This window comes from Topomyia yanbarensis, chromosome 2 (genome assembly GCF_030247195.1).
Source record: "Topomyia yanbarensis strain Yona2022 chromosome 2, ASM3024719v1, whole genome shotgun sequence".
Classification (NCBI taxonomy): Eukaryota; Metazoa; Arthropoda; class Insecta; order Diptera; family Culicidae; genus Topomyia; species Topomyia yanbarensis.
In genome coordinates, this window is record NC_080671.1 from 334,601,110 (window position 1) to 334,723,005 (window position 121,896).

The 121,896-nt window shown below is 39.5% G+C and overlaps 5 protein-coding genes across 7 annotated transcripts; 3 read left to right on the forward strand and 2 right to left on the reverse strand.

Moving 5' to 3' along the window:
* Positions 1-27,548: 27,548 nt before the first annotated feature.
* LOC131681334 (uncharacterized) lies at positions 27,549-39,321 on the reverse strand. The gene is made up of 4 exons (XM_058962090.1): positions 39,122-39,321; positions 28,855-29,019; positions 28,623-28,791; positions 27,549-28,552 (listed from the first exon to the last, which is right to left on the reverse strand). Exons 1-4 carry the CDS (start codon positions 39,319-39,321, stop codon positions 27,845-27,847), a joined length of 1,242 nt encoding a protein of 413 aa, XP_058818073.1. The 3' UTR covers positions 27,549-27,844.
* Positions 39,322-49,508: 10,187 nt separating this feature from the next.
* On the forward strand, positions 49,509-55,460 carry LOC131683969 (uncharacterized). Of its 3 annotated transcripts, none has more exons than XR_009304591.1 (6): positions 49,509-50,081; positions 50,491-50,653; positions 50,745-51,035; positions 51,097-51,313; positions 51,373-51,671; positions 51,783-55,460. XR_009304591.1 is itself a non-coding variant. In XM_058966395.1 (5 exons), exons 1-5 carry the CDS (start codon positions 49,711-49,713, stop codon positions 51,597-51,599), a joined length of 1,269 nt encoding a protein of 422 aa, XP_058822378.1. In that variant the 5' UTR covers positions 49,509-49,710; the 3' UTR covers positions 51,600-55,460. The 3 variants fall into 3 exon arrangements, 1 of the variants encoding a protein (XP_058822378.1); XR_009304592.1 differs by having other exon boundaries at positions 54,322-55,460; XM_058966395.1 differs by having other exon boundaries at positions 51,373-55,460.
* A 5,861-nt stretch (positions 55,461-61,321) lies between these two features.
* LOC131683970 (uncharacterized) lies at positions 61,322-80,272 on the forward strand. The gene is made up of 5 exons (XM_058966396.1): positions 61,322-62,368; positions 78,889-79,051; positions 79,129-79,419; positions 79,481-79,697; positions 79,757-80,272. Exons 1-5 carry the CDS (start codon positions 62,001-62,003, stop codon positions 79,981-79,983), a joined length of 1,266 nt encoding a protein of 421 aa, XP_058822379.1. The 5' UTR covers positions 61,322-62,000; the 3' UTR covers positions 79,984-80,272.
* Positions 80,273-92,694: 12,422 nt separating this feature from the next.
* On the forward strand, positions 92,695-94,306 carry LOC131683971 (small ribosomal subunit protein uS5). Its single transcript, XM_058966397.1, has 3 exons — positions 92,695-92,830; positions 93,194-93,704; positions 93,902-94,306. The coding sequence occupies exons 2-3, from the start codon at positions 93,195-93,197 to the stop codon at positions 94,211-94,213; spliced, it is 822 nt and encodes a 273-aa protein (XP_058822380.1). The 5' UTR covers positions 92,695-92,830; position 93,194; the 3' UTR covers positions 94,214-94,306.
* Positions 94,307-104,818: 10,512 nt separating this feature from the next.
* LOC131683972 (importin-5) lies at positions 104,819-121,656 on the reverse strand. The gene is made up of 6 exons (XM_058966399.1): positions 121,469-121,656; positions 118,930-120,295; positions 117,637-118,860; positions 106,694-106,818; positions 106,444-106,631; positions 104,819-106,250 (listed from the first exon to the last, which is right to left on the reverse strand). The coding sequence occupies exons 1-6, from the start codon at positions 121,547-121,549 to the stop codon at positions 105,932-105,934; spliced, it is 3,303 nt and encodes a 1,100-aa protein (XP_058822382.1). The 5' UTR covers positions 121,550-121,656; the 3' UTR covers positions 104,819-105,931.
* Between the last annotated feature and the right edge of the window lie 240 nt (positions 121,657-121,896).

Below are 121,896 nucleotides of genomic sequence, written 5' to 3' on the forward strand. Positions count from 1 at the left end.
GGCTCTGGTTCACTGACTCAGGCCTTCTTTTATTTTTTACTTTATAAATTGCACTCGACTCAGGTCCTTTGACTCTGGCTCTTGGCTCTTGACTTTTTATTTCGGCTCTGGTTCAATGACTCAGGCCCTTCTATATTTTTGCCTTAGTTTGGTTCAGGTTTCTCGGACTCTGACCATCTCTTGTATTCATTGTCAATGTTTTGCAACCTTCCTTTTGATTGCACTTTTTCCTGTGTTACATTTGCAAACAACCTTGCAAAATTTATATTACTTTTATTCGCAACCTTTCCTTCGATTGCATCTTTTTCATGTTTCTATTATATCCCATATTTTATACGACAGTCTACTTGACTCGTTAATAAAAAAAAATTTCCCACTTTCTGGCTTTATATTTTCTACCATTTTAAATTGCTTTTTATCGACAGACACTGCTTATTTTATTTTAAACTTTTGATTTTTTTTTGACATAAACCCCCTTTTTTTTAAATTAAACATTATGTCCTCGTATTATACTTTGCCCTTCAGTTTGCATTCCGTTATTTATTTGTTCTTCGTTGTGTTGTTCGTATACATATTTATTTTTTGTTCCTATTTCAGTATACACAATGCTGACTAGTATATACATATTGATTTAATAGCTACTTGTGTTTATATGTAGAATAGTTTAATAAGGTGAATATATACATATGTATTTACAACTATGTACATTTTTTTTTTATTAGAACTCAGTCCATATACCTTTTTAATCGGTTGACATGTACTTTCTCAAGTCTATTTCCGTTTTTAATTACGGCTGTTTGCTCACTTGTCAGTTCGACCACTTCGTATGGTCCTCTCCATAGATTTTGCAACTTCTGTCCTACACCTATGGGGTTGGCTTTAACTAACACCAATTCGCCCCACATGGGTTGCCATACGTTTGTGTTTTTATCGTATATTTCCATTCTTTTTTGTTTCGATAAAATCAAATTTTCGCGTGCTTGAGTATGCATGCGCTTGAATGTAGACCGCATCTCATTCACATAATCTTCATAATATACGCCATCACTGTCCCATTTGTATACTGAGTTCGGGATGTTTGCGCGTTGACCATATAGTAATTCGAATGGTGTGTAACCAGTCGATGAATTTAACGTTGTATTATATTCAAACGTAAAGAAAGGCAAGTGTTGATCCCAAGTTCTCGGATCCTTTCCAACGTACTGCCTTAGATAGATTTTTAATTCTCTATTGGACCTTTCCACCAAATTAGCTTGTGGGTGGTAGGTACTTGTGGTGATTTTCTTTATTTTTAAAATCTTACATACATTTTTCATTAAGGAACTTACAAAATTTGTTCCATTGTCTGTAACTAACTCCAAGGGAGTTCCAAATTTACAGATGTAGTTTTCTACAAAAGTTTGGGCAACCGTCGAACTTTCCTGGTTCTCCATCGGTGCTACTGTTAAAAATCTAGTTAGGTCGTCTTGCATGACTAGACCGTATTTATTTCCCCAATCTGATTCGGGTAATACTACAATATCCATGTACAATTTTTCGAAAGGTGCAATGGAAGTAGTTGTAATTTTCATCGGAATCTTGTTGGACCTACCAATTTTATTCTTTTGGCACGAGTCACATTGTTTGACGTAGTTTTCTACGTCTCTACGCATGTTTTTCCACTCGAATAGTGGGCTTATACGTTTTAACATTCTTTTACTTCCGACATGTCCGGCCAGCGGAGAGTCATGAAACTCTTTAAGAACAGTTTCTCTCTCTTCTACTGGTACGTGCATTCGCTCTTTCTCTGGTGCATATAGAGTGAACACCTTATTGAATTTTCCTGCAATGAATCTTAAAATATTTGTTTCCAGTGTAGTTTGTATATTTCTATAAGAGATAATTTGAATGTTCTTATCTCCTTTCATATGTTCGGGACAGTTTGCAAACGCGTCTACTAACCCTTCAAAAAATACTTTTGTGTCGGCTCTTGATCGGCTCGACCCGTTTAATATCATTCCCCATATTTTTCGGTTGGGTATCGCAAATACTCTACCGTTCAAATAATCTTTCAACCCATGAGGTAGGTCGACCAATTCGCTTAGCTCTTTATAGGCTGATTTACTGTTGACAATCACGAATGTGGCGTCTGTTTGGCTTTCTTCGATCTTGCTCTTCGAAAATTTTAATAATTTAAAATCAATACGTCCTTGGGCTAGATCATTCTGGAAGTCTTGATGTGAGATCAATCTTTCAACATCACCCTTCTCGTCCCATTCGAAATCGATATTCTCTAAACCATCCATGTGCGGATTCCACTCGGATATCTGTTTATTCTTGAAAAGACCAAATCTTCCCGTTTGATCCGTAATTTGTGTTGGGGTTTTGTTCTCTGCGTCTGTCCGCCTCGCAAATTCTTTATCTTCTTGCTGCTGTTGCCGCTTTTGCTGTCGAGTAACTACAGCGACAGTGTGAGTAATTTCATCCTTATCGGTTTCCGGATGAAGTCTTGATAAAAAATCGGCTACAACATTGTCCTTGCCTTGTTTGTAGCGAATATCCATTTCTAACCCTTGTAATTTTAGGCGAAGTCTAGTAAGAGTCGGGGAGGTTTCTTTTAAATGCCATATCGAGATCAATGGTCTATGATCCGTATAGACAATAAATTTTTGGTTGTATATAAAGTGTTTAAACCTGTTTACTGACCATACGATTGCAAGTAATTCTTTTTCTATCGTATGGTACCTTCTTTCTGCACCGACTAGACCTCTGCTCGCATAGGCTATGGGTCTATCGGTGGACTTTTCATTAGAGAGTACTGCACCAATGGCATACTCGCTTGCATCTGTTGTGATCACAAACGTATCTTTGTAGTTCGGTCTTACCAACAGAGTATCTGAAGTTAAAAAATCTTTCAATTCTTCAAATGCTTTCTGACATTCATTAGTCCAACTAAATTTTACATTTTTCTTTAGCAGATCGTTCAATGGTTTACGTTTTTCTGCAATTTGTGGTATGAATTTACCATAAAAATTAACCGTTCCTAAAAACGAACGGACTCCTTTAACTGTTTTTGGCACAGTCATTTCTTTGATGGCCTTTATATTATCTTCCGTCGGCCGAATGCCTTCTGAATCAATTGCATGTCCGAGATATTTAATTTCGGTTCTTAAGATTTGGCATTTTCCTGCCTCAATTTTCAAATTGTGTCGGCGCATAGCTTTCAAAACTTTTATGAGGTTTTCATTGTGTTCCTCAATGGTCGACCCGTAAATGATAATATCGTCTAGGTAAACGATAGCTTTCACATTTTCAATTTCATATAATATTGTGTTCATCAACTTCTGAAATGTTGATGGACTATTTCTAAGGCCCATAGGCATTCTTGTGAATTCAAAATGCCCTTTTGGGATGGAAAAGGCTGTTTTAGCCGCATCTTTTGGATTGATCGGGACTTGGTAAAATCCAGATTTCAAGTCCAATGTTGAAAAATATTTTGATCCTCCTAGGTTGTCGAGTATTTCGTCGATCAGCGGGATTGGATATACGAATGGTTTCGTTACTAAATTCAATGCTCTAAAGTCGACCACGATTCTATACTTTTTATTTCCGTTTTCATCGTCCTTTTTAGGTACGCACAAAACCGGTGCATTCCATGGACTTTTACTAGGCTTAATAATGCCCTGCTTCAACATTTCCTCGATTTCTGCATTTATATGCTTTTTCGTTGCTTCGGGAAATCTATATTGCCTTTTATTTATCGGCACGTTTGACGTCGTCTCTATTTCATGAACCGCCGCGTCTGTAGTTGTTAGATGGTCTCCTTTTTGGTAGAACACATCACTATATTCAGCCATTATTGATTCCATGGCTTGGAAATTATATCCTTCTAAATGATTCAAATTAAGAATTTCTAATAATTTTTCAGTTCGTTCATTACCACGTAACTGATCGTACTTTTTATTTTCAACCAGACAATAGTCCTGGTTGTCATCCAAGTTTTCTGAAATTTGTTCTTCATAATAGGAATCCACGAAGCTCCCGTCGTTGGATTCATTCATGTAATTCTTTTTGTAGTAGTTCTTATTTGTACCATAATCACTTAAAACTGTCCTATTTTCTGATCCGTATTCTGGGACCATACTAGTCATACACTTTCTTCTGTGAAGTGTATCAATTTGATTATTTAATTCTTCCATATTGTACTGAGACCCAGCATCAGTATAATTTATAATTGCCTCTGTCTGGCTTGCCTTCTCGGCTGTAATTTCGCATTTGCGCGACATATTTGAGGGCATTTCATTATCTCTTACCATTTTATTTTGGTTTCTATTATTAATCGCGTCCCTTCCTTCGGGGGTCTTATTACGTTTTTCTTCGACGTGTTTAGTTGGATTCTTTTCATCCGCGTTGTTCGGAATATTTTCCCCTCTTAACGTAAAACTATCAGTATTTTGTATCTTATCCCCATTTGACTTTTTGTCGAACTCATTCGATTTACTGAGTGCGATGTAGTCCAAATGCTGGGAGATAAAAACTGTGTGTTCTTTTAAAAATTCTGCTCCAATAATTCCTGGAACACATAGGTCTTTTACCACATAAAACTTAATTTTATAATCGGAATTCCCAATTATGAAATTGGTCTCTACTGACCCACTTGTTCGTAGTTAACATATGGTTCTTGTTTGTTAGTGTCAATATTCTGATCATAATCGGACCAGTTCGTTCTCGCATGCATTTGCGGTGAATGATCATATTCAATTTCTTGCGTAATATTTTTCCGGAAGATTTTCTTTCAAGTTTTCGAAGTCTCCCAATATCGAATTGCTACAATTGCTAATGTTTTCCTCATTCTGGAAAATTTCGAAATTTTTGTCATTGTAATTTATTGCGCTGAGGTCATCTTCAACGTCTTGGTTAATCGGACCATTTGAGTTGACATACCGGTCGTTATTATTGTTATAAAAAATCCTGCTGACAAGACTGTTCAGCGTAGCAATCATATTCATTGAAGCTGGTGCAATAGTTTTCCGGTTGTTGCTTATTAGCCCAACGCCACGACTGCAACCTTTTTTCAATATTTTTAAGATGGTACATACGAACACTATCCTCTTCTAAAAGTTTTACCAGCTCTTTAAACGAAGCTGTTCGGTAGCCTCTCGCTGAATTCTTGAGGTTTACATCTTTCAGACCAGCTATAAAATGAATTCTCAAAATTTTCTCTGCATAAGGGTCCGGTTGCTGGCCCTGTTGGTTGTAAAATTCATCAATTTGATCCATGATACAGAGTGCTCTAACGGCATACTCCTTAAAAGATTCATTAAAACTTTGCTCTAAATCTTCAATTTGCAGTGCGATTGTTTCTGCAGATATTTTCATACCAAATTGCTCTTTTAAATTTCGAGCCATTTCATTCCAGGTCTCGGCTTTTATTCGTCTTATAAATTTAGCCGCCTCACCTTTCATTTTTATCAACACTACATTCAGTAGGTACTTCTGGCTTTCTCCTTCTGGAATCTCATCGACAAAAAGCTGTATTTGCCCTAAAAATGGCACCAACTCATAGGCTGAGCCGTAAAATTCTGGGATGCATTGTACTGCCTCCAGCATAGGAAATCGGTAAGCATTTCTGCCACCGTTACCATTCCTTCCAATATTCATAGTGGCAAATTCGAATTTTAATTCCACTCATATAACTTTGATGGGCTTATGTTTCCAAAAAAAATTAAAAAAAATTTCATCATTGCTGCACGTGATTCATAAAGTAATAAGTCACTTTGCGCAAAGCAACGGGTGACATAATATAGTCAGCATATAACAGTGTTTTTACCCACAGGTAAACACCGTATTCCAATGGCCTACATTGTTTTAAGTTATTATTTTCGCGGTCAAGTTATTGAAACCTGACCTTCAATTTTCGACGCTTGCATTTGCTCGAACCTGACCTTTAATTCGTTCTTCCAACTTTTTTGCGCTATGTAGCCAGTTCTGCCGTTGTTTATTCAAACAGCTGTGCTGCATAGCGGAGCGAAGAATTTCATGGGTTCATGGGTTTGTTTTTAATTTTTTTGTTTCTGTTTTATGGGAACCGGGTGAGACGGTTTTCATATTGAATGAAACGTTGGACAGCTACTTTTGTTTGTTAATGAAATGGAGCGTTTATTCTCTTGTTCGAAAAGTCGGTTTCTCGTTAATTCTTTTGGTTTTCTGATTAAATGACTAGTATTCTTGATTACTCTATCTTTTTGGTTTGTTAACGACGTAGACCTTATTTTTGCCTCGTCGATTAGTTTAATTTCCGTAGACTTTTCAGTTTTCTTCACCACGCGATTTCTTAATTGGATTACCCTATCTGTCATATCTACTTGATAGGTGTAGCATTTCTAAAATTCATTTTGCATGTATATCTCTTCTCTTGGATTTCTCAATTTCATATATAGTGGGTGGAAGAAATGTTTATTTTTTTGTTGTTTCTTGATTGCTTGCTCTGTGACCCCCAATGTACGGGCGACATCAAAGGCATACGTAACAAAAACGTTACTTTCGTGAAACAGAACGCTGCTGTTATATCATGAACTTGACCTACTCCCAGATCTCGATCAAAGACGTAGCTCGTACGTTTTTGTTTATTAATTAACTCGTTAAAGGAAAACACCAGTACTTATGGTGCTGGGTGCATCATATACGCGGCATCCAACGTCTGACCGTGGTTTCGTTTGTTTAGAAAACAACTGCATTGCTTGCGACGGTTTTTGTCGACGCAATGGATAAATTAAATTGGACAGCCACTTTCGCGTGTCACCTACAATGTGCTGCTCCGGGTCATGATACCCTGGTAGCGCTTTCAGTGGATCTCTAACCAGTGATCCTTATATCCTTAAGGATGGTTGGTATTAATAAAACAAACTGACCTGATAGCTTGGACTCGCCATTTCTATCGGTCTGTTTAGTGTTAGTATAAAAAATTTGTCATCGATTTAGTGTTAATTTGTCATCAATTTAGTGTTAATTTGTCATCAATCTGAAAATTAATGATTATTTGCTGGAATAATTACTTTAAATCCCGTATAGCACCCCTATCCTATTTGTATTGAACTGACACAGGTCAACATCTCGGCGGGCGCACAATTCATGAGCCCCACTGACAGTTCAAATTGTTCCGCTTGTCTCGCTCAAAGCCCGATTTTTTTGCTAGCCAGATTCCGAGCGGTATGACTCAATTCTATTAGATATTTGGTAAAAAGCGAGAATATTGGATACACACCTAGAAAATAGTGCAAATTTACGTCTCCTGACCCTGACATATACGAGCATCAAAAATGACTTAGTCCCACGTTTGATTCCAATTTTATATGACGCTTAATTTCGTAAATCATGTAATTCCACTCCCCATACAGCGTTTGTTCTGAATGGTAGGAAGTGTAACCCTATGTCACTGCGCATGTAAAGCACATGTTTCATGCAAAATTAAACGGAACACGGCAATGTTCCATCATTTCGTCAATTATGGTTCGTTTTTTTTTTTTTGGTGTGTAGCTAATTGAAGAAATAAAGTAAAAGTGGTTCACTTACCTGAATTGCATTGTTGCTCTGCCCGTTCTTGCCGAGATGATGCAGACCACTATTTCTACAGCACATGGAGCGCCGCTAGTTCCATAGCACAACTTCACGTGATGCCAAATCTGTTGGAAACTCTTTCCAAACTCTTATCAAGCGCAAAACGATGTATTTGTGCGGGACCGTTTACGCACTCTGTCAAAGTTTTGCGAACAAAGAAACTTGCACTGAATCGGTTAGATCTGCTGAGTGTTTGCCTTTTTCCACATTTAAGCTATCGCATTTTTCGTGACTGGTTTGCGATTTTTCCTCAGTTTTCAACATCAATATTACGCAGACGATTTACGCATTTTTTTTTCATCACATTCAATATTAACACGATCAGAAATCGTCGAATTTCTGCTTTTCTCGGATCTACACTTATGGTTAAAATTTCCTCGCGACGAGACTTATTTCAGGCATTAAAACTGGTTACCACCAACAAGCAAATTTTCTAAGATATGTCCAAATCCACAACTTTCACTCACTGTCTACTCCAATCGTTTTTGGCGTTTCCTAGCCTTTCACTTTTGCGGCTTCAAGTCCGCTGTCACCAGAATGTACTGTCACCAGAATGTACAATCGCGGCCGACGGTGGCCACTGATTTAATACGACAGGAGTAGTAGTTAACACAGTTTCTTAGGTTTATTGACGACGATTAATACGACTTTTTACGCTTATTTTGACTTTTCTACTCATACAGCAGCACATTTTTTTCCTTAGGTTATTTTATTTCACAAACACCCATTGGTATTTTCATAGAACAAAGTAGACACTGTATAGCTTTAATCATTTCCAAACACCTTCCACTAATAATTAATATCAAACCGTTCTAATCGGACACTTACTCAGCAAAGATCGAGCTTTAGCTTCTGTATCGGTCTAAACCTGAGCGGGCGGCTAACTAAGCACAACAGGCTACTTTCGCGCCGAGCGAGGGTCACTAACAACTAACGACTCCGAACCCTAATTACCTCTTTTTTCGACTGGCTACCACGACTGACTACCACGACTAACTTCTTAACTCGGGTTTAAAAGACTTTTTAACAACGCGGGTTTAGATCACTTTCGCGCATTTCTGAGAGAAATGCACGAAGTTTTGAGAAAGCATTTCTAAAGCTCTCTCTCGAACTGTCGGTCGCTGGCCGATTCATTTAAAAACAATGGACTGCTCCATAAGGTGATACCATGCCCCTGCTACAGTAGGGTCGCGGCGTAAGCAAACAATTTTGTTGTTATTAAACATTGCCTTCGCGTATACAAGGCGCAGCGTTAATGAAACTTACTTAGCTTAAGGCTAATTCTTTATGATGCAACTTAACTCATGGAATCGAGCATCCAAGAGATTGGCAAATGATGATTGAATATTACCGGGATTGAAACCGGAGGAAATTAGGGACTCTGCACAGATTACCTTGGTGTGGGTTTGGCGGACTCCTTAGCTAAGCTGGGTACCCTAGAAGCTGGCGTTTATGAAAGACCAATTTGCTTCAGCGAATTTTTCAGTATTACTCATCAGAGAACACTCGAAAGTTAGCAAACTTCGTGGAGCAGTGGGAAGCTAGGAAGGTAGCTACAGGTAGACAGTCCCTAAGGTATCGAGGAAACCTTGGTTAAAGGGGATGGATGTGGGTCGTGACTTCATTCGTGTGATGTCCGACTCATGGCAAACCATTACACGCTGGATGCACATCTCCGGAGCGTTGGGCTCATGGATAGTGGTATCTGTGCTTGTGACGACGGCTATCACGACATCGAGCACATTGTCTGGGCGTACACAGAGTACAGTTTCTCCAGGTCACGGCTAATGGATACCCTGCGGGCCCAAGGAAGACCAACCAACGTCCCGGTTCAAGATGTGCTGGCAAGCCGCGATGTCCTCTATATGTCCCTTATATATACCTTCGTAAAAACCATCAATATACAAATTTAAGTGCCCCTTCTTATTTTCCTTATCATTCTCAGAAGCTCCCTCTTCCACCTGTATCCACGTTGAAAATGCTCAACTCTACTACCACATAAAAATAACTCTAATTAATCTCCCCGAATCTTTAGAAAATTCAATCACACCCTCTAGTCCCCCTTAGTTAAACATTATTGGCTCAGATAATGTCACTGCTAAAAATGTCAAACCATATTGCCATAAAACTAAATGATCCCCCTAATCTTACGAAAATTATATTACCCCCTTGTATAAGATAGCTATAAAAACTACTCAGTTTCATTTAAAAAAAATCAATATGTAATCCCCTAATTTCAAATAATTTAAAATGTAAAACAAAACAAAAGTGGCACCTTTGATCAAACGCAAACGTGCCTTATCAAATAAACGAATTGAATAAAAAAAACGCTTTTAATCCACCTAACAGTGTGATGAGACATTTCTTATAGCTCTTATCACTCTCTTCGGATATTATATCGTTTGAGAACATTTAGAACTTGATGCTTCGCGATGTTTTTGATAACACATACTACATGGGATAGTGGCAGGACTCAGAGAATCGCTCAAATCAGCATAGGACAACATCAGTGCTAGAAATCTCAAACCAAATCAATGGGGAAGCGAAAAAATGGCCCATAAAATAGACACACCAACGAATTATTGTTAATGCTCTGTTAATAAAAGTCAGTTGTGTGTATTCCCTCCGACCGGTTGTTTGTCAGCTGAGCTGCTTTCGCTTCTTCGTGGAAAATAGTCGCGCGATCGATTTCCATATCGTATTTTGCTGCTTTTATCAGTTATAGTGCACTGTTTTCGGATCGTACATTTTACATCGCTGGTGATATTATAGATAAAAAGCCGATTTTTCACCCGATTAAACGAACTATCCGTTTGTTCTATCTTTCGGTGCTACCGCTTCTATACAGTCGAAAACAAAAGAACGTTATTCTTCATCATACCAGCTGTATTGAACAAGAGAAAGTCGTGCTGATTGAAGATGTTTTGCTGCGAATGTGCCTTGCCTATCATGCCTGGAGGGGTAACCATCTTGTGATGGATTTTGTCAGGATAATTATCATGCAGAATGTGCTGTGCTGTCTACTGCAGAGGTCACCTGCTGCAACAGGTACAAGAATATCTGGTGGATGTGTACCCCGTGTACGACGATCATGGACGGCGTTCGCAAGATGCAGGCTTTTCGAGATAAACGAGAGGCGATCACCGACGCTACTTCATTTACCCCTGCTCATGCGGCTACTGTTGCTGTCGATGTGAATACTGAGTGAATCAATTACCGAAATGGCTGAATCTTGTTTTTCTTTGGCGGAAACAAGTTCATCTCTAGCTCAATCAATCCCGCAAATGTCGTCCACTCGATTGAAACAAGGCACAGTGGTCGCAATGGTACCAAAACGTGCGTTTAATTAATGGTGCTCTAGGAGTTGATTTTAGCGATTTGGTGTGTTAGAAAAACTTTTTCAGAATGGAAGCCCCCTTCTTTTGATGTATACTGAATTGTGATTAATCCACCTAAAAGTGAGATAGAAAATTTATTTCCACTAACTTTTAAGATAGAGGCACGATGTCAATGACAAAGTTATAGTAAATTCTATTGTGAGAAAACTTGTTGAACATGCAAACTCTCCAAAATGTAATGGTGTTGAGATAAAGCACGTTGTTTGTGGGAGGCACCCAAAAAATCATTTTTTTATTATAACTTTTTTCTGAGATTTTTGCAATTCTTCAAATGTTCTATGAAGTTGTTGAAATTAAGAAATTGCAGATATTTGTCGAAGACGTCAACAATTTTTATTTCAAAACTTAAGAGTTATTAAATAAAATGGGTTAAAAATACCGCCATTTTGAATGACAATTACTAAGAGATGTGGAAATATGTGGAAGACATTTCGATTCTATGAGAAAGACAGTGAAAAGTACTATAAGAAAAAATCCTACTCACAGCGGGCATCCACCGGCCTGTATATAAAAATACTTTCCGACAATGCATGTTTTTCATTTTGTAACAAAATAAGTACGACTTTTTCAACATAAATTTTTAGTGATTTTTTTCTATGTGTCGAATATTCTAAAAAATCATTGAGAGTAATAAATACACATATAAATCGTGAACTTTGAATTTCTGTTATCTGAAACTATTCATAAATTAACAGGATTTGTAAAGTGAACACTAGAGACGTCCAAAAAGGTTTACTGTATTTTCATGAGAATGAACCATAGCAAAGAGTATTAGATATCATTTTCACGAAACGACTGTGTAGTCAGAGTTGCTACTTAGGATCCGACTTGCCAGAAAATCTTTAGAAAAATATTTTCACCTATATATTGCATCTCTGTCAAATTTTAACCGTCAAAAAGGCAAGGGGTCTCAGAGGCTCGGCTAGTTACAGTTCCCTAGTTTCAATGAACTTGTAATTGGAAATACAAATGATCGAGCGTTTTCGGGCTTTCGATTCTCTCACCGGTAAAACGACAAAAAAGAGGCTCTTGATTTCATTGCGTCTTAGAAGCGATGCTTTATGAAGTCACAATTTTCGCTTGCCTTTTTGAGGGTTAATTTCAAATATTTAATCATTCAATGCGTGCTTGCAAAAGAATTATTGACAATTACGGCCACGTAATCGTTTCATGAGAACTGCATATAGGGTAGACGAGTCCTTATCCATCTCATTAGTCGGGATGTCACAATGTTTCGTTGATAACTCGACTTAGAGTGACTGGATTGCGCTTAAGTAAGTATCACCATCTTTCCTTCGTTCATAAGAAGCAGTACAGTTAGACTTTTTGAGTCAATGCGTTGAATAGAGATAGCAAATACTTATCTAACTAATGAGTTCCAATGGGTGGGATGAATAGAGGAGCTAAGATGAATTAGGGCGCAGTAACCCTAATACTGTTTGTAATGGTTTTTATTCTTGTAAAGACAGCCAAAAATTTTTGCACATTTTTTAGTTGATCACTTTTGTTGTTGTGCTAGTTTAGGAATAATTCGTAAGTTGGAGACTACAGAGCTAAGAGTTTTGGATTCATATGTGTACTTTGACATTTCCAAAGATTTTTTAGAATATTCGTAGAATAGAATAACACATAGAAACAATTGGTATAAAAAGTTATGCTTAAAATGTCATAATTATTTTGTTACAAAATGAAAAACATGCATTGCCGAAAAGTATTTTTATATATAGGCCAGTGGATGCCCGTTGTGAGTAGGATTTTTTCTTATAGTACTTTTCACTGTCTTTCTCATGGAATCGAAATGTCTTCCACATATTTCCACATCTCTTAGTAATTGTCATTCAAAATGGCGGTATTTTTAACCCATTTTATTTAATAACTCTTAAGTTTTGAAGTAAAAATTGTTGACGTCTTCGACAAATATCTGCAATTTCTTAATTTCAACAACTTCATAGAACATTTGAAGAATTGCAAAAATCTCAGAAAAAAGTTATAATAAAAAAAATGATTTTTTGGGTGCCTCCCACAAACAACGTGCTTTATCTCAACACCATTACATTTTGGAGAGTTTGCATGTTCAACAAGTTTTCTCGCAATAGAATTTACTATAACTTTGTCATTGACATCGTGCCTCTATCTTAAAAGTTAGTGGAAATAAATTTTCTATCTCACTTTTAGGTGGATTAATCACAATTCAGTATACATCAAAAGAAGGGGGCTTCCATTTTGAAAAAGTTTTTCTAACACACCAAATCGCTAAAAGCAACTACTAGAGCACCATTAATTAAACGCACGTTTTGGTACCATTGCGACCACTGTGCAAGGGTGTAGGGTTGCTGGTTCTTTGGAGTCAAGTAATTCTACAAATCTTTGTTGGCTATTCTTTACGCGTGTCAAGAACACAGTGAGTGAGAAAGATATTGCTACTCTGGTCGCAGAATCACTCGGAACTAATGCTGCAATTGTGAAGAAGCTCGTACCTGAATGGAAGGACGAGTCATTAATGCCGTTCATTTCATTCAAAGTAGGAATTGACGCAAGGCTAAGAAAAATAGCACTATCTCCATCAACATGGCCATTAGGACTCTGTTTCCGACAATTTCACGAAAAGTTTGACATTTGGGAGCCCCCACAGCGCTGAATTTGTAATTAAATTTTGTTTGGAATACTGTATTGTTACCTTTGCTTGTTGCTCGATTGTCTGTGTTGTTATATATTGTTACTGTACATGTTAAATAATTTTAAGTACCAGTCTGTATGGCAGAATTAGCCAAAGACGAAGGAATAAATAAATAATATATCTAAATTGTGGTGGGAAAACTGAATTTTCCTAAAGGGGTTATATATTGTACTGAGCCAAAAAAATCGAAATTTTTTTTTGAATCGATTTGAAGTTTATACTTTACTCAAATTTCCAACGCGACTGAGAACTAAGAAATCAACGCTTTTTCTTGAAAAAAGCGATACTAGTAGTGACACCATTCAAATAAAATCAACAGTGAATATTTCCAGTCTTGGTTTTATTTCCCATTTAAGAACTATTGTGTTTTTTACAACTTAGATTGCATGATGCAGTGATCGAAATCCAAAACTTCATGAAATATTTGAAATTATTAAAATAAAATTTGTGTTTGCTATTGAAATTGACAAAATGATAGTATCGCCACTTTGGCGATTGTTTACTTTTTCGGTCCCACCTATTAGCATTAAAGTATCGCCCTTACGTTTTTTTACAATACCAATTTTACAATTGGTGGGGGTTTGGTAAAAATCGATCTTACTGCCCAAACGGCATAATTCCGAAACCGTAATTTTTGAAGTTTAAAAATTATGCAGAATTATTTTTTCAGAAAATAGTAACAGAGTTCGTGTCTTTAGCGAATTTGTTGAGACTTTATTGTAGCCATGAATATTAACCTGAGAAAATTCACCATAAATACTTCTTGGACGATATACCGTCAAAATTATTTTGTCAAATGATGCGCTGTTTAACGTTTGTAAAACTCATTGAAGATACTAAACCTCTGAAATTGGCGGTTTCAAAATGATGCTATCTTGACCTTAAATTACTGTTTTTAAACATTTGACTTATACATATAATTGGTCATACAACAAAAATCAAATGCTCATCAAAATCGATCAGAACCTTTTTCATAAATTTCTCTCTACATTTGGAAAGTGTTATCCTCGTTATTAATCATATTACGTTTTCGTCTCAACTCGACGCATTCCCAAAATAAAAACCTGTTTTAATCCACCTAGTGGTGCAATTGTGCTTTTCTCATTTGTCCAGACTACGATTCCATGGCTGGTTATGTTCAATACAATGGTGGAAATGAATATTACATGTTCAGTACGATTTACACATACATACAATGGATCGACAGCCACGATCTTGAGATACTATGTGATACTGAAACATCGCTTGAAACCAGCGGCGGATCATGGAGAAAGATCCGGGAGGTCCAGGTCCTGCCGAAAAATTTTCAACTAAGAAATTTTAAACTAGTTTTAATTTTAAAGTAGCAACCCCTCACTGCATACTCCCTCCGGGCTGGTATGATTGACGATTTTTAGAGTGATTGCATAACCTTTCTATATGAGAAAGGCAAAAATGTACCAAAGTCCAAAAAAGTCAATTTTTGTCAAACATCTCAATGTTTCATGCATTTTAAAGTCATTTGGCATCAAAAATACAAATTTGATTTTGAAAATTTTTCATTTCAGTTTATATGGGAATTTGCTGTGTGATTGCACTCTTCAACTCGTAGCTCCGGAACCGGAAGTCCAATCAATAAAAAATTCAATAGCAGCCGATGGAAAGGTTTCACCTTTCATTTGAGACTAACTTTGTGCAAATCGGTCCAGCCATCTCTGAGAAACAGAGGTCACATTTTTTCCACATTCACACATACACACACATACATACACACAGACATTTTCCGATCTCGACGAACTCAGTCGATTGGCATATGACACTCGGCCCTCCGGGTCGGGATTAGATTGACGAATTTTAGAGTGAATGAGAAAGGCAAAAACATTTTTAGCCAATGTTGAAAGTTATGCATTTTTTTGGTAAGCAGTTCTATGTTTCATAGACATTAAATCAATTTTAACTTCGCTTCCTATTAAATAAAGACCCTTAATACAGTATATCTCTACAAAAACGAGATCAATTTGAAAATAAATCTGAGGATTATGATTGATTACAGAACTCTGGAATTTTCTATTGGAATGTTTTCTGGCAGGAATTTGATATTGATGCTATTGGACAACTGTGAAATCAAGACCAACAGATCAGTTACATATCAGGAACCATTCCGACAATTTATCAAAAGTCCTCATGATCTGCATCAATAAATTTTCAACTTCAATCAATTTTTTTTTGGGTGTTGTGGTGGGGGGTGTGGGGGGGGGGTTGTATTGTGTTAAACCCCAAAACCTTCTCTTGGCTACGCCGTTGCTCGGAATTATTTATTTCGCTTTTTATTTTCCGATATGGTTCAGATCAAATTGCAGTCAGAAGGTTCGCACAAATGAACATTTTTGTACTGATAAGTTAACAAGTTCCGTCCAGACAACTTGGAAGTGTTCGGTGATTATTTCTAGCGGTTGTAGATAGTAAAATGAAATACAAAATTCGTTTTATCGAAATAATGTTTAGCTTATTTCAATGGATTATTACTATATTGAACAATAAATAGGCGACAAAGAGTAATCAACAAACAACAAGCCATAACTTTTAAAGTATTCAAAATAGATATTTAAAGTCTTCAGTAAAGTTATTCGCAAAAGTAAGAGCTACAAATTTGCTGAAGACATCATTTCGATATAATCACTTCCAAGAAAATTTGTGAAAATATCTCACTCATAGGGGGATTAATCAGCAAAAGCACAATACCAAAAGAAAGGGCATATTACCTCCATTAAATTCTCCAAAGATACTATTAACCTAAAATAAGCCGTTTTGGCGTTAATAATAGATTACATGTTTTTGGTCATATTTCTGGCAATGGGAAATGATAAAAATCTATCGTCCGCATTTAATGTTTAATATCTCTTTTGATAATAGTCCGATTTCAACAATCTATAGCTTGTTCGAAAGGTATTCGTTAAAGCTGTCTAAAAACATATAAATTGTTAATCTATGTTGTCAATTTCGGCAGATAATCCAAAAAAACTGCAAAAAACGCCATTTTTACACATTCAAACATTAATATCTTGGAAACTAAACATCAGAATCAAAAACAAATTAATAGCGTTCATACTGTTTTTTAGTTCTTTCATTTAAAATTGGTTTGGATAAGATCGGTTCAGCCATTGCTGAGAAACACGAATGAGAATTTGTCCGTTACATACACACACACACACAGACACACACACACACACACAGACATTGTCCCAAATCGTCGAGCTGAGTCGATTGGTATATAAGACTCGGCCCTCCGGGCCTCGGAAAAAATCTTGAAAGTTTGAGCGAATTCTATACATTTCTTTTATAAGAAATGTAAAACATTCTACCGAACGAATTGCTAGTTTTTTTTCACGAATAGAAAGGAATACGTTCAACGCTTGCTATTGATACCTTGCTCACTGTGTAAACATGTTAAAAATTTTCATGACCTATTTTTAATGCGAATCAAAATATAAATGCTAGAGCATGTAAATATACAGGGTGCGCCAGCTGGATGTATCCTTTTTCAACATTGAACAACTCCGCCATTTTTCAGCCAATTTTCACAAGAAAACAAGTTTCTTTTAGAATATTTTATGCCAATTATTATAAACCAGATGTAGAATACACCATCGATTAAATGTCCACCCCCATTTGATACACAAAAGCAGCTCTTTTGCGGGAATTTTGCATGACATTGGACAACATGTTGGGCTTAACTACAGTAATTTCAGCTCGTATATTAGCTTTGAGTTCGTCATGGTTCTAAAGTTTGCTATAATAAACTTTATTTATCAAGTAGTCCCACAGAAAAAAAGTCTGGTACTGTTATATCCGGAGAACGAGGCGGCCATTCTAAATAACCATTTTTTGAGACAACGCGTCCTGAGAATTTGCTCTGCAATAACTTGATTGTAGCTGGTGCGGTGTGGCAAGGTGCCCCATCTTGTTGAAAATAGAAGTTTTTCAGACCTTTTTTCTGGATTTGTGGACAGCAAAGGTGTGCCAAAATCCAACGGTTGCGTGCGCCATCGATGGTCTCTCCCTCTTTGCAAAAATAAGGACCGATGATTGTTTTGGAGCACACTCCGCTCCAAAAAGTTACTTTATTGGAACGTTGCGGGCGCTGTTGAATAGGAATCTGGGGTGTTGCTACACAGCCCTTATATACAAAAGTGACGTAAGCGCCACTTTGGTCAAATTTCATTTTTTCATATTTCTGAGTTCTCCACAAAAATTCACGTCTTTCAGTGTAATTTTCTTTAAAAAATATGCAAAAAAGCCTTTTAAAACTAGAAAAACAAAGTGTCGTAGACGCCATTGAAGGTGTATTTAACAAGGTAAAACAATTTATTCTTAAGCTGTTGTATCATATGTAATGTTGGGAGCTAAATAAGCACCATTTTGTGATGTAAATGGCTAGGGTGGTATTCGAATTAGCTTTTTACACAATTAGTTCCCAACCAATTAATTTCAAAACCAATTCCAACCAAAACACCTGCAAATGATCTGGAATTTATTCAAGTTTCATAAACCGTGAGTTGAACTGTTCAAATATCCGTCTCTAAACATATACGAAAATTTCATAGTATTAGTCCGACCCAAGTAACAATTGAAGTTTTATAGCACGCTACAAGTGCAATTTAAGTTTTATCAGTGACTATAAAACTATCATAAAACCACAATTGCTACTAGGGTAGGCAATTTTAAGCCAGTGTCATTATTTTTCAAAGTATAGCATGAAGACTGGTATTAATATAACATGAACATTAATAAAATGTATATATAAAGGCTCTAAATTAATTTTGAAACCATCTGAGAGACGTTGTGGATTCATAACACGGTGCTACAATTAAAAATAATTGAATGTACTTTCAAAGTGATATAGTAAAGGTTGTAGGTCTGGTCAAATACAACACAAAACCACGTTTGATCAATTTAATATGCACTCAAAATCTTGATTAATAACAAAAAACGGTTTTTCGGAACTTTCGGCACTAAACATTTTTTACGCGGTCATTTTTCAACCGATTTCAAATTTTTTGAGTGTTTTCTAAAGAAAAAGAAATGACCTCTCCAACAATATGTTATGTTACCATTATTTTGCTATTTTTTCATTAAAAATATAAAAATTGCTCAACATGTTTATTAGAAAGCGTTTTTGTCTTAATAAGAATTTAAGGAGAGCATTTAATTCCGCATCCAATGACCTGTATCTGATCAAAATCGGTAAAAAAGTGGTAAAAGTAATTTTTTTTTCCAAATTAGAAACAAGCTCGCATGAACTTTTAAGGGGACTGTCTCATATAAAATTTAAAAAAAAACGTTTTTTTTGCTCGATTACGTATACATTCAAAAGTATGTGTGTGAACTTCGAACATGAAATTGGATAAAATAAAGGAAGATATAATTATAGCATCGTATAGTGCGAGATAATACCTCACTAACCCCTTAAGAGTTCATGCGAGCAGGTTTCTAATTTGGAAAAAAAATTAACTCAGCCATTTTTCAACCAATTTCGATCAAAAATAGGTCATTGAATAAATTTCTCTCCTTAAATTTTTATTAAAAGAAAGACGTTTCCTTATAGAAATGACGAGCATTTTTTATGTTTTTAATGGAAATAACGGTAACTTTCATATTGTTGTCCCAAAACCGCATAGTACTTTTAACAAAAGAACATAAAATAGCATACCGCTGGAAAGAAAATTTCTTCTTCTTTCCAAAACACTCAAATTTGAAATCGGTTAAAAAATTATCACACAAAAAAAATTTTAGCGCCAAAAGTTTCGAAAAATCGTTTTTTGCTATAAATCAAGATTTTGAAGATATACTACATTTTTCATACATTGTTTTGTGTTGCATTTGATGAGATCTACAACCTCTACTAGGTCTCTTGAAAAGTACAAAATCACTGTAGCACCGTGTAAAGAGTAACCCATGCCTAAGCTGTCCAACTCTGACAAAAAATCCGTACACTGTGCGGACTGTTTACCTGAGCGTGGTGAATGATTTCGCTTCGTTGCGGAATGGTGTACGGATTTCTTCGACAGAGTTGGTCAGCTTACCCATACCTGTAAAACGTTTGTATTTGAATACACCTGTTATTCGACACGATCGATCTACTAAAAATGCAATCAGATGTAGTCATCAGAACACACGTGGCAGATTACGACCAACTCCAGAATAACCGTATACTAGGAAGATTTCAAATGTGCTTGAATAGTCTATAGACAACCGATATGATGTTTTTTGATGTGCCGTGTAACAGGAATATTCACTAAAAATTACCAAAGAAGCGGAAAACCGGTATTACCGGAAATCGTTGAGTGGAACACTGTATCCAAATGATCACAGAATTTGATGTGCCGCATGACAGAAATAATTACTAGAACTGTTTGGTCCGAACTTCCATATTGCAGAATTGTGAATAAATTGTCTCTATTTGACATTGAATTTACATTGTCCATAAATTATAGGGTTGATATTATTTGATATGTCGCATGGCAGAAATGTTTAATAAAAATGTTTCATCCCGGATGACTTTACATGTGATAGCATTGTTGGTAGAAAACCAAGCTGGTGTACCTTGATGTGCCGCATGACAGGAATATTCCCTTAAAAGTTCGTCCGTTGAAAAGGAATCCGGAGTCACCGAATGGGTTGTAAAGTTTCCCCGTGTGTCCGGATGACTTTACATGTCTGCATTGCTTACACACAAAAAATAATGAAATTTAAACGACATGTAAAGCAATACGAATGTAAACATTGAATCTTGAATCAAAAATTTGATTAAAAATTAAATTGAATTCGATGCACTCAATGGAAGCATCAAAAAACATATGATTTTACACTTTCGTTCGTGTGATATTACATGTCACTTATTTTACAGCAATATTGAAGTAAAATTACATAAAAGTGCATTGGTATCCCGTTTAATGAAGGTGTAATTTTCAGTCAACGTGTAAAATTAAATTAAAATTCGTTGAAGAAGGCACGACAAGTTGTGTGTATTTGTGGTGGAACTTAATTTTACATTTATATTCATGCTCCAAATATGTGTATGAAAATAAATGTAAAATTACAAAATATTTTTTTCTGTGTATAGATAGATCATCGTTATTGTGCCGCATGGCAGGTATCTTCAAGTATAAATGTTTCACAGACATGGGTAGAGCATTCGGTATTCACTAGGTCTTCCAGCCCAGAACCGCTTCCACGTTGCCTGAAAAAGGCCTACATGATAGCAAAATGAAGTTATAGTGTTCAAATGTTGGTTAAAATAGACAATACATTTTATAATAATGCCTGACTTGCAGCTAACTTTGGAAAATTAATGAAAATGTACTGAATGGCCCTCGGCCAGAACCCACGGAACTTCCGTATAGATTCAAAACTGACCATTTGACCAGAGCACCACATATAGCCTCGGAAACTTGAATGAAATCATAATCATTTGTAGATAATTCAGTTGAAACGGTTGATAATACACGACACGTTTCACCCGGCACTATTGGTTTGTATACGTACGTCAGAATTGCATAAAAACAGGGGAATGAAATCGTTATTTTTTGCAAAAGTGACGTTAGCTGAAATTTACAAGGTTTCTGCAAAAAGTGAAAGCAATTGGCTATTATCTATAATGCATTGTACATATTTTGTACAGAACTGATAGTTGAAACATTATTCGTGCTTTTGAAAACATCACGAAACACATAAATTAGTTTCCTGAAGAATATTCCTATTGGTGCTAACGTCACAATTGAATAAAAGGGCAGTACAGACCCGTACTCAAAGAAATTCTTCACCAAATTACGGATTGTCTTGTTTGTAGGCGCCGAATGCCTGCCATATTTTTACGATAAGCACGCACAGTTTTCACTATTGAACGTTTCAGAGTTGTGTTTATCTGTCAAAATCGGCTGGAAAAGCGGAATTGTTCAATGTTGAAATAGGATACATCCAGATGGCGCACCCAGTATGTTCCACAGATTCTCTCATAGCCAGATGTGTGTGAGACACAGAGCAGAATAGGTGGTAGGTGTGCCCGTCCATTGAGAGGCTTCACCGGAATAATTGTTGTTCTTATAAGGTCCATTTGCTGTGGATAACAGTAACACAGCGATTACACATCTCGTGGCGGAGGCAATTTTGAGAGCGCTTTTCGTTGGTTACTTGCTAGCTGAGAGCATTCCTTCTTGAGCTTGAGTTTGAGCTTGTGTGACCAGCCCTGGCTGCTACTCCGTTATCGATCGGGACTAGCTGAAGTTGCACAGGGAATCAGTAGATAATTATGCTTGGGAGTAGCGAAACATTTTTCAATGTGCAACTCCTGGTAATCCTAAAGTGTTTTTGATCAATACCGTAGATCGCGGAAGGAAAGGGAAGGAATGGTTAGTACGATACTGCTTTGGTAGAAGGCCGTATATACTACTGCGCACTCCACAAGTATCACGGGAGGAGGATATTTTTGTTAGTAAGAGTATAGAAGTTGGATCTACTTCTTCTTTATCGACGCCAGAGAGGTGATTCCACTACCTGGACTAGATATCGATCCACCAATTTCATGGACCGGGGACCAACAGCTTTACTTCCCTACCCAAGGAAGACGTGAGCACAGATTTTTTCACCTCAGAAAAATCTCAACGACCTCGGCTGGAATTGAACCCAGGCCAACTGGAATGAGTAGCGGTCACGCTTACCACTCAACCACCGTCGCCGTCACTAGCTGAGTGCATTCTTTCTAGCAACTAACAAAGTGGGTAACCGGCGGCAGAATGCCTGTGGCTTCTACGACGTTCAATCGCACACTGGTGACTGAAGAATTTTCACTATAGACCAGGGTTACCATATTCACAGATTTTTCTGTAATGTCACAGATTTTTTTCACAATTTTGGATCACAGATTCTTTTTCACAGATGACAGATTTTTGGCATTTTGATAAATATTTCACAGATTTTTGGAAATATTGTGATTTTTCACAGATTTTTTCTTGTTTTAGTCATCATTGATGGTAAAAAGATTTTTTGGACCGAAACCCAGATTTCAATGTGGCATTCCTGCTATAGACAGTAGCAGTGCGGCTTCTTCACATCCCGTGGCGGAGGCAATTTTAAAAGCGCTTTTCTTAGTGGGGTGCTTTACTTCTGAGAACTAACGAGCGGATCACCGGCTGCAAAATTCTTGTGGCTTCTACGACGTTCAAACGTAAACTGGAGAATTTTTACTACAGAGAGTTGGGTTTACCTGTCTCAAAGATCAAATGAGATTTACGCCTCTCATTTGATCTGATAAAATTTACGCAGATCACCAATCAAATTGCAGTTTATGGCTACTTTTACAAAATCATTTTTATCGTAATTTATGGCAATCGTATCACCTACTAAGTTCGGTACGCCACATTACTTGTCTAAAAAATCTCTACAAAGTTGCGTTTTTATAATTTTGAAATTCGGCTTGGTTACTCAAATTTAGCTAAAAACGTGATGCGAAATTGTGAGATTAAATATTTGCTTAAAACCACTGTATCTTGAGATTGGCTCAGGCTATATTGAAGTTTTAGATATTTGTCTATGCAAAAATGTCTGAGTAATGTGAATGCAGAAATTATGACACGTCATACATTTTTTTCCTCAATACAAACATATGACACGTGTGAGTGCGGTTTTTGTTTACATTTGTAGCAAAACTCTCAATATAGTCAACCGATCTTTAGGAAAAGTTTTTCTCGAAATGTGCAAAATGGTGCTTGTCATAAGATAGTACAACAGCGATGAATTGTTTAGAATATAACCTAACACATCGCGCAAAAGTCTATTGACCCTATTTTGTACAACGGCAGTAACTGATGTTGAAAAACTAGGGGTAGATAATGTCCGGGACATAATCGCGGTGTTGACGTAGGACAATTTGTTGTTTTAAAGGGCGAACACGAAATTATTGCGACACATTCAACAGGGCATAACTTTTTTACCATTGGGTAAAAATCAACCAAATTTTGCACACTTTCTCATTGATGTGTATTGTTTACATGATGTCAAACTCGAAGTCGTGTTTATCGATTCAACAAAAATGGAGGTGAACCAACGCGAGTCGAGAGAACAAATTCTTTCCAAACACCTGGAATTTCCTGACCTGTCGCACCGGCAGTTGGTAAAAATGTTGAACATTCACCATTCAACCGTCTCCAGAGTGTTGAAGGGGTTCCAGGAGCGGTTGACGTTGGACCACGGCAAAGGAGCTGGAAGAAAACCGGGACCGGAGAACAAAGAGATGGAGGGAAAGGTGAAGCGGATGATAAAAGCAAATCCCAACGTCTCAAGCCGTGATTTGGCTAAAAAGATCGGTATGTCGCAGAGCTTCGTCCAGAATGCAAAGAAGAGAGCTGGACTACATATATACAAGGTACAGAACTTCCCAAAAACCGCGATGAGCGGCAACAATCGACGGCTACAACTCGGGCTCCGTGCCCTAGCTCTACGAGAAGATGCTGACAAAATATGGCTGTGTGATGGGCGACGAAACGTATAAAAAAGCCGATTTTAAGCAAATTCCGGGGTTGGAGTTTTTCACCGGCAAGAGCAAGTTCTATGTGGACGACAAATTTAAGAAGAAGAAAATGTCGAAGTTCGCCTCCAAATATCTCATTTGGCAGGCCATCTGCTCTTGCGGACTGAGGAGTGAACCTTTTGTGACAAAGGGCACAGTAAAAGGCGAGATCTACAAATCTGAGTGCCTCGAGAAGCGCCTTTTGCCGTTCTTGCAGCAGCACGACGAAGCTCCGCTATTTTGGCCAGATTTGGCATCATGCCACTATTCTAAAAGTGTCCTGGAGTGGTATGATGCCAATTCTGTCTATTTTGTTCCAAAGGACATGAATCCGCCAAACTGTCCGGAGCTGCGCCCGGTGGAGCAGTACTGGGCAATGATGAAGCGGGAACTTCGGAAGAGCAAGAAGACAGTCAAAGACGAGAAGGACATGTTAAGAAAATGGAAAAAAAAAACTGAGAAACTGGTACAGGATGACACTGTAAAGACTTTGATGGAGGACATCAAGCGAAAATGCGTTCAATTTTACACTCAAGGCTCCATCGATTAACTTTTCTTTTGATTTTTGAAGTAAATATATGTATAAAACTACCCTAAAATTTTGGTTTGATTTTAAACATTATAAGAAATTGGCATGACATTTTCGGTGTCGCAATAATTTCGTGTTCGCCCTTTAGTCAAGATTTTTAAAGGTTACACAGAAAACTTTTACACATAATGATCGTCCTACATCAACACCCCGGTTATGATCCGGACATTACCTACCCTTAGTTTTTGTCTATAATATTTACATTTTAAGTTTAGAACCCATTTATTTTAAAACAAACAAACCAAACAAACAACAAACAAATACCAAACACACAAAGACTGGTTTCACCAAAAATTTTCACCCTGGTGAGAAATTTTTGGTGTTTACCAAATTTTTCTCTTTAGCATTAGCATAGGACTCTCCCTTTTCAAAGATGTAATTATCATTTGCGTTCTTGTCAGGACAAAATAATTCCCCGGGCTCTGACAATAGTAAGTTCGACTTATTGAAAAATCTGATTGATGCTGCGAAAAGACACCTGTTAAATTTATTGAATAGGTTTCTTTAAACGAACGAACGTTAAATTTATTGCGCGTGACTGGAGACAAAGAAGAGTGAACGGATATTTGATTCCATCACGAATAAATTCTATACCATTTAAAAATAAGGCACCTAAGCGTTTTGTTGTTTGTGAACCGTTACGTTCAGTTTATTTTTTCACAGATTTACTGGATCTCGGAATTACGTACTTTTAATAAAAATTGATTGGAGAACAATAGAGATATGCGTGAGGAAATAATTAAATTTGATATGAATGACAAAATACCCTAGAATCCCAACTTCTCATATTCTGACAAAGATCGCAAAGATCCCGTTCGATTTCTGAGATTTTTTCACATCAGAAAAACTGCAAAAAATGCACGATTTGCAACATGGAACAGATTGGATATAAAAAATTAAGTTTTTGGACAAAATGCCCCAAAACTCCAGCTTCCCTTATTTTTTGGGAAACGAAGATACTTTTATTACAATCCTAAGATTTTTTTCTTTAAAATGTATAAATGCATAAATTATAATTTTTCGAGAGCTACTTCAATAGTTATATCATTTAATATATTGTTTCCTCATATTTTCCCACAGTACAAATGTCAAAAATTTCAAGCGAAGTGGGCAGGGGTCTAAAATTATCCAAATGATGTGAAATTTGGCATATAAGCTAACGTTGACATATATCACAATATGAAAAAGGGGCCTTTGAAATTTCAAAAATAAGAGCTTTTTGCAACAACATTTCAATGCTAATGCAATTCAAAATGAATACAGTTTACCTTTTATTTCCATTTATAGATAATCCACAGCCAACCCAACCTTGGGTTGAGGCAGAAATTTTACAGTACGTGTTTTGATCCGTTCGCACGCTCTCACCGTAGAAGGTCGATAACACTCAGTTGACGCCATCCTAAACACCAATGGTCATCAATAGACGAGGTGTCAAAGCTCAGTTTAAAAAGTCTGCTAATCATTGGTTTCTTTCGGTAGAAAGTGAGGAGTTTTTCATAGATAGAGTTGAGTGGGATCAAGTAGGTCAGTATTTTGACGAGCTGGTGCGATGGTATTTTTGCACTGATTTTGACAAATAAGCACTTGTTGGTAAGGTTACACATCTGACAACATTCTGGCAATAATGATTTTATGCCTGGCTAAATATCTTTCAAGCTAAATCCTATAAGGTACTTTTTTCGATTTTTTTTAAAAATCGATAGGTCATATAGGTTAAATAAAACAATGTACACGCCTAGAAAATCAGCAATCAACTTTTATTTGAACAGTATGAATACTGCAGAAAAAAAATTAAAAATTAACGTTGACGTCATTCAAGTCAGAAATGAGGAAGTGGCAAATGATGTGCAAAATCATGAAACAGCGAAGGAAATGTTCAAAATAACATGTTTTTTCAGTAGCTGCGAAGTACTTGCGAATGACTTCTTCGGTGTCCTCGTCGTCGCCATAGTGTGGAATGGAAGTTGTGCATTCCGGCTTACGTTGCTTAGCTGTGAAACGACCACGTTTGCGCTTCGGAACATTTTTTAATTCCTCTTTCTTCACTTTTTCGATCACGTTTATTTAGATTATCTACTTCAACAACACCTTAAATTATTATATTGTTAGCTCAAGCGAAATATCTGCCTCGATTTCATTGATGATGAACACTTTACTTTCACACAAGGACGTAATGCTTCGAACGGAACCTTGAATTGTTTCGAGGCCGATCGAATACTGACACCAACTTCAACAGATGAAATTGCGTTCTTTATGTCCTTCTCACTTCGTTATGCCGTTTTTCGCACGAAATGACGCACAATTTTCCTGTCAACATAATTCAAATTTACATTAAAGTAGTAACCTATTCTACCCATGATCGCATATTTGTTCCGTTTTCTATGGGATTTTCTGTCTTTATGGGAATGATTTACGATCATAGGCAGTATAGTGCCCCCAAACAGCTGACCTATCGTGCCCCAAGCGTATATTTTATGTTGATATCCGCATTATTTTCAGAACCAAAAATATTAAAAAGAACCAACACAAAACTCTAGCTCAGCATTAATTTTTACTTAAGAAAAAACTCACTTAACATATTTTTACATTGATTAAATGTACTGTACTGTGGAAGAAAGACAATGCGTTTTCGTAGAATATCAAGTGAAAACATAAACGACACCGTAACTAATACAGCTGATCCACGGTAACAGCCAAAATGACAGTCGTGAACTATGTTCTCTACCATATATCTAATTTACGCAACACAAGCAACCTCTGTAATAACATTGCAAAGATAATACCTATACCTATTGTGCCCCCATACCCATTTGACCACATTCTACTCTACTTTTAAAATTTTTCAAACATAGCATGACACTGCGTCATTAACGAAGCATTCTGTTCGAACCTTTGAACTCGCCTGGACGCAAGAGTTTGGAAACATGTAAGCACTATGCTATTAATCCATTTGACGACCTTATTCACATTACAAATATTCCAGTAAACGCAAATAAAACCTTTTATTTGACTAAACTTATATTAGAATACGACAAATTATTTCAATCCAGAAACCCTTTTCGATCGTAATAATTCAACAAGTATTCCATTCTTTCTTGATACTTCGGATGCTTAAAAAGTTGGCGTCGGAAATGCATAGCCTCTTCGGTCGAACCAAGCAAGTTCCCAAGATCAGCATTGGCGGTATCCTCAATCAGCCGCAGAGGGATTAGAAACGTCGAGTACATAACTCCAATGAACCCTTTCCGCAGCACTTCCATCTGAATATCCAACAATGTCGGCACTTCCTGTGATGAGACTCCCAAACACTGTAAATGTTCCATCAAGTGCTTGTAGTAGTACTGTACTAGCGAATCAAAGTCATCGGTCGAGACTTCGTTTGACGATGAAGTGAATAGCAGAAAACTTAAATCAATCCCCGGAGAACCGAAGTAACTAATAGCATAATCTACCAATATAGCTTCCGTGGGTGAGCCCGACTCCTCATATTTGTACATTACGTTGTTGACCCAAAGGTCTCCATGATTCAAAACGTTGAAACTAGAGTCATCCACAGTATAAACCTGGCATGCTTTGGAGATAACCGTTCGCTCTAAATCGTACAACTTTCTAGCGATGGTTGGCGACGTAGTGGGCCATGTTTCCGCCATCTCCGCACAAACTACCATGCTGTTTCGAAAGAGAGTGTAGAAATGATGCACCTCTTCGTTTACGTTGCGATAATGGTGGTGTTTCATAATATCCTTATTCTGCAAACAATAGAATAAAAGGGGCATCATTATAACGTACATCAAAAAATGCTGAGAGTAGAAAATCAACCTGGCGATAGATAAAAGACGTTGTCGCGTGAAATTTAGCTACTTTTTCGAGCAATAGTTCAAGTTGCCGATAGTCAAGTCCAATTTTACGATTTGCTGCTTTGAAACCATCCTGAGCAAGATCTTCAAAAACAAAATGTTTGGGATCATTTATATTGATTCTGTGACAACTGAAAAGTTTGACCACCGTTATTTAAACTGTTTGCAAGTCATACGAACACGTTAATAATTACCTGGGGGCCAGCTTCTTCTGATAGTTTGTCATTTTTAGCAGCTCTTCAATTTTTGGAAGAATATTCTTGTAGAATATAATTTCTCTGTGAAACACATCGTACTCCTCGAGCATGGCTGCCATACCTTCCGTCACTAATGCTACTTTCAGAATATAACTTTGAACCCTATGGGAAGAAATTTTAACGGATCATGACAACAAATTGACATAGTAATATATCCTACTGGACAAAAAACATTTTGAAATGACGTGGATTCCTACACCACCAGCACGCGCGAGTGCGTTGGATTTATCGCTATGCTCGACATTGCTACAGTTAGATTACATGTGGAAGGTGATCCCTGATCCCCATGGTAGCGATCATTTTCCTATCGTAATTTCAATTGCTAACGGTTCAAGACCATCGGAAACAATCAATGTCTCGTATGACCTCACACGGAACATTGATTGGAAGAGTTACGCGACCGCGATATCCGTTAAAATCGAATCCACTCAAGAGCTTTCTCCGGAGGTACAGTACAGGTTTTTAGCTGGCTTGATTCTCGACAGCGCGAATCAAACTCAGATTAAACCAGTACCCAGCGCGAATACCCATGGACGGTCTTCCACCCTGTGGTGGGATAAAGAGTGCTAAGAGCCGTACGCGGAGAAGTTCACTGCATGTAAGGCCTTCCGGGAAGACGAGTTACCCGCTAGCTATCAACAGTACGCGTCGTTAGAAAGGCGAATGAAGAGTCTAATGAAAACCAATAAACGCTGTTATTGGCGCCGGTTCGTCGATGGGTTAACGAGAGAAACAGCAATGAGAACACTTTGGGGTACGGCTCGACGTATGCGTAACCGAAACAGTACCAACGAGAACGTGGAATATTCAAACCGCTGGATATTCGCTTTCGCCAAGAAGATCTGTCCGGACTCTGTCCCGGTACAGAAAACTTACCGCGCCGCGTCTCCTCACGATACCGCGAACAAAACACAATTTTCGATGGTGGAATTCTCACTTGCTCTCTTATCATGCAACAATAACGACCCAGGATTAGACAGAATCAAATTCAACTTGCTGAAGAATCTGCCTGACACTGCAAAAGGCGCTTGTTGAACTTATTTAACAAGTTTCTTGAGGGTAACATTGTCCCTCATAACTAGAGGCAAGTGAAGGTCATCGCCATCCAAAAACCAGGAAAACCAGCCTCCGACCACAACTCGTATCGACCGATTGCAATGCTGTCCTGTATTCGGAAGTTGTTCGAGAAAATGATCTTGTTTCGCCTAGACAATTGGGTTGAAGCAAATGGCTTACTGTCAGATTCACAATTCGGTTTCCGCAAAGGCAAAGGGACGAACGATGGCCTTGCGTTGCTTTCTACAGAAATCCTAATGGCCTATGCTAACAAAGAGCAGATGGCATCAGTCTTCTTGGGCTTTTGACTCAGTTTCTATTAATATTCTGTCAGAAAAGCTGCATCAGCATGGTCTTTCACCAATTTTAAATAACTTTTTGCTAAACCCGTTGTCTGAAAAGCACATGCACTTTTCGCATGACGATTTAACAACATTGCGATTTACCTATATGGGTCTTCCCCATGGCTCATGTCTAAGTCCTCTACTCTACAATTTTTATGTTAATGACATTGACGATTGTCTTGCCAATTCATGCACGCTAAGGCAACTTGCAGACGACGGGGTGCTCTGTTACAGGGTCCAATGCTACCGATTTGCAAGGACCATTGCAAGATATTTTGGACAGAGTTCTCCACGGAGAAAACTGAATTGGTTGTCTTTTCGAGGAAGCGTGAGCTGGCGCAACTCTACCTTCTATTAATAAGTGTAACGATCAATCAGGTCTTCACATTCAAATATCTTGGGGTCTGGTTCGACTCTAAAGGTACCTGGGGATGTCACATTAGGTATCTGAAACAGAAATGACCCATACGACGAGTCTCGCAGTGCTGGTGGGCGTTCTCCCGCTAAAAATAGATTTTGGAACTCTCATATCGATTGCTCATCCGATGCGGCATTTTGAACCCGTTGGTGTTTGAAAACCTCGAGAGGCTCGTCGAGCCTTTCTCAAACCCGATTTATGTCCTTGTACTTCGACTACATGGCACAGAGCATCAATCCTTCTTCGTGCAATCCCAACCGTGTCCATTTCCTAGATAATTCTGATTCTACTGTGTTCTTCGACACAGTAGAATTCAGTCGACTGTGACAAAATGTTCTACACTGACGGATAAAATCTCGATTTCAGTATAACTTTTTTTTCGTTCGAGCAAACTGCTCCAATTTTTCAACGATTGTTTTGAAACTTAATTTTTTATGGCAGTTTATGTGAAAAAGGGGTGTCCCATGTTTATACGTTCACCTTGCTATTTTTTGGATAACTTTTTTTCTATTCACGCAAACTGCTCCAGATTTTCAGCGTTTATTTTAAAGCTTAATCAACGATTTTTCTCGAAGTTTGGAAGCCCTGGTGCATCTTGTTCGCTTGTTGTAGCAATTTAAGTGAAAAATGTGTCCTTTATTTATCCGTTCACCCTATTATCTCAAAATAACTTTTTTTTTTTATTCAAACGTACTGCGCCGAATTTTCTAAGTTTATTTTAAAGCCTAATTTACGAGTTTTCTCAAAATTTGGAAGATTTGGTACTTTTTGTTATGGCAGTTTAAGTGAAAAAATGTGTTCCATTTATACGTTATAGTATATAGTTTTTCCCAAGAAATGCTTTACTTAAAACATTATCCAGTAATAATCAACACTTCATGTAGTAGTCAAGCATTCCCATCATTTTTAATACAAGATTCATTCACTTCGGCATTTTATTATTACGATTTTCAATATTTCTTGCTCTGAGCTTGATTTAAAATGATTTGATTGCTTTATTGAACTTTACAACTGACGAATACTGCTTCGCGTTGTTATATACATCACGAACTATCATACTCGAAACATTTTCAATCGGGATAACGTCTGGAGAAAGCGATATTTGAATGACATTCGATTTGTATGACAACGCGAAGCAGTAGTCGTCAATTGCAAAGTCCAATAAAGCAATCAAATCATTCTAAAACAAGCTTAGAGCAAGAAATATAGAAAATCGTAATGATTAAATGCCGAAGCTCAATAATTATGAGAATTTGATGGACTGATAAATGTAGTGTTGATTATTACCGGATATTTACTTGAATGTGTTTTGGGAAAAACTTGGTGAACGTATAAATACAGGAACAACTTTTTTCACTTAAACTGCCATAACAAACAAACGAAACGCACCAAAGCTTCCAAATTTTAAGAAACATCGCAAATTAGGCTTTAAAATAAACTTAGAAAATTTGGTGCAGTACGTTTGAATGAAAAAAAAATTTAATATTAGGAAATAGGGTGAAAGGATAAATAATGGACACATTTTTCACTTAAATTGCCATAACAAACGAACAAGTTGCACCAAGATTTCCAAACTTCGAGAAAAATCGTTGATTAAACTTTAAAATAAACGCTGAAAATCTGGAGCAGTTTGCGTGAATAGAAAAAAATTTATCCCAAAAATAGTAAAGTGAACGTATAAATGTGGGACACCACTTTTTTCACTTAATCTGCCATAACAAACGAACAAAACACACCAGGGCTTCGAAATTTCGAGAAACATCGTTGATTAAGTTTTAAAACAAACGATGAAAATTTGGTGCAGTTTGCTTGAACAAAAAAAGTTATACTGAAAAAACAAGGTGAACGTATAAATGTGGGACACACTTTATCACCGCTTCATTCAAGCTCAATGATCCAGCTTCAGTTTACGTTGCAGAATTAGCTGCTATTCAGTACACCCTTGGTATCATCGAGACTCTACCCACAGATCACTACTTCATCATTTCGGACAGTCTCAGCTCTATCGAGGCTCTTCGTGCGGTGAAGCCTAAAAAGCAATTCCCGTATTTTCTGGGAAAGATACGGGAGTCTCTGTGCAAGTTATCTGAAAAATCTTTCCAGATTACCTTTGTTTGGGTCCCCTCTCATTGCTCTATTCCGGGTAATGAAAAGGCCGACTCTTTAGGAAAGGTGGGCGCATTGGAAGGTGGCATCTACGAAACACCAATTTGCTTCAACGATTTTTTCAGAATTTGTTATCAGAGGACACTCGACAGTTGGCAAAACTCGTGGAGCAATGGGGAACTTGGACGATGGTTACATTCGATTATCCCGAAGGTATCAACGAAGCCTTGATTCAGGGGGGTGGATGTGGGTCGGGATTTCATACATGTAATGTCCCGGCCTATGTCCAACAACAACCAAGGTTGTATAATTTTCATTCGCCTGAATGCGAAATGAACTCATCTGCCGAATGGCTTCAGGTGCTAGATTTATGGGAAGGCAATACTTGAAAGAACCATAGCACAGATTGAAAACGAGAGCCGAAATCAAGCTCGAGGGAGTGAGAGCTTCGGGAGAGAGAGTATAAACAAACTCACAGCATAGGTTCATTCATATGCCATTCTCCTCAATACATTTTCGTTTAGGCTGTGAGTCCACACTGGCACGAATTTTCGGAGTCTAGAATCATGAGAATAAAATTCGCAATAATTGAGTGAATCGCATTCGCATGAATGCCGTTCTTGAGCGCCATTTCGATGCCGGTGCTGCTGCTATTCTTGTGCGCGTTGGTTGTAGATTCTAATTGATTCGGAATACTGCTAGTGGCTGGTGCCTATAATGTGTTCTGCCTCCGTTCCATGAGTAGGAAGGAACTGATTTTGGTGGGCGGCTGCTGTCTCCGGGAATTGAAATACTGCGTGCAAAATTACCCGATATACTAAATGAAAGAGCGCACTTCTGTCTTGAAATGGAGCGCAGTGTTCAAGGCATACCAATAATATAAATCATAAATTAATTTGGTGAAAAAAAAACATCGCATGGAGACCAATGGCTTGTACGTTAAGGAGTTACACCACTGTGGAGCGCGAAAAAGAGGCATATTTCGGTAATTTTTCGTAGCGCAATAAATAGATGACAAAAAAACAAACAAAAAAATTTCGAGTAATTTCATCACAAGTTTTCAGTACACTCGAAGTGTACATAAGAGACTAACCAGGGCTAAACATGTTTGCATCAATAAACTAAAACAAAGTATTAGTAAATAGGTGCAAGCAAGTTATTACATAAAAACACTGCCGGTCAGTGGGGGATGAATTGAATACACAGGAGTCGGTTCCGACAGCATGAAGTAACAAGTTACTTTACGCTTGTCCGGACATGCCGTAGACTCAGGTGATTCGCATTTCTAATGCCAAAAGACCCTGACTCCTACGTTAGCAAACAAAAGGTTAAGTCGCCGGTGAGCTCTAAGCTTGCATATATGATCCTTCCACGCTTTTCTAAACTTTCTCCCTTCAACACCTTGCTCTCCCTTGAGTACCATGGCTCTAAATATTGAAAAATATACTTCACCTTCCAGTCCCTTGCTAATTAAATGCAGTAAAAACTGTTGACAAATTGACTCTATAGGTCGTTAACAAAATGGTTAACAAAAAAAATGGTAAAAATACAATGATTATTTATTTATAATTTTTCAACGTGATTCAAGTGAAAAAAGGTGACATAAAAAACTGTATTTAATAATTCAAATATTTGTTATGCAATCACTTCATCGTTAAAATTCATTCCAATTAGGTATAAATCGAGCAAAATTTCATTAACTTAAGGAAATTACAATGATTTTGGATTTTAGTTTACTACAAGAGGCTGCAGACTCGTAATTTTCGGACCATGTTTCGCTAGTAGTGGCTGATGGAATTCGCCATATTGAAGCCGGCAATTTGAATTTCACCCAGATACTGATTTTTACGAAGTCTGAACGTATTTAATCAGCAAAACCGAAAGATTTTTTTTAACTATTTTACAATAAAGACAAACTTTTCTTTATTTTCTTCCAAAAGGAAAAGTACCTCCCCTTAAAAGTAAATCTTTGCGTTCTCATTTATCTGTATAACAATTTAAATTATTCGGCAAAATTATAGTATATTTCCTATGTTTTCTAGAGATTTGTATTTTTTTAACGAAATACTTTTCAATAATTAATTTCAAATATCTCACTCAGGTTTCTTTGTTTGCATATAACTTAAGTATTAAAATTTTTGTTTCTATCGCTCTATTTATTGTGTATTTTATAATTTTATACTAACAATTCAATCTATAAAACCTGATCTGATAAAATGATATGATGATTTTGCATAGGCGATCCAGGGTTAGAGTAATTCGAACTTCTGATGTACTTTTGCGCTTAAGCGTTTATACACAATAAAAGTAAGAGATCGAAAAAGCCGTATTAGCAAAAATGTGCGCAATTGATCAGCCTTCCTAGGAAAAAATAAGTACAACTAGTTGGTGAACACATTTTAGATCTACAGCTCACCAACCCTTACTAGGTCCAAATTAACCCAGGTCCCCCTAAGCCTTTCTCATTGACCGACTGCATATTATATCGTTCTCATTTGCACATCGATCTTTTGAATAAGTTTGCTAGATGTATAACCCAACTTGTTACGAAAACAGCATAGTAATAAAATTCTGTTAATTCATTTTGATCGGATATGGGTATGAAAACTTGTAAATCTTAAACTTATGTAATACCCAGAACTGTGATTATATATGACCTATTTGATAAGATAAAATGCCAGTTTCAATACAATTTACAATATTTCAAATTATCCGGTTCATCAAAGTCAACACATTCTAAAATATGGTTCTTTTACATTGTAGAACCCGTATTGCAACGTAGAATTTGTACTAAATACTCATTTCCAACAGATTTTATGTAACTATATAGTATATTATATATTAACACAATCAATTTCTGTTTCCGGCTCTTCAGTTGCAAGGATAGTTTGCATTAAACCTGTAGACTCGATTTCCGAATAACCCTATCTCAAGCTGTGCCAAATATTTGATAAAGAGAAAAGTTTTGATGAACATTAGCAGTTTAAAATCACTATAGCATCGTGTAGTCATAAGTTTGCAGAGAACAAAATATATTTCCTTACCGTATTGTTATAGAGTGAAAGATTACGATAATTTCATTCCTGTCACCCATATCCCTTTTTGACTTTTCAAGCAATCGCTCGTGATTGTGGTTAGTGGGTAATGCTTGATCAAATTTTAATTAGGGGATAAATGCAATCCGCTATGCCGCTATGTTAGCAATACATACACATCATCGGATGCACGATAATTTCAATCAAAATCACTCTGCACACGCTATGCATCTGGTAGCCTTTTATCCACTGACTCTTCATCCTGCAGCCAAACGCAACACACACTCTTACAAAAAAAATCTCACGAGTGGCGAAAATCGCATTCGCATGAAAATGCTGCCTCCAGATTCAGTGAGCGTGGCATTCGGGAGAATTTACTTCATCCATCGAACGAAATGCTGTGTGAGCAATTCTAAGCTAGATTGTGCCAGCCTTTACTCAACAACGCCACTCATCAGGCATTGTATTCATCGCATGAACAGATAGCTAGGGATGAACAAACCATTATGAGATTCGACGTGTGCATCATCACAGCACAAAGCGAAACGGGAAAAATCGACATTCACTCAGCAATCAACAAGCTTGACAACAACACGTTAGATGCGCATTTGCGGCGTATTGGGCTCACGGAGAGTAGTCGGTGCGCTTCTAATGAAGGTTATCATGACATCGATCACATTGTCTGGGTGTGCGCCGGGTATTGTGGCGCTAGAACAGAGTTAAAGAATACCCTCCGGGCCCGAGGTAGACCGCCCGATGTTTCAGTTCGGGATATCCTGGCAAGTCGCGATCTTCCCTACAAGTCTCTCATCTAACTTTTTATTAAAACGACAAATATCCTAATCTAGCCCATATCCTTTATTTCTCGTTATTAAAAGTTCACTGCCGTTCCTTTTGGAGCACCAGAGTTCCACTATGTGACTGCCGTCACCTTTACCACGCCTGCATAAAATGAATTCAAAGGGAGAGCAGGTTGATGGTCTGATTACTCTTGAAGGATTCTCCGCCGTCAACCTGATCCTAGAAATCTACATACCATCTACCAGCCTGAGACGCTAACTCATGTCATTGTTCTTCTCTTTGCCTGAAAGTTGCAAGTTGTGTTCTTCTTTCCCTGTCATCGTGCTCGCCTACTCCCCATGTTCCTGATATAACTCCTGCTGCTGTTACAAAAACCAATTTGTATTATATTCCTAGTTTTAAGATAGCCTTGAAATTTTCAATTTTTTTTGTTTATTGACTTTACAATAGTGTATACACACAAGCGATTAGGCGTGGCGTGTAGACGTAAACATCGGCATGAAATGGTTAGGTTTTAATTTGTTTGAAACTCGAACCCGAGAATTCCAAACTTGAAAAACCCGGGACCGACTCGAACCCGAGAGTTTAAAATGTGAAAAAAACGAACCCGACCCGAAACCGAGAATTTTAAATTTAATAAACCCGAGAATGGTAATTTTAAATAACCAGAACCCGATCCGAAACCCGTCCGGTTCGGACTGAGTCCGAGATTCGGGTCCAAAAACCCAAACGAACCCATCTCTACTATGGAACTATGATATGATTTTAATGCGCAGCTATCAGGACAACATTTCGTATATGTTGAAGCTGAATTGTATGGACATTATATACGCCGGTACACTGGTACTGTAAACGTGAAGCCACAACCAATTCACGCTCAAGTGAATATGAAGGCTAAGACTATACACACGTAAACCTTCGTTATACAATAATTGCATCGGTAATGAAATAAGTTTAAAGTGGAAAAGGATTACTGAAATAATACAGCCAGCTAGTTATAATTATAACAATGACAAGGGGATTTGATTGAAATGTAGGGTGTTATGTAATGAAATCATGGAATAAATTTCTGAAATAAAATTTTTATGCAATTCAATGGAATTTTTTTAGTCTTTCAATATAAATCGATCATCGTTGCTCTTCCAGACGATTATACAAAATTATTGAAATTTAAAATGTTTTGTTTAAATTAGTGGTTTTTTTAATTTCGAGGTTTTAACCTTAATGTCATTCGCCTCTTCGTGTTAGAAAAATATCTTATGAAAAATTTCTAACCCTATGTGCGGGTCCGGGACTCGAACCCAGGTGCGCTGCGTACAAGGCAATCGATTTACCAACTACGCTACGCCCACCCCTAAATTATTGGTTTATTGATCTTTTAACCCATTCATGCCCATGTTGTTTGTGGACAACATCGTTTTTAAACAGCTATAACTTTTGATTGAGGCGAGATTTACTCACAAACACAAGTAAGGCTCATTAATGTGATTATTGCCTTTAATTTGAGTATTAACAATTACAAGGATCAGCTCTAGAACTGAAGTTATTGCAATTAGTCTCATTGGATTCCGACGGAGCAGTGCTGCCAGGGACAGTTTACGTTGACGACGGAAAATGATTTTTTCATATACCTTTACGGTGCAGTATTATTGAAAACTGATAAAACTTATCAATTTAGACTGTCGTTGGCTACGCTTTCGACGTAATTTGACTATTGTAATTATTCTAGGAGAATTGTATTGAGCATTAGAAGGTAAAAATTGACCAGCTTCTAGCACTGCCATGGAAGCACCTATCTTTATGAAAATAGGCTTTTCGTGTTTTTGACTCCACCTTTTTTAAGGAAAAATAGTTTTGAGACCCTACATGCACTAGAAAAAAGTTGGGCATGAAAGGGTTAATTTAAAAAACTTCAATCCGATAGTTTGCTCGTTTGAAGTCAATCAATTATTGAATTCAATATTTGTAATTAATAAATTTTTGAATTTAATAACACATATTTTTGATTCAGATATGCAAAAGATCCTCTTGAAATGTTCTTCCCCGAAAAATTTGCCAATGATAAACCTCCAGTATAAAAATTGATTACAAATAAATAATTCATTTGCAGGATAAATCCGTATATCAATTCTTTCGATTAATCGATAATTGCTTAAAATCAGTTAGAGAAATACTTAGTACACCCAATAAAATTATAAGAAAAAATAGAAAACCGAAAATATTAAAGGAAAGAAATCCACTCCGAATATTCTCGCCCAATTCTAAATTCTAATCAATCGGCATGCTACAAAATGTAATTCGTAATCGCGCTGAAGTCAAAATCCACTACCGTTTTGGTCAAAATTCAATCTTGCAACCAGAATGCTTATTTTAATCATTCCGAATCAAGACGAAGTTAGCAACAAAGTGAGAATACACTTAGTAAAGTGTTCCAGTGAACTCACCTGTCTATTTCATGATTACGTTTATAAACAATTCTAATTCGTAAAATATCGCTTGAAAAGTTTTCGCCCTTTCCGAGCGCCCTATTGACACTGTAATCTTCAACCATTACGCAAGTATCACGTTTCTCATTACGTAAGATATCTTCCAAATAATCTTTAGTCAAGAATGGGTATTTTGCAACCAATTCGCGTGAATCCATGGTGTGCCTTCGTGAGAGAGTCTTGTTGACACTGCCTTCTCGAGTACTGAATACACCATCAACGCAAGCTATACGAAAACACTTGGCGTAGCTTTTATCTTTTACCCTTTATCACACCACAGGAGATAAGCGTGGAAATGAATGGTGGTGGTGGGTCAGCTGCCTTAACAATCATTTTCAGTAACCATCAATCGAAATAATAGAACCAGTTATCTCGAAGGGTGTCTGTCATATTGACTACTGTGATCATTTGATTTTGAGTCACTTTCCGAGAAAAGAGTAACAACGCAAAGTAGTAGGGTAAACGGGTCTAATACGCACCCCCCCCCCCCTTAACCAAAATTAGCTATATTTCAACGTTGGGCACTATAATTTCCGCAGCAACTAGTATAATTTATTGCTATATTAATCAGTAAATAACTTCTATTTTATTTTTTTAAGCATGATAATAAAAATATTATTACACATTTTTCAAAGATGCCCATTTTCTAGTTTCTCCGCTCATCCAGGTCAAATTGCCACCAGTTACGGTATAATATGTCCCACAACGAAAGGATAGTACGCCCCACAGCCATCGGTGAGTATGTCCCACAACAATAGGGTTATATGTCCTAATCATGCTAAAAAAAGGTCATACATTGTATGAAACCTTGTTTTACCTAAGGAAAACTAGTATTAGGGGAGACTGAGGAGACTTGATCCCCGGGGAGACTTGATCCCATCATTGTAACTCAAAGGCGGATCAGAATACATTAATCGTATATACTAGAAAGTTGCGCAGTTTTATCTAAACATAAGTTTCTTTAACACAAAAAAATAAATTGGACATGTGTTACCGAATTTTTACCGATTCAAAGAAAAAAATCTCAGAAGAACTGAAGAAGATTTATTTTCTAAATTTTCAAACTTTTATACAATTGATAAAGTCACCCACTACATACTATACTTTTGCATACAGAATTACAGGAGAATGTCAATTATATGAATACGTTATGATTGAGCTGATTTTTTTGTTCAACTATACTTGTACTAAAGTTTGCTGAAATAGATGCTATGGGTTCACTTGATCCCTTCAAATTTGTGGAGATTTGATCCCCTTCGCCATGCTTCATACACACCACTGAAAATAACCAAATTCACACCAGAACAATTGAAGTCATTGTTGCCATAAAATAATAAAAAAATACTGTCAAAAATGAACGCTTCATCGTACAGAAACTTAACTGTAATTGCTACAGCATACGTAGCAAGCATGCATCCCACATTTGACGTTCCTCAACCATAATAACGACAGCTTTCAAATAATTGCACAGAGATATGGGGAATTCGTAAAAAAATCTTGTGAGAGATGCGTAATATGTAGTAACAAAAATAGTAATATGTAATCACAACAATTTAATCAATACCACAATACATTTATAACATTGAATGGGGTTAGGTACCTATTTTTGTCCTATTAGGGAGGGTACCACATTATTTCATTATTAATTTTGTTATTTCAGCTTCTTTGATTTGTTAGTATGAGCCATTTTTTATTTTGATTATAGAGGTTTTAGCCTTAAGGTCATTCGCCTCTTATTAAGAGCCAATATAATAAAAAAATTGTCTTGAGAATGGTGAAAATCTTCTGTTTGAGCGCAGCAAAAACTCTAATCGAGTACCCCAATTGCACACCATTGGAGCCAATGCGTTGAGCAAAGATGGCAGACGCTGCTCTAACTAAAGGCTTCAGATGGGTAGGATGATAATAGAAAAGGGTAAAAATAGGCTTATTACCCTACATGCTCTTTTAAACACGTTTTCAAAAAATAATCAAGTGTCTCCAAATTAGGGATCGAGTCTCCACTAGTCAAAGAATTTTCCAGTTTTTTGTTGTTTTCCAAAAATGCTCATAGCTCATGTCCAGTATAATATTTCCATGTAATTTTTTTTATGATTATCAGTCAACCCTAGGAACAATATAAAACTACAAAAAATACATAGTTTTTGTATCATTCCACGGAGTAGGATTGAAAAATAAAAAAGGGATCAAGTCTCCTCAGTCTCCCCTACTGTTATTTAAAGCTCATAATTGGCTCAATAGTTACTTTGCGGTTGTACTAAAAATTCCATCCAGAACTTGGTGGGTCGTTTTGTCCGGTGACGAGCTGTTGTGAAAACATGAATAAATCCAACTCTTCCCAGATGGTTGAAAAGCTTTTAGAAAAATAGTAGAAATTTAGATCACATTGGCTTTTTAAAAACTTTTACATATATTGTTTTTTGGAATTTTAAAAATCTCAAACTAACTTAGTACGTTGATTTTGTGAAATTATACTGTTATCAGTCATTTTCACGTTTTAAATAATTCTGGGGTCATAGGAATAGAAGTGGGGCGTTTTGCCCCGGTGGGACGTATTATACCCTCTGAAACTTAGGCGAAATCAACTTAGAGTTTCATGCAGGGTAAACAGGTCTAATACGCCCTCCTTAAGCAAAAATAGTTATATTTCACCATTCGACACTATGATCTCCGCACCAACTACTCTAATTTGTTGTTATATTAGTTAGAAATTAGTTTCATTTTTCATTAAAAACATCCTGATACAAGTATTATTAAACATTTTTCAAAGATGCCTAAATTCTAGTTTTTTTCTTTCACCCCTTTGCATATTAAACTTTAACCGGGGGGTAAAATGCCCCCGGTTAAAGTGTAATATGCCCCACAACAAGAGGATGGTATGCCCCATAGCAATCGATGAGTATGCCCCACAACAATGGGTGGGGCGTTTTAGCTGGTGATGAGCTGTTGCGAATGCATGAATAATTCTACACGCACACATAGTTTTAAGCCAAACTAAAAACTAAGATAGTAACTATAACAGTCTAGTAAGCTACTTGAAATAGTTCCATAAAATCCCACTTTTTCTAATTGGTTGTAATGCTATTAGAAAAAGGGGGAGCTTACATCGAAGTAGCTCTTTTGAAACTTTTGTGTATATTGTTGTTTTGCAACATTTAAAAAAACCCAAAGTTAGTACGTTGATTTCATGAAACGATACTGTTATCAGTCATTTTTACTTTTTAGATAATTCAGGAATCCTGGGAATTGAAGAGGGGCATTTTGATTGACGTTTAATGAAATTCAATTCATCATTTTCGTAACTATAGTGATCGAATGTGTCAATCAGTAATCGGATGCGAAGCCTGTCGAATGCGAATCCTGTCGAAATAGATGTTCTCGTCCCACAACGGGATGCATGACCAAGGTTTCAGATCGACTGTTCAATCTGTCCGTTTCAATCAGCACACTCATCTACTAGTAGTGCATCTACATTAACTTCTACTGACCATTTATATTTATTCATATTCGAACGAAAATATTTGAAACAAATAAGCATTACAAGTGGTAAAGAAGTTATGTCACCGAAGTGAGCAAGCGGAATGATTTGAAGTGTTTTTAAAGTGCACTTATTGGTAACAGTTGAATTATGTTTAAAGTGGAAAAGGATTACGGAAATAACGCAGACAGCTAGTTATAATTATAACAAAGACAAGCATATTAGATTTAAATATATGGTGTTTGGTTAATTATGCATAGTGCTAATTTTCTCCGATTTCAATCCCGGTAATATTCAATCGTCATTTGCCCATCTCTTGGATGTTCGATTCCATGAGATAAGTTGCATCATAAAGACATAGCCTTAAGCTAAGCAAGTTTCATTTATGCTGCGCTTTGCATACGCGAAGGCAATGTTTAATGATAACAAAATTGTTTGTTTACGCCGCGAACCTACCGTAGCAGGGGCATGGCATTACCTCGGGAAACGACCCATTGTTTTTAATTGAATCGGCTAGCGACCGACAGTTCTAGTGAGAGCTTTAGAAATGCTTTCAAAAACTTCTTGCATCTCTCTCAAAGACTTCTATTTAGAATAATAGACGTTTATGTCCCTTCTTCTAGTTTCTTTAGACAGTTTAACACCATGCTATGAATGTTTCGATCTCATTGTTGCGTTGTGACGATGATTTTGGCGGATTGTACACTGACTTCATCATGTTTGACTGCTGATTATCTAATAAGAGTTGCTTAGGAAATTGTAAGTAGGAATTCATACCAATCCGACCCACATTAAAACCTCAACAGCATGATAGCCATCATTGCCGGTCGCCCCCATCTTCATCGTTCACGGGGAATGATAAAGATATAGACTTTGTGTCTTCGGCAAAGTTGTAGCAAATGTCACTACAAAAGAAACTGCTGAAGACACCATCTATCTAGCTTTAATAGTTTACAAGTTATAGAACATATTATATGGAAGACACCTTAGTTTTTACATAATAACTTTTTAAGACATTCTCCTATCTTCTTGGAATCTTCCACAAAGTAGTTTGCGGTATTGAAACACATATTTTTGCTAAACATGGTTACTTCCTATCTGCTGAATTTAAAAAGATATTCAAAATTTTACGATAATTTTGGGATAACTTCCACCTTAAATAACTCGTTAAGGAGCAAAAAGGAGCAAACAACATCATAACATACTGAAAGTACTAGCTTTTAACTTTTATATAGTCGCCCGATTGTTAGTCAACGCGATTCTCCCGGAGTGTTATGTTCAAAACTTCAGCTTCATCTTTCCATGGACAGAGTGAACTGGAAACTATGGAATGGAAAATCATGGAAAATCAATTCTTCAAAAAAGTAGTTAGAGCCATTTTTATTGACAATATGAGAGCTAAATCTGTTTGAAGAAGTAATGCATCCATCTGGGAGGATTATTCACCAAAATTATTTTAGCAGAAGACGTTTTACGCTGCAAAATCTTGACGTTGACTACGTCTTTGTTTTCGACAAGGGGGTGCACTTTACAAATTCTACAAAAATGGTATGTAATGAAAAGTGGGCCAATTTTAAACGCATATAATTCAGCCATCTCACGAAAAAAAATTCAAATTTTTTGCGCATATCGCCCCGAAATACTTCTAAGTATAGATTCCAATAGATAAACCCAAAGATTTTTTATATCATGGCATTAAAAATTTAAATAATGTACAACCTAGTCAAAATATCGCGCACTATGCTTTCTTTTGTGTTGTGCTCGTTTCCAGCACACTTTTATGTTCAATCTCGAACACAATAATTCGTACACAAAATCGCTTGTACATTCGAGCTCCATTTGCAAACACGGTTAACATAGTGTCGTGGTAATAGTTATATCTTTCGCTCTACCCATCATCATCAGCGTTGACTCATTTTGCTTTGTGCACTTGGGTTCAATGTTTGAGGCGAATGTGTAGGTACGTATATCTAATTTGTTGGCAGGGTTACCATATTCACAGATTTCTGTAATGTCACAGATTTTTTTTCAAAATTTTTGATCACAGATTCTTTTTCACAGATTGCAGATTTTTGGCATTTTGATGAAAATTTGACAGATGTTTGGAAATATTGTGATTTTTCACAGATTTTTCGGAAATTTATCACAGATTTTTTTCCCGTGTCAGTTATCACAGATGGTAAAAATATATTTTTGACCGAAACACAGATTTCAATGTGGTATCCCTGTTTGTTAGCGGTCGCATGCGTAACCTGCCTGATAGCAATCTGTGCTTTCGTTGCGCAAAAACGAAAACTTTCTCAGCAACAAATTTATGCGGATCGATGGAAAGCACAACAAAAGTTTATTATTTACGTTCGATCAAATCATTGATTCATTTACACTTCACGTGATTCATTTCCACTCAACCTATCTTATTTTCATTCTGCTAATATGTACATACTACAAAGCCGATTTATGAATGAATACACTGCCACTCGAAAAACCGTTGCAAAAATGCATCTAATTTAAAATAAATATAAAAAATAAATAAATAAATAAATAAATAAATAAATAAATAAATAAATAAATAAATAAATAAATGAATAAATAAATAAATAAATAAATAAATAAATAAATAAATAAATAAATAAATAAATAAATAAATAAATAAATAAATAAATAAATAAATAAATAAATAAATAAATAAATAAATAAATAAATGAATAAATGATTAAGACTATTGTATTCGCTACATTTGTATGCATACTTTAGGAAAGTTACAATAATGGTAAAATGTAACTAGAAAGTCTATACATGAAAAGTGGTTATATTGTCTAAAATTTGATTTTTTTTCGCCGGTCCGATTTTTTTACCACACACAATCGGAAAGTTTTCACAATTTTTTAAAGCTGATCCTGTGCTATAAAGATTTAGTTCTAGATATTAGTTCGGTCACGGTTTTCTGTCTTCTTTCTTCAGATCTTCACAAATAAGTTTAATCGAAATCGATCACCTACTACAAATGAAATGACCTGATAATCATTAAGGTTTGGTTCAATATGTAACATTCGATGTGCTTAAACTATACGCAAGAAATATATTTGATTTATTATTACTCTCAATGTACTAAGAAAATAAATAGTTTACATTAAGTAGTATAGTCCTACGTCAAGAGTTCGTGCAACCCCATAGGGCTGCCTCTTGTAGTTTTTTGAAAACACTACACCTCCAAAACTGACGGCTTCGAAACTATGTGACATTGATCGTAAAATCCATTTTCGAGCATTTATTTTCCTTTTCTTCGCTATTAAAGTTCATAACTTTAGAACGAGTCCTTGTACATGAAATTACGCCATTTAATTCAGTACTCAAATGCGCATCATAGATAGCATCTAACTTGACATTCTTTTCATTTGCTTCATTTCCAATTCTACTTAGTGGCTATTCAAATAATTGATAGTACAAAAGAAAATCAAATGCTCTTAAAACTGATCCTGAGCTACTAGAGAGGTCAGCGGAAAACCCCATTTTTCATCAGTTTCTATGCGGATGTTTTCATGCAGGTATTTTATTTGATATTAACATGATTAATCAACTATAAGATCCGGACTAAGAGATCAGTCTCCATGGTGTTTGGAACATTAAGTTTTCAATGTAATGATCAGATAATAAACTAAATCATTATTTAATTATTAAATATTAAATATTTTTTAAATTAAACTGGTCACTTTCAATAAATGTTTTATCAACTCAATTCATTTTGGTTTAACCCCCAAACCCACCCGGGGGAGCCCCCGACGTTTTTCAAAAATAAATTTAAGAAAAACAAGAAATGTTTTTCGGTGACTTAATAAATTTGTATCTTGTTTGGTTTGAACAAAGTAATGAGAGAATGTTTAGGAAGATTGCCATTTCGAACCATCAAAGACAGCGGTCACGATATAGTATGACAAAAACAGTTGTGTTGTGACTCATTGGAAGGACAAAAGAAACTGTTACTTTCATTCTTGGTGTGGTGATCTGTCGAGATAAGGCAGTCGTAGAAGCAAGAAGTGGTGCTCCAGCCAAATACGGAGGCTATAAACTTCCGGCCTTTTCGCATAAGATGCATAATGCATTCGTGATGTGAAACGTTTGCTGATTGTGAAAATGGAAGTAATGCTAACGGAAGCCGCCTTTATCGAGTTCTACCGTGTCAGGCATTCATTACTGATAGTGTTTAACAAATTAGCCCAGGCGAATCCAGTCATTTTGTATAGTAATTTGTAGTTCATTTTATCTATTTTGTTTGTTTAATTCTTTGAATTCATTCTGATCATGCATTTTATCCATATTTCATTTAACTATTCACTGTTTTCATTTTATGCAATTTATTCATTTTTCAAGAACATATTTTTATTCACTTTCTTCGTTTTATTCGTTATATTCATTTCATCCAAATTATTAATTTGACAAAATTTAATTTATTGTATTAATATTAAAAAATTTTAAATATCGTTTAATGTTTCATTTTAATTATTTAACCCTTTTATTGCTTCCGTTTTTTATCAATTTTAGCAATACTATTCATTTTACTTTTTCATTCTAGTAATTTCATTGATTTTATTAATGTCATACATATTCATTGCATTTTTATTTTTTGGTTATTCATTTTATTCATTTCATTTATTTTTTATTTTGTTTATTTCATTTATTTTTCATTTATTTCTCTTATTTATTTTATCCAATTTGTTAGCTCAAGACAATTTAATTTATTCAACTAATTTTATATCTTTCTTTGATTGTCTAATTTTATATTTAATAAGCTGAAGTAATTTGATTTATTTATTTCATTAATTACAGTTTATTCGAGGTTTTATTCGTGTAGGATTCGAAACTGTTTTCCTATTTCGCATGAGTTCAGAAAACCAATGAATGATCCAACAGTGATATGTGTAAGAAATTAAAACGGTTTTTTACAGAATCTATCTGGGTTTAATTTTATAATGACAAATTGCACCAAAAATGGATCTTCCAGTAAAATTTTTAATTTACCTTATTTGGGGTACTCAATTACAGGACCATGCACTGCTAGTGGGACAAGGTATCAAGTCAGGGGTGGGGTGGTGTGAGTCATTTTTTGTCACACTGCACAGTGGCTCAAAACAGCGTTTAGAGGTACTTAATTCGTTGGAGTCAAAACTGTTCATATTAGCGATTTTACATATTCTACAATGTTTGTGTGTGTAAAAAGCGCCATCTTTTGGCAACATTGTTGTTTTAAAAAATTGATCATAGTAGGCTATATAAAATTAAACTTTTGAACCGAAAGAGATAGCGCTTGGCCGTCTTCGACAAAGTTGTAGAGGAGAGTATTTTCATAAATTTTTCAGAAGACATGTTGTCTCTGTCACTCACAGTTATTGAGTTATAAGATATTTTCTATGATGAAGTCCTACAATTCTTATTTTTACTTATAACTTTTTTGTTTCTGATTTTTCGCGTTAACAATGTTCGAAGGTTTTTTTTATTATTACAAAACACACAACTTTTTCGAAGAAACAAAATAGCTGTGAATGCTGTGTAAAGACTTATGGCTGATTTTGATTTTATTTTAACCTGTTTTCGAACCCGTGTAACTTTCCTATCGGCAAAAACTGTAATTATACTATCAACTATTCTAATAGGACTGGGTTTCACCTACAGAACGAAGGCAAAACCGTTTGTCCATAATCACCCGTTCAGAAGTTATACCCTGTTGAAAGCTGTATGTCTGGACCTCTTGAAGTCGTGCGTATGGCTCACTGAACGAGTAGGCGCTGGTGTTCAAAGACGCTTTCGCTTGTTTTTCTGAGTGGCACGCACTCTGTGTACTAGCGCGTCTGCTGGAAGCTTAACACCGATATTGAATCATTTTCTTACGGGTGATGTACTTTTCCAGTTAATCGAATGAATTTTAGTTTCTAGATATTGAAGAAGAGGCAAAAGATACACATTTTCCATATAAACGCTGTATTAACCGGCTGAATATTTTCAAATATTTCATATCGTTGTGAATGCAGCAATTTTGTGCATCTTCTTTATCTTAAAGCTAACAATTATACGGCAACCCGGACGGAAATAAAATTGCATTTTACCCGTTAGAACATCATGCAATATCGATGTTAACCTTACAGCAGACGCGCTAGTACACAGAGTGCGCGCCACTCAGAAAAACAAGCGAAAGCGTCTTTGAACACCAGCGCCTACTCGTTCAGTGAGCCATACGCGCGACTTCAAGAGGTCCAGACATACAGCTTTCAACAGGGTATAACTTCTGAACAGGTAATTATGGACAAACGGTTTTGCCTTCGTTTTGTAGGTGAAACTCAGTCCTATTAGAATAATTGATAGTATAATTACAGTTTTTGCCGATAGGAAAGTTACACGGGTTCGAAAACCTTCGAACATTGTTAACGCGAAAAATCAGAAACAAAAAAGTTATAAGTAAAAATAAGAATTGTAGGACTTCATCATAGAAAATATCTTATAACTCAATAACTGTGAGTGACAGAGACAACATGTCTTCTGAAAAATTTATGAAAATACTCTCCTCTACAACTTTGTCGAAGACGGCCAAGCGCTATCTCTTTCGGTTCAAAAGTTTAATTTTATATAGCCTACTATGATCAATTTTTTAAAACAACAATGTTGCCAAAAGATGGCGCTTTTTACACACACAAACATTGTAGAATATGTAAAATCGCTAATATGAACAGTTTTGACTCCAATGAATTAAGTACCTCAAAACGCTGTTTTGAGCCACTGTGCACTGTTGTCAAACTTATTCTTTGATCTTCGGTGTGCTTATAATCTTTATTCGATCATATTACAATCAGTAGTTGCTATCTTCCTAATACGTATTTTGGTCATCACATGAATGACTCAAACAGTCGCGCGTATAGAGACGACACTCGTCATTGCCAAAACATATGATAAATCATTTAGTCAAACCCAAGCTTCTTGCGATAACGGACGCTTACGTAAACCACACTCGTTTTGAGACGGCGTTGTCGAATTGTCTATCGAAACACTGCAGATATCAATCAAGCTCGCTTACAACATAGCAATGGCCTTCAATAAAGATGAAATGCACGCACCGGTCTGGTTAAATGAAAGGTTTTTTGAAACAATTCTAAAGCAATCGGAGAAGGACGCATCGATAGTCATAACCGATTGTAAAATCGTTCCCGGATCCCGCCTGGGAGATCATTTCGCGAGTATCATTTTCCGTGCTAATATAGCCTATCAGAGCCGTGGAACAAAAAACAACGAAATATCGTTGATTGTAAAAACAATTCCAGAAGACGATGGAGTAAAGCGAGATTTGCTTAAAAATGGCGAGGTTTTCGAGACGGAAACTATTATGTACACTACCGTGGTTCCAGAGATGCATCGGCTGTTCCGATCGGTTGGCGATGACACGGAGCTTGGACCGAGGTAAGAGTAAGTGATGACTCAGTGTGAAAATAAATAAACGCAAGTCATTGCATATGAAGTATTAAAGACAACTGAATAAAATATCTATTCGGTTTTAAACTCGTACAGGCTATTTGTTTTTGGAAGACTTCCAAGAGTTGTTCCAACTAAGCTCAACAATCTGATATTTTAATAAAAACAAGTTTATACCAGACGATTTCAACATAATTAGTCAATTGCAGTCAAACGATAATTTGTTATCATTTATTAGAGATATGATTAAAATATATTTGATTAGGAACCGCTTGATCGAAACAGGAATAGCTAGGAACGTTTATATCCATCAAAATCGTATTTTTGCTGAAGTTAGATCGGATTTAATCCAAAACATCATCACATACATCAGTAAGCCATCTTTTAAAAATTTCAGGCTTTTGTACTCGTCCAAGGAACCCAACTTAGTGATGGTTTTCGAAGATTTAACGAAACGCAACTACGACACGAAGAGCAACCAGCTTGACCTGCAAGAAGCAAAGATAGCTTACAGTAAACTAGCAAAATGGCATGCTGCATCTATGCATCTGGTGAATACGGTAGGTAATCTAAACAAGCATTTTATATATTAGAAAATGCAAAACAATCAGTAACGAACAATTGCAGTTAACTATGTGTTTTGACTTCTAGATCCCAATAATTACGAAACTAGATAAAGATATTATTACAATTTCGAATGATACTTTCAACAAAATATGGGATAACAATATTGCCATACTAGCTAAGGTATGCCGCGAATGGCCAGGATACGAAGCTTACGGTGACCGAGTGGACAACCTCAGGAAGGGGATTTGCAGTAAAACCAAAGATATATACAAATTCAGTGAATCAACGCTATATAATGTGCTGAATCACGGAGATTTTCACTACAAAAACATGATGTACAAAATCATCGAAGGAAAAACGCAGGACATTTTTCTGGTAATCAACCATAATATTTTGTTTGTTTCATTCTATCTTATACATGTGATTTTTCGCACAGCTCGATTATCAACTCAGTATTTGGGGAACTCCTGCCATCGATATAATCTACTCTCTATACCTTATGTGCTCTGCCGAAACAAGGAATAACCATCGCGATGAGTTGATCAAATTCTACTATGATGAATTTGTGGCATCGCTAAACAAATTCGGATATCTTGGGAAAATTCCATCACTAATCAATCTCCACGTAGAGATCCTGAAGAACGGCCATTTGGGTAAGAGTAGTCTTCGTTGACTATGTATTGCAAATGATAAACAATCCGCTCACCCACAGAAGTCTTCTTGGCGTCTACATTCCTTCCCTTTATGATGGTACCAACCGAGGAAATGGTGGGGGAACAAATGAACAAGAATTCCGATGAGGGCATCGAATTGTTCGACATGAATAATCCCGAAAAGATGGCCGAGATGTTGTTGGCCAGTTACCGAAATCCAAAATACGCCGCCGCCATGCAGAAATGTTTGCCGGTATTTTTGCACAAAGGTTTATTGGATCTGTAGATGATCCTATAAGAAAATGATGATCAATCCTGGGGTCGCACTCATGTGTGTCAGGTCGGGAACCGAACCTAGGTGAGCAGCGCGTAAGAAAGTCTGTCGACCAACAGGGCTTAACTTGGTCAGCAGAAATACATTCTCAAATAAAATTGTTCTCAATGTAATTTTTACTGCTTCCCATTGCAGGAAGTTGGAAAATGGAACTAGTTGGGGTTGGGATAACATATATTCCTTGAATTGACGTGAGTCATGTGTCATGTGACCAATGGAAAATAAACAGAAAAAGAATTACCGGAACGGTGACAATTCACCTTGTATTGGACACACTGAGAAAAAATATCGTCACTGTTGTGCTACCTTATGACAAGCGCCATTTGGCACATTTCGAGAAAAATGATTTTTAAAGTTTGATATTGAATATCTTGAACTTATAAATGGTATAAACAATCCAAAGAAGAGAATTGAAGCTTCTATCTATTCTGCATTAATCTCTCAAATATTACAACGATCGGTTGACTATGTTGCGAGTTTTTACTATGAATGTAAATAAAAGTCGCACTCACACGTGTCATAGGCGTATATTAATGACAAAATTTGTATGACGTGTCATAATCGTGCAAGGAAAATTTTCCATAGAAAAAACATCAATTTTTAACTTTTATTCATATCTTTAGGTTCCTTTGGTCTATAAACAATCGGTGAGATGCATTTTAAAGAAAATGAGTCAGGGAATCTAGAAAAAATTGTTATTTTAGGTTACAGTGTTGCCAAATATACTATATTTCCAGTTTAAAACATAAACCACAGACCTACCAGACATGACACTCGAGGTCACTAATGTGTTGCAAAAATTTAACGGATTTTTCAAACGTTAATTTATCATGCTCATTACTTTCCGTGCTCACCGCAAGAGGCGCGTAACCATATGACATGATTGACAAGAATGCCCAAACGCACACTATTGAGCGGCTGCTATTGTCGTTATTGTTATTGTGCCAAATAAACAGTTTTAGATTGAAACAAGAATAAAACTTGGATTCCACAATTGCTTTTCATAAACGTTTGTTTTGAAATCAAGACTTTAAGTGAGTATTACGAAAACGAAGGCGTAAATTTTTGAGAAGATTGTTTAGGGAGCAATGTCAGGAAAAACCGCAACGACGATGGCAAATTGTGCACTGATTTAATCATGTTTTTCTGCTGAAGTCAAATAAGAGTATGATATTTATAATAGTTAATTGTAATTATACTTGCAAATCAAATAAGGCGAATCTGCGCATTGTGCGGAAATATTTTATTTTTCATTTTCAATTCAATAGCAAAAACACTTTGGTTTGTGCACTTTCCACTAACTTCGCAAACTGACTTGTGGAGAATAGTTCACATTACAGCGCACGGAACAATCAAATTGCCCACATCACATTCTGTGTTAATGATAGATAATCCTTCTTGCTCACATAGTGTAGATTCCTGCAAAGAAATCTATCCATTTCTCGATATTCGGCGTCTCTTCCGTTTGATTAAAGGTTGTTGTTAGTTTCTGTGGTCTATAATAATCACTTACGCATACCAATGCACCGCCATGTCAAATACATGAAAGTGTCAAACAGATGGTAGAGTTCAAAAGATCGCCACCAGGCGGTGATAGTGTGCAAAGCGAAATTAATTTCAAAGTGATGATCACATTTTTTTCAATGAATTGTTTTTAGTGTCATATCTGGCAGGTCTGTGCTTAAACTGTGTTTTTCTCACAACTAGTGTATTTTTCTTTTGAAATTTTTATGCCATTGTGTTCCTCAGACATTTTTACACATAAAAACATCTAAAACGTCAATATATCTTAAGCAAATCCCTAGATACAGTGATTTGAAGCAAAAAACTCACAATTTATCATCATGTTTCTCGTTATATCTAAGTAACCAATTAGAATTTCAAAATTCTGAAGACGCCACTTTGTAGAGATTTTTCAGACAAGTAATGTGGCATATCAAACTCAGTTTACCCCAAAATGACGTTTGTCATAAGATAGCACAACAGCAACGATATGTCTTCAAGCAGGAATGCGATTCGCTGGCAGGGATGCCACATTGAAATCTGTGTTTCAGCCAAAAAATCTTTTTACCATCTGTGATGACTAAAACAGGAAAAAAATCTGTGAGAAATTTCCAAAAAATCTGTGAAAAATCGCAATATTTCCAAAAATCTGTGAAATTTTTATCAAAATGTCAAAAATCTGTCATCTGTGAAAAGGAATCTGTGATCAAAAATTGTGAAAAAAAAATCTGTGACATTACAGAAAAATCTGTGAACACCTGTGTAACCCTGTCCACTAGAGCTAAATATAGATAACGAGTGAAATTTGCCCGAGAGGAGGCGATGACGATTTGTTTATAGGAGACATTGGGAGTCGATGGGCCCATTGGAAGGTATTGGGGCTGTGGCGGTGATCACGATATTGTTGGGAATCTGTAACGACATCATCACAGTTCCTCGATGGCGGAGTGGTTAACACACCCAACTAGAGACTTTGAGATCGTAGGTTCGAATTGTCACCGTTCCGGTTGGGATAAGTTGACGGAGTCCCCTTTTTCTCCGTTTCCATTAGCTGCATAACATTTTGTTTGATAGAAGTTGTGGGCGATATTGTGTTTTCGAGTATACCAAGTACATTTTCCTAATTTTAAACTTTTTTTGTTATTCAGGGTGATTTTTATTCTTTTTCCAGAAAAATTTGATCTTTCGATAGTACGTGCAAAGAGCTTTAAATATCCATATAGATATTATATTTATCCACAAACAAAAGTTATTTTAAATATGTACTTTTGCATAAAAAAACCGATTTAATCCACCTATCAGTGTTGGCAAGCAACTAGATGTGAGATAAGCACAGTTTTGAGTCCCGCACGATAACACTTCAAATAAACTGAATAAATTAAAGAAAAATAATAAAAACAATAAAAATATCAAATAATTATGCAGCAAAAAAAACAAAGAAGTTATTCATGAAACGGATAGAATGACTAATATAAATCATATTAATAAAATAAATCAAATCAGCTCAAATGAAACTTAGACAACATTACAAAAGTTATGAAATTAAGACAGTAAATTAAATTGTTTCAAGCTAACACACTGTCATTCAATAATAAAATGACCTGGCTAAACCGAAATAATAAAATAAAGAAACAAAATATATAAACGGTGCAACATGAACTTAATAAAATAAAATGATTAAAATAAATTAAATAAGTAATATGAACAAAACCAAAAAAATATTGAATTAATAAGATAAATAATATGAATAATATGGTTTAAATTAACCCTTTCATACCTAATATTTTTCTAGCAGATATATGGTTCCAAAACCATTTTTCTTAAAAGTGTTAGAGTAAAGAAACACGAAAAATCTGTTTTGATCAAGATAGATGATTATCTAGCAGTGCGGGAAGCTGCTCAATTGTTACATACCGATCCTTAATACGCATCTCCTGCAAAGTTTGCAATAGTTAGATTAGACAGAAAAGATAGCCGATAGCAGTCTACATTGATAAAATTTATCAGTTTACAACAATATTTGAAGACATCGAAGATATATCAAAATATAATTTTTCACCGATAATTGAAAATGTCTACAGCAGCACAGCTCCAGTGAAATCCAATCAGAACAATTGCAATAACTTCAGTTCTGCGGATATCTCTTATAAGTATTAGCGCTCAAATAAACGGTGGTAGTCACAATTATTAGTTTTTCCTTTTTGTGAGGAAATCGTGTCTAACCCCAAAGTTATAGATGTTTGAAAACGTGGTTAGTAAATAATAGGGTATGCAGAGGGTTAATAAAGTCAATAAAATGAATAGAATGAATAAAATAAACAAAATGATAAAATGAATAAAAATGTTTTCTTTCCATATATTTTAAAATTTTTACCATTTTGTTTGCTTTTAAACAATAAAATAAATGAAAAACAGCGACATTAAAAAGTAATAGGATTAATAGAATAAATGAAATTGTGTCTGATTAATGTTCTAGATGCAATGAATAAAAATCAATGACTGAACAATATTAGTCGGATTATTATGAAGAAAATGTGTGAACCCGAAAAATAATACAAAACTGCGTGACACGAAAAAAGTGAATAAAAAAATTAAATGAATGATACGAATAAGACGCATAAGATAATAAACTGATCGGAATGCATACAAAGACTGAAATGAATACAATAGATAAAATGAAGTCAAATAAACAAAATGAATCAAAAGAATGCTAAATGAAAAAATCATTAAAATGAAATGTTCATATATTTAAAATAAGCCAAATATTTAAAATGAAAAAAATAATCAAAACGAATATAATCCATAAAATGAATGATCTGGAAAAATGAGTATATAGAATAAAATTTCAAAAAGTTAGATAAATGAAGCAAATGAATAAACTGAATTTCACGAATTCCCAAACCATTGTTTCAGAATATTCTGAAGTGTTTGTGATAATCCCATTGCAAATAGCAAGTTTTCGTTCTTCTTTTCTTGATGGCGTTTTAAGATTATCTGGTATTTCTACTTTATTGATGAGCCTTAATTAGTCATCAGAAAATCTAGAAATCAGGAATTTGGCTTGGAATTAAAAGATGTCTTTTTGGTCACAAATATCTGAAAAATGATTTTGGCACAGAATAGAATGTTCAGGTCCAGTATTTTAACGCGTAATTGGAAATAGTAAACTGAGATAAGGCCACCTGTAAATAGTATTCATTTGCATTGAAGTATATAGAAAAGAGTGTCAAGTGTCTATGTTAAGTTGGAAATTATATTATTGTCGATGGCACAAAAGCCGTACATTCAATCGATTACAATGCAGTCCCTTTCTATCCATCCTTATCACTTGCGAATTGTTTAGTTCAGAAATTCTCGTTCTGGAGATATGAGTTTATGAGTCCTACACAAAACAATGCCACGACAAAGGAATGGTTCAAACTACCAGAATAAGTATTTAAATTAATCGAAAAGCCAGTGGCCATTGAAGGTTTCCGTTGGATGTCTCTTTTCAACTTTTGACGTAGGACTACGTCTTTGTTTTCGATATGTTGTTGAAACGTTGAAAATTCTACAAAAATGGTATGTAAGGAAAAATGGTCCAAATTTAATTCATTCGCATATAATTCAGCCATCTCACGATAAATTTTCAAATTTTTCACTCATATCGCCCCGAAATACTTCTGAGAATAGATTGCAATAGATAAACCAAAAGATTTTTGATATCATGGCATTAAAAATTTAAATAATCTACAGCCTAGTCAAAATACACACATTTACACACAGAAGATAGCGCTTCCCAAATCCGGTGCGACAGATTTGAGTACCTGGCACGTTGCCCACCTGGTAGGGGACCATTCATAAATTACGTAACGCTTTTAGGGGGGGGAGGGGGTACGACAAGTTGTGACAAGTTGTGACATAGGGGGGAGGGGGTGTTAACTAGATCGTTACGTAACATGTTTTCATCGAAGAAAAACAATTTTTTTCTTGGAATTTGTTACGTAACAGGGGAGGGGGGATGGAAAAATTTGTGACAATTTGTTACATAGGGGGAGGGGGGGGTCAATTTTGGGAAATTTTTGCGTTACGTAATTTATGAATGGTCCCTAGCCTGTTGAACGGCAGGCGGAGCAGATCACTGCGCTGTGTGTTTTCACAGCCAGTGTAGCTGAGTTAGATGTCCGTTACACTGGCTGTGGACGCTACCCAGTGCCGTCCAATACGCGACTGAGCTTGTCCGTTCAAACACTATGCTTTCTTTTGTGTTGTGCTCGTTTCCAGCACACCTAGTACAATCCTGAACATAATTATTCGTACACAAAATCGCTTGTACATGGTTAACATAGTGTCGTGGTACTAGTTGTCTCTTTCGCTCCACCCATCACCATCAGCGTTGACTTACTTTGCTTTGTGCGCTTGGGTTCAATGTTTGGGGTGAATGTGTAGGTAGGTATGTTAGCAGGGTAACCATATTCACAGATTTTTCTGTAATGTCACAGATTTTTTTTCACAATTTTTTATCACAGATTCTTTTTTATAGATGGCAGATTTTTGGAATTTTGATGAAAATTTCACAGATTTTTGGAAATATTGTGATTTTTCACAGATTTTTCGGAAATTCATCACAGGTTTTCACAGATTTTTTTTCCTGTTTCAGTTATCACAGATGGTAAACAGATATTTTTGACCAAATACAGATTTCAATGTGACATCCATTTTGTTAGCGGCTGCATGCGTAACCTGCATGATAGCAATTTGTGCTTTCGTTGCGCAAAGACGAAAACTTTCTTAGCAACAAATTTACGCGGATCGATGCAAAGCACAACGAAAATTTATTATTTACGTTCGATCAATTCATTGATTCATTTCCACTTAACGCGATTCATTTCCACTCAGCCTAACCCATTTTGATTCTGCTAACAGGTTCATACTACCAAGCCTATTTATGAATGAATACACTACCACTCGAAAAACCGCATCTAAGTCCATATATAAAATTATTTTCGATTCTTGTATATTTATAGTTTCGATATATGATTGAGACCCACTGCATTCGCTACATTTGTATGCGTAGTTTAGGAAAGTTACAATAACGGCAAAATATAACTAGAACGCTTGGTCTATACAACAATATTGTGCTATAAAGATTTAGTTCCAGATATTAGTTCGGTCACGGTTTTCTGTTTTATTTCTTCAGATCTTCTCAAATAAGTTTAGTCGGATTCGATCACCTACTACAATTGAAATGACCTGATAACCATGAAGGTTTGGTTCAATATGTAACATTCGATGTTGATTGGTTGTGCTTAAACTATACGTAAGAAATAAATTTGATTTATTATTACTCTTAGGGCCGATTTCTTCACCCTCGCTTAACCTTTAATCCAGGTTTACCAGTGCGTTTAAGCCTGGCTTAAGCGCTAAGCGAGGGTGAAGGAATCGGCCCTAAATGTACTAAGAAAATTAATATTTTGCATTAAGTAGTGTAGTCCTACGTCTACAGTTCATGCAACCCCATAGGGCTGCCCCTTGTAGTTTTTTGTATTGTGTTGAAAATTTTTATTTTTAGTCATTTGTTTATTGATTTTGTACTGTATTTTTTTGTAGTGTATGGCATTGTATTGTATTGTTTATTGAACCGAAAAGATATGGGGCTTTTACGCCAATTTGAGAGGAATTTACATGAGGCTTCACTCAAACTGGCTTTTCCCCATCTTAATACTTAATATTTAATATTTCGTTGAGACCAACAAGGTCAGATGATAAATAAAATTAAAAAAAAAATAAATAAAAATAATGATATGGAAGACAGTGCGCTAGTTTCATAAGCTGAAGGGTGTTACGATCAAGAATTGGTCAACTTCAACTTGTAGCATTCATTTCATCGTGCATTTAAATCGTGGTGTACAGGTCACCCCTTATTTCAAAGATATTTGTGTGCTGCATAATGCATAAGAGGAACTGGGCCAATTCGGACCTAGTAAGGGTTTATGAGGTATAGAACTGGAACGTGTCAACCGATTCATAAATAAATATTATCCGGTAGATCCAAGTGCACTAGATTTAATAATTTGTTGTTGCCAACAAAAATCTTGTTTTTCGGATCACAGATTTTCCAAAAAAAAGCTCCCCGTAACAGCATTCGCCCCTAGCGCACGCACATGAAAACTTAGAATTGCAAAATTCTGTGAAATAGAATAGAGCTACATGACAGCCATGAAAATGATATATACGCTTTTCATAATATTACCATAGCTGAGAAACTGCTGGGGTCCGATTTAGCCAGTGGTAGCCCACTTCTCCCTAACTTTTTATTTTGGCATTCTTTCTTCAGTTGTAAGAATGGCAGTGAAGTAACCCAGTTAAGCTCAGCCGGAAATGAACCGGAATTCTGGCTGGTTCCAGTTCGTATTCCGGCTCCAGTAGCACAACCGATTCTAGTTAGAATCGGTTGTTGCACTGGAGCCGGAATACGAACTGGAACCAGCCAGAATTCCAGGTCATTTCCGGCTGAACTTTACTGGGAAGAGGAGCAACGTTGCATTTTTTTTTTTTGATCGGAGGGCCGAAGGTCGTCAAAACGGCGAAAGGAGTGGCCAGCAAATTCGAGCGGTACTTCAAACTTTTCGTCCGATGTGTTGCAAACAAGCTGAGGACGTCGACTAGAACCGAGCTGAAAAAACGTGCTGGACTATAGTCTTACAAAAAGGTGGTGACTCCAAATCGTGACGATAAGCAAAACAAGTCGGCCAGAGAACGATCACGAAAGCTTTCTTGTACATGATGCTGACGAAGATTGATTGCGTGGTATAGGATACGCCAAGGCAGACTTCAAACAGCTTCATGGAAAGGAATAGTATACGTCGACTGGAAGAGATTTTTAAACGCATTAAGCTGTCGAAGTTCGCAAAGAGATATCTCGTCTGGCAGGCCATCTGTTTCTGCGGGAGTGCATGGAAAAACGTATGTTGCCTTTTCTTAAACAACACAATAGTTCCGTTATGTTTTGGCCGAACAATATCCAGGGTGTGCCGTCGAATAGAAATATGTTGAGCAATCGTCAAGCGGAATACGCGAAAGTCAGGAAGATACAGTTCAAAGCAAACTGACGTTCTGCGACGAGAACCTGATCAGAATGCAATAACAAGATTATAACAGAATGCAATTTTTATTACAAACTGTGTTTAAAACTAGATCTCGTTAGTAGTTAAAATATAGAAAATTATAACAACGGGAAATATACTACCAATGAGGCTATGCAAAACCTTATATAATACTACGTTCACACTACGAGTTAAAACGTGTTTTAACGCTATCTTGATGACATTTTTCTTGTTGCTAATTATTATAACGTGTTTTAACTCTGTAGTGTGAACATAGTATAAGGAGGCAAACAAACAGCATGAAGTAACAAAGTAACGCTTGTCCGGACATACCGTAGACTCAGGTGATTCGCATTTCTAATGCCAAAAGACCTTTACTCCTACGGTAGCACACAAAGGATTATGTCGCCGGTAAACTCTAAGCTTGCTCAAATAACCCTTCCACGCTTTTCTAAACTTTCTCCCTTCAACTCCTTGCTTTCCCTTGAGTACTATGGCTCTTAATATTGAAAAATATACTTCACCTTCCAGTCCCTTGCTAAATAAATGCCGTAACAACAGTTGGCAAACCAAAGCCCGGTAATTTGCGTACGCTAAAAAGGAAGCTCGAGTGAATTTTCTATCTTTATTATGTTTGAACTAAACTTGCAAAAGAACATAATTTGGGTTTTTAATAAACAATTAAACCTATTTACATACATTCTTGTATAACCAATGTCTGATCGCAAGAGCTTTTAATAGTTCGTTGTATGAGCGAACCCCGACAAGGAAGTAATATTTGTGCCAGTAGCAATGCATTTGTCCTGTACACTAAGAATCGGCTGTGAAGTATGAAACGGAAGATCCACAACCGAGTGTAGTATCAAAGCTTTAGCCTACTTTTGAATAGTACAATATCGCTTCAAATTGTTCGTCTCTTTCCGAGCACATCATTGACACCGCAGTCCTCAATAGATAGTCCCGTTATTCATTACGTAAAACATCTTTCAAATAATCTTTCGCCAAGATTGGGTATTTTGCAACATACTCGCTTAATTCCATCCTATACTTTCGAGGAGCAATAACGGTGATAGTCTTGTTGATAACGCCTTTCTGGGCACTAAACACATCACGCCAGTGAAACGAACACACGTTGTTAGCCCGCGTAGTTCCTTTATAATACAACCTGAGAGATAAGCATATCATTTCGCTGATGGAGTGACAGATGTCCTAATAATCATTTTAGTGACAATCAGTTTGACTAAAAGTTTCAGTTATATCGAAAAGTGTTACATTTACAAATGCGATTTTGAGATATTATTGTGATAACAGTAACAAGGTTTTTGAAGATTGCCGATTACCCAGCTGTTTGATGAAAACCATAATAAATTAAGGTGCATAACGTACTTTGGAATGACTATTCAACTTATTCACATTGAGCACCGGAACGATGTGGAAAACAATAGTTCTATAAACAAAAATTGACATTTGTCTTCTGCACTTGGAGTCATTGTTGAATACAGTCAATCAAACTCACAATCAGCATTTACTATCTAATACGTATTTTTCTGATCATCACCCGAATGACTCAACAAGACTCGTGTATAGAAACAACGGCACTCGTCAATCACACAAAGCTAGATAAATCATTTAGTCAAACATCAGCTATTTGCGGCCACAGACGTGGCAGTTCTCGTTTACGTAAACCGCGTTTGTTGTAGCACGGTGTGTCGCACGCTCTATCTAAACACTATAGATATCAATTAAGCTCAATTTCAAAATAGTCATGGCCTTCAATAAAGATGAAATGCACGCACCGTGCTGGTTAAATGAGGGGTTTTTCGAAAAAGTTCTGAAACAATCTGAGAATGATGCTGCCTTGACCGTGGCCGCGTGTAAAATCATACCCGGTACTCGACCGGGAGACCACTTTGCGAGTATCATTTTCCGTGCTAACGTCACCTACAAGAGCCGAGGGAAGGCCAGCGAAGTATCGTTGGTTATTAAAACCATTCCTGAAGACGACGGGCTGAAGCGTGACCTGCTTAAGGATGGTGTGATTTTCGAAACGGAAACTATTATGTACACTACCGTGGTTCCTGAGATGCATCGACTGTTCCGATCGGTTGGCGATGACACGGAACTGGGACCGAGGTAAGCGGACGTGTGTACACGTTATGATACTAATGCTCATTTCGTTTTTGGATCCGAGCCAGCGTGGGTTCGCTCGAAACTGTCATATAGATTCTGTATACATTGGAGTGAATATGTTCTGACTCGAATCCAAACACAAAATCAACATAAATAAGCACAATTCTTTTCTTATTACGCAACGTAGGTAAACTGAAAAATACAATTACAAGTACGTTGATATATGGCTGCGACTGGACATAGGATGCCAGACTTATCTTTTCAAGGTAGATAAAGAAAAATGCCGAAAGATAAATAGACAAATGTTCAGAATAAAGATCGGTAACCCACACACTGAAATAAGGAACCGGTTCTATTTTAATTAATATTCTCAGCAAATCAATATATAGAATAGAAATCCATTTCAATTCACATACCAGTGAGATGAGATATTTCTTATATCTTATACTTGCAAATTAACTAATTTAGAGAATTTATGCAAAGTAAAATAACTAATAAATTAAATAAAAATATTTAAAATAAATTAAATACAAAAAGTGGAGAAAATGAAAAATATTATATATATTGAAGCGAATTATTCAAATGATTCAAGTGAATTAAATAAATTACACTAGTCAACAGGGTAGATTCCGATAATACAATCTCGAATAAAATCGCCGTCGAATAGGATTTCAATGTGCGAGATTGTAATATTCCTGCAAACATACTATAACAGTATAAGTGAGAATTGATATAAGTAGTAGACCATTGTGGGTATAAATTTAGCTTCAGTGATTGTTAGGGTGAGTTGAAGTAAGGCACGCGCACTTGCGGCTAGTTCAAGTGACACTCCTCCCCAGTATGTCGATCGGCTGTTCTGCTTATAGCTGATCGCAGTGTACATCTAACACGGCCAGCTCCTAGACACCATTCGCAATTTTTACGGTTGCTACTCTGATTTTGCAGTCCTTGCTGATATTAGTATACCGATAATCTTCCCTTTGGGGAGGCAGTTTCAAGGTAGATTGAAGTCTACATTCAATGCTATGGCACCAACCTAGATTGGTTTTGTGTCGGCATACTACTTTGTCCTTTGTCCTGATCTCTGATAGGTAATCGCTCAACCAACGTTTCCAAAATTGTTTCGCCAACACCTGTGATGTTCATTAGGTCCGCCACATCATCACAGCTATTGCTGAGATAATGTCCAGTGGTTTTGTACGTATGGTGGCAAGTTCAGCGAATCATTCCAAGGAAATTGAGCTTCAATTCTTCGGCTCCAAGTAGCATGGTAGGGTAGGGGCACCAAACTACGTTCACGAATTCCAACTGCGAGCGCATCAGTGAACAATATAGCAACTTTGAAACATAAAGGGTCCCGGAATTCGTTGGATATTTTGAACATGAAACCTAGTAGACGGATTGCTTTGTCAACGATCGCTGAGAAGTGATGGGTGTACGTTAGCCTTTCATCTAGGATGACGCCCAAATCTGTTCCTCGTTCGATGAAAGCTGATAACAAAGCTTTTAGCAACACTAAGCACTATCATATTTCTTTTACATCAACTGTAAAAGGTATCAATTAGATACTGTAGCTCACGGTAATCGACTTCTTTCCTTATAACTGTTAGCGGGGACAGGGTCATCAACACGGACTCACTTCCCGGATTATGCAGCGTACGCCGAAAGACCGAACACCGACGGATAGTGCGGACGCGCGTGATCGCGAAAGATAAACGTAATACGAAAGTATAGAAAACACGTCTTTATTGTATCGATAGCGTGACAGGAAGGAAGAAAAAAAGGAAAGGAAAATATTCTTCACTTGTGTCTACAGTGCTGACAACCGTCGTTGGCTGTCATTGCAATCCAGTGGCGCAGGGAAAATATCGCTCATACCTATACTACCAACACTCCTCCTCGATAACTTCACTGCGAATCTGCTGCCTAACCATTTTTGCTGATTAATCCCATCGCGGCTGAGAACCTAACCTGTTTCAAACTTCCAACGGGCTTAGTCAACAAATCCGCTGTCATGTCTTCCGACGCACAATACTGCAAGGTAACTGTTCCGTTCTCCACAAGTTCACGAGTGAAATGCATTCGAGTGTCAATATGTTTTAACCTTCGTGACTGACGCTCGATTTCGACAAAATTTATACAGCTTATGTTGTCTTCAAACATTATTGTTGGTCCTTCCTGCTTGCAGTTCATATCTTCCAGTAGTCAGCGGATCCAAATCAACTCTTTGCACGCTTCAGATAGGGCAGTGTACTCTGCTTCCATGCTTGAAAGAGAGACACACGTTTGCTTTCGACTAGCCCAAGATATGGTAGCTCCACTCAGTTTAAAAAGGTATCCGGTGTTTGACTTCCGGTCGGTGATATCACTACTCCAGTCGGCGTCGCTAAAACCATGTAGTACCAAAGAACTCTTCCTGTCTGACTTCAACACCAACTTATAGTCATTCGTCTTCAACAGGTACCGGACTACTCTCTTGAGCTCCAACCAGTCTACTTCTGTTGGGCCACTAACGCTTCTGCTCAGAATTGACACGCTTGCAGCCACGTCAGGACGCGTGTTCACTGCCTCGTACAAAAGTGCTCCAACTAGGCTGTGGTAATCTTGATTATCCGTTAACTTCTTACTGCTTACACGATTTTTGTAGTAACCGGGATCTAGAGGTATCTTCGATCCTTTCGCATCTGCAAGACCGAATCGGCTGGCAATCTTCCGAATAAACGTTTCTTGATCCAGTGCGAAATACCCGTTGTTGTCCTTCGTTACACGAATACATAGGAACTGTTTCACCGCTCCAAGAGACGACAACTTGATCTTCTTCAGTAGCTCTTGTTCTACATTGATGATTTCCGCTTCGTTACTGCTCGCAATAATCATATCATCTACGTATATCAACAAAATAATCGCCTCTCCCTGCGACAAATTCTTTGTATACAAGCAAGGATCGGACTGCGCTTGGGCGAACCCCATATCAGATAAAATTCTGTCAATCGTGTCGTGCCAGACTTTGGCCGCTTGTTTCAGACCGTACAAACTGCGATGTAATTTGCAAACTAGCTTCTCATTTCCGCGGACCACAAATCGTTTGGGTTGTTGCATAAATATCACCTCTTGTAATTTTCCGTGTAAGTATGCACACTTCACGTCGACATGACGCACAATCATCCGCTTCTGTCCGGCTATTGTTAGAAAGGTCCTTAATGTGGTCTGCGTAGCGACCGGTGCAAATACCGCATCGTAATCGACGCCGTATCGTTGCGAGAAGCCTTGTGCAACTAGTCGGGCTTTGAACCGTGCTACGTTACCTTCAGCATCCTCCTTTCTTTTGTATACCCATTCACATCCGATGGGCGAACGACCCGCAGGCAACTCCACCAACGACCACGTTTTATTCTGCATTAAAGACTCGTACTCATCTTTCATGGCCGCTTGCCACAACGATCGCTCCGGACTGCTCAACGCCTCCTCGTAGCTGGTAGGATAAAGCTGTGCAATCATAGCAACGTCAACTTCGTAATCCTTCAGCCGTTTCGGAAGAACACCACGCGTGCTCCGCATCGGTCGCTGGTCACCCTCGGGACAACTGGCTTCTTCACTAGTCTCGTCACAGCCGAAGTACTCTTCTCCCGAGTCACTTAACTCCTCCTGAATCGATGACTGTCGTTCACCTATCGGCTTCTTCGGCGCAACGTCAATCAGCTGTTCTTCATTCTTCTCATCAAGATCATCGTTCATCAGCGAACCGTTCTGCAGCTCAATGAACCGAGCATCTTGACTGATGATGATTCTGTCGGATGTCGGATCCAGGAACCTATAGCCCTTACGGTCGTCGCAGTAGCCTACAAACACTAACTTTTGCGCCTTGTTGTCAAGTTTCGCCCGCTTCACATCAGGAATATGTACATAAGCGACACTTCCGAAAATCCGAAAATGCTTCAACGAAGGCTTTTCCCCATACCATTTTTCGTACGGAGTCGTGTCCACTGAGCGCGAGGGTAATCTATTCTGAACGTACGACGCAGTCATGATTGCCTCGCCCCAATACCTTTTTGGAAGTCCCGCGTCCAGCAACATACAGGTGGCCATCTCCTGCAGGGTACGGTTTTTCCGTTCGGCCACGCCATTCTGCTGGGGTGAATACGCTGTCGTAAACTGAACTTGGATCCCTTCTAACTCATAAAACTCCTTCAGCTCCTGATTTGCGTACTCGCCGCCCCCATCTGAACGAATAACACATGGTGCCCTGCCGAATCTATTCTTCACGTGGGCCACGTACCGTTTAATGCACCGAGCTGCATCGGATTTCTGTCTCAATAGGCAGACTACCGTGTACCGACTGAAGTCGTCAATAAGAGTCATAAGGTAACGGCAGCCCCCCGGGGTTACGTTCACAACCGGTCCACATACGTGTGAACCAAATCTAATACCCGTTTGGCTCTACTCTTAGTTGATTTTGGGAAAGAATTTCTAGGCAGTTTACCTTGAAGGCAGTGTTCACATACTAGCCTTAATCCGCAGTCCTGCACTACTAGTCCATCGCTAAGGTTTTCAGCGACAATCTGTTCCAGCACCGCCGAGTCACGATGCCCGAAACGTCGGTGCCACGTATGCTGGCAGTTCTGCAAATGCTTCTTCTCACTGCTGGTTTTGGCTTCCTCTACCTGTCGCAAGACGTACAGGTTGCCACACAAATCAGCTACTGCTGCCACCTTTCCTTCACGATCAACGATTTCACATTTCGACGCACCAAATTGCACAGCTAACCCCTTTTGTGTCAGCTTTCGAACGGAGAGTAGACCGCTGTCAAGATCGGGAAGACTTCTTTGACCAAAATTTGCTGTGCTATACCGTCGACGCTAAGGCACTTTACATATCCTTCACCGATACCGACGGATTTTGTGGTAGATCCATCCGCCAGCACAACTTCGATCTTCACATTGTCGTTGAGCTTCTCGAAGAACGACCTGTCATTGGTCATGTGGATGGAGCATCCACTATCCACATACCAACGACCTTTTCGCCGGATGCCACCAACAACAAAACACATCGGATTGTCTGTCTCAGCAATCTGCTTTGCTTTTGTTCCATCCTGCTTACCACCGCTAGCTTCTCCGTTCTTCCTCTGCTGCTGCTGTAGCAGCCTGCAATCCCGACGGAAATGTCCGAGTTTCCGACAATGGAAACAAACCTTTTCCTTCTTCTCAGACCTCTGTTGCTTACCTCGCAATTTCATAGCCTTCTCCCCTGTGTCGCCAGATCGCTCGACACGACGCTGGTGCTCATCCAGCAGTTTCTGTTTTACCAATTCCACCGTTTGGTCAGCGTCCGGCCGGCTCTCCATCGCCGTAACCAAGCCACTATAGGATTCCGGGAGACTTCTGTATACCATGGCCACTTTCAGCGAGTACTCAAGCTCCTGCCCCGCACACGACAATCGGTCAAAAAATTCTTCCAAATCGAATAAGTGCTTTTCCATGTCAGCGCCATCAGCCATGTTCAGGCTACAAATTCTTCGTGGTAGGCCTTCAACTGATTCCACGCATCACGAGACGTTTCGGAGTTTTTACTAGGTTTAATTGTCCATCTTCTACAAACAGTACAATCGTTGCCAACGATTTCTCATCGGACTTTTGCCAGGCTACTTTTTGCCTTTCTGTAGCTTCTGCTGTCGGCGGATCACTTGACACTGTATGCCACAGCTCGTCGCGTTTAAGTAACATCTCCATACGCGTTTTCCAAGTGAGATAGTTCAAATTATTGAGCCGGGGAAAAAGCGGTTTCTCAGCCATTCTTTATTAACTACGTGAAACAATAATCTTCCGTGCTCAACCAACAAGCGCACTGTTTGTGGAAATTAAAATCGACCGCACACAAAATCAGTCACTTTCACGCCGTTCCAGTACCAGTTGCCGTTCGCATACACCAAAAGTTCGAAACCGTGTAGCAGCGGCCGCTTTCGTATTAAGCATACGGTTCTCAGCCGAACGTGATGCCGAAAATGAAAAAATGGGAACCACGCACGAAAAAAAAACAATTCACAATCCACTTTCATAATCTGGGCCCATAACCTGTTAGCGGGGACAGGGTCATCAACACGGACTCACTTCCCGGATTATGCAGCGTACGCCGAAAGACCGAACACCGACGGATAGTGCGGACGCGCGTGATCGCGAAAGATAAACGTAATACGAAAGTATAGAAAACACGTCTTTATTGTATCGATAGCGTGACAGGAAGGAAGAAAAAAAAGGAAAGGAAAATATTCTTCACTTGTGTCTACAGTGCTGACAACCGTCGTTGGATGTCATTGCAATCCAGTGGCGCAGGGAAAATATCGCTCATACCTATACTACCAACAATAACTAGAAATATTTTTAAGTCGTCGGCGAAGGACAAATTTCCTCCACGCCACAACCACATCATTCACGAACAGTGAAAACAGTAGCGGACCGAGCGTACGACCTTGAGGAACTCCAGAATGGTTGAAAAAGGATTCAGATACATTGTCACCAATTTGGACAACGACTTCACGGCGAACAGTGTATGATCAAAGCCAACGGCAGAATCGGGCAGTGCTTCCCAAGTTATCAAGCTTCGTCAACAGTATCTCATGATTATCAGTGTCAAACGCAGCCTTGTCCACCTGCAGTTGTTTGGACATTTGTTCTGTGCAGAAGGACGTGAAAGAGACCAGGTTCATCTCAACCGATCTACCGGGGAAAACCGTGCTGATAAGTGCTAATATCATTGATGAGCGATTCGTAAACCTTCGACTCGACTCGCAATGAAGTTATTCCACGATTATTTTCGATCTTGCATTTGTCACCTTTTTTGTACACCGGAAACATCACCGAACAATTCCATTCATTAGGAATTTCGATGTGAATCGCCCAGGTTGTCATGCACGTTACTAACATACCCCAACGTTTCTCCTGTCGGCGGCCTACGACTACTTCCAGCGTCCGAAGTAATCAATTCCTGCATGTGTGAATAGACGAATGAAAACATCAAGTCTTGTATACGGGAGATCAGCCATCGTTGGTGGCTGCGGGATTGAGCAGTCGTTTGTGCAACGTTGGTCAGCTTTGTCCAATTTTGCGTACGCGGCATGAAGTCGGGGAACTCGGCACCATTGCCGTAATTCTTTCGTAACGGTTTATTTGTTGCGGTAGTATGTAATTATGAGCGTAGTCGTGTGATGGTCACAAGGTCACAATTCTTCCAAAGTAGGGAATCCACTGATTATGGCCTTATTCTGGTTCCCCAGGCGATAATTTGCTGGGAAGCTATGAACAACAATAGCAACGTTAATCATCCGCTTCCAACTGGAGACCTACATTTAAGTATCTGGCTTTGTTAAGTGAACTAGCAAACTTGGACGGAGTTCAGTGTCGGTTTTATTTCCCTTCACCAGTTGATATGGCCAAGCTTCTTCCAATAGCCAGAGAAATTCCGGGCCCTTGTACCATTTCGAACTGAGGGTATGGCAAATTCTCTCATAATGACATTAAGTGGTGAATGGTCGAAATTCAACCAGCAAATCACTTTCCTGGAACCCGTGTGGCAGAAGAGCTTATCTACGGTAAAGGACAATGAGTCGACGACCGACCGAGCGAATCTTACACCGATGACAGCAGATTCACACTCTTGTTTCGGGATCGTATGATATCTCAGTGGCGCGACTCTACTTTTGGCAGCGAGGAGAGAGCATCGGACGACTCCGTTCTGTACGAAACGCAAGTAGCAAGTGGCGGCCATGGGTTTCTTACTCTTGTCCACGAATGTATGTAATTGAACATGCTCGTAGCCGTGAGTGAAGCTGGAGTGCAAGCTTCGTGGAATCTGTACTTTTTCGACATGAGGTATCTTCAAATAGACGAGAAACGGACCGATAAGGGACCGTTCATAAACCACGTAGACCGAAATTTGAGAACTTTTAACCTCCCCTCCCCTCTAGTAGACCTTAGTAGACTTTTACCAAACCCCCCGCCAAATTTCGACGCAGACTTTTAATTTTTTTTAATTCGCGGGAAATGTAAAATTAGAAAGAAGCACATTATAATGTTCAATTAAAAATTAGCGTTCAGATTTATTTCAAGCTTTTTAAATGGTAAAGAAAGGTTTTTCACATTGTTTTTTTTTGTCTATGACTGATCAAATCAATTAATACCAATCCAAGGTGCTTTCCAACGTTTGTGTAGCGGAATACCTCTTTTCAAGGTTAGTCACTCAAGTATATATGTAAAAAGATATATTGCTATAACTAGTTCAAATTTTGGCCGAAGTGCGACCTACACCAACAATGCAGAATTGCTCAACACTTTTTGTGCCTTACTGGTGCATTCAAAATTGCTAAATCATAAGAAACAATTACAAAGTAATACTGTCGATATGTACTTTCATCTAGACTAAAATAGTAAACCAATCATGCACACAAATTTCACTTTTCGCGAACAAATTTCAATATTTCTTATTTGATTAAGGGAACGAAGCTTTTCAAATCTTCCCAAAAATATTTATTTTTCTTATGTAATTAATAGCCATATCACCTGAAATGCGAAATATAACGGGTGTTCAAAGATTTTGTAATCAGTGTAAATGATTGCAAGAGAAACTGATTAACTCGAGTAAACACTTTGTTGTAGAAGTTTAACAACACTACTGCTTTAACCACCGAAATCAAACAATAAAAATTAAAAAATTAATCCATTAACTGTTAAAAATCGGGTGTTTTGTTGTTACAATGCATTGTAACCATTGCAATGGTGGCTTTGACTTTGACAATTTTTTAACTTTGTACGGTTCATGCATTTAATGGTCTTCCGTCGAGAGGAATTTTGGGCGATCGTCTTTAGAACTGCCATTTTGTATTTTCCTAGATCAAAACTATATCAAAATATACGCAAGAAACAACAACGTGTGAGGTTGTCCAAAAAAAGACGTGGGTTCTGGGTTGAGTGGTCGCTTAATGAGTAGTCACCTCAATAGTGTAGGGGAGACTGAGGAGACTTGATCCCCGGGGAGACTTGATCCCATCATTGTAACTCAAAGGCGGATCAGAATAGATTAATCGAATATACTATAAAACTGCGTAGTTTTATCTAAACATAAATTTCATTAACACAGAAAAAAGAAATTGGACTTTTGTGTAACCGAATTTTTACCGATTTAAAAAAAATCGCAGAAGAACTGAAGAAGATTTATTTTCTAAATTTTCAAACTTTTATAAAATCAATAAAATCACCCACTACATACTCTACTTTTGCATAAAGAATTACAGGAGAATGTCAATTATATGAATACGTTATGATTGAGCTGATTCTTTTGTTCAACTATATTTTTACTAAAGTTTTCTGAAATAGATGCTATGAGTTCACTTGATCCCTTCAAATTCGTGGAGATTTGATCCCCTTCGCCATACTTCATGCACACCACTGAAAATAACCAAATTCACACCAGAACAATTTAAGTCATTGTTGTCATAAAAAATGTCAAAAATGAACGCTTCATCGTAAAGAAACATAACTGTAATTGTTTACTACAGTATACGTAGCAACCATTCATCCCCCATTTGACGTTCCTCAACCATAATAAAGACAGCTTTCAAATAATTGCACGGAGATTTGGGGAATTCGTAAAAAAATCAGGTGAGAGATGCGTAGTAACAAAAATAACAATATCTAATCATAACAATTTAATCAATACTACAATCCATTTATAAAATTGAATGGGGTAATGTACCCGTTTTTGCCCTATTAAGAAGGGTACCACATTATTACAATAATAATTTTATTATTTCAGCTTCTTTGATTTGTTATTAAGGTCCATTTTTTTATTTCAATTATAGAGGTTTTAACGTTAAGGTCATTCGCCTCTTATTAAGAGCCAATATAATAACAAAATTGTCTTGAGAATGGTGAAAATCTTCTGTTTGAGCGCAGCAAAATCTCTAATCGAGTACCCCAATTATCGCAATACCATTTGAGTCAATGCGTTGAGCAAAGATGACAGACGCTGCTCTAGCCCAAGGCATCAGATGGGTAGGATAATAGTAGAAACAAGGCAAAAATAGGCTTATTACCCTACATGCTCTTTTAAACACGTTTTCATAAAGGAATCAAGTGTCCCCAAATTAGGGATCAAGTCTCCACTAACCTTTGAATTTTCCATTTTTTGTTGTTTTCCAGAAATGCTCATAGCTCATGTCCAGTATAATATTTCCACGTAATTTTTTTATGATTATTAGTCATCCCTAGAAGCAATATAAAACTACAAAAAAATATATAGTTTTTTATCATTCCACGGAGTTGGACTGAAAAATAAAAAAAGGGATCAAGTCTCCTCAGTCTCCCCTACTAGCTTTGAAGTGTCTGTATAAATACACCTAGCTGAATAGACCGATATTTTGAATACAACTCTCTTTAAATCCCATTTATAATTAGTAATACGAGAATAACAAAAATAAAAGTCTATGTAGACTTTTTCAAAGACCACCCCCCCACCCCCTCGTAGACAAACGTAGACTTTTGCTAGACCCCCCCCGTCCCCCTATGAGTCTACGTGGTTTATGAACGGCCCATAAGCCCAAGAGGGTCGAATATTGTCATCAGAACTCGCAGTACTTCTCGTTTTGTTGGCTGACGATGGACCTTGTAATAGGTCATGGTTGTAGCGATCCCAGCTAACCTTAAAGGTAAAAACATCTGCTTCGGTACGCCACCACAAGCACATTTTCTGTGGCAATTTCTAACAAAAGATCCAAATCCATGTCGGTGGTGTTGTTCTCCTGCAGTGCCTTCAAGACGCCTTGAGAGTTGCTGGTCCAATTTCAGATTTCGAATCCACCTTGCGAGTGCGCGAATGCTACGTCCTGTGCAAACTTGTTCGCCTTTGCTTCGGTGTCGACGCTCACTAGAATATCGTCTGCGTAATGCTGTTTTTAATTGCTTCTGTGGCTGCTGAATATATCTGCGTGATGTAATTTGCCTTCAGGTTCATTACATACTCGGCACAGGTCGGGGAGCAACAAACGCCGAAGGTAATAATTCTCATAACGAAGACCGCAAGCTGCCCAATCTCATCCCTCTAGTGAATGCGTTCGCACTGCTGGTCCGGTTCCCGAATCATTACCTGGTCCAACATCTCCTTGATGTTACCAGTGCACGAAAGTAGATCAACACGGTGTACAGCGAGGGCAGTAAATCGGGACCCTTGAGCAGTTCCAAATTTAGAGAGCTGTATCTTGGCTGCTGTGTCTCACACCATTCTTACTTTCTCGGGTGTTTGTTTAGGTTCGTTACAGGGAATACTGGAAGATACCATGTACGTTAGTACGACTGCTGCAGCTCATCCTCTGTGAGCTACCGAATTTAGCATTTGCTCAACCGCTTTACCTAACTACATCCTCTTGCACAAGGTTCGTCTGCTTGTCCATCTGTTTGTTTCGCGGTCATGAATTGCTCTAATCGTAAACAATTGGGCCAAACAGAGAGTCTGCATGATATCTATATCTCGGCATGTCCCGGACTCAACTACGCGTGGATAAACTAAAACGCTTCCATTCGGGACGTTTCAGGCATTCTTTGTTAAGGGGTTACATACCTTTTTATCTTTAAAAAAACCGAAAAAAAATTTATTACTTTATCTGAAGGTACAGAAGAAGAATATTTTCTAAAATTTTATAGAGATCCGAGAAATAGATCGAAAGTTACAGCTTCCGAGCGCGCTTCATCTGCCAAGAGCAGTGGTAAATTTTAAACTCGATTATCTCGAAATGTCGTTTTTCCAAATATGGTTTTCTAATACCTTAACGATTCCTTTTTTATGCATAAATTTTTATTTGGTGTATGAGATGTTTTATTACAATTTTTAGAGCTTAAAACAGCGATTATTCTATAATAATGGAATTTTTTGGGTTTTGGGATTTAAGTCGATCTACTGGTCTTCAATCGTGATCACCGCAAACCTATTATATAAGAATTTCATTGAAAATATGAGCATAATTCTATCAGGATCCTGAATAAACCAAAATCTTCAGCAGAATCTTACCTTGAGAAGGATTCCACCAGAGCTCTGAGAAGCCTTCCTCTAGAACCCTGAATCTGAGAAGCTTTCCTCTAGAATCCTAAATTCTTTCGATCAGCCGGGACAACAACGGCCGAGTATTCCCGGAATGTCGTTGGCTGCCCTGGCAGCGGTCCTTTGCGTTTAGCTAGGGAGATAAGCTTGGTTTCTTTGTTGAAACCTCCCTAACGACGATGGCGAACTATCGCCGGATCGACATGCTCGCCGCAAGTGATCCCGGAACCCGATCAGAATGAAATAAGATTGTAACAGAATGCAATTTTCGTAACCAATAATTGTGTTATAAATTTGGTATCGTTAGTAGTTAAAATAACAGGAAATTATAACAAGTAACAACGAGAGATATAGTTTTGAAATATTCTTGTTATGTGTTTCTGATCGGGAAGCCACCGCAGCGCACTTCCCAGAGGGAACCTTTGTTTACCCTGTTTCGTTCTCCTTAGCTATTAGCTATAGAGGAGAGCCCACCGCCTCACCTCATAACCGTCATCACGATGCGCAGCATAGTCAGCACACTTATTGCAGTAAGAGGAGAGCGGTGGCCCATCTAAGCCCTATGTTATTTATACACAAATGTTCAACAAAATTTTCTACACCTATCTGCACAAAAATAACCGTCCACAAACGCGAAAATGAACAAAAATTTATAACTAAACGTGAACGGTACAAAACAGCGGTGATCATAATTTACGTAAAAAAAAATACACTCTACGGAGTGTATAGTCAAAAATGGGTATAATGCCACCCAGTGCTAAATTGTCACCCTGACGGGTTACAAAACGTAGAAATACAGAATACAGCAGTGTTCAAAATTTTGAGATGAATTCCATTGGAATGTGAAGAAAACCCTCAAAAGAACCCCAGAAACCGAACGAGAGAAGTCGGTATAATAACATTTTATGTGTCGAAAAGGCTTATATTATCAAAACTATATTGCGAGAAAAAAGCATTGTCATTTTTAAACTGAAAAGGTTGCATATTTAGCAACACTGACATTTTTTCTGGATTCTTTGATCAATTTCCTTCTAAAAGTATCTCGCACTGTTTGATTCTAGTGCAAGCAGTACCAAAGATATAATCAGATGAAAATCATTTTTACAACATTTTGTTAAAATTAGGAGTGTTGTTGGATCGAGGCAGGGCCGAAAGGGTCGCGGCCCGGGACCCCCGAATTGGGAGGGCTCCCAAATGATGATATTAACGTATTTCCTCAGAGAAAAAATATTTCTTGTTTGATGTGATTGATATTTTTCATTTTTGTATCTTCCATACATTGAACACTTGATGTAGCGACAAAAGTTTATTTGTTTTATTGAATCACGAGTGTAAAGGCGCCATTTTTTATTAATACGATTAACGTTTCGAAAATTTTATACATGAAACCAGAAACACATTCCGCCCTTTTTGAATAAAATTTTTCCAGTTAAAAGCATTAACGTTTTCACTTCTATGTTTTAAAATTTCGAATTTAATTTTAAACAAAAACATTTCTACGGTTACCATTTATCTAAAATTGACTAAAAACTACAAGGGGCAGCCCTATGGGGTTGCACGAACTGTAGACGTAGGACTATACTACTTAATGCAAAATATTCATTTTCTTAGTACATTTAGAGTAGTAATAAGTCAAATATATTTCTTACGAATAGTTTAAGCACAACCAATCAACATCGAATGTTACATATTAAACCAAACCTTCTTGGTTATCAAGTTATTTCATTTGTAGTAGGCAATCGAATCCAATTAAATTTATTTGAGAAGATCTGAAGAAAGAACACAGAAAACCGTGACCGATCCAATATCTGAAACTAAATCTTTATAGCACAAAATCAGCTTTTAAAAATTGTAAAAACTTTTCGATTGTGTGTGGTAATAAACCCGGACGGTTGAAGAAAAATCAAATTTTAGACAATATAATCACATTTCATGTATAGACCAAGCTTTCTAGTTTTATGTTGCCATCATTTTAACTTTCCTAAAGTACGTATATAATTGTAGCGAATGCAGTGTTCTTAATCCTATATCTAAGCTTTCCATCGATCCGTGTAAATTTGTTGCTAAGAAAGTTTCCGTCTTTGCGCAATGAAAGCACAGATTGGTATCATGCAGGTTACGCATGCATCCGTTAACAAACAGGGAAGCCACATTGAAATCTGTGTTTCGGTCAAAAATATCAATATACCATCTGTGATAACTGCAATAGTAAAAAAATCTGTGATTAATTAATAATAATAATTAAACAGGCAACTGAACTTGTCCGGCCAAATCCGTTCTTTAAATAGTCGATGATGACGTCATTCATAGAAGCGTAGCGCGCTAGGTACACAAATCTGTCGTACTGGGAAGCGCAATCTTCTCTGTGTAAATGCGCGATATTTTGACAAGGTTGTATATTATTTAAATTTTTAATGCCATGATATCAAAAATCTTTGGATTTATCTATTGGAATCTATTCTTAGAAGTATTTCGGGGCTATTTGTAAAAAAAATTGAAAATTGATCGTGAAATGGTTGAATTATATGCATTTAAAATTGGACCACTTTTCGTTACATACCATTTTTGCAGAATTTGCAAAGTTCACCCCCATATCGAAAACAAAGACGTAGTCCTACGTCAAAACTGGGTGGCCCAGATGCTTCTACCAAAATTTCGGATCTTTGTACCACAAACAAAAGTAGCAAAACAATAAAAGTAAAATTTTACCGTGTACTCCTTTAAGCTCCACGGCACGCGTCGATTTGCCGCTGGTAGTGGTAGCGCAAAGCAAACGGTTCCTTTTACCAACGGCCGCGTTCTCCTTCGTCGCTTCAGTTCGCTGCTCCAATAGCGATCCTTTGCTACTAGCAAGTCTCATTTGTTAGAACCTCCCTAGCCGCGATGGCGAAATAATGACCACTTCCCCGGAAGAACTCGCCCTGCTTCGTTCTCCTTGGCATCTAACTGTGGAGGAAATCTGGGCTCGTTCGATTGAGAATTGTGAACAATGGCGAGATATGTTGCATAAACAAATACACTCTACTGAGTATATAGACAAACATAGATATTTTTCCATCCAGTTAACGTTATAACCTTTACTTCTCTGAAGTTAACGCTATAACCCTCCCTTCTCTGAAGAAAGTTTTAGACTGAAATGATCGATGTAGCACTGTAATCAGACATTTAGGTTTAAAATTTATTTATTTTTCGAATCACTCGAATAATCGAATCATTTTCCCCGGAGTCTGACATGTATTAACACTTTCAAACGAAACTTATACTGCGTTCACACTACGAGCACAGACTAACAGACATAACACTCAAAAACAAAGCTTCGCCCGCTTTAACGGTCATTTTAAATATATTTGTAGTTGGGACTGTGGCCACATTTGAAATTATGGCGCCACTGACATATGAACAAGCTTATGGGGGATAGACCACTAGTGAAAAATTGTTCCCAAACCTGAGGGGTAACCCACCAGTAAATTAGTGTTTGGGACTGTGAATAAAAGGTGGAGCTAGTGTTCTGGGAAAATTGTCGGATCGATGTTTTTTGAGGGAATTCCCTTATAGTGTTATGTCTGTTAGTCTGTGCTACGAGTTAAAACGTGTTTTAACGCTATCTTGATAATGTTTTTCTTGTTGCTAATTATTATAACATGTTTTAACTCTGTAGTGTGAACATGGTATTAATCTAGCACATTCCGATTTTGAATTGTTTCTACTTCTGAGCCGGATCGCTCCTTTCCAAATTTTGTACTACATTGTTGGAATGCTTCGGGCAGCGGTTCTCAATCTTTTTCGTACCACGGACCCCTTAGAAATCATCTTGGGTCACTGCGGACCCCCATGGATAAACATCGATTTTGAATGCTATCAATATGTTATTTTCAGTTTGTTAGGAAACAAGACATTACTCAAAAAAAAGTAAACGTTATGCCTATTGATTTTACACATTGATTTTTGCAATTAACGGAGGCATATAGACACTATTTGCTTGTACATAAACCCAATGTGTGTATTTATAAGAAATATTAATCTTACATTCACATTTCATAACTATTAGCCACATAAAACCCCATTCTATAACAATATGCACATATAACTTATGTGTGTGCATACATAGTTTATACAGTTGACACATAGAAGGTATTTTTGCGCGTGATAATAATAGCATTTCTTCTTCATATGAATTTTAAGCGGTTTGAAGCAAATAGAATTAACATTCGGATTTTTTTTAGTGATGAAATTTCAATATGCACTCGGAAAATATTTTTTTTGCGGACCCCAAGCAACGAATTCACAGCCCCCTAGGGTCCGCGGACCCCAGGTTGAGAATCACTGGCTTAGGGTATGCAGGGAGGCCGATCCGTGTATGTCACTAGTCCTCGCCAAGAGCAGGAAGCAGATTTAGGATAATCTTTAAAGTACATCCATCACCTAACCGTTTCCATCCATTTCAGGCTTTTGTACTCGTCAAAGGAACCTAAGCTAGTAATGGTTTTCGAAGACCTGGCGAAACGAAACTATGGCATGAAGAACAGTCAGCTTGACCTGCACGAAGCAAAGATAGCTTACACTAAACTGGCAAGATGGCATGCTGCTTCTCTTCATTTGGCAGACACTGTAAGCAATTTCTTCAAGCACTGTATTAAGTAACTATGGAAGATGCAGCAGAATTGTAATCATTTTATACTTTCTAGATCCCAATTATTACAAAACTGGACAAAGGTATTGGGTCTATAACGAATGAAGAGTTCGATAAGATGTGGGATAATAACATTGGCCTGCTAGCTAAGGTATGCCGTGAGTGGCCAGGATACGAACACTACGGTGACCGGGTGGACAACCTCAGAAAGGGTATTAGCCAGAAAACCAAAGATATATACAAATTCAGTGAATCGACGCTGTACAATGTTCTGAATCACGGAGATTTTCACTATAAAAACATGATGTACAAAACAGTCGAAGGAAAAACGCAAGACATTCTTCTAGTACTCAATCGTAATTTCTGTAATTCGCTAGCTCTCTTCTATATATGTCATTATTTCACAGCTCGATTATCAACTCAGTATTTGGGGATCTCCTGCCATCGATATAATCTACTCGCTATACAACATGTGCTCCACTGAAACAAGGGACAACCATCGTGATGAGTTGATCAAATTCTACTATGATGAATTCGTAGCATCGCTAAACAAATTCGGATACCTTGGAAAGATTCCTCCGCTAATCAATCTTCACGTAGAGATTCTGAAAAATGGTCATCTTGGTAAGAGAGACTGTAGTTTAATAAGTTTTGCTAATAATAAATATTCCGCTCACCAACAGAAACTTTCTTGGCTTCTACTTTTCTTCCATTTATGATGGTGACATTCGAGGAAATGATGGGAGACCAACTAAATCAGAATCCTGATGAAGGCATCGAATTGTTTGATGTCAGCGATCCTGAAAAGATGATGGAGATGATGTTGGCCGGTTTCCGAAGGCCAATATACGTCGACGCTATGAAGAAATATTTGCCGGTATTCTTGCACAAAGGTTTGCTGGACCTGTAGATGAAAGATTTCAACCTATTCCTCAGCATTCCATCAAGTAATTAAAAAAAAAGTTGAACGATTTACAAGATCCATCAAGCCTCCATCAATGGAACGTCAAAGTTAGTTCACACAATCGACGGCACGGCATGGTTTAACGTGAAACGTACGCACACGAAAAATGTATTCTGGTTATACTGCCAGAAAGGAGAAGGAACGTTGATGTATCGTACTTAGCAATTGTCATTTTATTATATGTACATATACCACTAAGATCATAAATATTCTGCTAATGCACAAACATGATAAACGTGTATTTCATTAGTAGGTGGTCTGCGTTGAGGTTCGACCACTGAGAACTGACATACAAGTAAAGTTTTCAATGTGTGTAAGAAATAAAACTGTCATTTTAAACTGCTAACACCCAGTAGCAATTTGCTACTAGCCGACGTTACGATCGGCCAACAAACGCTCCGATCGGCCGACAAACGTTCTCCGTGGTTCGACTGAGAAAGCTATCTTTGAAAAGAAAAAAAAACTACAAGGGACAGCCCTATGGGATTGCACAAACTGTAGACATAGGACTATGTGGGAGATGAGGTCTATGTATATGAACCAAATCGGAAAGAGAAAACATTTTAGTTTAATTTTATTTCATTCAATTCACGGTGCATACGCCATTGGCATTTGTCCTCTTATTACATTCTTTTGGATGAGTTCTGAGCATACATCCATGATTCAAACGTAATGACGAGCGGAATCCAATACATTCAACATTTGATATCGTAGTAATCGTTTATCTGAGTTTCGAAGCCACCGTTCGCTCTCTTTGCTCCCTGCGAGTGTGTATGCGTTTGGAAAAAGGAATTAGGGCGAGCGAAAAAAATAATACAATATGGATGCGCGAGACTTGGTTCGGATCACAGTTTACATATACTTATGTATGCCGTGGATCGACCGATCTTCGGTAAGACCTTTTACTCATGTGGGCGTGTTGGAAACGCGTTAGCAACGGTTCGATGAGTAAAACAGCGTAGTACTCGTTCGACATTCACTTGACTACTGTTACCACGAAAGCATGCAGAAAGGCATAGTTCACGACAATGGCGCAGCAATCGCTCCAAAGAGGTAAGAAAATTAAATTGAAGTGAAAGTTCGGTGGTACAATGAGAACGGCAAGGTTTTCGACGGAAGTTCGGTGGAATGGTTGTGAAGATTTCTTTTCTAGCTCCCAGGTAGGCAAAAAAAAAGATTTCCGACGGAAGGACGGTAAATCAAATTTGTTTGCTAGTTCCCCGACGGAAGGGCGGAGGACACTAAAAACAAAAAAAAAACGTGATTTCCGACGGAAGGGCGGTAAATCCAATTTGTTAGCTCCCCGACGGAAGGGCGGAGGAGACTGAAAAAAACATGATTTCCGACGGAAGGGCGGTAAATCAAATCTGTTAGCTAGGTCCCCGACGGAAGGGCGGAGGAGACTAAAAACAAAAAAAGAACTTGATTTCCGTCGGAAGGGTATCAAATTTGTTAGCTCCCCGATGGAAGGGCGAAGGAGACTGACAAAGAACATGATTTCCGATGGAAGGGCGGTAAATCTAATATTTGTTAGCTCCCCGACGGAAGGGCGGAGGAGACTAAAAAAATGATTTCCGACGGAAGGGCGGAAGAGGAATGATAAAACATGTTTCCCAATGGAAATTTTTGAGTTATTTTACAGCTTGCTAGCTCTATGCCGGAAGGGCGGAGGAGACTAAATAAAAAAAAATGATTTGCAAAGCAAAGGCGGTGGTAATTAAATTTCCGAAGTGTTCCACAGTTTTTTTTGTTGGAATGACGATAATAAAAAGAAACGATTTTGGTAAGAAAAGAAAAAAAAAGCAGAGAGTTGATTTCTTTGATAACTCCTCGGCGGAAGGCCAGAGAAGAATGAGAAAAAAGTGATTTCTAATGGAAGGGTAGTTCAAATTATAATTTTACAATCTTGTTGGTGAAAAGGCAGTATAGATTTCTTTGTTGGTCTAGAAAGACGGTTGAGAAATGGGAATATTCTTTTCGAAGGAAGAGTTTTTTATGGAAGGAGAAAAAAATATACAATTTTTTGACGGAAGAGCGACATACAAAATTTGACTAAGGTTTACCGACGGTAAGTGTCTGTATGTAAAAAAACGTGAATTTATAGTACAATTGACAATGGAAAATGATAAAACTTATTAAATAGTTTAAATAAAAAAAGCTAATTGTTGGAAACGAAGTGATATCCATTTAATAATATTTGTCATTGATGTTTGTTTTATTGCACCTCTACCACTTAGGTTATTCGCTGTTATTGGTATCAATGTGATTTTCAAACAATGCAAGATTTTTTTTTTGAAAACTCATGTTTCACACTCAATTGGACATCGAAATGGCATCCGTGTATATATTATATGTTTGGCATGTACTCTGCTTATTTAACTGTTTTACACAATATGAACGTATTTAGTTTTATTAGCGACCACAATCGAAACAATATTTGTTAGAAGTAGAGAAGGGGAAGAATGTGGGAGATGAAGTCTATGTATATGAACCAAATCGGAAAGAGAAAACATTTTAGTTTAATTTTATTACATTCAATTCACGGTGCATACGCCATTGGCATTTGTCCTCTTATTACATTCTTTTGGATGAGTTCTGAGCATACATCCATGATTCAAACGTAATGACGAGCGGAATCCAATACATTCAACATTTGATATCGTTGTAATCGTTTATCTGAGTTTCGAAGCCATCGTTCGCTCTCTTTGCTCCCTGCGAGTGTGTATGCGTTTGGAAAAAGGAATTAGGGCGAGCGAAAAAAATAATACAATATGGATGCGCGAGACTTGGTTCGGATCACAGTTTACATATACTTATGTATGCCGTGGATCGACCGATCTTCGGTAAGACCTTTTACTCATGTGGGCGTGTTGGAAACGCGTTAGCAACGGTTCGATGAGTAAAACAGCGTAGTACTCGTTCGACATTCACTTGACTACTGTTACCACGAAAGCATGCAGAAAGGCAGAGTTCACGACAGACTACAATACATAATGTGAAATATTTCACGTTATCACGTTTGAATTAATAAAAAATAATATATTTTTTTCGTATAGTCCACGTATAACCAATCAACATCGAATGTTGCGCATAGAACCAAACCTTCTTGCTTGCTTTGAAATAGCTTGCCTAAAGTATTTATGATGGTGCTTAAATACTCTGTGTTCGGGTGTTAGAACTACAAAAATGGTTTCTTGCAGCAGTGCCGATTTCAGCAGCAGCTCAAAACTGAAAAATTGTGTGTAGTTATATAAATACATCGAATTCAAATTACATAATAATCCTACAGCGCGAACAAAGCTTTTCCTCATCCGAACAAATCCACGATTGGGTTCCTGTAGCTTTTACGTTTTAGCCCCTCGCGACTCTGGTTTCCGCTGCAGTGACATTTGTCACATCCACAGGGAACTTCACGTCGATTTGTATTCAGGGTTGATCCTAGCAATCGAATGTCAATTCAGCAAGTGATACACTGCTGCCAGAGCATCCCCCGCTCCGGTAATCCCGGAGGTTCTCAACCATTTCCATTCCAGGTTCACTGCCAGTACCTACTGCCAACATTTCGAAGACAAAATACATGAGAAGAAGAGGTTCTAGAGACGACAATGTGAACCTTCCATCCCGATTTCGGATTGACGGTGACGAAATCGTGGGGGGGGGGGTCTCACTGGTAACCGCCGACAATTATATCAGCAGATAAATTCAGAGACGAATCTTGGCGGGAAATCGTGCCTACTTTGGACACTGGAAGACGCTCGAACAAAATTCGCCGCCGCACGAAGTCTACAAGTATCAACAAGATATACAAGACGCTGATTGGACCGGGGGTCCTCTTCGGCCACGGGACCTAGACTATGCTCGTGGAGGACCAACGCACCCTTGGATTTTTCGAACGAGTGCTGTTTCGTACCATCTATGGTGGTGTGCAGATGGAAGACAGTACGTGGCGCAGGCGAACGAACCATGAGTTGCATCAGCTGCTGGAAGAACCATCCATCGCGAATACCGCAAAAATAGGACGTTTGCGGTGGGATGGACACGTCGTACGAATGTCGGACGACAACCCGGTGAAAATGGTTCTTGAGGTACAGGAACGGGGCGCACAGCGAGCACGGTGGATCGACCAGATAGAGGACAACCTGCAAACCCTTCGAAAACTGCGAGGCTGGCAACAAGCAGCAATAGACCGAGTGGAGAGGAGACGGCTTCTGCATACAGCAAGAGACAACAAGGCTCTAGCCTGAACGGTAAGGTAAGTAAGCCAGTATCTACTTCCATCACCGCCAGCTTCACAACTGTTGGTTTCAGTTTCCCAGATGCCATTCGCACTATCGCCTGTCGTACTCTGCTGTCTTTCGAAAGCAACACCTCGATCGTTCCTCGTACCCATGTTCTTCTGATACCTTAGGCGACGTAGACAAAGTAGCCAACCTGCACCGGTTTTGATTCGTCAAGCCATTTAGAACGGTTGTTGAATGTAGGCAAGTACTTCTTGAGCCATCGATCCTAAACTGCATCTGCTAAAAGTGCTTGTAGCTGCTTCTGGGGGCTTTACCGAGATTAGATTACAATACTTCACAAGCACTGGACGAGTTTCCCCAGCAAAAAGTGGTTAGGGGTGAGCGCCTCACAATCTGCGGATTCTTGAGGTATATATGTCAGCGGTCACGTGTTGATGAATCCTTCGGCTTCTCCTAGTACAGTTAGCAACATTTCGACATTCAATTTACAACTGTCATCAACAGCCGCCATGCCTTCTTTCACGCTCCGCGCCATGCGCTCCCACGCGTCACCCATATGCGGTGCAGAAGGTGGATTGAAAGACCAACTCACTCGAACAACCGTGAATGTTTCCGCACACTTCTCGTTTATCTGTCCAATCTGATCTCTCAGTTCGCGACTGGTACCGACAAAATTGGTGCCGTTGTCGGAAAATATTGCCACTGGGTAACCTCTGATTGCCATTATACAAGTTGAACGAAACCTCCAGGTGAATTAATCGTATGACCAGACAGGTAAACACGACGACATATCTTTTCTCCTTGCGTCTACCAAACGTAACTTCTAAAGCGCGCATATAATCCACGCCAGCTGAATGACCGTAAGTGTGAGATAAGTCGCTGCTTGGGAAGGGGCACCATTCGAGGGAACCCTGGTTTACACCCTGTAATTTACATCATTGACATCGTTGTGATAATTTTGTAAATCACAGAGCGAATATGAGAAATAATGTAACGCTGATATTGCTTTGCGTACGTATTGTTTCTGTACGTACTCCCTGATGCTTCGAAGGGCCATCGGCAGGCTGTCAGGAAAGCAAACAACGTTGAACTTCCAGAGGAGACGTGTTTCTAATCTGTCGTTTGCAAGTCTTGTTGTCACTCTTAGTATGTTTCGTGCTCTCTTCACCTCTGCGGGTTCCGGCACCGATGCTAGAGAAACTCCGACATCCTCCAGGATAAATCATTGACGGACCATCTCATTCAGTTCCCTATCGACTATGCATTCACTCTGATGATTTATGAAATGCTGGGCTTTCGTTTCTACACCTTTCGGTCCGTACACAGCCCAATCCAGAACACTGCGCACCGCGATTGGGTCGTCTGGTTGACCCACCCGACTTTCCAGGGGAGCAAATAGTTCCAAATTTTGCAATCCGATTAACACCTTGGGTTCTGCTTCAGAGTACGATGAAACCGAAATATTCCGTAGGTGAGCATAGCGACCACGTAATTCTTTGCAAGAAGGACTCTGTTTGGAGTGGTTTAGATCGTTGATGGTACGCGCCGCTTCCAGAACGTAACGCTGCTGCTGACCTCTCGCTGCGATCTGCACGTTGACCCGCCTCGAGTTTCTTTCGCTCCGCACGATGTGCGAAGTCCACTGTAGCTCAAGTGGCTCTTCAAGCCCAAGACTTCACGCAGTACTTTCTCTGATCAACGTGAGCGAAGAGCCTTCGTTAATAGAAGCGTAGATATCTAAGCGACGAGGTCCGTAGTGTCACCGGTACCACTCTGAACCCTGGGCGTCTGATCATGTGTGCGACATTTGGCGCGAAATACTCGATGAAGCAGTGAATGGTGCGGAAGGCGACAGTTACCAACACTGCATCGGAACTTCGACTTACACCTCCATTGACCATGGTCGAACAGGAAAGTTTCACATAGTTTCCATCGTCTTCCAGCTTTCAGTCTTTCCTTGAGACTCATCTGCTGAAACTTCTCACAATTTCGCACACGATGGTCCACTCTTCCGCAAATTGGACAGGTTTGTCTCCCGCCGTTGTCTTTCTTCAAAGCGTCGGTTTCAAAATGGGTGTAAAATGTCCCTTTTCCCGTTGCTTTACCTTCTCGTTTGTTCCACTAGCTCTTCCAGCAGTGTTGGGTTGGAAAGATTGCTCGGTAGATTTGCTGCTTCTAAGTGGTCACACAGCTGCTGCACGGCCATTCCAAAACCCAACAGCGTATCCTTTCTTTCCGGTTTCTGTGCTTCTATGCGACAAACTTTTGCTAGTAGATTTTTAATAAGCAACACTGGCCTGCCATGCAAACGCCGTATTGTTTCCATAATCGATGGGACGCTGTGCGGAAACATAAGTTTTGTCATAACCGCATCTCGCGCCGGGCCTCGCAGGCATTTTCGCAGATGAATTAGGTATATTTTCAACATCTGAAAACCCGCACGCTATGTCTGTGGTTTTGAAGCTGCTACAAAATATCGGCCACTCATCGGGCTCACAAGAAAATGTGGACAGCTTCCTCGGCCCAAATTTGCAGCGCAGCCAGCTGATTTGTAGTTAATCTCACCTGCTTGCCTTTTACGGTGACTGCTATTCTTCTGACTGTGTCACACATTCGTCAACTGCCCCCGGCTCAAGCGATTTTTTTTTATCAAATTGGCAAGTCTCAGCCCCGGCTCTGATTTTCTAGCCAGGCCTTGGCATTGCTAGTTCCGCTTGAGACGCTGATTTGAGAACCTCTGTCTTCGACGTCCAGTCGCTCTTCCAGTTCCGGTTTTTTTTAAGTTTTTTATAAAATTAATTAAAAATCATTCTGCAGTTTTAAAGATTGGACATATATATTATTGTATTTAGAAAGATGAGTTCTATCGGTTTATGAAATAAAGGAATAATTTTATTCTTGATTTAATGACCCAATTTGATCCAGTCCTAACCTCAATATTGAACCAAAGACGATGCTTTAAATATAGACACGCGGAGAGAAAAACAGTTAATTTGGCTGCACGATTTACCAAATTGTTTTGTTTGCTAGTTTTGGCAACCAGGAGCTTTGTGTAAACAGCGACTGACTTGTTGATTTAATGAATGCTTTCTTTTAAGAAATATTTCGCAAAATACTCAACCATGCAACTCGAAAACGCATTGATTCACGTAACTGAGCCTGTGTAAATGTTTTTCGTTACGCTAGAGAGAATATATCGAAAATACAGTTGATGAGTAATAGCGATATTGTCGCATAGTTGGCACTTTGCTGATTTCATTCAAAATTAATATTTATGACTATTGTCAAGTCCCTCATTTTATATAACTGGTACATGCAAAGTCTGAACATTATACACTTACCGACTAGTTTTCTCCTATTATCGTCGTTCAGACTTTGCATTAGACTGGTTCAATTTTTGACTTTTAGCTCCAACAGGCTCTACTGATTCCTTTTATGGCCCTTAGTAAAGCAAATTTTGGTACCGATCGGTTGTATCTACGGACCCTCCAAAAATGTCAAAGTTTATATGGAAATTAGTATGAAAAATCGGTTAAAATTGAAAATAAATTCTTAAAAAATCACCTCATCAATCAATTGATGAGAACACTATATATTTTTAAAGGTATTCTTATACTAAACACATTCGTGGAACATTGTAAGTTTGTGAAAAGTCACTGAGAAGAGTTATTCACTATAGAAGCAGCATGACTTCAAAACAAGTGGATTTTATTATTAGTCATAGCAACCCATAGGATTTTATTATTAATCATAGCAACCCTGTTTGAATAGCTCCCATATGACAGATGCAGCTATTCAAACAGGGTTGCTATGATTAATAATAAAATCCACTTGTTTTGAAGTCATGCTGCTTCTTTAGTTAATAAATTTTCTCAGCGAGTTTTCACAAACTTACAATGTTTCCATTTACCCTACAAACAACCATAAAACAATAAATATTATAGTTATTACTGTTTCAACATTGTTCGTCGCAGAGTTCTCGCAGTAGATTTACAATGAAATTTCATGCAACAATCAATTTTACTGTTCAGTAAAAAACTGATACAGTAAATTCACATTAAATTTTACTGTTTTCGAGAAAAAAAATGCATGGAGAAAAATCGATTTTTTAATGTTAAGATACACCCCCCTTTTTCATTGTAAAAGTCATTTTTACATTGAAATTTACCGTAAATACGGTAAAGTTTATTGTTTTTGTATTGTAACATAACATTAGAACTTACTGTAAATTATTGTAAAATTACTGTACTGCTTGCTGTACTGTCACAGTGAAAATCATGGTTTTGTTACTGTACATTTCTATTCGAGCGGTACCAAAATTTGCACAATTGGGTCATTAAATGAGATCATTATCCTTTTTTTACTACATACATCGAAAAAGCTGATTTTCGTGATTGCAACAATGTTTTTTCCAACTCAGGAAACGTGAAAATAATATTAAAATTTAAAATAAAGAAATATGTTGATAGTCTGAATTTGACATATCGAATTTCACGACAAATGATCAGAAAAAATTAATACATATTTTTCCCGGTTTTCCCGCAGGATTATTTTTATTTGACATAAACACCATCCAATGCATATAGTTTTTTTTTTCATTTTGGGTGTTGTCTTGATAGGCTAGATGTAAACAACCGCCGTATTCCTATGTATGGTTGCCAAGTTTACATAAGATTTATTTTCAAAAACAAAAAAATCGTTTTTAAGTATTACAACGATTTTTTTTTTGAAATAATGTTATATTATGTATATTGGACTTAAAATTTATCGAATGGAACGGAAAACTATATATAGCCTAATGACCCAATTACTAAGGGCCATAAAAGGAAACAGTAGAGCTTGGTGGAGCTGAAAGTCAAAAACGAGGGGCGACTCACTCTAGTATTTTCGATTCAGGCAAACGTATTGAGAGACGTATTTGTGTATTTTTCACGAAATGACATGTATTTTGTGTATTGATTATTTCTTTAATAATTCTTACGTATTAGCGCATTAAAACGTGTTCGTGTATTGTTCACGAAATGCAATGTATTATGCGTATTGGTGAATTATTTCATAATTCTTATGGATTAGTGTACTAAAACGTACAATTGTATGCACGCATTGCATTTTTGTTGAATAATCAATTGAAACCGAATGTTACTGAATTTTGACGTTTAAATGTTATTGTAGAATGCAAGTAGAATAATTTCATAAATGCAAATAATAAAATTAGTACAAATGGAATTACCAGTGATTTTCCAAGATTAACGAACAATTCAGCATTATGCCAAATTTTATTATTTAGAGAATTAGTGACTTCTTCAGTTTGCTTCTACTGGTGAGAAGCAGGAAGCGGGGAGATTTACCAGCTATGCTACTATTGTTTAACCAAGGCTGATGAACATCCCAACAAACAACGAAAGCTGAAAAAGCCTTTGATCCGAGAGAATAAGCTGAACAAGAGCTGTTTAAGCCAATATCCAGCTAAATTGTTACTTGGGATGTAATTGAAGTAACCTTTATCTTTAGTTTGGTGAAAACTAATTAGGCTTGCTGAATTCTAATTAGGCTTACCCAATGGTAATTTTTGAGCAACGCGGTATTATATTTAATCACTGCAGTATTATCTATATTTATTTAAAAAATTGAGATGCTTCTCAGTAAAATTGAGATGCTCCTCAGTAGAATCAGCCGAAATTCCTACTGGTTGTACTAGACTCAGTAGAGCTTGAATTCTCGCAGAATCCAGCCGGAATTCCAACTGGACTTAGAGTTATGGCTGAATTCATTCCTGCAAGATGATTGGAAGCGACTCGTAATTAGAGCTTAAAAAAATTGACATCGCAGCATGAACTTGAAAGAAAACGAAATTCAATTCATGCCCGCAGGATGAATGAAATTTTTGGTTCATTTCCATCGCCATTTGTTCTCCTGACGCAGCGCTTTCAGGTACGGACATGTTCGGTTTCAGAAGCAAAGTGTATTTTATTTCTATTCTGGCTCTGAGAGGGATTATCGATTAAAAGTGCACCAGATATAGATTACGCAGTTCACTTATGCTCGAAAACGTAAAAGATGCTAACTTCTACCTTCAAACTGTCGACATAATAACAAATGAATGCTTTGGTTGGTGAATGAATTTATATTTCCTATACACTCAAGTATTCGATTCTGCATGAAATTTCAGTCAGTTGGAAAGTGAATGAATGAGAGAGGCGTTGAATCTGAATGTCGGTTTCGGTAAATGCAAGCAGAAATAGGTAACTGATTTTGAAATTTCGCAACACTGCTTGTAATTCGGAAGTGTTTTGTATGATTTTTTTTATTTTGATTATAGAGGTTTTAACCTTAGGATCATTCGCTTCTTTTCTGGTTAGAGTAATCTCTTGTGGAAAAATCTCTAACCCTATGTGCAGGGTTGGGAATCGAACCCAGGTGAGCTCCGTACAATCTTGTGTTTTGCATTCTCAATCCATCGAGCGTTGGTTTCGATTCTATTCCCCCAACGAGTGTTGATTTATAATGCAAGATATATATCTAAAAGAATTATCCATCGCTATGTAAACTTCGAACTTGCAAGATTTTAGAGCTTCACTATTTAGGGTAAACATTAAACCATTGTTTATGTTAATAAAACGAGCGAATTCTTGATAAAAAATTTCCTACTGATGCTGGTAGGACGTTTCAGATTTACCTATTTTTACGTCCTTTAAGAGTATTTTTAAATGTACGCGAAGTTTATTTTCTTTAAATATTATGGGATTGTTCCTCTGAATCAAACTAACAAGAATTCTGATTGATTTCTGCCTACTTGTCATTCTAATGATTCACCGATTCTGAATCTAGGGGCAGATCACTCTAAGAATGTATAACAAATTTGCATCAAATTAGAAAAAATGCATTTAATTTCCATTTTTGCATCAGCTTTGCACTCCCTCGCAGAAAAATTTGTTCAACAAACGTCCTACGCTGATCCACTTTGTTCGACGTTTTGTTAAATGTAGGGCTAGTTTTTCTGTAGGGTTTTGACGTCTTACACGCAACGCAAACAACATTGCACGCAACGCAAAAACATTGCACGCAACGCAAAATACATTATGAATTTCTATTTTGATGGAAATAAATGCATTTAATTTCGCTGATTTTTAAAAATGCATCACAAGTGATCTGCCCCTAGTTCTGAATCCGTTTGCTGGGAGTCCCAATTCCGAGAAAAGTAAACAATCTAGCTTGAAAAAAACATACGCTATGTCATAATAAGAAATATACTGAATTAGTTTCATTTGGCATGAAATTAATGTAATATTTGTATGGCTTGTATCAACAGTATATTACTAGACGTATTGGATTGTTATCGACGCTTTGAAAAATATTTCCGGTATTAACGTATTTTTGTGTATTAGCGTATTTTCGACGTATTATCGACGTATTGAAAAATTCTTCCGGAAGTAACGTATTTTTAGTGCATTAGTGTATTTTCGGCGTATTAAATGTATTAAGGTGTATTGAAACATTTCTCGTGTATTTTTTCAATTGGGTATTTTCAATTCACTTTGAATGGGGAGTGAACTGCCCCTCGGCCAAAAATTGAACCAGTCTACTTTGCATCTACCAGTTATATAAAATGAGGGACTAGACAATCGATCAATGACTTTGTAATGTTCAAAATGTGTTTAAATTTACTCGTACTTTTTTGTATCATAAAAGTTATTTAGAATATATGTATATAAAGTTTACACTCTTCGTATGTTAACATAATTACATGCATTTCTCTATATTTCAATCTCAATACTCCCCACGAGTTACTTCCTAAATCCGCCATATTTGTTTACATTGCTCGTTTGAAACCGTTGTTTCGGGTTCGATTGGAACGTTCGGTTACAGTCTTCGCGCATCTCTATACAATTGTCTCTGTATAGAACCAGCATCTGATTGGTCATTTTACCAGTCGAGTGCTGAGACGAGACCTGCAGATAGCAAAAAAACGAACGTCAAATGCAGCCAGGGGGTACTGTCAATGCAGCCAGTCAATTTAAACTATGTGAGGCAAAAAGAAAGGCTGGCAGCAAAGCGTTACTGTCTCCATGTATTCACATATTCAGCATATTGTATCCCATTACTTTGACATGTGTGTACCCGGGGCAATATGTGTCAAACAAATAGGTCTAGCATATGTAAGAGCGAGTTGATAAATTTTCAGTGTTAACAACGACATGCGACCTCTAGTAGTTATAATCTCTTTTATTCCGACATCATGGATTAGCACTAAACAAGAGAAAAAACGATTGTCGCTGGTTGGATTTGCCAGGTTTCAACTGCAACGATAATATTAGTTCGGTGTTCGATTACAGTTACAGTTATAGGCCCATTTCAAATGTTTAGCTTGAAAAATCCAATGAGTCACCATCGCGCCATCTGCGCTCCGACACTGGTACTTGAATTTTGCTGTTGAAATAAAATTTCTGCCAACACTGTAGCCGAAGCGTCCGATGGACAGCTCATCCCTCGTTCTAAAACGTCAACTCGTTCATTCGGGTTTCCGTTCTACTGCAAGCAACACCTCTTTCAACGTAAGTTTTTGTAATATATTAATATTTTAGATTTTTTTTGTAATTTAATCAAATTTAGCATTTATTTTTATTGATTCTCGTAATTTTAGGGCTTCATAAAATTACCTTTGTAATTTTATCGAGCCCGATAGCATCGATTTTATGCTGTAATTTACTTCGATTTCTAAATAGGGCAAAACACGTGGTGATATACTACTTTGTCATGTTTAAAAACGAATAAATTATAACTTTTTCCTTTTCATGTGCTAATTAGAAGAAAATTAAATTAATTTGCCAAATTTTGCTGAAATATTCGAGAGGAATACCAACGCCATGCGTTAGCTTGTAATGCAAAAAACTTAACCTTAAACTTTTTTATTTCAGAATGGCGGACGCAGCTCCAGCCCGTGGTGGATTTAGAGGAGGATTTGGTTCTCGCGGCGGTGGTCGTGGACGTGGCGGCGGTCGCGGAAGAGGTCGTGGACGTGGGCGCGGTCGTGGTGGTAAGGAAGACTCCAAAGAATGGGTACCAGTAACCAAGCTTGGTCGCCTAGTTCGTGATGGCAAAATTCGCACCCTGGAGGAAATCTACTTGTACTCGCTGCCCATTAAAGAGTTCGAGATCATTGACTTTTTCCTGAACCGTTCGCTCAAGGACGAGGTGTTGAAAATTATGCCCGTTCAAAAGCAGACTCGTGCCGGTCAGCGTACCCGTTTCAAGGCATTTGTCGCTATCGGCGATAGCAATGGGCACATTGGCCTGGGCGTCAAGTGCAGCAAGGAAGTTGCCACCGCTATTCGAGGAGCGATTATTCTTGCCAAGCTGTCTGTTGTTCCAGTTCGTCGTGGATACTGGGGTAATAAGATTGGTAAACCCCACACCGTACCCTGCAAGGTTAGCATTCCCACGTTGTTTTTTTTTACTTAACATAATTTTAAATGATGAGAAAATTTATAAACTTATGCGGTTTTCACGGATGGTGGCTGCATACCACTCACATGACGTTCATAAACGTCTGATTCATGTACTGAATTAAAGTTATTTGTTTTAAATGTAGCCACGTATTACATTCGTAATTTTTTTATTTGCAGGTCTTCGGAAAATGTGGCTCGGTTTTAGTGCGTCTAATTCCGGCTCCTCGCGGTACTGGTATTGTTTCCGCTCCGGTTCCGAAGAAACTGCTGCAAATGGCAGGTATTGAAGATTGCTACACGATGACACGTGGATCAACCACAACGCTTGGTAATTTCGCCAAGGCTACCTATGCGGCCATCGCTAAGACCTACGCTTTCCTTACACCGGACCTGTGGAAGGATCTGCCATTGAGCAAGACCCCATACCAGGAGTATGCTGATTTCCTAGAGAAGACCAGCAAGACCGGACAGCGCATCATTGAATTGTAAGAAATTACGACTGATGTGCTAAAACCAGTTACCTGCGCCTAGTACAGGTACAAAAATAAAGAAAGCTCTCATACGAGAACCTACCAAATACGAGTTGAAACCGTTTATATGTTAGCTCCGAAATGACCTTAACGAATATCTTTGGATCACTGCTTTCAAAGTTCGAGTGATTCTAAAGTTTAAAAATCACGCAAAATGTTCCGTTGAATCTCCCCAAACGGTCAGAATGAACGTTCTGCTACTTCTAGAAATGCAAAATTTTTCAAAATGGCACAGAATTTTTAATCTAAAATGCCATTTTCCCTGTCTAATGATTCCGTACTATTTAGTAGTTTTATTTTCCATTTAATTTTTGTGGTACAATTTTTGCAATAATTGGTAACCTGTTGGTTTTTCCGCTCCGGCATTTTCTGAACATGTTTCTAGTTTGTGTAGTTATTTGATTTTTGATAGTAAATACGCAGTTTACGTTTCTAGGATGTCTAATATAGAACTTGTTCAACTTGATAACATCTGAAAATAACTAATCTAAAGAGGAAACAATTCCATACTAAATTTGCAAAAGGGCGAATAAGATTTGTAAACAAACTTTTATTTTGATGGTTTCTCTTAATTTACTATAATTTCAAAGCAGAAAACAATTGAAATTACTTCTACGAAGAGTAAAAATTTACATAAACGCATATTTTACATGAAATTCCACTCTGCAGAAGACTAGTGAGCGAATCAAGTTTGTTTACAAAAAACAATTTCGCCCTGTTTAGGGTTAGACCAAGATATTGGGCCCTATTCTCACAGTCACGTCACTTAGTGACTAGAAGGAAATTTTGTTCTAGTCACTGGGTGACGTGACTGTGGGAATAGGGCCCATGGGGCCCTATTCTCACAGTCACGTCACCCTGTGGCTAGAACAAAATTTCCTTCTAGTCACTAAGTGACGTGACTGTGAGAATAGGGCCCCATATTAACATGATTTAATCTGTTCCACAATATTCCGCCACGTCACTCGGTCAGTTGCTGCTTGTCTCCAGCCTCTCAGGTGCCCGATACTCGCCAGGTTCTGCTCCACTTGGTCCAGCCACCGGGAACGCAGTGCTTCTCTCTGTCTTGTACCTGCCGGGTTGGAGGCGAAAACCAACTTGATGGGGTTGTTGTCCGGCATCCTCACAACATGTCCCGCCCACCATGCCCTTCCAGCTTGAGCTACTTTCCGGATATTTGGCTCACCATAGAGTCGCGCAAGTTTGTGGTTCATCCTTCTCTTCCACACGCCATCCTCTTGCACACCACCGAAGACCGTTCTCAGCACCCTTCTTTCGAATACTTCGAGTGCTTGCAGATCCTCCTCGAGCGTTGTCCACGTTTCGTGCTAGTAGAGAACCACCGGTCTAATCAGTGTGTTGTACATGGCGCATTTCGTGCGGTGGTGAAGCTTCCTGGATCTCAAAGTTTTGTGGAACCCATAGTAAGCACGACTTCCAGAGATAATACGCCTTCTGATCTCCTGGCTGGTGTTATTGTCCGCAGTCACCAATGAGCCTAGATAGATGAACTCATCAACCACCTCGAACTCATCGCCGTCGATCGTAATACTACTGCCCAAGCGTTCCCTATCGCGATCGATTCCGCCAGCCAGCATGTAGCCAGCGTCTTAGAAACATTTATCTTCAGTCCTACTCGTGCTGCTTCGCGCTTCAGTCGGGTATACAGATCTGCTACCGTCTCCTTGTTTCTACCGATTATGTCCACGTCGTCAGCGAAGCACACGAACTGTCCGGACCTCGTGAAAATCGTGCCCCGCATGTTGAACCCCGCTCTTCGCATTACACCTTCCAGCGCTATATTGAACAGCAGGCAGGACAACCCATCACCTTGTCTTAGTCCTCTGCGTGTTTCAAACGGTCCCGAGAGGCCGCCCGAAATTTTGACACAACACCTTACATCATCCATCGTGGCCTTAATCAGTCTTGTCAGCTTCCCAGGGAAGCCGTTCTCGTCCATCATTTTCCATAGCTCTACACGGTCCACCGTGTCATATGCGGCTTTAAAGTCGATGAACAGGTGATGTGTCGGGACCTGGTATTCACGTCATTTTTGGAGGATGTGCCGTATAGTAAAGATTTGGTCGTTTGTTGATCTGCCGTTGATGGAACCGGCCTGATAACACCCGACAAATCCATTTACCAGTGGCGCCGGAACAGAATAGCACTTTGTAAGCGGCATTTGTCACTGTGATCGCTCTGTGGTTTTCACAGCCCAATTTGTCGCCTTTCTTGTATATCGGGGTGATGACCACTTCCTTCCACTCCTCCGGTAGCTGTTCTCTGTCCCAGATTCTGTAGATTATTCGGTACATGCTTTCCGTCGGTCTCCGGACCCACCTTGAAGAGTTCCGCTGCCTTGTTGTTCTTGAGCTGTTGAATAGTCTCGTTAACCTCATTCATAGTGGGCGCCGGTACATCCCCGTCGGCTGCGACACTGACATAATCGTCCTCCTCGAACGCCCGATTGCTCGCCTGCGCACCATTCGGATGTTCATTGTAGTACTCCCTCCACCTTTCGACCACCTCACGTTCGTCCGTGCTACCTTCCTTGTCTCTACACATTTCGGCCCGCGGCACAAAACCGTTGCGAGAGTCATTCAGCTTCTTGAAGAACGCCCGCGTTTCCTGAGAGCGATACAGCAGCTCCATCTCCTCTCTCTCAGACTCTTCCAGGCGGCGCTTTTTGTCCTGACGAGTCTTCTGTTTTCGCTTTCGTCGATATGACTCCACGTTCTGACGAGTGGCTTGAAGCAACATCGCTGCGCGTGCTGCATTCTTCTTGTCCAATATCTCTTGGCACTCGCCATCGAACCAATCGTTTCGTCGACTCCTCGTACGTATCCCAGGACGCTCTCCGCAGTGCTGCTTATGGCTGCTTTAGTCCTGGTCCAGTAGTCCTCAAGGGGAGTATCGATGAGCTCCTCCTCCGGTGGTAGCGCTGCTTCAAGATGCTGCGCGTATGTTGTCGCGACGTTGGTTTCCCTCAGTCGGTCCAGGTTATACCGCGGCGGGCGCCGGTATCTTATACTGTTCACTACGGATAGTTTTGGACGCAGTTTAACCATCACCAGATAGATAGTGGTCCGAGTCGATGTTAGCGCCCCGATAGGTCCCTACGTCGATAATGTCCGAGAAGTGCCGTTAGGGTTAGACCAAGATAATCAGCATCAATGGACCATTCCACCGCTGGCCGGTCTATTTTGCAATCCTCAGGCGGAACAAGTCTGGGAGATTTTGAGCGGGGAGGACCTGGGTCTTTGCCAAGTTGATACAAATCTTTCAACTATTAAAGTAATTTCTCAGGACATCCACGCTTTGTTTGAGCTTCGACGTTAACGCTCTAGTGACCCTATTATTGGGAACGACCGTGACATCATCGGTAAACAACGACAACTAAGATGTTTGATTTCGACAATAAGATGTTTGATTTCGAAGTTAAGGATGTTGTCGAAATTAGTCCGCATCATGCGGACTAATTATGTTTAGTTCCTATACTGCCTTTAATCGCAAGTCAGTCCCATGTAGATAAGGAACCCCATAGAACATGGGACCGACTTGTGATTATGGACAGTATATGAGCTGATAAAGTGGCGGTTTAACTCGACGGTCTTCTCATCAGGAGTTATTAGTCGGTGTTCTGAATCGTTGTTATCTAAGGGAAGTAGCAGCGAAATGGACCTAATCTTGGTTTCGCATGGTTTCGATGAACTGCAGCTAGACGCTCGGCAGCAGAGGACAGTTGATGTTACTTCTGAGTGCAATAACCACTGATACTGCGTCATAGCGTTCCAGGTCATTTAGAAGGATGATCTCTCTTGGCGGTTGTTTCATATCACCTTGGATATTAACAAGAAGGCCAGACGAATAGATATTTTAAAAAGTAACTTTGAGGTAATGGCTGAAGGTTAAAGCAAATACAAATATGTATTTGATTAAAGCATATTGGATTGGACTCGCGTTGGACTGGTCATCAATGCGACAACAAAATTACAAGCAAGTCTCGAAGTAAGAAACAATACGCCTATCACTAGGAACATCGGTTGATGTGACGATATCGCATGTGTTTCGGTTCACTGTTGACTGCCACTAAACAGCAGCTGAGATATTCTGAGACATATTATGGCAAGGAATCATGCATGCTCGGGCTCCGAAATCCTTGTTAGAGAAATAATTAGTTCGGCTAACCCAAATCGAAATGCCCATGTGAAAGGGAACAGAGGATGTGCAGGCTCACCTGTGCACGATGATCATGTCCAAGAGGTCATCGTCTTGCGGGTCATCTTGGGACCAAATCAGTTACTCTGCCGTCTCAGGGCTGGCGATGTCTCTTCACGAAGCGGGCGCACTCGATTTCTGCTGCTGCTGCCCGACTATGACGCGTGGTCTAGCGAGAACGAGGCACGCGGTGCCTGAACCACAACATCCCACGGCATCCTATTTACACTTTGCATGCGGACAGTTAATCCGAAGCCATCCTCAGCGATTTCACTTATGATTCCAGAACACACGCGAACATCGCGACCTGCCTCTTGTACCGAAAACGACTATCTTCGCAACACACAACTCAGTCGCACGGAAGCCGGAGTATTTTCCGTGATAGTAATTTTCGCCTGCGGCTCAGTAGCACCTGTCCATTCGTCAAGAGGCCACCGAGCTCCATTTCGAAGAGGATTATTCCCTTGCGGACGCGGCATTCCTCGAACAAAACACAAAATGGAGTCACTGCTTTTATTGCTGTTGCCGTTTAGCGCGAGACTTTCCTTCTCCCGGCAGGTGCATCGTTCTAGGCACAGGGTAAACTTTTATCTTTGACAATTTAACCGCGTTAGCCACATAACTTGATTTCACACCAAGTCCCTTGACGTAGAAGTTGTCGCTAGAACGTGGAATCCAGGCGGCACTGCGCCGGTGAAAATATTAGCAGCCAAAGTCGACCGGACCGATTCTCGCTGCCATTTTTTCACCAATACTCTCTGTATTTTTCACGCGCTTCTTGGCACGCACCAATGCTAGCGACCGCTCGTTCTTACCTCCTGTTCCAGCCTGAAAACCTTTCTTGCTGCCATCTCGTTCTCCGGTGTTTTGTTTGCAAACCAGCCATGTTCACTTTCAAGGGTGTCGTAAAATGAGCCTCCCTACCGTGCACGCTAATCCAATAATACTCCCATGAACTGTAAAGCGGACCCTACACGAGCAAAAATATTGGCAATAAACCAATTATTGATCAATATATTGATTGTGTAAGCACATTTTGAAAATGTTGATTCTGTAGAATTTAAATGGGATTGACGTATAGCGGACCCTACATGGGACAAGGATATTGCCAATAAAAATATTGTCAAGACTGCTTCAATAAGCGGACCCTACACGAGCGGAAATATTGACAATCAACCAATTATTGATCAATATATTGATCGTGTAAGGACATTTTGAAAATATTGATTATGTAGAATTCAAATGGGATTGACGTATTGAAGTAGTCTTGTCAATATTTTTATTGACAATATTCTTGTCTCGTGTAGGGTCCGCTATACGTCAATCCCATTTGATTTCTACTTGATCAATATTTTTAAAGCGGACCCTACACGGGACAAGAATATTGTCAATAAAAATATTGTCAAGACTGCTTCAATACGCCAATCCCATTTGATTTCTACATGATCAATATTTTCAAAATATCCTTACACGATCAATATATTGATCAATAATCGATTTATTGACAATATTTCTGCACGTGTAGGGTCCGCTTAAAATTCCCTCACTCGATCAATATATTGATCAATAATCGATTTATTGACAATATTCCTACACGTGTAGAGTCCGCCTATTGAAGCAGTCTTGTCAATATTTTTATTGACAATATTCCTCTCTCGTGTAGGGTTCGCTGAACACCGTTTAATTGAACAAAGTGCGCTATTACGCAAAATTAATAATGGGCCAGTTGCCCTCTACGGTCACGAAAACTGGGGCCTAATTTTCTCACAGCTAAAGTGACTAAAACGGAATTTTCTTCTATTCATTAGATGACATGGCTGTGAGAATAGGTACCAAGGCCGCTGTACAAATAGCAGGGGCCAAGCAATACTGGAGGGGGCCTTCCCCTTCTATGGAGCAGCCAAGTCGTTCAAAGCAGCGGCTTATTTCCCCTCGAAGGTCAGGGACAAGGGCAAGACGGCGCCGAACCTGAAGCGACCTACGAAGTTGCCAGGCGAGGGTGCAAAAAGCAACACCAAACAGCGTGTAACCGTGCCGGCCAAACGCCGTTTGGGCGATGTAAACCGGGGTGCAAATGACCCCGCCGGGCAAAAAAAAGGTACCAGTAATCCGGTACAACCGGGACAGGGGGCGAAATCCCTGGAAGTTGGTCAGTAGGAAGAAGCCGACGCCGAACGCATCTCGACCCACAAAGAAGGCCAAGGACAGAGGCGATGACTTGTGGGTAAAGACTGACGAGGACAAATATGCTGACGTCCTTAAGTCAATGCGGGCGGCAGAAAGCCTCTCGGCCCTCGGGCAGGACGTGAGACGCACCAAGACCGGCAAAATGTTCTTAGTGCTGAAGGCGCACAATCTAGTGCGGCGTACAAGACCTTGCCCCAAGAGGTCCTGGGTAAAGGCGCCCAGGTGAGGTGAGTTCACGACCGCAGGCGATTACGTCGCTGCCGTCACAGAATAATGTAGCTCAGTAATCGAGCGGGCCTCTGTGCGCTTGAGAGCGGGACTCTCTGGCACGCAAGTAGCCTACCTCAGGCTACTGAAGGCGGAAGCTAAAAAGGAAACCAAGAAAGGAAAACTGAAGATCGGCTGGTCAGTATGTCCAGTTAGGATACCCCCAGCCGCCTTCAGTGGATAGGTGCTATCGGTACCTTGAGTCCAGCCACAAGTCGTACTAATGCAAGGGAATAGACAGGAGCAACTTATGTCGTCGCTGCGGCGAGGAGGGTCATAAAGAGCGGGGCTGCACTAAGGCGCATAAATGCCTTATCTGCACCGCTAAGAAGCAAGCCCGTAACCATGCTATGGGTGGACCTTCGTGTCCCTTCGGTGAGGCCAATAAGAGGAAGCCATGAACGTCACACAGCTAAATCTTAACCATTGTGCAGCTGCCCAACAGCTGTTGTGGCAGTCGGTCTCGGAGTCGAGGACAGATGTCGCCCTCCTATCCGACCCGTACAACATCCCTGCCGACAACGGCAATTGGGTGTCGGACGGGTCTGGGATGGCGGCAATCTGTAAAACGGGACGGTCCCCGGTTCCAGAGGTAATACACTCCTCCGCCGAGGGTGTTGCGATTGCCAAGATCAATGGTGTGTTCTATTGAAGCTGCTACGCTCCACCAAGGGAGCCCATAGAACAGTTCAATCAGATGATCGACAGGCTCTCGTCCGACCTAGTCGGCCGGAAACCGGTAGTCAAAGCGGGAGACTTCAACGCTTGGGCAGTAGAGTGGGGCAGCCGCTGCACAAATAGCAGGCGCCAAGCGCTACTAGAGGCGCTTGCGAAACTCGACGCTGTGTCAGCCTGTAATGGCTCCGCTAGCATATTCCGTAGAAACGGGGTGGAGGCATGCATTGACGTAACGTTTGCCTGCCCGGGTCTGGTTCCAGGCATGGAATGGAGGGTAGACGAGGGCTACACCCATAGAGATCACTTAGCAATTCGTTTTAGGATCAACTACGGTGTGCAGCATTCGAGGGCGTGTGATCCCTGTCAGGTACGCGGGTGGAAGTCCAATCACTTCGACATCGAAGCTTTCATCGCGGCCATGGGACTGGAGGCCAACAACGACAGTATAAGCGGGGATGCGCTGGTAGTCGTTCTATCACGCGCATGCGACGCCACTATGCCGAGGAAAACCCTGCCAAGAAACGGCAGACGCCCGGTATACTGGTGGAATGCCGAGATTGCAGTCCTACGATCAGCCTACCTCAGAGCTAGACGTAGGATGCAAAGAGCCCGCTCCGAGGATGCAAAAGAGAACGGCCGTGAAGTGTTTCGAACTGCGAAATTGGCCCTTAACAAGGCCATTAAAAGCAGCAAGAGAGCGTGTTTCGACAACCTGTGTGAGAATGCCAACGCAAATCCGTGGGGTGAGGCCTACAGAATCGTGACGGCCAAGACCAAAGGGGGCTCTCCACCCCAGAACGGTCTCCGGACCGGTTGGCGACGATTATCGAAGTACTCTTCCCGTCTCGAGTTACAAGCCCCTGGCCACCTGCACCACAAGATAGTGTGGGCGTTGTCGAAACGGTGGCTCCGGTGACGAATGAAGAACTACTCGCAGTGGCTAATTCCGTAGCAATGAATAAAGGTCCAGGGCCGGATGGAGTTCCAAACAGCGCTCTCAAGGCAGCGATCATAACGAACCCGAACATGTTCAGACTAGCTATGCAGAGTGCCCTGACGAGAGCCGCTTCCCCGATAGATGGAAAAGGCAGAAATTGGTGCTGTTGCCGAAGCCCAGGAAGCCACCAGGCGACCCATCGGCGTACAGACCAATCTGTCTGATCGACACGACCGGCAAATTGCTGGAGAGGATCATCCTCAACTGGCTAACCCCGTACTCAGTAGGCACGGACGGCCTGTCAAGCAATCAGTTTGGTTTTCGAAAGGGTAAGTCCACGGTAAACGCTATCGACTCAGTTATAAAGACTGCCAAGATAGCGATCCAACGGAAAAGGCGAGGCATTCGATGCTGTGCGTTAGTGACGCTTGACGCGAAGGACGCATTCAACAGCGCAAGCTGAGATGCCATCGCGCTTTCGTTACACCGGCTTAGCCTACCGGTGGGCCTGTACCGGATCCTGGAAAGTTACTTCCAGAACCGAGTACTACTATACGAGACCGATACTGGTCAGAAAATGGTTCCTATTACCGCCGGAGTCCTGCAGGGCTCGATCCTAGGCCCGGTATTATGGAACCTCATGTATGACGGGGTTCTGAGACTAAAGTTCCCTCCTGGGGTCAAGATCGTAACCTTGGAGATCTATAGGTAGTCAATCCCTGAGCTAGAACTAACCGCTGAACACACGATCAACAAGGTGGAGGAATGGATGAGCGCGAGAGGCCTGGAGCTCGCTCAACATAAGACGGAGGTGGTTATCGTCAACAACCGCAAGTCGGCACAACATGCAGTTATCCAGGTGGGAGAAGTCGCGATCACTTCACAGCGGAGTCTGAAGTCTCTCGGAGTCATCATAGACGACAAGCTCACCTTCGACAGCCATGTCAACTATACGTGCAAGAGAGCTTTGACTGCTGTTGCGGCATTATCGAGGATGATGTCCAACAGCTCAAAGGTGTGCGCCAGTAGACGTAGGCTATCGGCAGGCGTTGCCGTATCTATCCTCAGGTACGGCGGCCCGTCCTGGTCAGGAGCACTGAGGGTAACCAGTTACCTGCAGAAACTGGAGAGCACCTACCGTGCCTCATGTGCCTCAGAGTGATATCTGTTTATTGCACGGTATCACACGATGCATCCTGCGAGCATGATGCCAGTCGGGCTGGTCATCCGGGAAGATGAGGAGTGCTTTGAGCTGCGTGGCATTAGAAGAGTTCGCGAGTGCAACAGAGTGGCTTCGGTCGCCAGATGGCAGCGTGAGTGGGATAACTCCTCGAAAGGTAGGTGGACCCATCGGCTGATACCTAGCATATCGAGCTGGGTGGGTAGACCCCATGGGGAAGTCCCCGTCTGCCCGGACTGCTCAGGTGTTGACGAAACTGCCGAGCACATAGTGTCCTCGGCCTCGCTTCGACGTCGAAAGAAGAGCAATGTGACGTCTGTGGCTGGGACACAACCTCTGATACCCTTATTCAGCGGATGTGTCAAGCAGTGGAGAAGTGGAACGCAGTCTCGACCGCAACCACTCAGATTGCCTGCAGGCTACAGAGAATCTGGCGCACCGAGTAACAAACGACGGGCACGATGTAGTATGTTGGGACTTCGCTATTGATACCTCGTGGCGTGGCAGAGGAGTGAAGGGTGAGCATCCAATTCAGCCTCACATGCTATGATAGGTGTGAGCACAAAAGTAAGCCTCACATGGTATGTTAGAGGTGAGCACAAAAGTAAGCCTCACAAGGTACGAAAAAGGTAGCGAGCACCCAAGTAAGCCTCATACAAGATGTATGAATACGTGAGCGAGAGTGAGTGAGTACATCAAGTACAGCCATCCCCCCAGAAGTAATACCGAGAGGCTGTCCCTGGAGAGAATAATAGCGGAGCCCAATGGAGTTTAGTCGGTATTATCTTGTTCATGGTGGAGCCCAACACTCCAGTACACTCCGTGTGGTAGCTTGGCATGTACTAAGCACGTGTACTGGGTCAGTGCGTAAATTGCATTCTCCATTGTAAAAAAAGGTCCCAAACAACTGTTTGGAAAACCACCTACCCGCACGGCTAAAATTGAACGACTAACGTGGGCTGAGCATGTCATCAGGATGTCGACAAGTACAAGAGTATATGCCCGGGTGATCACTGGACGAATGCTTGAAACAATTGATTACAGGTTTACGCCATTCCAAGGAGTTTCTTTAAATTCTATTTTTGTTATTTTCAATATTGAAGATACGTTTGAATTTATTCTCATGTAATATATAGAATTTGCCTTTTTAATATGGAAAACGTGCAAAAATATTGTAGTTACATGCGGAACTGTTATTTCCAGTTGAATAACGACACACCAGGAGGAACCTAAAGTGGAACTAACCTAGAAAAATCAAAAGCCACTTGGTCGGTACTAGTTTCGCAGATCTTGATGTTTGTCAAGCGATAAAAAACAACTGTGTGCCCTCAGACGCAAATGTGCGATCAATAAACAACAAAGAAGATCATGTCCGGGCGAATAAGATACCGTACTAAGCACAAGTAAACAGTAATGCCGGTGGTAATGATGATGTAACAAAGAAGCGCCAATAAACGAAGACTACCCAACTTAGTTGGGGTAAAGCTCATACATAGTATTTTCATTCTATTATATTGATCTTGTACAGCGCACATCCTTCTAGAGTGTGGTTGATCACAAATATTCGTAAGCTAAACTGGACAGATCTAAATGCGGGATTGGAGCTAGCTTTCCGAAAAAAGCAATTGCCTCCTTTAAGACCATTATATCGTTGCGCTGTATAACATAGCCAAAATAAAATCCCAGTTCAATGAGACTTGCATAAATGTGTCAAGCAGGTTCACTTATTTTATTGTGATTTTTTGAAGGCATTAATCGAAAATCCCTAAAACTGTGTTGTATTATGCGTCGCGTTGAAAAGGAAAGCAAACAGATACGATTAAATAATTACAAAATAAGTCTAGACTGAATGCTAGTGTGTGTGTTGCAGAGAAACGACTATATAGATTTATATATAATATTCTCTTAACTCAATCTCGTTCGAGCCATATAAGTTTTAATAGGGGACGTGGCCTTGTATCGTGACTTCATTCCTTTCTAAATTTTTCCTGCGTATGTCGTAAGGAGCGAACCGATGAAAATTCAAAGAATAAGTAATATATCGCAAATCCGTTCCTGTCTAGAACGCTAGGATGCTGCCCGATGGAATTCTGCCCTCACTCTCTTTCGTACATTACATGTTTCATGCTCTCTCAGTCGCTCTCGTTTTTTTAAAAACCTATTCACTCAAAAAACGCCATTACTACTCTGGTGTTTTCATCTTTCAACTCTTACTGGGCAGCAGCCACAGTTCGGTAGGCCTCCTCCAAGGCCGTTTTTTGCTCCGCCGTCAACTGGTTTATGCACGCCTGGAAAATGTCTGGGCTGGATTCGATTTGCTTGACAATGGCCAGCATTCGTGTCGAGTCCGGGTGACCTGCGGACATTGCTTCCCGGTAGAACGCTTCGGCAAAGATCGATACGATCCGCGGCAAATTGGAATTGTTCTCGCCCAGCACTACAGGATGGTTTGCTTGAATCAGATCACACAGGTAACCGTACACGTGAATCGCCTCGTCATCGTCTTCCACCACCGGCAACCAGGAGAACCTGTGAAATGCAACCTTATGTTTAGTTCGCTTTTAAATGGAAACAACCAATGCGTTTTAGTGAAATAATTCATTCAGAAAAGGTTAAGCCAAACTAGTGTTCACCAAGGTCGGCAATTGCCGCGTAAGACCGTTTTATGTAATTTCATCATTATCATTCGCAGCACAAAACCAAACAAAAGAAATTAACTCACCAAAGAGCGATAATCTCATCTGGGTTTGTGATGGACTTGTTGTTAAACTTCAGTATCTTGGTCACTGCTGAGATGGCGTTCTCCGTCGGGTTCACGTTTTCCGGATCGCGACTTCCGGGCATCATGATAATTTCGACCAGCAGTTGAATGGCCTGCGCACACGTCAACGCGAACTGATCGCCGCCAAACTAGCGGAAGAGAAACGAACGTTAAAAGTATAAGAGCAAAAATGACCGATGTGTCAGTTTACCTGTGCCAAGACACCACATCCGTACACCGCTGCTTGTCGTACTTCGGGTTGCTTGTCTTTGATATATTCCAACAGCGGTTGCAAAAAGTAAGCCTGGTACTGTGCGCACATAGGGCCAGTGTATTCTGGAATGGACAAAATAAATTCGTTAGAAGTGAGAGCAATGATAGCGCAATTCAATCCAAGGCCACCCAATGATTGCATGTTCCATGCAGACCAGAAAAACGCCACAGGATACGACCAGGATGTGGGTTAGGGTATTGACGTATGCTTGGGAAACATTTGAGTTGCGGTCTAATCAGAATTAATGGACTCAACTTGTACGATCTCTGTGTGTCGTGCCGTGTCTTCTTATTATTTCCTCAGCAGAAAAGGGGAAGTGAAATAACAAGCGGCTCTACAACTTTCCCCCGAAAACCATCACCCAGAAACTAAAACACCGAAGAGTTTTCAGTATGAATTATGCTCCAAAAAACCATTTCTTCGAGAGTACCAGTCACTGAAAACCGTTTCCCAGAATGTACCAATTTCTAGAATACCTTAAATGAATAAATGATCTGAAATTAACAAAAAGTTACTTAGAAACATAGCATTATTTAAACAATCAGGTTTTGCTGAATTAGAGCTGTTGATAAAGCGATATCCTGTAGGGCAGTTTTCAGCATTTTTCATTACATGTACCCCTTTCAGAAAATTGATTACCATCATTCCCCTATCAGAAAAGAATGTATGATTTTCAATTGGGTGAATATCACACTTTTTTTCAATTACAAGCCTGTTCCTGGACACTCCCCGCCAGCATATTAATTCTTGAAACACTTTAACAATATGTATAAAAGGGATGGTAAAATAACAAATTAAACTTTACCCCGTATAATTCACCCCCTACAATAGTCTAATTTACTCCCCTGGGTGGAATATCATCCCCAGATGAAACCCACTGCTAAAGGGATGGCATGCCCCACACAATATTGGGACGATATGACGCAGAGGCCGGGACAATATCCCGACGAGCCTCAAAACCCATACCGTAAAATTTGTATCGCAATCCGTTCCGAGGGATGAATGGCGGGGGCATCAAAACTTCGAACCCCAGCTCTACGTAGAACTAGGACTGGGATTCGAAGTGATAACAAATACCAAGCCACGCACAGCGCCTGTAAGGCACCAGGGCGCACCCACAGTATTTTTGACCTTACCCTGTTAAGCAGGCCTCTGACAGCGCTGATTTTCTTTTCCTAGCTATTCGTGGAAAAAAAACGGAAAGCACTAAAACACTGTAAACATGAGATTGGAGGAAATTGCAGCGATGGATGTGCAAGAGGAGAACTGCCGCTAGAAGCATAACTGTCCCATGTGCTATGGGAATCCCTATACACATGGGACAATTATGCTTCTAGTGGCAGAGAACGATAACGCTAAAAGCAAACTTTGGGAACTGTTGAATAGTGGCTCGTTGGAGGATGTTGTATCCTGCGCTTCGTACATTCTTAACTCTTCACCTAGAGACAAGGATCGGCAGTGGCAATGGAGGATACATACCAGTCGGACGGAGCAACCGGTGGGTCGGAGGGCTCCGAGAATAAAACAAGAGGAACATGAGGAACTCGTCACTTAAGCGGAGAGACAAATAAACACTATGAGCGGCTGCTGAGTGCTAGATTTGGCAAAATTCCCAATAGATTAGTCACCCGCCCAGCGACAGCGTTCGACGGACACTGACTCGCCGAACAGTAGTGGGTGCAGGAAGGAGACCCAACCTAAAAAGATAAAGATGTATCCAAGACCGAAACAAAAAAAATGAACAATACCCAACCTTCTACGAAATGGGCAAGTCAAACTCGATAGCCATCTTTAAGGTTGGGTACCCTGTGATTACCCTCAGCCATGGACAACTGAATGCACCGACACCGCATAACCGAGCCCAAGAATCCGAAGCGGCGTTAAGCCGCTGAGGATCCGCCGGACGAGGTGGCCGCCGACCCGCCGTCGGAAGCGGCGGCCTCTCGCAAACAAACCTGTGATCCACTCGTTTGCCCGGATTACTCAAACATAGGGGCTTAAATTAGTTGAAGTCCGGCAGAGCGGAGCGTTGTCGGACAGCATTTGCCATGAATAATGCGATGTGGCGTAGCCACATTAGGCTTTATCCCAGTAAAGCGGCAAATATGCAACGAGAAAAGTGTCGTAAATATTTTTTTTTCGAGGGTTGTCCTACTGGAGCTGTAGAGCTAGGTTCTCGGAAGGGCTCCCCGTCAGAATCACATACTACAATTTGCAGACGAGACAGGCAATGTCGCCTACTAAAACACTACTTTAGGCCAATTGTAGCGGGCCGTGATTCTGAATGTGATATTCTTTGTACGATTCAGGTATGTGCGGGCGTAGGGACTCGCGATCGCGTGTATCGTAGCGAAGGGCTCGAGCATTTGTACGTTAACGCTTTGATTTTATGATGTAGCGTGTATTCTTGTTTGATCGCGCGCGGACCGTGAATCTGATGCTTAATTTTTAGTGTATAGTACAGATAGTAGTCCGTTTCCCCATATCACTTGAGTTCCAGGTCATGTCACCATGAAACGTGTTGTTTAGTGAATATGAGCGTCACTTTTTTGATTGGTTCAACTGAAGGCATTAGTCCAGACTGGTAAAACTTTCGGACGTGTCCGTTTCATGATCGCGCGAGTGGTGGGTTAATGTTCGAGACCGCGTTTGGAAGTCTAAAGATGCTACGTTTACTTAACTACCGGGGTTTTTTAATGTAGGCGAAATCGCGGGCGTAAGTATGTGTGGATTATTGCAATTGCATGGTCGCGTTTGTGGCCAGGTTTGTGTTATCGCGAAGGCCACGAGCGTTTGTACCTATATGAGTATAGATAGCGTATAGTAGAGATATACTAATAAAAGGAACCATAACATGGCGAATAAAGAAAAAATGCGAAGAACTTGACTAGAAGTGTATAAATTGAACAATACTATTTTGATATACATAAATAATGGAAAAGCAAACTAATAGATGTACAAAAGAAACAGACTAATGAAATAGAATAGAAAAACACATGTATCAGGTATCAGAATATATTAGCTCAAATGGCACGTTCCACGTATGTAGTCTGGGATTTGTGCATTGCCGTGTCTTTCATCATTACCTGAGCGGAAGGAAAGGAGAAGGAGCAGGGAGGAAGTAGATTCACAAAGATCACATGAAAAGGACTCAGCGCCACGTTGCCATGTGATAATTGAGTTTGCAGTGGCCCGGTTAAGGCCCTGGTCAGCATGCCGCAGTGGAGATTCAAAAAATGTAGGAGATTTTTCGAAGTCACGCGTTAGAAACGCCTTTGTTTGGCGACACCTTTGTAGATTACTCCAATAATTGCGGTGCTCGGACGAAGCCCAGGACCGTATTATTTCCCTTGTCCAACTTGTCGAAATTGGCAGAACGGGCTCAGGACCAACGAAGTCAATCGCTGAACCTGCCCTGGCCAATTCATCAGCCCATTCATTTCCAGTTATACCGGAGTGTCCGGGCACCCAGACAAGGTGGATAGTGTTGACAATGCTTAGTTCTTCGATTTAATTTCGGCACGCGATCACTAGCTTGGACCGTGAGCTAAGGGCTTTGATTGCAGCTTGACTATCGGAGCAGAAATTTATAATTTTATCGGACAATCCCTGTTGAAGGGCCGATTGTACCCCGCACATAATCGCGAAGATTTCAGCTTGGAATACAGTACAGTATCTACCTAGCGAGTGAGATTGTTCCAATCTCATTTCGTGACAGTAGACACCAACACCAGCACGTCCCTCCATCAGAGAACCGTCAGTGTAACAGGCCACTTGCGTTTGTTGTTGTATCTCCAAATAGCCAGACAACCACTCCTCTCTAGAGGGAAACTTCACCTGGAATGTTCTGTAAGGAAAACTACATGTGAGTGTTATATCGCTGGGAGCAAGAATGTCTTCACCCCATGCAACCATTTGTGACCACAGTCGTGTATGACTGGTAGAAAGATCAATATGGTTACTGCTCTAAAGCCCAGTAACCTGCAGCCTGTAAGCACATGATAGTGCTTCTTGTTTAAAGTGAATGTGTAATGGCTTGATGTTTAGCAGGGCCTCAAGGGCAGCAGTTGGAGTAGTCGTGAAATCACCGGTCAACGCCATGAGCGCCATTATTTGCAGAAGGTTTAGCTTCGACTGGACCATCGCCACCTCTCCCTTCTGCCACCACACAAGACATCCGTATGACAGTATTGGACGTACAATTGTCGTGTAAATCCAATAGATGTATTTAGGTTTGAGACCCCTGGTCTTTCCAAAAGTTCGTCTGCATTGTCCAAAAGCCAGGCACGCTTTCTTGACACTAAACTCAATGTGAGCTGACCAGTTCAATTTGGAATCCAATATAACTCCAACGTACTTGACTTGATCCACGCACAGTAACTCAGAGTCAAAGAACTGTAAGGGACGAACCCCGGTTGTTATTCGTTTCTTCGTCAAAAGAACCATTGAGGTTTTGTTTGGATTAACTGTTTAACGTGTTGACACCACTGTTCGACAGCTCTTAATGCTTGTTGCATTAAGTCGAAGATTGTTCCGATGCACAGTCCAGTAATTAATATGTGATAATCGTTAGTAAACCCGTAGGTTGGAAAACCAAGCTCATTGAGCTTTTTCAACAAGCCGTCGGCAACCAGGTTCCATAGCAAAGGCGACAGAACGCTACCCTGTGGACAGCCGCAAATACTCAACTTCCTTATCTCTGCCTGTCTCAGTGACGAGCAAAGAATGCGGTTGCTAAGCATTGCGTTTATCCAACCCGAGATACATGCAGATACCCCATGGCCACGCGTCGCTTCCAGAATAGTCTGGAAGGACACATTGTTAAGAGCACCCTCAATATTCAGGAATACACCCAAGCTTGATTGCTTGAGCGAGAAAGCTTTCTCAATGTTGTAAACAACATCATGAAGCAGTGTGATCGTAGATTTCCCACGCTGATATGCGTGTTGTATTTTATGCAGCGGATACTCCACCAAGCACTCATTTCTGATGTGATGATCGACTATCCGTTCCAAAGCTTTCAATAGAAAAGAGCTTAGACTGATAGGCCTAAAGCTCTTTGCCTCTTCGTAGCTGGAGCGCCCACCTTTGGGAATGAATTTAACGGTTATTTCTCGCCAAGCTTTAGGGATATTAGATTTGAGGATATCAAACCCCTTTTGCAGTAGTAAAGGGAAGATTCCATCTTTTCCAGGCGATTTGTATGGAGCAAAGTTGTCAATTGCCCACTTAACCGATTCGGTGGTAACCAGTGTGCGTGCTAGCGCGCACGAGTCCGAATCACCAGAATGGGATGCGTAATCACTGTTCAGCTCCGGATCCATACAACCCGGGAAATGAGTGTTGAAAAGACAATCGAGGACTTTTTTTGTTCGTCATATAAACACCATCACTGGTTTTTAAAGAGTCCATCTCAAAATCTTTCGATTTTGAGAGAATTTTATTTAATCTGTTTGCCTCGTTCAGACTGGAGATATTTGTGCATAGGTTTCTCCAACCAGCCCGCTCAGCAGATCTAAGACATTTCTATACGCTTTGCGAGCTAACTTAAATGCTCTGGAATCATCCCGCTGACGCCGATTCCAATTGTTGAAAGCTGATCATTCGCTTAAATCTTGTTTTCAGTTCCAAAGACTTTATTTCTCACCCTGTTTGGTGCATTCGACGGTTGTATACCATTCCCCCGAAAGCCATTTCCCAGAAAGCCATTCCCCAGAATTCCCTTCCCCAGAATGTACCTAGAAAACTGTTATCCTCTCGTATAACCGGTTGACTCGAACATAGGACTTGGTTCCTTCTTTCAAACATGAGCAGTTCTTTGAATTTGTATGCCAAGTAGCTCTTGCACGCAAATTTGTGATCTTTTCGTCTGCCCGGTTTGTTCAAACATATATGTTGATTCCTTCTTTGGAGCTTTGGTTGAATCCATATTAAAATGAATGCATATTTTGACAAATGGGTTCGTGGGTTTTTAGAGCATTTATCTTTCTTTTGTATTTGGAATGTTTCGTACACAAATGTACGATCCACCCGATTGCTCGATTTACTCAAACAGGTTGCACTAAATTGTTGAAAGTATTTTCATACCTTACGTCAAATGGTACTTATACCACAGAGCTACAGACATAATACTCGACAACAATTATTCGACAATGTTACCGATCATTTTGAATTTAATATATTACAAGTTTGGACTGTTATCGCATTTCCGATTATGGCGCCAGTGACATATGCACAAGTATACGGGGGATAAACCAATTGCTCCTGGGCCTGAGGGTTGACTAATTTGTAAATGAGTGGTTGGAACCGTGTATAAAAGGTGTAGCTAGTGTTTTGGCCGAATTGGTGCAACGATATTTGTGCGAGGAGCCGCCGCTTTCGACGGCTTATCCGTACCAGCTTAACATCGTGCATCATGCATCAGTTCCTTGACTTAGGTAATGTAGAAAGTTTTGGTTTCGCCAAATAACCTTACTTACATAACACTGATTCATTCTTTAGGATCCTAGGAAGGGGGCTACCGCTTTCTATGGTTGTTGTTAAATGGCACTGAAAAACACACCTGTACTGAATTTTGCGATTTGTTCTATATGTATGTTCATATTATTAAAAGAAAAGTAAAACTATTGCTATTGTCTAATTCTGCTACCAGTGCACTTTTCGAGTGGAGCAATATGGCCAACATACTGAAAAAATGTTTTGATTTTCATCAAAAGAATTTCCCGCTTCAAAAAAATGTCTGGGAAATGGTTATAACTGTGGAATGAACTTATGAGCATTGGATGATTCTGGATATTGTTTTCTGGAGAATAGTTCTTTTTGGGGAAAACACTTCGGTATTTTAGTTTCTGTGGAATGGTTTTTTGGGAAAGTCAGCTATTCTTTATTTAAATTGGGAATAAATAATGTCATCCTAACTTCCGGTTTCAACACAATGCAAATCATTTCAAATGTGACCGAATCGAAGAAAGTCGTTCGATGGAAGTGAGAACGAGTGCAGTCGTGATTCGCTGGTTGGGCCACAGCCTTATCCAACTAACGAATTTGATTCGCTAGTTGGATCCAGTAAACGAAATGGCGGCTAGGCGTGTTAAAATACATGCTGGCGAGCGGTAGGCTATTGAAACATTGTTCTAGGCAACCCGCCGTAACTCGCCAGCAACCCACCCTGATAGTGTGGGGTCCGTCTTACAAATGTCAATAACTCTCCAAAGGAGATGTTGGCAGTGTAAATGCATCTGTTCACATCTCTAAACATTGTCAGATTGATTGTCAAAGTAAATTTGACACGAGATTTTGACGCTCAGATGCTTTTTAGTCGGACAATGGTCCAACCAGCGGAGGTCCAACTAAAAAGCGGTCCAGTTAAAAAGTGTCCAACCAGCGAATCACAACTGTAGTACGTTTGAAAAAATCAAATCAATAAAAAAAGATAAACTTTTCTGGGGAATGGCTTTCTGGGAGATGGTGCATTCTGGGATATGGAATTCTGGGAAATGGTACATTCTGGGAAATGACTTTCTGGGGAATAGTATATTCTGGGGGATGATATTCTGGGGAGTGGAATTCTGGGGAATGATTTTCGGGGGAATAGTATACAATCGCATTCGACTTAGTGTGCCTCGCCCTAATGACTATTCGGCCTTATGTCCTTCGGTCGAATAACCCTTTGACTAATGACCCCCAGCATCGTTCTAATTTACTACAAAATGCCCGAAAAGACCTAATCAGAAAATATGTAATGCGGATAGTGCATATTTTAACGAAAAATGGTCAATCAATGTTGAACAGATTTTTAGAAATTATGCCATGTTAAACTATCTTTTTGGGTATTTTTCCTTCTTTTTAACATGAACTGTTCTTTTGAATTTAATTTAATCAAAACTAAATTAAAGCAGTTTTCAGCTATCAATTCATGACATGATATGCACCAGCTTATCAATAACGCCATGGGTTACTACAATGACCTTAGCGATTTGATCTTGTGCTTCGGCCTTTTGTAATTCGGCCTTATGTGATTCGGCCTTTCGTAGTACTCCCTATAACGCATGTAGACTGGTTCACGGACAATGGATCCAATTATGTTCAAGTATCAGAGGGGGAGCACGTCGTTTGGCATAAGTTCGTTTGGCATAAGTTCATTTGGCATAAGTTCTTTTGGCATAATGTTCATTTGGCATAACAATAGGTGACACATACGTTCGTTTGGCATAATGTTCATTTGGCATAATGGTCGTTTGGCATAATGGTCATTTGGCATAATGTTCGTTTGGCATAATTTAAAAAATACGTTGAATTTTCTGTTACTAGTCGTTGACGCCTAATGTGGCTACGCCACATCGCTTTAAACTCGGTGCTGTCCGACATCGCTCCGCTCCGTCGGACTTGAACTAGTTGATAGCCCCTATGTTTGAGTAATCCGGGCAAACGAGTGGATCACAGGTTTGCTCGCGAGGGGCCGCCGACGCACCATCGGAACCCGGCGGAACCCGCTTCGGATCCTTGGTCTCAGTTATGCGACAATGCCAAGGGTTAATTGGTATATAGGTTCAAATAACTGCTCATATTTGAAAGAAGAATCAACCCTTATGTTTAAGTAATCCGGGCAAACGAGTAAATCAACACTTTGCTAGCGAACTTATTAAACATGCAGATTAAAAGAGCTGCTCATTTTTGAAAGAAGGAGTCAACTTCTAATTTTGGGTAAAACGGGCAAACCAGTATATCACCAGTTTACTTGCGAGGGCCATTTGGTATGCAAATTTAAAGAACAGCTCATGACTGAAAGAAGGAATCAACCTTCTGGCAAATATACACGTATATATTTGCCAGAAACAAGGATTGATTCCTTCTTTAAGACATGAGCAGTTCTTTGAATTTGTATACCAAATAGCGCTCGGAAGTAAACTGGTGATCCACTCGTTTGCTCAAACTTAGGGGTTGATTCCTTCTTTCAAACATGAGCAGTTCTTTGAATCAATATACCAAATAGCCCTTGGAAATATCGCATAACCGAGACCAAGGGGCCGAGGTGGTCATCGACCGGCCGTCAGAAGTGGCTACCTCTCACCAGCAACTCACTCGTTTGCTCGGGTTACTCAAACATAGGGGCTATCAAATAGTTTAACTACCATACTTAAAGCGATGTGGCGTCACCACATTAGGCGTCAACATTAAATATAAGAGATTTCAATGGATATTTCAAATTATGCCAAACGACCATTATGCCAAATGACCATTATGCCAAACGACCATTATGCCAAATGAACATTATGCCAAACGAAAGCATGTGTCACCTGCTGTTATGCCAAATGAACATTATGCCAAATAAACTTATGCCAAATGAACTTATGCCAAACGAACTTATGCCAAACGACGTGCTCCCGTATCAGAGGCACTTTCGAGTCCTTTTAAATCTCGGAGAGCTACGGTAGTTTTAGCAGGTATGATAAAAAGAGCGAAGACACGGGTGAGATTTTTTTTTACCGGAAATGTTCAGTGTTTTGGCTTCGCCGAAGACGTTGATATTGTGGCACATTATCTTGAGACAATAGTAGAGACGCACATCCAACTGAAGGTTGAAAAGCAACACTGGGCTGGTCCATAAATGCACCCAAGAGGAAATACATGAGATCAATAGGTTCGAAGGAAGAAACATTACACCTCCCATCGAGTATATCGATTGATAGCAACGATATCGAAGTGAATTCATGTATTTGGGCTTACTGGTGATTGCCGACAATGAACCAAGCAAAGAAACTCACAGGCGCATTCTATCAGGTAATCGAGCTTACCACGAAATCTGTAGTATACTGGCGGAGGACGAATGACGTAATGTGGAAACGGCGTTTGAACCACGAAGTGCAACAGTTACTTGAAGAACAACGGTGGTTGGCTGGACAACCACGACAGGCCAGCAAAATGGTTCTCGAAACTAATCTGCTAGGTACAAGGAGAAGAGATGCGCAGCGCGCAAGGTGAATCAACCGAAGGCAACCTGAGGAGTCGTCGTACCCTGTGAGGTTAGCGACAAACAGTCATGGACCGAGTGAACTGGAGACGATTTCTTGCTACAGCAAAGGGCATCACAGTTTTATACTGATTGGTAAGTTATTCGAGTTTAATTTATGCTTCTCTAACAATTGGCAAAGCTGTATCATTGTGCCACATGAGGCACCTCTGTGCAAAAATTCACCTTTGAAATAGAATTTCTATCGCTCACCTCCCAGCGGTACCAGCAGGAGCATGCTTAACTTTAACACGGATCGGCTAACAAGCCTTTGGTCGTATGCTGTAGGGAAGAGGGAAATCAAAGAGCGTCGCTTAAATAAAAATTTGAAGCGGTACCCCAATATTAAAACAATAGCTGTCAGTGACGACAAAAACATCCATCAAAATTTCAACCAACGTTGACAAAAAGCTTCAAAACAAAACTTGCCCATTCAACTTAATTAAATGCAATCTTATCACAAAGATCCAGTATAAGACAAAAAAAATCACAAAAAGCTCGGATGGATAAACCGAAAATACAAACAAAAATCAAACTCACCTGTGTGCATACATTGGATTCAAATGCATTGTGTTATCGCGGCCATCACGAAAATCGCGTCAATAACATTCAACGATGAGTCATCAACCGAGTTCGGAAGTTGAAACAGAGCCATAAAAGAGCGAAAGAAAAAGAAATTGAAAATATCACAAGTTAGAAATTGATTTTCTCTTGAGCACTAATTTTGTCGAGCATGGCAACAAATGATTCAGAAAAGGTTAAGCCAGATTATTCAGAGAATTTCGTAATCAATCTGCAATGTCATACATTGAATACGTCATCATTGAAAAAATGCACTTCGACGGTCGCATCGAATTAAAAAGAAACTTACCAATAAGATCGTCGAATATGCACAATCCCCACTGTCGGTCAGCCCAGGCTTTAGTCGGATCCAGTAATTTGACAAAGTGCGGCACAACCTGCTGGAAAAATGGTAAAAATCCGTCCTTGTAGGTCAGAAACAGCGCGTGGATGATGTCGGATATTCTCGATAACAGATAGATGTCCGCGTCGTCTTCTTCGGCCAGCTGTTCTTCAACGCCATCGTCGTAGTCCTCTTCCTTGCGAGCCAGAGCACGCTTATCCTCTTTCTGGAAATGTTGGTTCATAAACTTATCAATGAGCTTGAGCACTTCGTCCATTGCTTCCGTCGACAGGCAGGCAGCACCGAGTGTTTCGATGCATTTGGCCAGAGAGTGTAACAATTCAGCCTGTACGTCAGGCTCCGGTTCGGAATCGATTGCTTTAAGAAGTTCTGGGCAGATATAGAACCACATGCCTTCCAGATATGTGGGTCCCTTTATCTTGGCGCAGTCTAGAAGATACGGTAACGATTCAGCAGCAGCCGTACGGACTCCATCGTGGAAGTAGAACTTCAACATCGGCACCATCAGGCGAACAACCTCCTCGGCATAATTGGCGAATCCATCCTTCAGCTCGCGAGCGTAGCAAACCAACATTTCGCAAGCAGAAGCCTTATCCTCCAGACCAGCCGTACGGATTCCAAAGTTCTGCTGTTCTCCCAGATTGACAAACTGCCAGTCGTTATCGCTCTCCACGTCCTGTACCTCGTCGTTGTCCAGCAGGGCAACTTCCGGCTTCATCGAAGCCGTCCTCATAACTGGCCCCATTACCAACGGTAGATATTGCTCGAACTGTTTGCCCAGAATCTTGCAAATTCGTGCCCAGGCCGAAATCAGATACGAAGTCTGCGGATCGTCATCCGGCAGGTCGCCTTCGGTATGCGTCTTGAGCAGCATGTCCATCACATCCGACGCATCGGACATGAATTTCTCGGCACCGACGGCCAGACCGATCAGCGAAACACACTCAATGGTTTTGCCCCGCAGGAGACGCAGTTCTTCGGTGTTACCATTCTGGATGATGTATTTTAGGCAGGGCATCAACCGATCGTAATAACCGACAAAGTCCTTCTCCGTAGTGTCCGCCACCGAGGCAATGGTGGTAACGACCTGCTCCAGCACCAGCTTGGTACCCTTCTCCACTAGCTCCTTGAACTTGGTGGTGAGGATCGCTTCCAGCTTGGCCATGATACCTGCGACGGGAAGTTAGTGATTAAATGAATTGGCTTCTGTTAAGATAACAACAAACGAAAGAAACTTACCATCCAAGTAGCGGGTAAGAATATTCTTCGGACAATCCTCGCTGAAGTTGACCAGCGCTGCTCCAGCATGCGCCTGCACACGCGGATTTTGGACATCATCCAGCAAACTTAGCAAACCCGGAATGACCTGTTCGTGGAACTTTTTCTCGAAAATCGGCGCAAAGTCGGTGGCCATCTGCCCGATTGCATTGCACGCAGCGTAACGCACTCTCGGATGAGGATCCATCAGGAACTTGAGAACACCTTGCATGATGTTTTCGAGCATGGTTTCCATCTGCTTGTGGCACCCCTCGCCGGCGGCGGAGATAGCCATCAGGGCAGCGTGCCGCTGCTTCCAATCCGGACTGTTGAGCATGTTCGGGATGTTTCCTACGATGTGGGGTAAAACGGCTTTCCCACCCAGCCCGCAGGCGAGACGATCCAATGCCGACTCGGCAATAACGTTATTGTCGCTCGTGTCATCTTCGCAGATTTCATCCGACACGGACCATTCTTCGTCGTCTTCCAGGTCGGTCATCATTTGCAGAACCAGGGGTATCAAGGAGGCGACATACTTTTCGGCGCGCTTACGAACCATCGCCGGTGCATTTTCCGATAGCGATACCATTACTTCGAGAGCCAAATGACGCCAGCTGTCCTCCACCTCTGGACTACTGAAAACTTTCATACACATCTCGAAAATGGGTTCCAACTGCGGCCGCAAAAACTTGGGCACACTCTCAGCCATATCGATCAACAGCTTGATCAAAGTTTGATCATCCTGTTGATCAATACTTTCAGCGGTGATCATGATAACACGCGGCAATAGATCGTTGAACTGTCGTTGGACGTCGTCTTCTTTGTCGTGCAGCAATATGAATGCTCCAACGGCTCGAACTGCCTGGAAACGAACCTCTGGATCGGACGAGGGATCCAAGTACTTGATAAGCATCTGTTTGATCAGTTGGAGATGTTGTGTTTGCTGATTGCCAAAGATTCCCGGTACGGATGAAAAAATTCGCAGAGCCGACTCCTGCAGCTGCACGCTTGGAGCACTCGCGCACTGAAACAGGAACTGCAGAAATTCCGGCCACTGGTTATTGCCATCGTCGTCAATCAGATTACGCGCTACTTCGGCCACGACCTCGCAGATCTTTCGCCGCAGACTAGGACTTTCGTTTTGCTGCAGCGTGAGCAGTACTTGCTGCTTCAACTGTTCTTTCGATTCCGGGGGGAGCGGATTATAAAACTCCTGAAATTCAGCGGAAAACAACCGTCTCAACAGAACGGCTGCCATCATCCGTGCTTCCTCGGACATCTGCGGGTTCTGGATCGCGCCCAGCAGATGTGTCACCTTGCCTTCGCATGGTATGTTGTTGTAGGCCTCCTATTTGGGATAAAAATGAATTAGGGAAGAATGAGTTGGATCAGTAAAAAGTTGTTTTGAGTAGAAATATTATTTAATCTGAAATTTGCCCTGCCCCGAAAATAAAATCTAACAAACTACTCTTCCTTGACCTGATATGATCGTACTCAATAAATTTACTATTACAAATTATCATTGATAACGAAAACATACAAACATACTAACGAAACCATATCAGACGTTAATCACCAGGAAAGTTCCTGCCAAATAACTGATTTTGGGTCGTATAAAGATGATGGTTGAATCAACTAATCTTGAATAGAAGGCATTAGAATTAAAGAATTGAAATTAAAAATCAATGCATCATTACTTATTAATGTTTAAGTTTGTTTAATACATATTTTATAAAGTTTTATCAACAATGCGAATTAGTGACTTGTATTTCATTCGTATTTATGTACTTATACATGAGAATGAAGTAAACTATATTTTCCAGAATTCTGTTAAATAACTAGAATCGGGTTTGAACATGGTGAGGTCGAAACCCTATGAATAATATTTTATCATAAAAAAATTATTCGAAGGTCTAGATTTAGCTGGGCAGTTCCTATAAACATATTAGGGATCGAACCTATCAAACAGTATTAAAATCATTGATTTTTTCTATTTGCATGCCATCAGAAAACATGATGCGCATATATCCACAAATTCCCAAGGCCTTTCAAAACAATAATAATTAGTCACTAATTTGGCCGTAACGGAGCAACTTATAGTTAAATCTGTCCATAATAGTGAACATCCATTGCACAACTTAATTCCAATTTTTTTTCACGGTCACACGCGCACCCGACCTGACTTGAGGGGCGCTGATTCATACCAATTTTCACAGTTTTATGTTTCTTCTTCCATCACATTTGCGGACACCCGTGCAGAAATATTCCGGCCTTTGCCTCTGCCACTTTTTAACTTCCACACTTGCCACGGATTGATTGGGTATGCTGTGGTGAAAGCTCCCGAAAAATCACTTTCCGCGAAAAACACGTTGTCGAGAATTGATTGGCGATTATCGAAGGAAAAAAAAAAAGCAAAACCACTTCCGCACTTCGACCTATCTAGGTTCACCTGTGTGCACGATTCGGTGTTGATTTCTACTCAAAAACACGCCGGAAGTCTTCCGGGACGGAAAAAACGTACCTCCGCCTGCGTTCGGACATCGTTGTCGGTCGAGAGCAGGGAATTTAGCAGCTGGTGAAACTGAGCCTGATCTGCAGCCATTATTTCGCATTTACAAAAGAGAACCACAAACTGACGGAACGTGCGATGAAGGAATACCGCGTGAGGAAAGGAGAAACTGCAGCTGGTGCGGGGAGCAAAGCAATGTTCGTCGGGCTATAGGGGGATGACGCGGGGGAGCGCACCAGACCAGAAAAGGCGCCGACTGGTGGCGGCTGAAACGCGGTGTCGGATTGCCAGATGAAACGTTTTTTGACAGCTTGCTGGTTGCGACTGCAGAATCCACACTCTATCGTGAAACCATAATTAAATAGAGTGAAAATGTTTTTGAATAAGTCCAGTCAAATAAAAGGCAGACGAATTAATATAACCTAGTATTCTAAGCAACG

What these genes read in the sequence shown, in the direction of transcription:
- LOC131681334 (XM_058962090.1), bottom strand. Translation starts at nt 39,321, where the DNA reads ATGGATTCACGCGAATTGGTTGCAAAATACCCATTCTTGACTAAAGAT. An exon ending in CGTAATCATGAAATAGACAG is followed by an intron (nt 29,020 to 39,121) that starts GTGAGTTCACTG and finishes TTCTTCCCATAG; the next exon opens with GGTTCAAAGTTATATTCTGA. An exon ending in CAGAAGAAGCTGGCCCCCAG is followed by an intron (nt 28,792 to 28,854) that starts GTAATTATTAAC and finishes CAAACTTTTCAG; the next exon opens with TTGTCACAGAATCAATATAA.
- LOC131683969 (XM_058966395.1), top strand. Translation starts at nt 49,711, where the DNA reads ATGGCCTTCAATAAAGATGAAATGCACGCACCGGTCTGGTTAAATGAA. An exon ending in GACACGGAGCTTGGACCGAG is followed by an intron (nt 50,082 to 50,490) that starts GTAAGAGTAAGT and finishes TAAAAATTTCAG; the next exon opens with GCTTTTGTACTCGTCCAAGG. An exon ending in CCTGAAGAACGGCCATTTGG is followed by an intron (nt 51,314 to 51,372) that starts GTAAGAGTAGTC and finishes GCTCACCCACAG; the next exon opens with AAGTCTTCTTGGCGTCTACA.
- LOC131683970 (XM_058966396.1), top strand. Translation starts at nt 62,001, where the DNA reads ATGGCCTTCAATAAAGATGAAATGCACGCACCGTGCTGGTTAAATGAG. An exon ending in GACACGGAACTGGGACCGAG is followed by an intron (nt 62,369 to 78,888) that starts GTAAGCGGACGT and finishes CATCCATTTCAG; the next exon opens with GCTTTTGTACTCGTCAAAGG. An exon ending in CTCTTCATTTGGCAGACACT is followed by an intron (nt 79,052 to 79,128) that starts GTAAGCAATTTC and finishes TATACTTTCTAG; the next exon opens with ATCCCAATTATTACAAAACT.
- LOC131683971 (XM_058966397.1), top strand. Translation starts at nt 93,195, where the DNA reads ATGGCGGACGCAGCTCCAGCCCGTGGTGGATTTAGAGGAGGATTTGGT. An exon ending in CCCACACCGTACCCTGCAAG is followed by an intron (nt 93,705 to 93,901) that starts GTTAGCATTCCC and finishes TTTTATTTGCAG; the next exon opens with GTCTTCGGAAAATGTGGCTC.
- LOC131683972 (XM_058966399.1), bottom strand. Translation starts at nt 121,549, where the DNA reads ATGGCTGCAGATCAGGCTCAGTTTCACCAGCTGCTAAATTCCCTGCTC. An exon ending in TCTTACCCGCTACTTGGATG is followed by an intron (nt 118,861 to 118,929) that starts GTAAGTTTCTTT and finishes TTCCCGTCGCAG; the next exon opens with GTATCATGGCCAAGCTGGAA. An exon ending in CATATTCGACGATCTTATTG is followed by an intron (nt 106,819 to 117,636) that starts GTAAGTTTCTTT and finishes TGTCCATTCCAG; the next exon opens with AATACACTGGCCCTATGTGC.